General features: G+C 53.4%; 4 protein-coding genes across 9 annotated transcripts in view; 1 reads left to right on the top strand and 3 right to left on the bottom strand.

Annotated features, from left to right (window-relative positions):
* Positions 1-12,139, bottom strand: part of C23H16orf89 (chromosome 23 C16orf89 homolog) — a 14,947-nt gene extending 2,808 nt beyond the window's left edge. The window contains exons 1-7 of one of the 3 annotated variants that reach the window (XM_004478369.5): positions 11,843-12,139; positions 7,837-7,986; positions 6,554-6,704; positions 5,446-5,563; positions 2,760-2,895; positions 2,026-2,130; positions 580-666 (exon numbers count right to left, since the gene is read on the bottom strand). In XM_004478369.5, coding sequence (XP_004478426.1) covers positions 580-666; positions 2,026-2,130; positions 2,760-2,895; positions 5,446-5,563; positions 6,554-6,704; positions 7,837-7,986; positions 11,843-12,047 — 952 coding nt within the window. In that variant the 5' untranslated portion in view covers positions 12,048-12,139. Of the gene's footprint in view, positions 1-579; positions 667-2,025; positions 2,131-2,356; positions 2,554-2,759; positions 2,896-5,445; positions 5,564-6,553; positions 6,705-7,836; positions 7,987-11,842 lie in introns of those variants that run through there. The other 2 variants (XM_004478370.5, XM_071211407.1) reach the window with 2 other exon arrangements.
* A 15,064-nt stretch (positions 12,140-27,203) lies between these two features.
* Positions 27,204-36,963, top strand: ALG1 (ALG1 chitobiosyldiphosphodolichol beta-mannosyltransferase). Of its 2 annotated transcripts, XM_071211406.1 has the most exons (14): positions 27,204-27,464; positions 28,389-28,466; positions 28,578-28,684; positions 29,763-29,911; positions 31,117-31,206; positions 31,519-31,629; positions 32,180-32,295; positions 32,414-32,452; positions 32,706-32,765; positions 32,897-32,947; positions 33,504-33,614; positions 34,338-34,452; positions 35,256-35,331; positions 36,261-36,963. In XM_071211406.1, the coding sequence occupies exons 1-14, from the start codon at positions 27,248-27,250 to the stop codon at positions 36,390-36,392; spliced, it is 1,452 nt and encodes a 483-aa protein (XP_071067507.1). In that variant the 5' UTR covers positions 27,204-27,247; the 3' UTR covers positions 36,393-36,963. The 2 variants fall into 2 exon arrangements, with proteins under 2 accessions (XP_071067507.1, XP_004478419.1); XM_004478362.5 differs by lacking the exon at positions 32,897-32,947.
* Positions 33,994-49,960, bottom strand: EEF2KMT (eukaryotic elongation factor 2 lysine methyltransferase). Of its 3 annotated transcripts, none has more exons than XM_004478364.5 (9): positions 49,788-49,960; positions 47,081-47,143; positions 45,328-45,408; positions 44,261-44,362; positions 39,482-39,615; positions 39,119-39,399; positions 37,959-38,108; positions 37,127-37,288; positions 33,994-35,855 (listed from the first exon to the last, which is right to left on the bottom strand). In XM_004478364.5, the coding sequence occupies exons 1-8, from the start codon at positions 49,881-49,883 to the stop codon at positions 37,161-37,163; spliced, it is 1,035 nt and encodes a 344-aa protein (XP_004478421.1). In that variant the 5' UTR covers positions 49,884-49,960; the 3' UTR covers positions 33,994-35,855; positions 37,127-37,160. The 3 variants fall into 3 exon arrangements, with proteins under 3 accessions (XP_004478421.1, XP_004478422.1, XP_004478420.1); XM_004478365.4 differs by having other exon boundaries at positions 33,994-34,387; XM_004478363.5 differs by lacking the exon at positions 33,994-35,855 and having other exon boundaries at positions 36,912-37,288.
* Positions 49,961-49,964: 4 nt separating this feature from the next.
* Positions 49,965-90,662, bottom strand: LOC101416573 (ectonucleotide pyrophosphatase/phosphodiesterase family member 7-like). Its single transcript, XM_023584611.2, has 5 exons — positions 90,422-90,662; positions 68,621-68,766; positions 58,261-58,887; positions 54,660-54,894; positions 49,965-50,260 (listed from the first exon to the last, which is right to left on the bottom strand). Exons 1-5 carry the CDS (start codon positions 90,660-90,662, stop codon positions 49,965-49,967), a joined length of 1,545 nt encoding a protein of 514 aa, XP_023440379.2.
* Positions 90,663-139,367: the final 48,705 nt, after the last annotated feature.

Genomic DNA, 139,367 nt, shown 5'->3' with positions numbered 1-139,367 from the left:
CCGCCAGCTTCTGATTACACTTGACCAAGAGGAGGCAGACAAAGGGCAGAGGCGAGACTATTTCTCGCCCTCTCTCTCTGGCAGGATCCGTGTCTCCTCCGTGTCCAGCCCCTGCAGGGTGGCTCCAGCCCCCGGTCTCTGCTGACGCCACTTCCTCCTGCTGTGCCTCCATCTCTAAGGAGGGAAGTGGCTTCCCACAGGGTTAATCTCTGCGTTTTCTCGCTTTTCCTCTTTTCACCTCTTCCAGCGCCTCTGCAACGAGTTCCCTGTATTAAATTCCCTCTCTTGAACTTCCTGATGTGAGTTCTGTTTTCCTGATGGGACCCTGACTGATCCGGTGATAGCGATTTTCATTAATATGCTGACACTTCTTTATGTTTCTGTCACTAGGGACATTACCTCTGGACCCCTCACTTTCTAGGAGGTGGGTCTGAGAGACCCCTACCCTTCCCTCCACCTCTTCTGCAATGCCAGGGGCCTTTTCGTCCTCGAGAGAAACCTGGGCATAGAGCATGGGCCTCAGGCCCGCTAGGGAGTCCCCATTTCATGTCAAGGAAGTCCCCTGGGTATTCTCATTACCTGTAAATATTTTTTCTCGTCTCTTCACTCTTCTTAAAAAATGCCCTTGGTGCTGAGCAGCTTGAGGGCCTTCATTTTCAGCAGCTGCTGACGGGGAGCAGGGAAGGAGAGGGCGGTGAGCTTCTCAAGGGGGTCTTTTAGCTTCACTCACTCAGCTCCCAGCCCCCGACCACACCTCAAGCAAGTCAGGCCTTCTGGGGCACCAGGGGCCCCTCCTGCAGTTTCCTCCACACTTATCTGCAGACCTTTTCCTCTGCCCGAGCGTGTCACCCACAGCTACCCCCTGAGAAGAACGGGAGGCGCTGGCTGAAAAAGGAGATTCCACAGCCAAGTGCCGCCCTCCTGTGGGTACAGGTTGGGGGACCTGAGAATCTGCATTTTTGTGACTCTTTGCTTTTAAACAGATCCTCCTGTTTCAAAAGCTGCTCCTCTGAGCATCCCGAGCTTCTCATTTAGGACACTGGTGTTTCCGGGATGCTTGCCCCGTGCCTGGCTCTGAGCCATGTGGAGCCACTCAAATTATATCTATTCCTACAGGGTGGCGGATATTATTAGATTCATTTATTTACAGATGGGAAAATGGAGGCTGAGAGAGGCGAAGTGACTTCCCCCAAAGAAACCCACCTGCCACGTGCCCATCCAGAATGGTACCCTTCCCTCAGCCTCTCCAGCCCCCTGCCTACCCCACACCCCTCCCTGTGGGGCTCCCCTGACCACCCCACCTAAGAAGCTTCCCTTGGGAAGCGGATTTGGCTCAACGGACAGAGCATCCGCCTACCACATGGGAGGTCCAGGGTTCAAACCCTGGGCCTCCTTGACCCGTGTGGAGCTGGCCCACGCGCAGTGCTGATGTGTGCAAGGAGTGTCCTGCCACGCAGGGGTGTCCCCCATGTAGGGGAGCCCCACGAGCAAGGAGTGTGCCCCATAAGGAGAGCCACCCGGGGGGAAAAAAGTGCAGCCTGCCCAGGAATGGCGCTGCACACACGGAGAGCTGACACAGCAAGATGACGCAACAAAATGAGACACAGATTCCGGGTGCTGCTGACAAGAGTACAAGCGGACACAGAAGAACACAGAGAGCAGACAGCTGGTGGGGGGCGTAGGGAAGGGGAGAGAAATAAATTAAAAAAAAAAATCTAAAAAAAAAAAGCTTCCCTGACCTCCTCCTCTTTCCCCAGAGCCTAGAACAGTCTCTGGCGCCTAGTAGGTGCTCAATAAATACCGAATGAAGGGATTTGCCTAGACAGCCTCCCATCCTGAATTACTGTGGCCCCCAAACCCGAAGCCCGTTCTGCCTGTGCGTGCATGTGCGTGAGAGTGTGGGTGCCCGTACGTGTGTTACAAAGCGCCCCCAGCGCCGCCGCATCCCTTCCTGACCTGGCCTGGGACGCACGGCCCGGCCCCTCCGCCCCCCTCCGCGCCCGGTGGCGGGGGAGCACAGCTCACCAGGCTTTCCGAAGCAGCCCTTCCGAGGCACCTGCCAGCTGAGGATGGCCTGCAGCCACCGGAGCTTGTAGAAGTCGGAGAACCCGCTGAGTCCGCAGAACATGACTAGAAGGAGCACGGTGCACCCGCTGCAGGCTGCGCCCCAGGACGCGGTGCCGCCCGCCTCCTCCCCCAGCATGTGGGCCCTCAGCACGGGCGGCTGGGAGGAGCAGCCTGAGGCTCCGCCGCGGAGACCAGGGGCCCCCACGTCTGTGCCCTGCCCCCCACTTAGGGGCTGATCATGAGTCAGGGCTGGGCGGGGGCTTCGGCTACCCAAGAGGAGCCGCCCCCAGGGGTTCCCATTCTGCCTCAGCTGCAAGGCTTTGGGGAACAGTTTGCCTGTCCTGGGGTCCTTCAGTCCATCAGCCTTTTGGGATCAGCCTCTTGGGAGCAGGAAGGAATGATGGAGAAGGCAGCCCCTGCCGGAAGCTTGCCAGCTAAAGCACAGGCTGCCCAGTTCAATCGGAGCTGCAGAGGAAGAATGAATCACTATTTAGTGTAAGTGGGTCCTGTGCAACCTCTAATTGAAGTTATTCATTGTTTACCTGCAATTCGATTTTAACTGGGAATCCAGGATTTTTATTTGCCACATCTGGCTACCCTCCCCTCCTGCGTGTGTGTGTGTGTTTTCATGCACGCGTGCCCCGAACCAGGGAGACCCTGCCGCTGTGCCCAGAGAGGGCGTGCTGACGCACTGTTCTCCATGAAGATGTCCCGGGTGGGGTAGGCGTATCCGATGGCCTCGGCGCGCAGGTTCAGGTCCATCATGTTGGCGCAGTAGAGGTCCATGTAGTGCTGGCTGTGCCGGAAGAGCCCGCTCGTGCACCCCTTCTGGGGGACAGACGCCAGGGACAAGGAGTCAGGATGGAGCACAGGCGCGCCGTCACCGTTCCCGGGAAAGACTGCACTTCCGGGGTGGTCGTGCAGGGGGCTGCACTGAGGAAGGCCTTTTCCCTTCGCCCGGGGTTTCCTCCCACCCCCTCCCAGCTGGCTTGGGCCGCGTCACTGGGGAACTGCGCTGGTTTTTGGCTGACCCGAATCCTGGCCCCCGGACTGCTCTAAAACTGTGAGCCCCCACATTGCACTCGGGTTCGGGGCGAAGCCCTCGCTAGAGCGCTCCCAGGCCCTGCCCCCCAGGCGCGCAGGTGCTGGCTGCGGTGCCACCCAGAGCGGGCTCCGCGGACCGGCGCTGGCCCCTGCCCACGAGCCGCGAAGGACAAGCTTTAGAAGCTTCTGTGGCAATGAGGCGGTCAGGTTCTATCCATGAAATCCAATCGCAATGATTTTCCTCATGATCCAGAGTTATTGTATTTTATGAAAAATGGGTCCATGACAGCTTTCAAATAAATAATCAAAAATAAAAACTGTCAAACAGAAATGGGCTCTCCAGTTACTCAGAAAGTTAAAGAGAATTACCATCAGACCCGGCAATCCCACTCTTAGGTATAGCTCCAAAAGCACTGAAAACTCAAACAGGTATTTGCACACCAGTGTGTATCCCAGCATTATTCGCAATGGCCAAAAGGTGGAAGCCACCCAATTGCCCGTCAACAGATAAAGGGACAAATAAAATGTGGTCTCTTCATAGTATGGAAGAGTAGTTAGCTGGAGAAAAGAAATGAAGTGCTGGTACATGCCACAACACGGATGATCCTGGAATAATACATCAAATCAGCCAAAGGACAGATATTGTGTGATTCCAGTGCCACGAGTACTGAGAAGAGGCAGGTGCATAGACAGAGAAAGTGAGTGCAGGTGGATTACCAGGGGCTGGGATGTGGTGGTGTCTGGGAATGGGGTACAGAGTTCCTGCGTAGGGTGAAGAAACAGTGTTGGTAATGGATGGTGGTGACAGTAGCACAACACTGTAAATGCAGTGAATACACATTAAAGGGTTTAAAATGGAACCTTCTGTGTTGTATATCTGTTACCACAATAAGATTTTAAAACAAAACACCCCAGTGAGTCTCTGTTCTAAGAATTCTCTGAGGACTTCTGGACACAGAATAACATTTTTGAATAGGGATAATGAGCCCTATCTCCTTATATAATGAAATAAATGGGGAAGCGGATTTGGCTCAACTGGTAGAGGATCCGTCTACCACATGGGACGTCCAGGGTTCAAACCCAGGGCCTCCCGGCCCATGTGGTGAGCTGGCCCATGCGCAGTGCTGATGCACACAAGGAGGTGCCACACAGATGTGTCCCCCACGTAGGGGAGCTCCACGAGCAAGGAGTGCGCCCCATAAGGAGAGCCGCCCGCGTGAAAAAAGTGCAGCCTGCTCAGGAGTGGTGCCGCCCACACGCAGAGCTGACGCAGCAAGATGATGCAACAAAAAGAGACACAGATTCCTGGTGCCGCTGACAAGAATGCAGGTGGACACAGAAGAACACACAGTGAATGGACACAGAGAGCAGACAACTGGGTGGCGGGGGAAGGGGAGAAAAATAAATAAAAAATAAATCTTAAAAAAAAAAGAGAAAGAAATGATCTGTATGTGAATATTATTATTTCGCTAGTCTTGAACTCTTGGGCTTAGCAGGTTGAGGCCTGGAGAGGTGAGGCTGGGTGGCACCCTCGTGCTTTCGTTCCCAGGACCCAGGGACAGGCCCACCTACCGCAGGGGGGTCCGGAACGGGCCCAGGTCTCCCCAGGGTCCCGCGGACCACGGGGTGCTGTGCACCCCAACCACTTGAGACCCCTGGGGAGCCAGGTGTGGGACTGCCCAACCCCCTACTTGAAGCCTATGATTTCACACCATTAACCTCTCCCACATTTTCCCCCAAGTTTAGTCCTATTTTAAAATGAAGCTAAAGGGAACACAGAGACATAAAGCTTAGTCTTCTCTTTGATATTTCAACCCAGTTACCTTCTGCCATTTCATCACAGAAATTGTCCATAAATTCAAAGGAGGAAATAGCAACCAAAAAGCAAGGGTGCGTTTTGCATCTGACCCTCTCTTCTACCCTTCCTCTCCCGAATCACACTCTTCCCCCTGGCTGCCGCAAAGGACAACAGCTGCCCCTCGAGCTGGAATGGCTCTCAGGCAGCCCTGCTCCAAGTCCCCGACGATTTGGTTTTGCTAACTCAGTTCTTTCTGTGGCTTCTCTTTTACCCTCTCTTTGTCTTTCTGATGCTCTGCAGCTCAGCACACCTGCTTGGCCAATCCCTCAGGATCACAGATCTCTCCCGCCAGTGGTTTCTTTCGATTGTCCAGCACCCAGAGGACAGGGCGCTCTCCCTTCTCCCTCCGGGCGGTCGAAGCACAAATCCAAAAGGGCGCGTATTTTCTCTGCAGTGCCACCTACAAAACTGCACCGCCACTGGCCCCTTCTGATCTCCCCTCTTCCTTCCCGGCGCCCCCTGCCCTGGACACTCACCATGCGGGCAGAGAGGAAGAAGAGCAGCTGGTGGGACAGGCAGTAGCCGGAGCAGCCGTCCGTGGCCATGAGGGTCCTGCAGGAGTCGGACAGCCTGCAGGGCTGGCTGCCCTCAGCCCTGCGGGGAGGCGGTTCCAGGCGGTCAAGGGGGCGTCCCTGTGCCTCCTCTGGTCTGACTCCCTCCCTAGATTATCAGAACCCCAGGAGATTCCAGGCAGAGAACGGGGCACAGGTGCAGTTGCTGGATAAAATACGGGCATCCTGTGTGATTTTATTTGCTGAATTGTGTCCCCCAGGCCCGTGGATGGAGATGTCGCTGGCGCTTTCCTGGGTTGGGGGAATACTGGGACTGCCCTTCCTGGGGTCTCTAAGTCAAATTTCTCCCAGCATGCTCTAAGCAGCCAGGTCCCAAAGGCCCCTGACATGGAAGGGGCCCTCGGTGGAGCACAGCTCCCCGCTAAGCCCAGCTGTACCCCAGCCCTCTGCAGCAAGCCGAGGGGCTGGGGTCCGTGGGCACCCGCTGCCCTTCTGCCTGTGGGTTCCTGCCGCCGTGGGAGGGCAGGAGGCCGTGGGCAGCGAACATGGGCTGGGGGGCAGAACAGAGGAGCAAAGGGCATCTGCGGCTGGGGGCGGGAGAGCCACGTGGGGCCATGCACACCATCCTGGGGGGTTGTCCTGAGACCAGGTCCAGGCAGGGTCCCGGGGGAAGGATGCTGGAGCTGCCCGGGGCGGGGTGGAGCTACTGGGGGGGCGGGGCGGTGAGCTGAGGCTCATGAGGACCTGAAAGGAGACCCTGGGGGGCTGGATGGGAGAGTGTGGGGGGAGGAGGTGAGGGTGGCTTGGAGCAGTGGGAAGCTGCTGGGGTGTCGCGCTTGGAGGCGGTTTTGGAAAGCCTGCTGGGGCCAGAGGGCGGGGAGGTGGCTGGAGGCAGCACGGGGAGAGGTGGGGGCCTGTGGGGTGCGGTGGCCCCTTGGAGAAGGGCTGGAGGGGCTCCTGGGTGGAGCTGGGCTTTGCCCAAACGCGGGGATTCGGCCTCAGGGATTCAGAGAAGGCCTGGGTCAAGGGCACTGCCGTGATTTCAGAAAGGGGGAAAGTTAGCAAAACCCACCCTGTCCCCAGCAGCTGCACCAAGCACAAATCGCTGCGTTCCTCGGAGAAAGAGTCCTCGGGCTCGAACTTGGGGTAGACCAGGGAGGCGTTGGTGTGGGCCCAGGCACGAGGGGGCTTCCAAAACCCGGGCTGGACGATGAGCTGGAACTCTGCGGAGAGGAGGCTCAGTGGGCAGCCCCCTGGGAGCAGCAGCCGCCCGTGTCCCCGTCCCAGCCCACCTCAGGCCCTGGGGCAGAGCCAGGCACAGGCCGCCGGCCCCAGCTTCTCCTGGCAGCCCCAGCTGCTCCTGCCTGCCCCAGCTTCTCCTGGCAGCCCCAGCTGCTCCTGCCTGCCCCAGCTGCTCCTGGCAGCCTCAGCTACTCTTGGCAGCCCCAGCTGCTCCTGGCAACTCCAGCCCCCACCCGCGACTGAGCTTTGAGTTTGAATCACTCAGGGAGCTCCTTTAAAAAAAGGAAAAAGTATATAGATAGTTGGATATTTTTAAATCAACAGGAGCGGCATAGAGCCAGGAGTTGACTAAATTCACCACGGACGCCTGGTTTGGCTGGAAGATGGAGGCTCTTATGAAATATACCCCAGTCAAGGGGCTTCTTGGGGATCAGGTAGGCTGGGATGGTATTGGGGGGGGGCCAGGCCCTCCAGGGGGGTGCAGAGAGGCCCGCCTGCAGGAAGGGCTGGGGGTGGGCTGGGGCAACTTCCCTGGCTGTGGTTTGAAGACGGGAGGGTGGGCTGGCGCGTTATCCCCCTGCTCACCCCCACATCTGGGGAGAGCCGCAAGCCTGGGGGCCTGGGCTGGGCCCGAGGGTGGCTTTCCGGCCCGCACCTGCCCTCTGCAGCTGGGAAGAGCTGGGGCCAGGGTAACGCCAGGCCCTCCGGCTGGCAAGAGACGGGCTCAGCACTGGAAGGCGCGCGGGACACGCTGGCGGCCGCTACTCTTTGCAGTGCCAGGGTCCAGATACCCTCTAGGTATTTCCCCCAGGGTCAGACCCCCACCAGGGCCTTTTCCCGTCCCCTCTGGCCCTGAATGAAGGTCCCGGGGGTGGAGTGAGCTGGACCGATGAGGGGAGCCCTGCTCCCCACGCCTGCGTGTAGGTGCAGACGGGCCGGGCCGCTGGAGTCAAGGGGGATCGCGCACCTCCGGGCGCCTGCGGCTGTCGGGGGGCCCTGGCGACACACATCGTGCCACCTGCCCCTGCTCCTCGAGGCACCTGCCCTGGGCCGCTTGGGTCAACGTCCCCAGAAGCCGCGTTCCTGAAGAGGCGGGACTCCGCCTGAGCTTACCTCTTAGGTACTTGGGGTCACTCTGGCCCAGGTAGAGAAGGGATCTCTGGAGGAGCGCCGCCAACTTCTCGGCCAGCTTGCTGGCGCGCAGGCGCAGCGGCTGCAGCCGGGGGTCATGCGCCCACGCCTCCTGCACGCCCTGGAGCTGTGCTGGGAGCCGACACGGATCGATCACTCCACGGGAAGACGAGATCACGGTCTGCTACTCCTAAGGGCCTCCCTGCCCCTCCCAGCCTCGGAGGCAGGACTTTCTGAGCTGATGGTCAGCGGGATGGAAGGCCGTGGCTGAGACCTTGACTTCCAGAGGAGGCCCTGGCCTCGGAGCCTGCCTCTACTACTTTCGTGTTGGGGAACCAGAGAAAGTCGCTCCGTCTCTCCCCACCTCACTTTCCCCATCTTTAAAATGGGAGTAAGGCAAGCCCTTAGGTCTTGGGGATGACTGTAAGGATTAGATGAGCCAATGCATAGAGAGGACTTGATAATAGCAAACGATACCAATAGCAAAACCTTTAGTATCAATAAGACAGACCGGGGTTTGCTGAGCATTGGCAGAAATAAGAGAGAGAGCTCCAGATGGCAGGGGTAGAGAGCCCACCTGTGCAGGCGGGCAGGCTGCACGCTGTGCAAGGGCAGTGCTGCATCTTGAGTCTGTGTGTTTGTCAAGATGATTTTGCAGCAGGTGGCATTAAAGTGACTGGAGGAAGGGGCACCCTATTTCTATTTCCCGCAGAGGCGCTGCATGGGCTAGCTGTGGCCCCGGGGGAGTGGGAGAGAATGGTGGGGGGCGGGAGAAGGGGCCCAGAGGTGAACAGAAAGAGGGAGAGAGGAGGGAGAGCATCAGCGCAGGCTGAGTGGGTCAGAGCTGGGGACAGTGGCCACTGAAAGACGGAGAAATTCATGCGAGAAGGTGGACGAGGCTAAGGAGGCCGAGAGGACCTCCCGGGGCACACCTGCAGAGAAGGGCAGACTCTTGGAGGCTGGGGAGTGCTGACAGGGCCAGGCTCTGTCCTGTGCCAGGGGCTGGGACCGCAAAGTCCAAGGCAGCATAGACCCTGCCCGCAAGCTCCTTTTTTTTTTTTTCAGGAGGTGCCAGGGATTGAACCCTAGACCTTGTGTGTGGGAAGCAGGAGCTCAACCGTTGATCGACATCTGCTCCCAATGAGAGTTGGTTTTTTCATTTGTTTGTTTTTTTAGGAGGTACCAAGGATTGAACCCTGGACCTTGTATGTGGGAAGCAGGTGCTCAACCACTTGAGCTACACCTGCTCCCCTGCAAGCTGCTTTTTGTTCGGGCAGGGAGACAGGAGAACAGGTCCCTGCTTTTCACAGAGGATGCTCAGGGCTTTGATCGCTAGAGCACGTGTGGAGCTCTCTAGGTAGCAGGATGTACCCACGTGAGCTCATTGCATTCTCCCACCAACCTGTGGGGTGCCATAGATGAGGAAACTGAGGCTCAGCAAGATCAGGAAGCTGACTCAGAGTGACCCGGCTGGTGGGGGGCAGGTCTGGGGCTTGAGCCCGGGCAGTCTGGCTCGGAAGCCCTGTTCTAGACCGCTTGGCTCGACCAGGAGACAGAGGCGCCGGGGTGGCACCTGGCAGTGATGTTCAAGCTGAGAGCGAGACCAGGAGACCCCATGCCAGTCCCCGTGGTGGTCCTGGGTCCTGAACCCCATTCCCACATCTCCCTGCCTGGGTGGAAGCTGCTGCCACATTTGGGGAACCTCGTCATGGCCAACGCTGGGTCAGTGTCTACTGCCTCTGACCCAGGCTGAAAGGACCCAGAAGATCCACGGGTGTGGACCCAGCTTCCCCAGAAGCCGAGCCCTCTCTGTCTCTCCCAGGGATGCTGAGAAGGAGGACGGGGCGCCCGCAAGGAGCGCTGGGGGTGCCAGAGGGTCTTTATGCCCTTTCTGTCCTCTCCCACGTTGGATCTGCTGTCCTGAAAGACCAGCACAAAACGGCGGAAGTGATGGCACGTGGCTTCCAAGACATGGTCACAAAGACATCGTGGCTCCCTCCTCTCCCGGCTCACTCGCTCCGGCGAGGCCCACGGGGGGACGGGCCAGGTCCTCCTGCCGACAACCAGTCCCCCCCCTCGCCATGCACATGCGTGAGGCACCTTGGAGTCGGAGCCCCTGGCCCCAGCCGAGCCTCGGGACGCCGGCGGCCTGGGGGGCAGCTCCACGGCCACCTCCAGAGGCCCTGAGCAGACCCCGGCTGAGCTGCTCCAGGGCCCTCACGCCCAGAAACGGTGAGGTGATAAATATCTGTGGGTGCTTTCGGCAGGTGGGTGTTCCAGTAATCAGCAATGGATTATTGCAAGAGTTGGGGGAGTGGGTCACGGAGAGGGGAGCAGGCAAGCAGTGGGAGAAGCCCCGTGCGCGGAGGCTGCCGGGAGGCGGAGCCGGGTGTGGGCTGGGAGGTAAAGGTACGAAGTGTGTGAGGTGTGCCCTTCCCCTCTCTCCCAGCCAGCTACCCCGTAATGATGTAAAAACTGGGTGCTGGAGCCAGAGCAGAGCTCCACCTCCTCCACTTACGCCCCCCGTGACCTTGGCCTGGCTCTAAGCCCCATTGCCACACTGGCTAAAGGGGATGATAATAATAATAATAATAATAATAATAATAATAGGATTTACCTCCTGGGTTACTGGGAAAGTCAGAATTCGCTTTAGATGCACCCTAGAAAACACAGCCCCTCGCCCCCAGGGCCCTCCCATCTCTGTGTCAAAGGAGTGGGGGCTGCTGACCGTAAGTTTCTGTCCGTTGGGTACGTGGATGTTTATTGAACGTCTGATGCCGAGCTCTGGGCTAGGCACCGAGAGTGGGCAGAAAAGTCCACAAGACGCCCGTGCTGCCCCAGGGGCTGGCAGAGCAGGGTGGGTATGAATCCCGGATCTACCACTGATCAGCTGTGTGGCACTGGGGGGCTACATAACCTCTCTGTGCCTCAGTTTCTGCAGTCGCGGAATGAGAAGAGATGGCCTCCCTCCCTGGGCTGCGTGGCAGGTTGCGTGATGCAGGAACATGGGGGGAGCGGGGTCCGGATGCGTGTTTGCAGGGCGGCAGCATGTCTCTCCTGGGCCCTTTTGTCTCTGTGGACCCCTTCCCCCATTAAAAAATATTAAGAAGTCTATTTTATGATAGCATTAGTGGAAGGATGAATATGTCTGTATTATATATGAAAACCTTTTCCTCCACCTAAAAGTTCGTTTTTTTCTCTGCAGGTTTTAAAATAAATTAAAACATGTTTGTGGGTCCCCGAAAGTGTGGTGGGCTGCTGGTTGGCCAGGGGGCCCGGGATCCGGGGCCTCTCCAGGTGCGGCCGGGCAGATCGGGGGGTGTGGAGAGGACCGTGGGAGGCCCCGCGGGTGTGCAGCTGCCCCCAGCCCCCTGCCTGGCTCCCGAGCGCCCGGGTGGGCGGAGAGCTGTGCGGGGCCCCCCGGCCAGGCCCACGCTGACAATGAGCTTGGGGCTCAAAGCAACTCACAGCGGGGGGGCTGGGGAGGGCTGGATATCCTGTTTGCCTTGGACCATCTCCAGCCCACTTTTCAAGGATCTCAAATCTCCCAAAGCTGAACAAACACTGGCCTGTTTTCTCAGAACCTGCAGGTGGCTTTGGCTGAAGCTGGAGGAGCCTGGGGTGGGAACCCAGTTTTGGGCGGAGGCCACCCCCACGCAAGGGAGCGGCCCTGCCATCAGTGCCCGCTAAAAGGGCGCACTCCCGTCGCCCACCTCGTTAGTGGCCTGGCCTGAAGGGGCTGCAAAACGGTTCGCTGCCCCCTGCCCCCCGCCACCCAGGAGAAAATAGCCATGTCCAAATCAGGTCTCCTGTTGCCTTTACATCCTTCCTACTCCTCAAAGGTGACAGCGGCCAGGCCCCAGGCACCCAGGAGGAGGAGCCAGCCCGGCCCCCTCTCTCTGTATTCGGAGGTCAGGAGGTGGCCGAGCCCCAGGGGTGCGCAGCGGGCAGGCGACAGGGCCGGCCTTGGGGCCGAGAGCGCACCCACCTTCCAGCACCCGGAACCCCACCGCGGCGTCCAGGTTGAGCTCCGGCAGCCTCTCCTCCAGGAAGGCCGCGGCTCTCTCCCCTGCGGACAGGATCAGGCGGGCGACGGTGGCCTTGCCTTCCAGAGCGTCCGGCGGCGGCAGCGAGGACGCCTGCAGCGGGGGCACCGCCAGCAGGAGCAGGAGCGGCAGCCCCGGGCGCGCCATCCTCCCCTTCTGCCTGCGCTGGGCCCGCTTTGGCGCCGGCTCCCCGCCTCGGCCCGCCCTCCACCGCCGCCTCCGCCCCTCCGCCTGCAGGAGGCAGGGGGCCGGGGCCTGGGGTGGAGGGCGGGCTGGGCCCTGAGCAGGGGTGCTGGGAAGGACTGCAGTGGCCGGCGCCCGCGCTCGCACCCCTGACCCTCCCTGCCCGCAGCTGTTGTCTTTGGGTTTCCTACCCAGTTTCACAACCCCTTGGTTACACTCAGGAAGCCCTGAAGGGCAAGAAGCTCTTGGTTTGTTTGTGTGTGTTTTTTTTTTTTAATTAAAGAAAATTTGGAGTAAACTCGTCTGATGGCAACATGTGCCCTGAGCTGATCTGAGGCTCCTCCGGGCTCCCATCCGATAGAAACCGTGTGAGCCGCACAGCCGAGTCACAGGTGCAATGGAAAATTTTTGGGTGGCCACATTCAAAAAGCAGAGGTTTATATCCCAAAGAATTGAAAGCAGGGACTCAAGCAGATACTTGTACACCCGTGTCTGTAGCAGCATTGTTTACAATGGCCAAAAGGTAGACACAACCCAAGTGGTCACTGGCAGATGAATGGATAAACAAAACGTGTGTGTCCAGGGAAGTGGATGTGGCTCAACCGATAGAGCGTCCACCTACCATATAGGAGGTCCAGGGTTCAAACCCAGGGCCTCCTGGCCCATGTGGTGAGCTGGCCCACGTGCAGTGCTGATGTGCGCAGGGAGTGCTATGCCACGCAGGGGTGTCCCCCGCGTAGGGGAGCCCCACACACAAGGAGTGCGCCCCGCAAGGAGAGCCGCCCTGCATGATAAAAATGCAGCCTGCCCAGGAATGGCGCCACACACACGGGGAGCTGACACAGCAAGATGACACAACCTAAAGAGACACAGATTGCCAGTGCCGCCAAGAATGCAAGCGGATAGAGAAGAACGCACGGCAAATGGAAACTGAGCAGACAATGGGGGGGGGGGGGGGTGGCAAGGAGAGAGAGAAATAAAAATAAATCTTAAAAAAATATATAAGGTTGGGAAAGTGAGAGTTTAGCTTTAAAAAAATGTGTATGTCTAGACAATGAATATTCCATTGTAAAACAGAAATGATGTTTTTTTTTAAAAATATTTATTTATTATTATTATTTTTAATTACATTAAAAAAAATATATGAGGTCCCATTCAACCCCACCGCCCCCGCCCCCCACTCCCCCCACAGCAACACTCTCTCCCATCATCGTGATACATCCATTGCACCTGGTAAGTTCATCTCTGAGCATCACTGCACCCCATAGTCAATGGTCCACATCATAGCCCAGACTCTCTCACGTTCCATCCAGTGGGCCCTGGGGGGATCTACAGTGTCCCGTAATTGTCCGTGAAGCACTATCCAGGACAACTCCACGTCCCGAAAACGCCTCCACATCTCATCTCTTCCTCCCGTTCCCCACACCCAGCAGCCCCCATGGCTACCGTTCCCACACCCATTCCACATTTTCTCTGTGGACATTGGATTGGTTGTGTCCATTGCACACCTATGTCAAGTGAGGGCTTAGATTCCACATGGGTACTGGATGCACTCTTCCCGCTTCTAGTTGTAGACACTCTAGGCTCCATGTTGTGGTGGTCGACCTTCTTCAACTCCATGTTAGCTGAGTGGAGTAAGTCCAATAAGTCAAAGTGTAGGAGCTGAAGTCTGTTGAGGCTCTGGGCCTGGGTGTCATATTATCAGTCCAGAGATTCAAATCCCCTACATATATCTTAAACCCAGCACCAACTACAATTCCAATAAAGTAGCATGCAAGTCTTGTGAAAAGAGATCCCCTCTGAGTCCATTTCCATCACGCAGAAACACCAGCTCCAAAGAAGGGCCATCTGTCATGGCAGTGAACCCCTTCTGCCATGACCATAGAACCCGTGGGTCTCTTTATCCCTCAAAAGAACCAATACCTGGGGTTGTATCTACCTTATCTGTCTCTTAGACTCTGTTCAGTTGTTCATAGGGGTATTCCTTCTGACAACCTCCAGACTCTTTTTTAGAGACTCACAGCCTTATAATCTCATTTCTCCTTTCCATTTCCCCCTTACATTAGGTCAAACCGCTTCCCGAAGTCATGTTATTATATGTAGACAGGTATATTCTGCTGTTCCGCATTGAATCTTTGATTCAAGGTCATTTTCTAGTTGCTTCTTCAGCTGGTATGTGGTAGTGATCCCTCGGTGCCAGGGAGGCTCATCCCCGGATGTCGTGTCCCATGCTGGGGGGAATGCATCACATCTACATGCTGAGTTTGGCTGTGAGAGTGGCCACATTTGAGTAACATGAAGGCTGTCAGGAGGAAACCCCCAGGCACAATGCTACTCTAGGCCTTGTTCTTATTGCAGGTGCATAGGCTCAAAAGTGTAGCCATTAGTATCAAGAGCCCACTGTTGGGCCCTCCTTCCTTCCTGGTTCTTGCCGTTGCACCTGGAGGATTGCCGCTGCTCTCCCAGGGCCCACAACAGTGACCCCCCGGCCAGGAGCCCAGTACCCCCCCAGCTGTTGTTTTTAATTGTTTCCACTATGAGTATATATAGACATTACCATATACCCTGGGCATATGCCCTGTATAACTCCCTGTCAACCATATATATCCTGTCAATAACATCCCATATCAGTATTCCTCCGCTGCCATTGTTGAACCACTCTGTGATCCAAAACTTCCCGTAAAGTGAATCCCAACATAATGCCAGCTTCAGAAGAGTCTTAGATCACCAAAATTCATATATACAATATACAGTATTTCCCCAGATCCACCATAAAACCTTTTCCCTTCCACAGCAATAATCTTTTAACTTATTCATATCATATTTCCTGAAACTGATGTACAGAAATGATGTTCTGATGCATGCTACAACTACAACATGAATGAGCCTTTTTTTTTTTTTAAGATTTATTTTATTTATTTCTCCCCCCATTTCCTCCATTGTCTGCTCTCTGTGTCCATTTGCTGTGTGTTCTTCTGGGTCTGCTTGTATTCTCATTAGGTGGCTCCAGGAACCGATCCTGGGACCTTCCAGAGTGGGAGAGAGGTAATTATTCTCTTACACCACCTCAGCTCTCTGTTCTGCCACATCTTATTTTCTCTCCTCTGTGTCTCTTGTGTCATCTTGCTGAGTCGGCTGGCACTCCGGCATGGGGCGGCTTTTGCCTGCTTGGCATTCCCATGCAGGCGGCACTCTTGCACAGGGCCACATTCCCACATGGGCTGGCACTCTGTGTGGGCCAGCTCACCTCTTGGGTCAGTTTGCCCTCACCAGGAGGCCCTGGGCATTGAACCCTGGACCTCCTATATGGTAGACGGGAGCCCAATTGGTTGAGCCACATCCGCTTCCCATGAATGAGCCTTTGAAGATACCGTCTGGAAGGAAATAAGGCAGACATCCAAGGACAGGTATTGTATGATGTCACTTAGAGTGTATATGAAATACGCAGGAGAAGCTGATTCATAGGGATTGAAAATAGATCGTAGGTTATCGGGGGACATGGGGAGGGACTGGGAACTTGTCCTAAGGGAGCCCGAGGTTCTGTTTGGGGTGACGAAAAAGTTTTGGTAATAGATCATGGTGAAAGTAGCACAATAATGCGAATGTTAATTATTATCACTTTATTGTTCACATGAAAGAGGCTAAGATGGGAAATTTTGTGCTGTATCTATGTTATAACAGTAAAAATTAAGAAAGGAAAAAAGCAGAGAGAACCAGGTGAAATTAATCTTACTGATCTATTTTCTTTAACCCAATATATCCAAAATATTATCATTTCCACATGTAAGCATGAAACAAAGTACACGCTGTCTTGTTCCACTACACATGTTGTAGTACCATTTTGTATGTTGTGCAAAACAAAAAGCATTGAACAAAGCAAAAGGTGATGTATGTATATGAGAAAATTAATTGGATGATAGCCTTCCAGTACATTTTGTTGTACACGTTAGCCTCGTTTAGTTTCTCTTCATTGTTAAGAGGATGCAAACTGTACAGGTTCCAGCTAGTTACCCATATTAGAGAAGAAATAAAAAGCGGGTATTAGAAAACAAGAGAGAGAATATTTGTGAATTGTAGTTGTTTTAAAAAAAAGCCTAGCTACCCTTATTTGTGAAGCATACTTGCTTTTAGCATTTAGAAGTATTTTTCTTCATTTTCTTTATATTCAATTTGTATTAAACTTAATTTTTTATTAAATTTTAAAATAACTTTATAGTCTGTTTTACATCTTTTCTCATGTGATGTCTTGAGATCCAGTGTGCATTTTACTTCTAGCATGTCCCAACTTGCCCCTGCCATACGAGGCTATCACCTGGGGAGTGTGGATTTAGAGTTCTTCTCTAGCTTACTTGCCGTGTGTGGACACATTCTGTTTCCTTGAGGAAATTTAAGTGTCTGTTTACGGGGCGTAGCTGCGCCATATTACCTTTATAAAGTCCAAAAAATTGTTCTGAATCAGAAACACACCTGGCCTCACGGATTTCAGGTAAGAGATTACAGATTTGTAATGACAATACAAATAATACCACCAAATTGTGTCCTTGATAATCCTTGTGGACAGGATTTCTCAATCTTTTCACTTTATTACAGCCCTTTGACAAAAATTTTTCCTAATTGCCCCCTCCCCACGACTTTTTAAAAATTACAGCTTCTTCCTTTTAAAGTGTACAGTTTGGTGGTTTTCGGAATAATCGGAGTTGTGCAACCATCACTCTAATTCCAGAACATTTTTATCAGCCCCAGAAGGAACCCCTTCCCCATGAGCAGTCAGTCCCTGTTGCCCCCCCAGCCCCTGACAACCACCGACCCACCTTCTGTCTGTGTGGATTTGCCTCTTCTGGAAATTTTTTGTGAACAGAACCATTCGCTGTGTGGCCCTTCGTGCCAGATGTCCTGCCTGCAGCACCCTGCTTTCCAGGGTCATCCCCGTCAGAGTGTGGGTCAGAACCCGGGTCCTCTTTACAGGTGAGCACCAGCCCACTGCATGGCTACACCACATTTGCTCATCCATTTCTCAGGTGGTGGGTGCACGGGCTGTTTCCACCTTTAGGCTAACTGAGTAATGCTGCTACGAGCGTTAGTGTAGGAGTTTTTACGTGGAGCCTCCCATGGGATTTTTTTTTTGCCAATTGATTAAAAAAATTTTTTTTAAGTTTTAAAGAAATTTAGAGTACATAAATGTTACATAAAAAAATATAGGGGGAAGCAGATGTGGCTCAACTGATTGAGCATCCACCTACCATATGGGAGGTCCGGGGTTCAAACCAGGGCCTCCTGGCCTGTGTGGTGAGCTAGTCCACATGCAGTGCTGCCGTGCGCAGTGAGTGCGTGCCATGGAGGGGTGTCCCCTGCATAGGGGAGCCCTATGCACAAGGAGTGCGCCCCACTAGGAGAGCTGCCTCACACACAAAAAAGTGCAGCCTGCCCAGGAGTGGTGCTGCACACACAGAGAGCTGACACAGCAGGATAATGCAACAAAAAGAGACACAGTTTCCGGTGTCACCGAGAATGCAAGCAGACACGAAAGAACACACAGTGAATGGACACAAGAGAGCAGACAACTGGGGAGAAGGGGGAAGGGGAGAGAAATAAATAAAATAAATCTTAAAAAATATATATATATATATATATATATATATATATATATATATATAGGGGATTTTCAAATGCCTCATCCCTCCCCCTCCCCCACTTTCCCTGTTAACAACATCTTTTATTAGTGTGGTAATTTGTTAGAATTGATGAACACATATTGGAGCACTGCTACTAACCATGGGCTATAGTTTATATTTTGGCCTGCATAATTTTGGAGATTTTGACAAAACGTATAATGGCCTGTATCTGTCATTGCAATGTCATGCAGGACAATCCCAATATCCCCAAAATGCCCTCATTTTACCTCTTCTTCCCTCTCCTTCCCCTCAGAACTTCTGCTGACCACTGCCTCTATATTAATGACGCACGTTCTTCCATTGCTAGAATCATAAGCCTACGTTAGTCCACTGTTCATTCCCCATCTTGAGGATTTTGGGGTGGTGATGCCCGCCCTGTTTCTGATTGAGAGGGGGCTTAGATCCCACGGGGCACATGGATGGAACTGTAGTTGCAGATACTGTGTTTTGGAACCGGCGTTGTCCATCATCACCCTTTTGTTGGTGGTCCTGGATGTGTCCGATGAACTGGACAGTAGGTGTTGGCTGCAAATCTGCTGAGATTCAGGGCTCAAGCGCCATATGAACAGACGGCAGATTTAAGTCTCTGGGACAGGTATTTAATAAGTATAGTGTTAGTTATAGGTTCAAATAAAAGGGCAGAAGAGCCCTGGGTTGGGAAATTACTGATGAGTCTAACTCTGTTACATTCCAAAGGAAGGCCCACTGATGGGGTGCTGGATAGAGATTGTCCTGCTTGTAGTGTCTAGATGTCTCTAGAGTTCCATGAGATTTTAATACCTGTGTATTTGCTTGTGTACTGTATCTACATGTGTATTGTGCTTTACATACAAAAGAATGATTCCTTTTTTTTGCACCCCAAGACCGACTTTTTGCCCCTGTCGAGAACGCACGCTCCAGATAAAGCCTGTCACTACCCTCAGTTCTGTCAGTCCTCATAATGTTACGAAATAAAAAGCAGAACCTTGCAAAAACATCTAACGAGTCACTCCTGCTCCCGCTTCTGTGGATCGGCCTTTTAGGGCATGGCCTTGCAGGAGAATATCAAATAAGTAACTCCTGTCCCCTGTTTCTGTAAATCAGCCTGTGAAATCTTGGCCTAGTAGGAAGATAACAAACGAGTGACCCCCCTCCACTGCTGTAAATCAGCCCGCAACCTTGCAGCTGCATTCTGCCTCTGTAACCCCCCTGCTTGCAAAATTTCGCCTAGCAACACGTTAGCCCATGAGCAAAAGTTACGGTGATCCCACCTGAATCCTATATAAACCTATGAAAACTGAAAAACGGGGCTCAGAGTTTGGAGACTGACTCTCCTCTGGGCCCGCGCGTAGTAAATCTGCTCCTCCGTCTCTCTGGGGTGCTGGTTTTGGGTCTTCCTGCGGTTCAGAACTCCTGGCTTTGAGGCAACACTTGGTTCCCTGGCCTGGAAACCCAACCGCACTGGGCCTTTGAGCCTCCGGTTTGGGCCTGGCGGGCGCGGCTGGCAGAGATCTCCACAGGAACAAGCAGCTCCACCTGTCCCCTGGACGGGGCCTTCTTCGGGGAAAGGACCCCTGTGGGCCGCGTCCTCCCCGGCCTGACTCGGTGGAGACGTGGATTGAACAACATCAGGAGACGTGAGAAAGGTAAAGCCCCGGGGCTCTGAGCCCCAGTCAGGCCTGACTCCGTATGGAAGGGGAGACTGATCACCTCCCAAAATCTCGAGATTCCAGATTCCAGGACAGGACAGTCCCTTGGGTGGGACCGTGGAACCTCTGAGTGATTGAGGGCATGACTGGGGATGGCAGAGGCCTCTGCTGATCCAGTCTGTGGCCCCACGGCCTGCGCCACGGAGTCCGAGTGGGCCCCAACCTGCACCCCGCGGCTACGACATACGGCCTAACGGCTAATCTGGATTCTACATGGACGCCTCAGCTAAGACGAGCCCAAGTTCTCGCGGGAGACGTGGACAGGCAGGCATCTAAGTGGCCTTGTGTGGACCCACCCTCCTTTGTCCTGTGACACCGTTCAGGGACGGGCTTATCACAGTCCAAACTCACAGCCTTAGAGCGAATGTTAAAAAACCTCAAGAAAGGCTTTTCCAGGGATTAGCGTGTCCATATGTCCCCTGGAACCCTCTGGACTCTGTGCCAAGCACAGTGGCCTAAATGTGGTGCTAATTAGCCCTCAGGAAGAACTTAGAGGTGGCCAAGGTTCACGCAGCTGGGCAGGCAGTCCCTGGAGCTCCGGCCATCCTGATCAGTTTCCCTACAATTCCTGGTTAAAAATCGCCCAAACCCTACCCCCTTGGGTTCACTTCTGTGTTGTAAGGGTCAGAGCAGGGCCCTCATAGCTCAGACACCCAGACCTTGAAAGCCTATTGTTCTACAAGGACCTCTGGAGGAAGACACTTCACCCGCCGCCATGTGTTCCAGCCGTTCCAGGGGGTCTCCCTGCCCTGGAGCCTCCGCAGGCAGATCTCCCAGAGGGGCCTCCACCTTCAGGCTTCCCGGGCCCGTAGGGATCCTGAGACCCCTTTGGGAGGAAAACTTCGGTCCATGCAGCTTGCACTTCAGATGCCCCTCCGTGAAACACAGGCCCAGTCCAGATCGGTGCAGACGGGACTGTCCACCCGGGAGGCCAAGCCTGCTTCATCAGCCCTTCACACCTGCAGGTCTCTAAACTGCAAGCCCCACAGCCCTTCACGTTCGGAGAAGCCTCAGGCGCTTAGCGACCTCCGGGAGCCCATTTCCAAGCCCCCCGCCCCACCTGGGCTGATGCCGCCAACTCCTCCTGACCCTGGTCAATGCGGAGGAGACGCGGCATCCACAGAGGCCAGAAAGGGGGTGCAAGGAAGGCCCCGCAGGTGTCTTGGAGCCAGAGGAAGGGGCCCAAGAGGCAGCCCCAGAAGCCCAGTGGGCCTGGGACTGCCACGCAGAGCAGGGGCGGCGGCCCCTCAGCGGGTGGAGAAGCCCTCCTGGGGGGTACGGGGAGGGGCGAGGCCACAAACACGTCCGAATGGTCTCCATCACTCAAAAGCCTGAAGAACCTCTGGAGATTTCTACGAGCGACTCTGCAAGGCCTGCAGGAGCTACACCCTCTTTGACCCAGACACCCCGGAGAGCCAGGGGAGGGTCAACGCAGCTTTCACCGCCCAGGCAGCACCGGACATCAGACGGAAACTCCAAAAGCTAGATGACCACACAGAGATAAACATCTCCCAGCTCCTCAGTCACTAACAAAGTATTCGTCAATGGGAACAAAACTGCTGAGGGGGAAGCAAAAAGCAAATAAAACAGCAGGTCTCCCTACTAGCAGCAGCCTTCAAAATCCAGACCCAACCAATTGAGAAAGGCCACTCCGAAAAGGGGGGAACACTTCACCCTGAAACTCCCCGCTGCTGCCCGTACTGCCTGGGGTCGCCTGGTTTACCTGTCTGGATTTAAAGGATGCTTTTTCCTGCCTCGGGTAGTGCCCTAGAGTCAGTCACTATTTGCTTTTAAATGGGAGAATCCCAAGACTCAGGAAAAAAAAAACTCAATTAACTTGGACTCAGCTCCCACAGACCGTCAAAAAAACTCCCCCACCTCTTTTCCTAAATCCTGCCACTTTCTTGCTGACCGAAAGAGGAACTCCTGAACACAACTGCACAGAAATGACAAAAAGGTGTGTACCAGCTGCCCCAGACTCCAGGATGAGCCACTTCCTTGCCCAGATCAGACTCTATTCACAAACGGCAGCAGTTTCATCAGAAATGAAAAGAGGCTGACTAAATACGCAGTCACTGCAGCTAAATAAGTAATAAAAGCAGCTCCCTACCTAAAAGGTAGTCTGCACAGCAAGCAAAACTCTGGGCACTAATCCAAACCCTGCAACTAGCCACTGGGCAAACCGTAAACATTTACACTGACTCTACGTATGCCTTTGCTACTGTACACCACGGGGCAATTTATAAGGAGAGGGGATGCCTCACTGCAAGGGGAAAGGAAATCAAAAATAAGGAAGAAATCCTTCACCTATTGGAGGCAGCCTGGAAGCCAAGCCGGGTTGTCGCCATCCATTGTCAAGGGCGTCAGAAGAAAACAAATATTACATCCACCATCCAAGTGGAATCTAAGCCCCCTCTCGATATAGAGGTGGGGTGGACATCACCATCCCAGGGTTCACAGGATGGAGGAATAGAGTATGAATTAGAGAGGACTTACGGATACTCTATTCATGAACTATTGTGATTAGTAATGGAAGTAAATGTAGCATTGGTGTGGAGAAAGTGGCCATGGTGGCTGCTGGGGGTAGGGAATGGGAAGAAGAGATGTGATGTGGGGGCATTTTCAGGACTTGGAGTTGTCCTGGGTGGTACTGCGGGGACAGTGACTGGACATTGTATGTCCTCCCATGGCCCACTGGTGGACTGGGGGAGAGTGTAAACTACAACGTGGACCATTGACCATGTGGTGCAGCAGTGCTCAGAGATGTGTTCACCAAGTGCAATGACTGTCCCATGATGATGGAGGAGGTTGTTGTTATGGGAGGAATGGGGTGAGGGGGTGGGGGGTATATGGGGACCTCACATTTTTTGAATGTAACATTAAAAAAAAAAGACAAAAAAAAAGAAAAGAGGGAAACGGACTTTGGCCCAGTGGTTAGGGTGTCCGTCTACCATATGGGAGGTCCGCGGTTCAAACCCCGGGCTTCCTTGACCCATGTGGAGCTGGCCATGCGCAGTGCTGATGCGCGCAAGGAGTGCCGTGCCACGCAAGGGTGTCCCCCGCGTAGGGGAGCCCCACGCGCAAGGAGTGCGCCCGTGAGGAAAGCCGCCCAGCGTGAAAAGAAAGAGCAGCCTGCCCAGGAATGGCGCCGCCCACACTTCCCGTGCCGCTGACGACAACAGAAGCGGACAAAGAAACAAGACGCAGCAAATAGACACCAAGAACAGACAACCAGGGGAGGGGGGAAATTAAATAAATAAATGAATCTTTAAAAAAAAAAAAAAAAAAAAAGAAAAGAAAACAAATGCAGTTACTAAAAAATGCACCAGCTAATAAAACGGCTTGACAGGCAGCCAAAAAAAAAAAGCCCTCAGACTGCAAGCTCTGCTGCCAGTGCCTCACCTGTCCCTTTTAAAATGACACATTGAAAAACTAAACTATACCCAGGAGGAACAGGAGTGGGCAAAGAGAAAAGGAGGGCACCAGACCCCAGAGGGAAACTGGCTACTCTCGGATGGCTGAGTCGTCTTCCCAAAGGGGGCAGCCTACGCCTGGTTCAACGATACCACCAGCTCCCCCACCTGGGAAAGACTGCTTTAGGAGCCCTGCTCGGAAAATATTACTGCATTGCCCGGATGGCCTCGCTCTGCACCACCTTGCCAAAATCAACCCCTCCCAAGGCCCCCAGGCCCTGGTCAGCATCCAATACATAGGAACTACCCCTTTTAAAAATTAACAACGGACCCTACAGAAATAAAACCAAGTCAGAAGTATAGGTGTCCCAGCAAAGCCAGGAGTACTGAACTGCAGAAGAAACTCACAACCAGCACTCTACAGAGATGGAGGAACAGATTTATGATGCGTGGGCCCAGAGGAGAGTCAATCTCCAAATTCTGAGCCCCATTTTTCAGTTTTCAGAGGTTTATATAGGATTTCAGGTGGGATTGGCATAACTTTTGCTCATTGGTTAACGCGTTGCTAGGCGAAATTTTGCAAGCGGGGTTACAGAGGCAGAATGCAGCTGCAAGGCTGTGCTTTTGCAGGCTAATTTACAGATGTGGGGGCAGGACATACTTGTTAGATGTCTTCCTGCTCAGCCATGTTTTCACAGGCTGATTTACAGAAGCAGGGGCAGGAGTGTCTTGTTAGGCATTTTTGTAAGGTTATGCTTTTTATTTCTCAGCATAGGTACTTCATAGTAAAAATGTGTACCTCCTTGGGCTGGGTCAAGGCCTTGCTGAAAAACAAGAAAAACAAGAAAGGAACTAAAGCTTTGCTCTGAGAAATAGTTCCCCAGCATGGGATACCTTTATCCATAAGCAGCAACAATGACCCAGGTTTCATGTCAGCCATTGTCCAAGATTTAGCAAAATGTTAGGGATTAAGTAAAAACTCCACACAGCATATAGGCCCCAAAGCTCAGGGAAAGTAAAATGCATAAATCAAACCCCAAAACCACCCTAGCCAAGGTCGGTAAAAAAATAAAAAACTGGCCTCTAGTGAGTAAATCTACTTCCATTAGCCCCCTTAAAGTCAGACTGCCCACCCCCCCAACCCGTTTAAACAGCCACCCCCAATTATGCAAACCTTCAAGGGAAATCTCAGGTTCCTAGGAAAAACTGGCCAGGATTCTATCTTCTAGCATTTAAAAATCCCCAGTCCAAATACACAAAACTGTCCTGTCTCAGGATCCCATCCCACTAAACCACCACTTACCTGGAGACCTAGTTTGGGTAAAAGACTGGAAAAAGAGCCCCGTCAACCTACCTGGCTGGGCCCACATACTGTTATCCTTGTAACCCCCTCTGCTCTCAAAATTTCAGGTATTTCCCCTTGGATTCATCATACTAGAATTAAAAAGGCACACTCCAATGAGAAACAAGACAACTGAACAACTCACCCTGTACCTGACTGCCCCTTGAAAATCTGAATTGCCTGGAGCCACCGAGTCGCCATCATCTGAGTAGATGAACTCCTGTTCCTTTTGGTTCCTGCTCCTCTTCAAACTGCTCGGCTTGCAGTTGGTACTGGACTGGCAGCTACAGCTTCCAGAGACTGGAGTGTAGCTGAAAGAACACTAATCTTAACAGTGTACTTGTGTCTCGTTGGATGCTTTATTACCTTAAGTTGTTTTTCCACGTAGCTCGAGTAACGCCCTATAAAAATTATAAGGGCGTTAAAGGGGGGAATTTTTTTTTTTAAAGATTTACTTACTTATTTATTTCTCTCCCCTTCCCCCCGCCAGCCCCTGTTGTCTGTTCTCTGTGTCTATTTGCTGCATCTTCTTTGTCTGCTTCTGTTGTTGTCAGCGGCACGGGAATCTGTGTTTCTTTTTGTTGTGTCATCTTGCTGTGTCAGCTCTCCGTGTGTGCGGCGCCATTCCTGGGCAGGCTGCACTTTCTTTTGCGCTGGGTGGCTCTCCTTACGGGGCCCACTCCTTGTGCATGGGGCTCCCCTACGCGGGGGACACCCCTGCGTAGCAGGGCACTCCTTGCGCGCACAAGCACTGCGCATGGGCCAGTTGCACACGGGTCAAAGAGGCCCGGGGTTTGAACCGCGGACCTCCCATGTGGTAGACGGATGCCCTAACCACTGGGCCAAGTCTGCTTCCCTAAAGGGGGGAATTGTTAAGAAATAAAAAGCATAACCTTTCCGAAATATCTAACAAGTCACTCCTTCCCCCGCTTCTGTGGATCAGCCTTTGAGGGCATGGCCTTGAGGGAGAATATGAAATAATAACTCCTGCCCCATTTCTGTAAATCAGCCTGTGAAAACATGGCCTAGTGGGAAGATATCAAATGAGTGACCCCCCTCCACTTTCGTAAATCAGCCTGTAAGCCTGCTTCCAAAATTTCATCTAGCAACGTGTTAGCCAACGAGCAAAAGTTATGCTGATCCCACCTGAAATCCTATATAAACCTATGAAAACTGAAAAACGGGGCTCAGAATTTGGAGATTGACTCTCCTCTGGGCCCGCGCGTAATAAATCTGTTCCTCTGTCTCTCTGGAGTGCCAGTTTTGGGTCTTTCTGTGGTTCAGAACGCCTGGCTTTGCTGCAACAATAACAACCCCTGGAGTGGGTGTGATTAGGATCCCTTTTACTCCTCAAACAACAACAGGCTCTGTTTAGGGGCCTCACCTCGGTGGCTCCCACACTGTTGCACAACTAGTAGGCAGTGAGCTGGGATTCCAGTGCTCGAGCTCAGAGCCTAATGGGCAGGCAATCCTGCCCGGGGCAGCCCCACTCCCCTCCCTGTCTGCGTCATCACCTGGAGGGGACAGCAATACCCTCTTGGTGAATCTCATGAGTGATGCACGCCGAGTGCCCTGGTCATGGGCAAGCAAGTCAAGCCAGGTTGGCGAGGCTCTGCAGTGCCCCTGGCTGGCTGGCAACTCCTCTGCAGGGAACCGAGGCCCTCCTTCTCCAATTTCAGTTTCACCTTCCAAAAGGTGAGGCATTTGCTCTTGATTTGTCACGACATGGGTCCCTGTCCCTTTGCTCTTAGACAGTCAAACTCCATGAAGTTCCCCTTCCTTAATTAGCAGGTGAGGAGTCAGGAGATCAGCGGTGACTTGCCCAAGGTCAAGCGGGGGAGCCAGGACCCCTGGAGTCCAGGTGTCCAGATCAAGCCCCTGCCCCATCTCAGAGGGTGGAGCGAGTGCGCTGGGACGCAGGCTGGCTGCTCCCCCGCCCCCTCCCCAGCACACGCTGCCTACAGTCGGGGCCTCTCTGGGAAGTGGAGGATTAACAAGGTCGCCCAAAGTGTCTGTCTGTCCATCCTTCCCACCTGCACATATTTACTCATCCTTCTGCGCAGTCCTCAGCTCGAGGTTCAAGCTCTGGCTCTGCCAAACCCTTTCTAATGGTATGACCCTCAGTCTGCTGACCACTGTGCTGCTGTGGACTCAACGAGGGTATGCCAGGCCCGAGCCGGGCTCTGAGGACCAACGAGCCCAGCAGCACAGTGCTGACCAGTCCTGGCTCTGAGTGGGAGGGTGCCGGCCCGCTCACAGGTGGGTGGCGGCTTTGGGGGTGTATGTGCAACCTGCAGGTTCTGGGGTAGGAAGGGGATCCCTTTCAAAGTCACAAGGACGCTGAACTCTTTGCTATGGTTACTTTGGGGGTGAACTCGGAGAGTATACACTCCTACTGGGAATACTTTAAAAAATCATTTAAGGATTTCACTCTTTTTTGTTCTTCCTCTTCTATTTTAAGCATGTTATTCAAGTACAACAGACACCCCGAAAAGTGAACAGAGCAGGTTATGCCTCAATTTCTCGCAAACGCTTGCCAGGTAAGCAGCACCCAGATCAAGAAGTGGGACATGAGCGGGCCTGGAGCCCCCAGAAGCTCCCTGCCGGCCACCACTCTCCCCCGACTCTCCAGGACGCGGTCAGCAGAAGGTAGCTTTGGATTTATATAAATGGAATCATACAGTACACAGTCCATGCCGTCTGGCCTCTTTTCTCAACATTATGCTTATGAGAGTCATCCAAATTGTCGCACTGTATTTTTAAATTATTTTAGGATTTTGGAAAGGATGTCTTTACACCCCCACATGATAACAGCTCTACTTTAATACAGAGGAAATACGCAGGAATTTGAGGAACGCTGTGCGCGCGTTTGTGCGTCGCTCACGACTTGCGGGCTCCTCAACGGTTCGACGGGACCCCACTCTGGGAAGGCGCATGCCCACCTCCTTTCTTCCGGCTCACGGAGCGCCTCCGAGGCTCGGTCTGCGGCTGCGCACAGCGCGCCCGGCCAGCAGGGGCGCGGTCACGTGACTCCCGACGGCACGCCAAGATGGCGCCGTCCATGGCGGCTGTGTCTGCACTGGCGCTGCCCGCGCTGCTGCTGCTGCTGCTGCTGCTGGGCAGGTGGAAGCGCTGGCGGCGGAGGCACGCGGCTCGGCACGTGGCCGTCGTGGTGCTGGGCGACGTGGGTCGCAGCCCTCGCATGCAGTACCACGCTCTGTCCCTGGCTAAGCACGGCTTCTTGGTGACGCTCCTGGGGTTCTACGGTGAGTCCCTCCGGGGCGCGGCTCTCGGAGGGAGGCTGCTTCCCCTGCCTTTGATCTCTAGCTTTGACTGCTCCAGGGAGACCGAGGCCTGGTTGCCCTTTTTCTCTCAGCTTCGTCGGGCAGCTCTCCGAGATTGATCGAGCCCGCTTCTTGCCTAGGCGGCTGTTTCCAGATTCCTTTACAGCCTCTGCTGGGTGGATCTCCTGGAACAGCCAGCGCAGTTGAACACCGAGTTGGGTGCATTTATATTGTATGATCTCATTGAGTTCTTCTTGTAGATGGAGAGATTGGGCCTGGAACCCCGGTGTGTATGACTCCAGGGCCAGTGACTACCCACATGTCCATATGGTTACTTTTGTTAGGCTGAGCCTCAGTGGGCAAGCACCGTGTTTCTTCTGCACAGAGCTCTACAGGCAGGAAACGTTTCATTGGTGCCCCATGTCCAGCTTTTTATCCCTGTTTGCAAGGGCAGGGGTGTCTGCCCTTCCCCTTTTATTCATGCTGACATCTTTGGAGGGTAGCTCAACGCAGTCTTGAAAAAGCAGGAACAGCGCTGGTTGTATTTGTCCCTGTTTAGCTGGCTGTCCCAGAGCGAGGAGGCCGAGTTGGACTTTCTAGAAGGCCCTTGATGGTGGGATAATGCCACCATATAGGGGCTCCTGTGTGCCAGGCATTGTCTTAAGTAAAGGTGGGTAAGATTTGGCTCCTTCCCTGTGGGCATTCTGGTGGGACCTGGATATTATTATCTGTTTCCGCTACTGAAGAACAGAGAAGGGTTTTGAAAAGTCTTATTTTTCCAAAGCATTCCTCGCCACCATTCAGCCTGAGCTGGGGAGAGTATCTGACTTTAAATTTGATTACTCTGTCCCAGGACTGATACACACATTCTGGTGGGACTTTAAAGGGGACATTTTCCTTTTTCAGATTCCAAACCTTATGATGAGATCTTACAGAGCAACAGAATTCAGATTGAGGGGTTGAGAGAACTTCCAAGACTTGCAGGTAGGATGTATGTCATCTCTAGATCCCTCCTCTGAATGTTTCAGGGTGGAGGGGAGCCTGCAGATTGCTGGAGGGCTTACTCAGTAGTGACTGCCGATTTCTGACTTGCAGTTGGGCCCCGCGTTCTCCAGTATGGAGTCAAAGTTGTCTTTCAGGCAGTGCAGTTGCTGTATGCTTTGATGGTGAAGGTGGCACCATCAGCCTACATCTTTCTCCAGGTATGTGTCAGCCTCCACCTCCCTCTGTGAGAACCAGAGTTAACAGTTTTCTTTGCAGCCTTTTAGGAATGCCCGAATGGATAGATAAATTGCTTACCTATGGATAAATAAACTTTAAAAAATGTGTTGTGGGACCGCATGGTATGTGTCTGTTCTATTCCTGGTACCCGTCCATAGTGTTTTTCCATGCCATTGCAGATGTAGTTGACACTTACTCTGTGCTTATCACATACTACTCAGGGTTATAAAAGCTTTACAGTATTAACTCATTTAATCCTCCCAACAACCCTAAAAAGTAGGTTCTTGTATTATCTACATTTTAGAGATGCAGTACCCTAGACCCAGAGCGGTTCTGTAAGTCGCCCTCCATCACACAGCTAGGAGGGGATGGAGCCAGGATTTGAACCTAGGTTGGCAATCTGGTTCTAGAGTTCTGCTCTTAACCTCTTCCCTTCACCAATATTGAACATATCGCTGCACCTTGTTCTTTTATTAATAGTTGGCTGCAGTGTGTTCCATTATGTAATATATCCTAATGTATTTATTCAGCCCTGTCTTAATAGACACTCAGGTCCTTCCTGACTTTTTCAAATAGTGATGCCAAGTGCATCATGAGCATACATCTTTTGCATGGGTCCCGCCTCTTCCCTGGGATAAATTCATGGCACTGGAATTGCCTGGTCAAAATGTATATGTTTAAAAATGTAGTAGAATGCTATCAATGGCCCCGGAATAAGGTTGGGCCAAGTTATTCTCCTACTGCATGGGGGCTCCTTGTCCCCCAACCTGTCACCCTCACCCTTACTAGATGTTAGACTTTGCATTCCAATAGGTAAAAAGTGGCATTTTAAAATCTTTTTGAATATCAGTGATCTTGGACTTCTCAGGTTGGTCAAATCTGTTTAAGACTTTTTATACCTGTTTGGGGGCAAGGGGTGGGGTCTTTTTTCTGCTTATTTATTATCAAGATTTCTGTAAAGATCCTCCACTCCTCCCCGAGTATGCTGCAGTTATTTTCACCCTATTTGTTGTCCACGTGATCTGGGTTTCCTCCTCTTATTAAGTCTGCCTTGTCCAGAACCCCCCAGGCCTGCCTGCCATCGCTGTCTGCTGGCTCGCGGGCTGCCTCTCTGGGAGCAAGCTTGTCATCGACTGGCACAACTATGGCTACTCCATCATGGGCCTGGAGCACGGGCCCAGCCACCCGCTCGTTTGGCTGGCCAAGTGGTGAGTGCCTGGGAGGAGGGTGCAGCATCTGCCCCCGAGCCAGTGTCAGGGTGAGCAGGAGGGACGGAGCAGAGACCCGGCGGTGCTGGTTCCTGTGTTTGTGGCAGGGGAAGGGCAAAGCTGGTGGACTGGGCCGGATGCAGGTTACAAGCGAGAGGACAGGCCTAAGCAGAGGAAGGCATTTTGGCTCAAGAGACGGTGAAGTCCAGAGCAACTGCTGGCTTCTGCGCTCCATGTGGCCTCCTCGGGCCCCTGCTCTTCCCTGCATGCTCTCAGGTTCTGCGAGCTCCCTTTCCACTGAGGCTGGAGAAACCGGCTGTAGTCTGCTCCAGCTGGTGAGACTGGACCTGGAGGGGGAGGAAGCCTCTGTGTCTTGAGCCTGAATGGAACGTGCCGGGGCCTGGGCTCCCAGCCTCCACCCTGACGGGCTCCTTCGTTAGTGATGCTCCCAGCGGCGGTGGCAGATAACCTCTGGGCACTTGCTGCCTGCCAGGCCTCAGGCCACACCCTTGACCGAGTGCTCGTTGAGGGGTGACAGCCTCAGGAAGGGTGCACTGTGATCACTCTCCTTTTACAACGAGGACACCGAGGCTGAGGGTGATTACGTCGCTTGCCACATGGCCAGGAAGAGTGAGAATCAAAATCCAGTCCCAGGCAGTCTGACTCCAACGCTTTTACTGTTTCCTGAGTGAGGAACGGGACACGGTGGTCCAACAGGGCGTCAGATAACTTCAAACTGCGACATCCCCTTCCCGGTTCTCCTTCAGGTCCCCCGCGCTCAGGGCTGTCTGGAGCTAGGGGTCTTAAGCGCCCCTCTTACATTTGCTCGGCTCCCACTGTAACAGGTTGAGCCCAGCCTCAGGGCTGCTTTGCAGACAAGTGCACGGCACGCCTAAGCCTGAAGAATGGGCCTTATGCTGCCTTTCTTTTCCTTTTTCCTTTTTGTGGCAGGAGAAACTGGAGATTCACTTAGGTAGGGATATACAGTTTCTGTTAAAGTGGTTGTATTTAAGCTAAAAAGTGACCTGATTTAAAGAAAGGTGTGAAGGAGACGACAGTACAGGTGGAAATCAGTGCAGGCACTGGGAAGAGGCCCAGGTGTGGGAGACCCCAGCTCTGCACCTCCTCAGTAGGGAGGGACGGGGAGTCCTGGGGGGGTGGGAGGCAGGGCGCAGCCCGGGCTGACCAGCAACCTGCCTCTCCAGGTACGAGAAGCTCTGTGGGCGCCTGTCACACCTGAACCTGTGTGTGACCAACGCCATGAGGGAGGACTTGGCCGTGAACTGGAGCATCAAGTATGGAAGGGCCAGGCCTGGGTGAGGGGTGGGGCTCCAGTCCGCGGGCGTGGAGAACTGCGTGCTGTGCGGTGGCACAGGCCGGGGGCCTGGAAGGTGGCGTCCGCCTCGGAGGGCAAGGGGGAGGCAGGAGTTCTTTCGCGGGCGGCCCCACGGTCCAGGCAGCTGTGGCCTTAGAACCTGTCTCTGCTCCCCCACGTGGTTCTGAAGCTTCCTGTTGTCTGAGACTCCACTCCCCACCCCCTTTTCCTGGGTCCTCCTTCCTTCGGCCTCTCTCTGCCCGTCTCAAGCCCCTCTGTGATCTCACTGCAGGGCTGTGACTGTCCACGACAAGCCAGCGTCTTTCTTCAAGGAGACGCCGCTGGACGTGCAGCACCAGCTCTTTGTGAAGCTGGCGCACACCCACCCCGCTTTCAGGGACGGGTAGGTCTCGGCCTTCGGCACCCGCAGCGCTGGCTGCCCTCCTGGCTGCCCCATCTTCTAGCTGCTAACCTGGGGGATCCGCCTGGCCCAGGGTGGGCCCGCTATGGCTCTGGGCCAGCGCCTGTTTTATAAATAGGGCTTTATTGAAACTTGGCCCTGCCCGTTGGCCGGTGCTGCAAATGGCAGAGCTGGGCAGGTGCGACAAGGAATGAGTGGCCCGCGGAGTCTAAAGTTTAAGAAAATGCCTGCCGGCCCCTGTGCTGGGCTGTGGGCATCTTTCCATCCCTGGCAGGGGAGAGGACCTCTTTGTGGCTCGCTGGCTCCTCTTGGTTCCCTGGAGTGGCTGTGGGTGGGTCTCGTGTCACCCTTGCTGCTGAGGGGACGGTACGCCTGTAGCCCAGTGCAGGCCGGCACCGAGTTGGTCTCGTTGGCTCTTGTGGCCTCAACACCCAGCCACCAGTCCCCGTCGGTGGAGACGGCGAGCAGGCCCCCGGTGGGCCGCGTGGGGCCGCTGGCTCTTCCCTCACAGGCGGCGGCTCTGCCCCTTCAGCTCAGAGCCCTCGGGCGTGGAGAGGTCGGTCTTCACCGAGCAGGATCCTTGGAGCAGGACAGTAGTGCCTCGGCCGGGGCGGCCAGCCCTGCTGGTCAGCAGCACGAGCTGGACAGGTCTCCAGGGCCCCTCGCCCCCTGGCAGGCTCACCCTGGGGTAGGGGATCCCTGAGGAGGGAGGGGAGGGCTGGCTGAGCGGGGGTGGGCCTGTGACACCCGCTTCTCCCCCTCGCAGAGGATGAAGACTTTTCCATCTTGCTGGCTGCGCTAGAAAGTAGGTGTGTGGCCGCGGGGGCTGGTGGGCGGAGGGGCACTCGCCAGCCTTGCCTGGCGTCCCCTGCAGCCTGTTCTGCCCTCGGGGTGTGGCGGGTGGGGTGGGCACCTGGGGGACTGGTGGCCGAGGCCTGGGTCCGAGATGCTGTCTCGGGAGTCGTGCCCCTCGCCCCTCACCTCCCCCTGGCCCTCTGATTCGCCTTCTGCTGTGGTCCCAGGGGGCCTTTATTACTGTTACTGTAATTTTTAAACAGAGTTTGAACAGCTGGCTCTGGACGGAGAACCCCTTCCTCCCCTCGTCTGTGTGATCACAGGTACTCCCAGGCCCCAGGGCTCCCCAGTGGACAGTAGCCCGGAGGAGGCTCAGCCTTTGTTCTGTCTCATCCACGTGCCAGGCACGTGGCATTCACTGCCTCCTTAGTTCTCACTGCACCTTCTTTGGTAGGGTCATCTACACCCCTGCACCCCTTTACAGAGGGGAAACTGAGGCTCAGAGGTGAGTCTCACCCAAGTTCTCACAGTAGGGCATGGAGTCCAGGTTTGAATGTCCAACTTTTTCCCCTGGGTTTTCAAGCCCTTTTTTAAACAAAAGAGCCCACTGTCCACCCTACGCTTACTTTGAAAGTTAACAGTGAAGAGAGAAGAGCAGAAGGGCTGTGGGTGAGGCAGGTGGGTTTGGGAACGGCTTCCTGCCCACTTGCACCCCTCCTGGTCCCCGGGTGCCTGGGTGGCCTGGGCGGAGCTCAGCGTGTCCCCTCAGCACTGCCTGCTGGAGGCGCTGGGCCCGCTGGGTGCTCGGGGGTGCACAGGCCAGGTTGGGGCTCCTCCTGGCCACACCCCCAGCCCAGGACTCGCTGGCTTCCTGCCGCTCGCGGGGGGCTGTGGTCTGAATGCTCAGGGAGCGATTCTGGGTGATGTATCTACAGGGGCCCCATGGAGCCTGCCTGGGGCCTCTGGGACTGCGGGTGCTCGTGCCCCACGGGCTCCTCAGGCCTACGGCTGGCGGCCCGGGCTGGGGGCCGTGCCCTGACGCTGCTTTTCCCCCCATGAAGGCCGAGGGCCCCTGAAGGAGCACTACGGCCGCCTCATCAGCCAGCAGCGATTCCAGCACGTCCGGGTGTGCACACCGTGGCTGGAGGCCGAGGACTACCCACTGCTGCTCGGTGAGCTCCCGCAGGCCTCCGGGCGAGGCCCAGGGCTGAACGGACCCACTTCCTCCGTCGAGGGCCAGATAGTGAATATTTTACTAGCCTCAGTCACGTACTCTGTTTTCATACCTCTTTAAAAATGTGATAATACCTCAGCTCAAGGGCCATGTACACCCCCCCCACACCCCCCCCCCCCCGCAGGGGCCCCTGGGAGGGAGGCGCGGCCTGTCGGGAACCCGTGGGTGAACGCGGCTGACCGCCAGGGGACCAGGTACTTCCCGGTGTGCGGCTTCCCAGTGCAGATGCGCGGGCGCACGAGGCCCCTCGCCCTTCTGGCTCTCCAGGAGGGGAGTCTCGTCCCCCTGCCCTTGGAGGCAGCAGCTTCCAGCCAGTGTGTATTGCTGTCGTTTGGCTTTATTTTCCCAGGAACAGCTGGTTTTCTGTGGGGGCGGCTTATGGGTTCTTTTAAAAGTAAAATGGGCTTAAGTGGAAAAACGGAGTCACTTGAAACCAAAACGGTCCGCGCGCCCCAGGCGGGCGGTTTTCACGTGGGCCGGGGGGCAGGAGCGGCCGGTGGTCCCGCTGCTTCTCCAGGCTGCAAGCTGCCCTCTGGGGCCCTCCAGACGGCTGGCGCTGGCCTGGGGGCTCGTGTGCTCTGCTTCCACTCCCCGGGGGGGTGCACCAGTTTGCGGCCCTCGTGGACTCGTGTCCCACGGAGCCGCTCGCCCTCACCTCCAGGGTCGGCGGACCTGGGCGTCTGTCTGCACAAGTCCTCCAGCGGCCTGGACCTGCCCATGAAGGTGGTGGACATGTTTGGGTGCTGCCTGCCCGTGTGCGCTGTCAGCTTTAAGTGGTAGGAGTGGGTCCCGAGCCCCCCAGCCTAGGTTCTCAGGCCAGCAGCGAGGGGAGGCCAGGGGCCGCCAGAGCCCTCGAGCCCACCCCAGGAGGCGCCTTGTCGCTTTCCGTGGACGGGCTGTGCCCGCCTTCCACCTAGAGCTGGTGTCATGAGAAAGACACGCGTCCTCTGTGCGGGGATTCCAGGCCCAAGCACACGTGCCCGCGGGCTCCACCTGTGGCGTGCACTGCCCTCCCCTCTGGCTGAGCCCACGTTGCTGAGTTTGAGCCAGTCGCCGGGGTGTGCCCGTGGCTCCAGGGCCCGGCAGACACGGTGTTTGGGCCGAGCCCTGTCGGGAGCTGCTCTTGAACAGCTGCCCTGGCGCAGGCTGAGGGCGGGCTTGGGGCTGCAGCACCAGCCTCCGAGGGGGAAGTGTGGGCGCTCAGGGCCTGCGGGGGCCACGCTCTGGGCCCACTGGGACCACCCCCTGCTTATCCTGAAGGTGCTCTGGGCTGCCTGGACTTTGCTTCTCTGATGCAGAGTTAAGAGAAAAATACAGCCGTGATCCTCGAGCCTAAGCTGTCCCTGAGGAGGAGCCGGGCACGACAGCCCCGAGTCCTCATCTCTGCCCCCCCCCCCACCGGCTGGAGGTTTTAGATGTTGGTCCTTCCAGATGTTTCTTCTTTTCCAACACCAAGTCTAGGAAAACGTCCTGAAACAAACTGACACAGCTGACTCCCAGCTTCGCCCGAGGCCGCGGGGGCGGGGGGGCCTGGGTTGGGTGGGCGCTGCCCTCAGGCCGCCCGTGGCTCTCTCGGCAGTTTACATGAGCTGGTGAAGCACGAGGAGAACGGCTTGGTCTTCCGGGACGGGGAGGAACTCGCGGCTCAGCTGCAGGTAGTGCCCGCCCCGGCCGCACGGCTCTTTGGAGACTGGCTCTTCCGGAATCCTTGCTCCTGCAGCCCTGGCAGGCCTGGGGGGTCTGGACGGGAGCAGGGGCAGGGCACAGAGGTCCGGGAGGCTGGGCCTCCTTCCCTGCTGGCCTTTCATGGGGTGGGGGGGCTGACCGGGCCCAGGCCCAGCGCCGGGGCAATCAGGACCTGCTCCTGGGTCTTTGGAGCTGCCCCCATGCAAGTGATGACAGAGCAAGGCCGGCGGAGGGCCATTTAGAGGTGCCCCTGGTGATGACCGGGCAGCATGAGGGTGGGGGAAGCTTCCTGGCCGAGCTGTGGAAGACGGGGTAGCATTCCTAAAAGGATGCTACTACTTCTCTATTATGGAAAGCAGCATATTGCCATTCTTGATGATTTAGACGAGGGGTCGGCAAACTGTTGACTCAGGAAGAAAATTTTTTAGGCTTTGGCAGACTGTTTCTTTCATGATTCAGTCTCTGTTGTAAGGTGAAAGCTGTCACCAGCAACCTGTAAACAGAGGGGCGTGGCTGGGCCAGGACAGCGGGACTTTCAGAGGGGTGGTGCGCTGACCCGATTTAGACAACACAGTGAAGCCTGAGGTGCCCGGCAGCGTGGCCCGTGGGTGGGGAGCGCTGTGCTGGGAGGGGCTGAGGGGCGGCCCCTCTGGAGGAAGGAACCGTCTGGATGGGGCCGCGTGTTTGGGAGGGGGCAGCCTCGCCCGCCCCCGGGGGCATGGGGGGAGGAGTGGAGTGTCCAGGAGAAGCACCGAAGAGGCTGAGGCGGGACAGGGGAGGGAGTGGGGATGGGAGGTGGCTTTGCTAGGTGGGGACATGGGCCTGAGCTTTTGTAGGTGTCTCAGCACGGGGAGGGGCACGGTGACGAGGTCACCTCAGGTCGTTACTTTTCCTGCAGATGCTTTTCTCAAAGTTTCCTGATCCTGCTGGCAAACTACACCAGCTCCGGAAGAATCTGCGGGAGTCCACGCAGCTTCGCTGGGACAAGAGCTGGGAGCAGATTGTGCTCCCCCTGATCGTGGACAGATGACCACCAGGCCAGACAACCTCCCCCCGGGGTGGGGCGTTGTGCTGGGCGCCGGAGATGCGCCTCACCCACCCTGACGACGAGGGACCCCCACGCTGATGCCCGCTCCCTCCACCTGAGCTCCCCCCACGTGCAGCCTCTCCCAGGCCTGCGTCCCTGGGCAAACGCTTCAGAGGGGCAGCGCCACCCAGTGGTGGGAGGCTGAAGGCGCCGGTGGTGGCTCCCACAGGCTAAACCAAGTTGTTCTTTTCAGAACCAGCAGTTGAAGGGCCCTGGAGCTGTGGTTCATCCAAATTTCTTTACAGGCTATGAAACATGTCTGTCTTCTACTGTTCTGTGAGCCTTGTCTCCCCCTCACCCCCGCCCACGGTTTCTTCCTTTTCAGTTACTTGCTTCGTCCCCTAGGACGTCAGCCACCTGGCACCACGGCCAGAATTGTGATTCCTGCCTTGGAGGCAGGCGCTTGGGTGCCTGCACTGTGGGAGCAGCAGGAGGGGCAAACAGGCTCGGCGGGAAGAGCCCTGGGATACACGTGTTTTTATTTGCACAAGTGAAATAAATGCTCCTCTCTGAACTGGAACTTCCATACCTAGCTTACGGGGGTTGCTGGGAGTCAGAACTACCGGTGGGAAGGGCCCTGCACACTTAAACCCGCCACTCTCTAGGACACAGCTGGTGGCTCCTGACGAAGATCTGAACACTCTTGAAGAATTCGAGTCCAGTGAAGGTTTTCTTACCAGCTTTCCCACATAAAACTTTCTTCCACGATGCTCAGGTTTCCATGTGGGTCTGTGGAGCCGGCAGCGTGAGCTTGAGAATTGCCATCTCCGCGTGCTCGTCGTAGGGAAACAGCTTCTGGCCGTGACGAGGCACTGCCTCCCATCGGATCCCGGCCTGGGCTGGGAGAGCGCGGGCATCAGGGTGGCGGGGCCTGGGGACGGGGTGGGACGGTGCCCCCCGCACAGGGTCCACACTCGCCTGCTCCACCTCAGGCACCTGGGGTCCACCTCCAGGGCTGGGCCCACGAAGCCCTGGTTCTGAGGTGGTGGCTCTGCCTCCCGGGCCCAGGCCCCTCCTGGGTGACGGGCTCCGCAGGAGCAGGCGGGCCTCTGCAGTGACCCCTGGCTCCACTGAGGGCCGAGGCTGGTGAAGGCTGCCGGGGCTGCTGTGTGCTGCTGGGCCTGCCCTTCCACTCCCTCCTTCCCCTCTGAGTGGGGGTCTCCCCTTTACAGAGGACAGAGACCCCAGAGGGGTGGGTGGTGGGACCTGCCCTGTGGGGTCAAACTTGACCCCAACTGACAGACGTGCCACCACTTCCCACACAGACAAGGAAACAGGCTGGAAGGCTGCAGAAGCCCCCTCTGAAGCCCCCAGGAGGGGTGCTCCAGCCCTGTGCCTCACTACCCGGGGCCCTAGTCGCTTGGGGTCCTTAAGGGTGGGGTGGAGGTGGGGTGGCTTGTGGCCCAGCCCGTGGCGGGTCGGGGGCTCTTCTCCAGTCTAAGCCCTGCCCGCTGGATCCTCTGCGCAGCGGCCCCGTCCCTGCAGCCGGCCGCCCGGCCCGGGGCTTACCCAGCTCGGCCGTGAACTGCCTGCTCGTCTCCGGGTTGCGGACGGTGAAGGCCACGAAGGCGTCTGGGGCCCGCCGGCCCTCGGGGCCCGCAGAGAGCGCCCGCAGGACCCTGACCAGGGCGCGGATGGTTTCTGGGCAATAGAGCACGTCTGCGAGGGAAAAACTGCAGTTACTGAGGGGCCGCCCAGCAGGGTCAGGACCTCAAAAGGGGACTCTGGGTGCGGCTGACCTTGGAGCGAGGGGAGGGCTGGGAAAGTGACAGTTACTTTAGATTCATGTTATGAGGCTCACAGAAATTTACCAGGTAGGAGAAAAAAAAGGCTGTGGAAAGATGTTGCAACAAATGAAAAAAATCTAGAACTTATTGGTGTTTCTTAAAGAAAAAAATCAATCCTTTGCCGATTAGCCTATTTAGAAGGTGCTTAATGAAGCAAAACCTCACTAGCCTTAGACTTTCTTTCCAGGGAGCTGCTGATTTGCTGACGGGGGGTGGGGTGGGGTGCGCTGGGCAGGGACACAGGGCTTGAAGGGAGTCTGGGCGAATGCCGCCATATCCCATGGGCCCTTGTGCCAGAGCTGGGTGCTCCCCCTTGGGGGGCATCTGGTAACAAGGGTGCACAGACCTGGAGGAAGACTTGCAGGTGGAGACAGGCACGGCCACGGGGCTACGCAAATGACGGGAGCGGAAGCCCCAAGGAGACATGCTGGCGCAGCGGGAAGCCAGAGCCGCGCCCAGTGCCTGGCCTGGGGCTGGGTGCTGGGTGCCCGCAGAGGGGTCAGCCAGATCCTGGGAGCACTGGGCAGTTTGGTGGCCCCGGAAACATGTAGAGCTGCTATGGCCCTTTCCACCCCCCACGTGAAAACTGGGTGTGTGCGTAGGTGCACCCTGTTCCACACCCCCCTCAAAGGGGCAGTGCGTGGGGGGCCCCCTTTTCCTTTAGGTTCTGGATGGCAACTGAGGGGTCCCCCTACTGGAGCAGGACATGAGGCCAGTCTGGCTAGGGAAAAGCAGGGTTCACTGCTCTGCTGTCACCCGTGGGCACTGACGAAACGAGGCACCATCCCGAGAGGCACAGGCCTGCGCATCAGCTTCAGCCACAGGGACCCTTCCAAGGCCCCTCTCCCCAGCCCCGGCAGCATCCCCGGGGCTGGGCAGTACCTGCTGCGATGACAGTGTCTGGCTGGAAGGCCGAGAGCTGAGGGCCTGTCACGAGATCCCAGTCCAGCTGGGCCACCGTCACGGTGGGCTTCTCCGAGCCTGGCGGGCTGTGTCCCGGGGGCGGCGGTGGCTCCGGGGAGAGCCCGTTTAGAAGAATGTTCCCTTGGAGCTGCTCGAGGACACGGCTGTGACAGTCGCTGAAGATGTAGGCTCTGGGGCGGCACTCCTTGCAGATGGCCAGGCCTGTGAAGCCGGCTCCACTACCCAGCTCCAGGACGGTCCTGGTGGGGGAAGGGGACTGGATGACCACGACGGTGCCGGACTGTCCTGCCCTGGCGCCCTGCCCCGTGCACCCCCCGGCACCTGCTGGCGAAGGCCGCCGGGTTCTCTATGGCCCACTCTGCGAGGTAGAGCGCGGCATCCCACGTGACCAGGCCCGTGGTTCCGTGGGAGACGATGGCGGAGCTCTCGCGGAGAGTAAGTGCATCTCCAGAAGGCTGGGCGAGACGGGGGGGGACTCAGCCAGCTACGAAGGAGAAGTAGCTGTTCCACCAGGGGCTGAAGGAACGACTGACGCAGTCAAGAACCTGGATGGATCTCAAAGGCACTGTGCTGAGTGAAGAAAAGCCAAGCTCCAAAGCTCATGTTCTCTGGGATTCCAAGGATAGAATGTTCTTGAGATGGCGGTGATCTACTGATGGAGGTCAGCCTGATGGGTGCCTGGGCTTAGGGGCGCAGGGGAGGGGGTGGGTGTGACTAAAGGGACAACATGAAGGCGATCTTTGTGGTTGTGGAATAGTTTTGCGTCTTGACTGGTTACATGTAGTACAATGGCATAACTGCATACGCGTGCACACACATGCCACGCCAATGGCCATTTCCTGGTGGTGACACTGTTCTATGTGGCCACTTGGGACCTTGCTGTGCTATTTTTACATTTCTTGAGAATCTGTGATTATTCACAACAATAACAAAAACAACTCTCTGGATCAGGAGCTGTCATGCGAAACTGCACCTTCGGCTCGGCCTTTTTGAGTTTAACCTGATGCTTGGGGCCTCTGTAGGGTTCCTGTACCCCCAAAGCAGGTGGAGGACCCCTCCCTTGGTCTCCTGGCGTGTTTGGAGGAGGCTGTCGCCCTGAAAGGCATTCTCCCCCGCTGGGGCCTCTGGAACCGGCCCCCGGCCAGGAGGGGCCCAGGGTGGCCTCTGGCTGGCTCTGGGGCTTTGCAGCCTGAGCTGACCGGGCTCGCTGTGGGGGGGGCTCAGCTCTAGGAGCGTGTGAACGCCCACCCTTTGTTCATCAGCCAGCACGTTCTCCCGAGCATCTTCTCTGGGTGCCTGGGAAATGCCTGGGAACAAGAGGACCCCAGACGCTGTGCTCCTGGAGCTTCCGTTCCAGCAGAGGACACAAACCGTGAAGGAACAGGGTAGTTTTGAAGAAAATCAAAAGGGTTAGTCTATTTCAGATAGATCCGTCAGGGACATCCTCTCTGAGGAGGTGACCTGTGACCTGCCATCTGGATATAGAGGAGAAATGAGGCACAGAAGGTTCTGGGGGAGATGGCATTCCAGGCAGAGCAAGTGCCAAGGCCCCGGGGCAGCACTGAGGTTGGTAGGTTAAAGGAAGAGAAAAGGCAGACAAGGGGGCTGGAGCCAAGATGGGTGAGGCGGAGTGTGCGGGACCCTGTGGGTCATGATAAGGAATTAGGGTTTTAGACTTAAGTGCGGGGGTCACCACTGGCAGGTCCTGAGTAGGGGAGTGGTGTGACCGGCTTCACCTCTTTAAAAAGATCACTCGGGGGCATTCTGGGACAACGGCAGCAGTGAGTGCAGCATAGCTTTAGATTTTCCCAAATCCTCACAAGGTCAGAGCAGCCAGACCTGAGCTACACTGACACAGAGCTAGGTGACAGGTTACCCCTGTGAGCCCCAGAATACAAACAGGTGGGGGTACAGAGGGCCAAACTGAGGACAGCAGTTACAAGTGGGGCGGCCCTCGTCTTTTCCAGCAGCAGGAGTGGCCACAGCACCAGTGGCAAGGCCTGAGTCACAAGTGGAAATGCTCAGAAGCATGAGGCTACATTCTGAAAGACTGAGCGATAACAGAAAGCATCGCTGTGGAAACGAAGACCAGGCTGGAAGGAACGCAAGAGGGACAAAAACACATGCAGAGGCCCTTCCGAGAAATACAGGGAGAAAAGGAACAGAATTTTAAAACTGGAACAAGTGATTTAAGAAAAAATGACAGAGTAAAGACAGGTAAAGACGATTCAACACACGGAAGAAAATGATAGCAAAGACCAAATACTGAACATTATAATTCAAGAAAGCGTTTCAGGAAAAACACAAAGATTTGAAGTAAAGACTGAAAGAGCACACACTGCACTGAGAATCGGGACCCAGGATGACCAACCTCAAGACGTAGTCTAGGAAAATTAGTGGATTCTAAGAAAATAAAAGTCCTGTAGCCACCTAAGAGAAAAGAGCACATCTTAGAAGAAAAAGAAAATTAGATTGTTATCAGCCTCTTCTACAGCAATGCTTTATGCCAAAGAAAACAAAATAATATTATTTCAGAGATGCAAGGAAAGAAAATGCGAGTCAGGATTCTACATCCAGCAAAGCTGACTCCAGGTTTAAATGGCTTGAACTGCTGTCAGCATTCAGGAACTCAAAGATGCTCAATCCCAGGAGTCCTTTCTAAAGAATCTACTAGAAAGTGAAATTTGGACAACAGAGAGAGACACTAGCACACGGCTGGATGGTGAGCTCTAAACACAGTACCCGTGATACTAACATTAAGTGAGGCTTAAGAGAAAGAGATGAGTGTCGGGGGTAGGTCAAAAAATGGCCCCCAAAAATGGCTATGCCCTAATTCCCAGAACCTTTGAACATGTTATGTCATGTGGCAAGAGAGACTCTGAAGATGTGCTGAAGCTTACGGGTCTTGGTGGGGGAATTAGCCTTCATTAGCTGGGTGGGCCCAATCTAATCCCATGGGCCTTAAAAGTGAACCTTTCCTGGCTGAAGTCGGAGAGATGTGGAGGGAGTCGAAGGGGAGAGGAACTCGACTCATTGCTGCTGGCGCTGAAGATGAACGGGGCATGGGATGGGGAGTGTGGGAAGCTTCTGGAATCGAGAACAACCCTCAGCCAGGAGCTAGCAGTTAATGGGGATGGTGGTCCTCCAGCTGCAGGGAGCCCGCTTCTGCCAGCCACCTGCACGAGCTCGGAGGCAGGCTCTCCCCAGAGCCCAGCCCTGCTGGCACCTTGATTTTGGCCTTTTGAGACCAGAAGAGAAACCAGCGAGCCCGCCAGACTTCTGACCTATAGAACTGGAGGATAATAAGTTAATGTTGTTTTAAGCTGCTCAGTTTGGGATAATTTGTTCTGGCAGCAGTAGAAAACTAACCCAGTATGTAATGGCTATATGACCTGACTGTAGTTACGGTACAACTGTAAGAAAACAAGGCGGAACGGGGAGAGCAATGTACTGCTTTTGTAAACTGTTTTCAGGAGCCCTAAGTGGGCAGCGGCAGCGCTGTTATTATGAGGTGGCTGCACGAGAAACACGGGGTAAAGCAGTGGTTTGTTATGGAACATCCTCCCTTGACCATCCTCTGTGGCCTTGACAACCAGGATTTTCAGCATAGAAGGAAGCAGATGCGGATGGAATACAGCAGAGGCTGAGTGCAAACCCTGTAGTTCTAGTTCTGATTTTGAACTCATGAGCTACTTTATCTTAAAAGCCATGACTCTCTCTCCCACATCCAGTCTCTGTCCCCTGGAAAAGCCTACACCGTGGCTACGAGAGCCCCAGGGTCCAGGGGTGGCCCCGCAGTGTCATTTCCCAAGAAAGAAGCCAGGGCTTCTTGAAGAAATGCTCAGGATGAGTCTGGAGAGGTGGGAAGTAAAATAAAGCAAGAAAACTGTTAGGGTGATGTGTAAGGATGTGGGAGCCGATGCGAGCAGCCCAGAGGAGAACATTTGGAGCTTCGGGAGGGGTAAGGTTTGCAATGGCTGGAATTCATTCAGGAGATGATAAGCAATCAATTCACTGGTAAACCGGGGAGAGACAAGGAACAGAGCTTCCTTTATCCTGCTTTTCCCAGAAGGTCTGTACCACTGGGTGACGAGGTGGTGGAGGGCAGAAGCATCTTCTTATAAAACTACCCCAGCTAATAAGTGAAAAACAAACACACGAAATCCCCGAGAGAACCTGAGTATCACCCTTGTGTGCCTCCCGGTGACTTGCTGGATCCAGGCAGTGGCTGCAGACGTCTAAAAAGTCAAAAGCAGACAAGGGGCGCCCCCAGACTCCCACGCTGTGCTCTGGCCGAAGCCTCTGGGTTCAGCCGCCAGTGGGCGGGAGGTGGCGGAGGGAGGCTGGGCTGACGGGGACGGCGCGTGAGCGGCCACCGAGCAGACGGCGGGAGAAGGGCAGCTGCCCCGCCAGGGCATTCAAGACACACTTAGGGCAAGAAAAACTGCCGATGGGGGACCCACAGGCGGAGAGAGACTGAGTCACACCTCGTTAATGGGCAAGCTCAACTCCACTGTCCAGAGGTGCACATGTGCGCTAAGCCACAGGGAGGCTCGAGGAAGTGGCTACTATAGAGGGTGGGAGGTCGTGACTTTGGGGCAGGGGCTGGGGGCCTTGTGGCCTGGCCGAGGTTGACCTGGTGGCTGTGCCCATGGTGGCCACCACCCAGTGATTTCATAAGCTGACTGCTTCTGTGTGGCCTTCTGTGTCCATATTTTACTATAAGAGGTTAAAAAAAAAGACCTGAGATTCCTCTGGCTGCTGAATGGATTTTTGTGGGGACAAGAAACAGGGTGCCCAGTCAGGAGGCTGTGGCACGGTCCAGCAAGCAATGAGGGCAGGGCAGGGGAGCGGGAGGAGGCTGCAGCCCAGGATATCCAGGTACGTGCACCAGCTAATCTAACCACTGCCCAACAAGCCCCTCAGGCGGGTGCTTCCCTTGGGGCGCTTTGTTTCCGGAGGACCAAAGAGGCTAAGGGAGGCCGGCTGGCCTCGCCTAGGATCCCGGGATGCGCACCCACGAGAGGCGGGCAGGGCCTGAGCTGCCACCTCTGGACGGGCATCTGTCCTGTGAGGGGCACAAGGGTGCATGTCTCGTACCAGCAAATAGCTCCGGTGGCCCTGGGAGGACTCCTCGGTGGTCAGAACCTCCGCCAGTGCCTCGTACAGCTCGTCCAAAGGCTCGGCGTGGACGGCCTCGTGCTGGGGACAGAGCAAGGGGACTGAGGTGACCTTCCGGAATAAAGCAGAGGCTCTGCCCGTTCGCCTTTACTCTTACTAAAAGGGCTGGACGATTCGCACCAAGTTGCCTCCACCTGGGGGGATTTAGGGTGAATGCAGTTAATGTAGGCCCCGTGGCGTGGAAACCTTCACGGGAGGGGGAACCTCAGAGAGGCGGAGCCACCCTCGAGGGCAGCAGAACTGGGCTCTCTGAGAGCCCCGTGCGGGTTAGAGAAGGAAACGAGAGGCTGTTACGTGAGCGGCAGGCGGCAGGGGGGGCCTCCCCGCGTGGGTGCGGCTTTCACCAGCAGCGTGTCCCGGGAGCAGCAGCGGCCGTCGGAGGCCAGCTCCCGCTTCTCCGTGGTGACGGGGAGACCTGCTGACTGTGGCCAGGGGAGGAAGCGGGCATTCGCCCTTCTGCTGAGCCTGGGCCACCGCCACCAGACCTGCTGCTGACCCCCCGGAGGCGCCGCTCTGAGGTCCGCTCTGATGGAAGACCCAGCCGGTTTAGGCCCATCCTTGATACCCATCCCGGACCAGTCCCGGCGCAGCCAGGAGTGGAGCCACACCGGGCAGTTCAACGGGGAGAACCCCATAAGGGGAACTGCTCACATTGCACCTGGGAGAGCTAAAGTCCAAAGGGGGGCGGTGAAGGCAACCCTGGGACTAGCAACAGCAGGAGACTGTTCAGACCCCCGGGCTGGTGGGACCTGGGAGGAGGCGGGGCTCCCAGGCTCAGGGCAGGAAGCATGCTTGCGGGTGAGAGCTGGGAACCCCGAGGCTTGGGGCGGCCCCTCGCAGGAGAGGAAGAAACACCCCAGCTGGAAGCCAGGTGCTGAGGGGGCCCCTGACCAGGCTGCCCAGCAGGCCGAGGGTACGGTGGCCAGAGAGCCGCCAGGCAAAGGACCGGCAGGTGGCCCATCCCCAGAGAGCTGCTCGGGACTGACCTTCCTGATGAGCTCCGAGAGAAAGCCCCGCACGTACTTCCCCGAGGGCGGATGCTTCACGCACAGGGGGTGCCTCACAGTCTGTGAAGAGGACAAAACACGGGCTGTTGGAGAGACCCCCTCGTGTCTACAGTCCTCAAACTCCCAGGGACACGGGGATGGCGTGTGTGGAGTGGTGTCCCCCAAGGCGAGTCCCCCCAGAACCTCACCCTTGCGCCCTCTAAGGGGGTCTCTGCGGATGTAATGAAGTTATGGACCCTGATCCTGGATTTGAGGTGGCCCTAAATGCGCTGACTGGCCCCTGTGAGAGAAAGGAGGGGAGATGACACACAGAGAGGCGCAGGGGCCACGGGAAGACGAAGGCAGCGCCTGGAGGATGCTTTCCCAGCTGGGAGCGCGGGGAGCCCCGGCAAGTGCCTCTGGAGGGGCCGGCCCTGCCTCCCCAGGGTGCACGTCCCGATGCTCTTGTGCCTCAAGAGCATCGAGAGGGTGGGTTCCGTTGTTTTAGCCCCCCCCCCCCGCTGTGCCCGCCCCAGGAAGCTACTACAAGGGTAAACCCCCAAGGCACCTGACCCCTTCCTTAGGTGTCCCTAATGCATCTGGAAGATTTAGTCTCAAGAGGCACTTTCCTAAAACATGTTTCTTTTCCATTACAGCTGCAGAGACTGCTGCAGGGGCTTCTAGTGCCCAATTTGGGCTGGAACCCGGGGCCTGTGTCAGGTGTGGAAGCAGCACTCCCACATTTCACCTTCGCGCACCCACCAGTGTGGTGCTTGAGGAAGACAGCGCCCCCGACACGGCTCAGCCCCTGGGCTGCCCCGGCAGCCTTCCCGTGGTTTCCTGGGGTCGCCGGAACAAGGACCATAACCCAGGGGGCTGGAGCCACAGAAACCCATGCTCGCACAGTTCTGGGGCCAGGGTCTGAAATCACGGGGTGCCCGGGCACCCCCTGAGGGAGCCAGGGGAGGCTCCTTCCCAGCCCCTCCCGGCTGCTGGTGGCTGCCGGCAGCCCTGGCTTGACGCTGCATCACTCCAACCTCTGCCTCTGTCTTTACGCGTCAGTCTTCTTTCTCGTGTCTGTCTGGGTCCAGATTTCTCTTATAAGGATATGGGTCATACTGGATCAGGGCCCACCCTAGCCCGCTCTGGCCGTAGCTTAACAAATCCCATCTTTAAAGACCCCATTTCCAAATAAGGTTGCATTCTTGGGACGGGGGGAGGTCAGGACGTGAGCCTGTCTTTCTGGGGGACACCACTGAGCCATGACCCCTTCCTACAGGTGGGCCTTTTCTACATGGTCCCGCAGCTCATCGCCATTCACCCGCCAGCTCGGCGGTTCCTAACGTGGGCTCCTCACATGAGGTGTTTGGAGGGGGGTGTCTGTGACTCCCCTGAATTTATGTGCATCTTGCTCTGGGGAGAGGGTCCATGGCTTTTGGACCCAGAAGGGTTCATGACCCGGAGAAGGTGAAGTCCCGGGAGGCAGTGTGACCTGCCCTTGGGCCACATGGCCAGGGTCCAGTGGGGGGGGGGGGAGCAGGCAGAGGGGTGGTTCTGCCTCTGGGTTGCTCAGACTCCAAAGTCACCCCACCAAGGGCCCGGGGAGGGCAAGACCGGCTTCTTTGTCTGAAATGTAAAGGAGAAAGCCTCTGTCTGAGCAGCTACCAAACACCAGAGGCCGTTCCTGTACCTGCAATCTCTAGTTTCACCATGGAGGGCTGAAAAGACATTCCTCAGAGCCCAGGATTCTTACCTTCTGCAAAATATCCAGCAGCAGCTCTGCATCCGACGAGTCCCTCAATTTCTCTTCTAGGCTCTATTTGGAGGAGAGTTTAAAGAGAGAGAGAGGAGGACGGGGAAATGTCAAGGGCATTTTCACAGGAACATTACACATGCAAAGACCGTGTTAGCAAAGTGCTAAGAGAGCTCTCCCCAGGGACCTGGAGCGATGGGAAGTGGAAGCCACAGGCGGCCGAGAGCCTGCCCTTGAGCTGTCAGGGGTTACGAGTCGAAGGATGGAAGTCAGAAGTCTCGGGCTCCCAGCAGCCCTTGCTGCTGTGAGGCCACCTGGGTGATAGACCAGCTCTGCGGCTGAACTGGCCAGCCAGGACTTGTGTGGGGAGGGCACATGGAGGCTTGATGGGCTTGCCTCAAGCTTGCCATTAGTTAAGATGGAAATCAGCATGTACTCGCCTGCCGGGTTGAGCTGCCTCCTGACAGGGGACTCGAGCCCAGCTGCGCTCTCAGGCTCCAGCACCAGGCATCTTTCCAGGGCTCCTGACCAGGCCCCAGAAGGGCCCTTCTCTTTGACCTCATCTCCCCACAGCCCCGCCCCACCCCTCACTCCACACTGGCCTCCTTGCTCTTCCTCAGATGCAGCAGGACCCTGCGCGTACAGCTCCACTGAGACCCCCAGGCCGGCGGTATCTCCATTCCAGTCCAAGCTCAGATGCCGCCTCTTTGGTGGGGCCCTCCCTGACACCATCTCTCTGAGGAACCTTCCCCCAGTGGCTCCGTTCCCATTTCCCTGTTTCCCTGACTTTATTATAGCCACTCTCACCACCTGGGGTTTTCCCTTCACTCTCTGGCACTCCCATCTGGGCAGGGCCTCTTCTGTGATGGGTACAGCTGATCCCCGGTGCCTGGCTCGTGGAAGGCATTCCACGAACATTTGCTGACAGGAAAAAAGAGCTCGCTAACACTATGTGGCATTTACCAGGGTTTAGGCACTGCTCTAGGTGCTTTTGTATGTCCTACAACAGCCCGGTGAAATGTCATTATATTCCCATTTTACCTATTAGAAAACTAAGGCACAGAGAGACTGAGTTACTTGCTAAGGTCACACTAAGTATTGGAGTCAGGATTCAAATGCTGACCGGCTTTCTCCCAGGTCCCAGCCTGCAGTGACTGTACTCTACTTCCTTCCTAGGCAAATGTGGATGGTAACAATCATACCCACCTTCTGGGTATGGACGACAAGACTAAGCCTTTAGCCTGGCACAGAGTAAGCACTCATTTCACGTGGATGATGCCATTATGAAGGTTGAAATTTTGGGTGAAAGGATGCACATGTTCCTTCTTGGCAGGAAATAATCTCTCAGAATGCTACATGTTTTATGTTGATGAAACAACACAAATGACTAGTCACTACCCCAAGGTTGGCACCTGGGCCAGGAATGGCGGGTGCCCAGGACAGGGGAGGGTCCCCCCTTGGTCTCTTCTTCCAGGCCAGGTTTGTACCTCCCTCATCTCTCTTCCATCAGAGGCAACGTTTAGGAGCCTTGTGCTGCTTCAGATTTCATCCAATGCCGGACTACACAGATGAGAAAACTGAGGTGTGGGTGACCTAGCTAAGGTCACAGTGCTCCTTAGAAGCAGTCTCCCGCTGCTCTGGGGGCACTGACTTCTTAGAATGGGCAGCATGGTATGCTTAAAAAAAAAAAAACCCAAACAAATAAAATATATACTACAGTTAAAGCCAGCTAGTAACATAGGCAATCAATAGATGGATCTGGAATCTGGCAAGAACTCCACGTGGGCATCAGTAACCCCAAGATGGCTGTTGGAAGACCCTCCCCCCAAGATCCTGCCACTCAGTACAAGATGTCCTCTGACAGCCAGGAAAAGCCACAGATAGTCCCCAAAGACGTTATCATTGGTCCCTCATGGGGGATTGATGGGGGAGGTTAATCAATCAAAACAGTAAACAGCTGGAACTCCTCCCCCACCATTAGCAAAGAATAATTAATGGTTCAGAAGGCAGACAGAAGGCTCGATTGCGTGCTCTCTCCCCCCTGCCCCCCTGGCTTGGACCCCTGTTCCTACCTTCTGTGCCCTGCCCTCACTGATTTTCCTCTGCCATGTGGCCACGCAAGTAAAACTTGGGCAGTCTGTAAATCAGCCTGCTCAAATCACTTTTCAGCCCCTTCCTCTCTACCTGGGACCCATGATCTATTATTTTCTCCCATTTCTCGTCCCTCCCTACCTGAATAAATTACTGGCCTAACTCACCCGACATGCTCTTGAAATTCATTTATGCAGCACAGTCATAAACCTAGTTAAAACCCAGTAACACAACTATCAATATTAAAAACAAACCATGAGACGATCATGAAATGTACGTGACTCCTGAAAACCAAACAAGAGCCAGGGAGCTGACTGAAAAAGGGAGTTGGGAGAAAACCCCGCGGTCCTTAGACTCTCGGGACTCAGCAAGCAAAGCCACAGGGGGAGCTCGGGAGGGGACCCACGCCAGGCCGGGAGGGGCCCGGGAGCGAGGGCGCGGGCGGCCGGCGCAAGGCCTTCCCTTCCGAGGACGTGCACGGCGCCTCGGCCTCCCGCCGCAAGCCCACGCGGTTTCGCCCAGGACCACGCGCCGGGTCCTGCGCGCCAGCTCGGAAAGGCGGAGGGGCACCTGGACCTGGGCCGGACGCCGAACCCCGCCGCGCGCCGCCGCCCACCTGCCACGGGAAGGAGCGTAGCGCGCGCGCCGCCAGGAAGCGGCGCTCGAACGTTCGCAGGAGACCCACGGCCTCGGCGCTCTTCTCGGGAGCCATGGTGTGGACGGGGCCCGCGGGGCGTTGCCCTGGAGACAAGGCGGAAGCCGGGCCGGGCCCACGGGGCGGGGCCGAGGCGGCTCACGTGCCATTGGGCGGGGCCGAGGAGGTGCGTTTGGCCAATGGGCGGGCCCGACGTGGCTTAGCCGGGCCAGCGGGCGGGGTCGAGGCGCCGGGCCGGCTGAGTGGGCGGGGCCGGAAGGGGCGCGAGGGCAAGAAGGCGGGGCGCGAGAGGTTGCCTGAGGCCCTGGAGGAGGAGCTGGGGGCGGGGCTCAGCTGGGGTGCGAGCCCCAGGAGGCGGGGCTTGGAGAAGGGTCGAGGCGGAATGCGGGGCCAGAAAAGGGGGATTAGGACGTAGCTGAGGCGATGCTCCGGCTCTGGGAGGCGATGCTTGGGGCGGAGCCCAGCAGGTCAAGGAACTGGGAAGCGAGGCCCAGGCCGGGCGGGGGCTGTGGAGGCGGGGCTCTGGGGACGGGGGCGGGGCTCGGGGCGGGGCTACGGGCAACAGGGGCGGGGCGGCCAGGCTCCTGGAGTGTCAGATCAGGCCACCGTCCAGCGTGATCATTCCCGAGTCTCCCGAGCCTCTAGGAGGGTCCCTACGGGGCCTGAGCCCGGCGGGAGGGAGCCTGCGCGCCGACACTGCCCAGAGCGGGTCGGTGTGTGCAAAGCGGGCCCATCAGGCCCAGGTCCGCGGGCTGAGGCCACTGCCCCCCCCCACTTCTGTCCCTGGAAATGGGGCATCAGGTCAAGGCAGGGCCGCGCCCTCCTCTGCCCCCCACACCCAGCCTTTGGGTCTGTCCCTAACCCATCAAGTCTTTCCTTCACCAAATACTTAAGCACCTGCTTTGCTCCAGGCACTGCCCGGTGCTGGGGATGTAATAGTGAGAAAACCCAGGCCTGGTCCGTGGCTTCCAGGGGTCCAGAAACAGACACTGGGCTAATTATCAGACGAATAAATATGAGTACAGTGGCAGTGAAGGCTAGCGCAGGGGACCACAAGGGCTTACAGTTGGAGGGTGTGTTTTTTTGTTTTTTAGTAGGTAGGGGGATTGAACCCAGGGTCTCGTACACGGGAAACAGGTGCTCAACCACTGAGCTACATTCGCTCCCTACAGTAGTTGTTTTGATGTTCTAGGGAAAGGGATGTGAAGGAGGAGTAGGGGTTAGCCCGTGTGTGTGTTTGTGTGTGTGTGTGAGTGTGTGTGTGTGTAGAGGTGGGGATGGGGAGGGAGGAATGGAAAAAATATTATTTTGAGGTCAATGTTATTTTTGTATCTTGAGTTCAAAGATAGTGTAGTTAGCAACCCTTGGGTACTGTTCAAAATCTAAAGTGTTTACCTTAGCACATTTTTCATAAAACTCCATTTGGAAGAGTCCCCAGAGTTAATTTGTTAAATAAACTTGCAGACGGTAGATGAAGGGGACAGATTCAGTTTTATCACCCCTTTCAGATGGGAAACGCACTCAGCTGTGAGAAGAGGACGGGGGAATTAATTCTGATGGAATGCAATTTTTCTCTCCTTTCTGTGGTTTCTCCATCAGAAACAAGTGAGCATAGGATCCGACCAAAACTTGTCTTTTATTTCCTGTACAGTGTTGATTTAAATAAAGAGGGCAAACTGTGGTTATTGTCGTGTTTTTTTTGTTTTTTGTTTTTTTTTAACAGGGAATCGTGGTTTCTGGACTCATGCTGTCTTAAAAATGCTCTTCCTCGTCGTATCCTGAGATGCTGTCACCCGAAGTGTGACAGGGAGTCGTCCCCCAGGCTGGATGAGAACTTCAGAACTGGGCCGCACACTCGGGTTTGGGGGTGCTGTTTTCCTCCGCTCTGTGCCTGCTGTGGACAGCACAAAGCAAGGGGAGCCAGTTAGCTCAGCTCGTGCCTCCCGGGCTTATTCCATTAACACACATAATGCCTATTAATTTATTAGCATGCATTACCTTTCCTCTGAGGAGCAAAAGTGCATATGTGGCCAGTGCCTTAGTGAGAATGAGAGTGTGATGTCATGCTACGGTATTAATAAGTCTAGGCTGGTCCAGACACGGGAACCGCATTGAGGAAGGCTCCTGTGTGGCCCCAAGTGACCGGCACACAGCGAAAAAAACCCTTATCCGGATGTGTGGGTTCTCAGGAGGAACCAAGTGGCACACACCTCAGATTTGATTCTGGGAAGGATCAAGGCCCTGGGGGTGGGGGCAGGGTGGGCAGAGGGGCACTTGGACTCACGGGTGTCATGTATTCAGGCATAAGTGATGATTACACCTGCTGCTTAAAACAAAAAGTAGAGGGAAGCGGTCGAGTGCTGTGTCACGCAGGGGTGTCCCCCGCGTAGGGGAGCCCCACGGGCAAGGAGTGCGCCCCGTAAAGAGAGCCGCCCAGCGCGAAAGAACGTGCAGCCTGCCCAGGAATGGCGCCACCCACACGGAGAGCTGACACAACAAGATGACGCAACAAAGAGAGACACAGATTCCCAGTGCCGCTGATAAGGATAGAAGCGGTCACAAAAGAACACACAGTGAACCGACACAGAGAGCAGACAACTGGGGCGGGGTGGGGTGGGGAGAGAAATAAATAAAAATCTTAAAGAAAACAAAAAGTAGAAAGTCCAGGAGGTGTTGATATAGAGAGAAACATTAGGGTATTCTGAGAGGTTCTGGTGGCAAGAGGGCGCGTGTATGTATGTGCGTGTGCTGTATTAAAGATTGAACTTCTGGATTTGAAGTTTTCTATAATAATGATGATAATAATAAACGAGTGCATTTTAACTGTATGGAATGACTGCCTTTTAGAAATTGTGCTGCAGGCATGGTAGTTGAATCAGTAAATGGAGACATTTCCTTTTCTCTTTCCTGTGGCTAATGGTTTCTGTGGAAAAGGACCAATTGATTTCTTTCTAAAATGTTGCTTCAGGGTATGGAGACCTATGTAAGTCATGTTTCAAATCATAGAGAAGTTTAATAGTTCAAATATAAATTACATTAAATTTTGGATTTTGTAATGGAGTTTGAGGTTAAGTAAAGTTCCAGCTTTCTTTAGGCCATTTATCACACTCAGGCGCAATCCCCCACACCCACGAGAGCACGCTGGGGGCTTCGCTGTGGCTGCGCTTGTACTCAGGATTAGGCGTAAGAAGGAAGACAAGGCTCAGTCTAATAACTATTGAGATGCGGAAAGAGATGCATCAGTGCCAAATGGTGCTTTGGTTGATCTCAGGACCCGCTACATACAATTTGAGGGCCCAGGGCTAAGTGAAACTGTGGCATCTCTCTGGTAAAACTTGTTAAGAATTTCAAGATGGCCAGAGCAGATTTTAAAACCAAGCTCGGGGGCCTTCTGAGCGGGGGGGGTCCTGTGTGACTGCACAGGTCACCGCCATGAAGCTGGCCCGGATCGGTGGGTTCTCAATATGCTGGACCGGAACCAGCAGGCACGAAGCGGCTGAAACGGACCATTACAGTGTGTGCCGGGCCAACCCCAGGCAGCCCGAGGACCACTCACTTCTTCCGGCGAACGGCTGTGTATGCGACGCTGGAGATGAACAGAACCACAACAAGTCCTGTGACAATACCGAGACCCAGCGCTGTGTTTCGGAGAACAGATGCCCTCCTTCTCTCCTCTCCTGTTAAAAAAAAAACCAAGGGGGTTTTCATGACCCGGTTATTAAGAGGCTGATGTGGCCGCTCAGGGGTCCCTGGGAAGTGCCCCATGCGGGCACTGGGGTGTATTAATTATGGGAATGTGCCCGCTGTAGGGGAGTCTTGTAGGACAAGGGCTTGAAAGTCGATTTACTAAATGACCTATTCACTGAACGACCTGCTAATGACCAACTGCTAAAAGCCAGTTTGTTCAAAGTCAGTTCCTGGAACTTCCAATTTATGAGGAACTGACTGTCAAATCCCTACCCCAGCCTGATGGGCAATGGGGCAGGGGCAAGAGTTGTCGCAAGACTCTGGAACCTAAACCAAACCAAACCAAACCTCAGCAACTTGGCAAATCTGCCATGCAATTAATTAGTTCTCTGCAAAATGGCCAGCTTCCTGTAGATTCACAAGAAGATCCTGGGCAAGGGCTTCGAAGAAGGGAAAAGGGTGCAGGAAACGGTGCTTTGCACTCCTTTTTGGGTGTGACTTTTAAGCGCTCCGTCAGTCACTGGGCGCTGTCTTTATACCATCTCTCCTGGCAGGAGAGAGGTCAGCCGGTGTTTGTTAAAATCTGAATTCCTAGAGATCATTCCATCTTCCTGCACGTTGTTCATAGAAACCTGCACAGACTTAGGGCTTTGAAATCTACAAATGACCGACCTCGTCTACAGACATGCCCTGCCTCCCTCCCTCCCTTTTTCAGCAAGGAGTGGAACTGTGAGCCCTTGCCCCCTACCCCACCCCTCTTCTGCAAGGCCCCAGCGAGCTCCCTGTTGCTGAAGGAAGGCCGCCACTCTGTATCTAGAAGGGGCGCCTTGGGAGCTGACTCTGTACAAGATTTCCGTCCCTGAGGATGGGAAGGATTTTCGCCTGCCTTGCTCTACGGAGCAGCTTCCTTTTGCCCACAAGGCCCTGTGCAAAACAGCAGCGAGGCGAGGGCGCCCCCGCTTCCTCTGCTGTCTGTGCAGTGCTGCGGTTATCTTGCTCTGGGGGCTCCAAAGCTGGGAAACAGGATTGTTCTGCTTCAGTTTTTTTTTTTTTCCTTTCCCCCACCGGGACCCCCCTTGTGGAATCTTTTCTCAGGGCAGAACAGATGAGGCTGACAATTTTCTGGCAGTTGCTTTCGTATCTCACCCGACTGGTCAGAAGGGTCCAGGAGCATTCCCTGGGTGACTGCCAGCGAGCCGTTGTGGGGCTCGGGGGTCACTCCCAGGAGCTTGCACATCAGTGGGTAGATATGGATGCTGTCGAAAGGCTCGGCCAGGTGATTCTTCTTGAAATCTGGCCCAAAAGCTCTGAAAATGGTCTTCATATCCATAAGGGCATTATCAAAGCCATGATCCCCTTTGTTGACATATATTATAAATCGCTGAAAAATAATAAATGACAAAGAAGCCATTTAAGATTCCAGTCTCCTGAAAGAAAAGTATTGCTTAGTTAATGTCATGCTTGTCAGATCCATGAAATCTCTGACAATTTAAACGACAGGGACACTGCTCTTTGCAGTGGCAGGTAGGATAGCAAGGAATTAAAGATCTTTAAGGAGAGGAAAGCACGCCCCATTAGACACAGCCAGAAAACAATATATTAAACGAAAACATATCGGACCTACTGTGCACCCAGCAATTGTTCTGAGTGCTTTATAAATACATATTAGCTCTCTGATCTTCACAGCAATCCTGCAAGGGCCCTGGTATAATCCCCATTTTACACGTGAGTAAACTGAGGCACAGAGATGAAGGAGCCAGGCTCGAATCACGAACTCAAGCAGTCTGGTTTTAGACCCAAGTATATATTTTTTTAGGTACTGGGGGGGGGGCGTGGCTAGGGATTGAACCTGGGACCTTGTATGTGGGAAGCCAGCACTCAATCACTGACCCACATCAGTTTCCCTGAGTTGGTTTTTTTTTTTAAAAGAGGCACGGGGAGCTGAACTTGGGCCGTCCCTTGTGGGAAGCAGGTGCTCAACCGCTTGAGCCACATCTGCTCTCCCAAGTACCATTCTGATGGCTCAAAACTATATACATATATTTGGGGGGGGCGGGAGGAGGGAAGTAATTGTTTAATGAATGCCAGGTAACTTTTTTCTGTCCCCTTTTCAAATGACTAAGTATGGTAGGTTGAATTATAGACAAGAAATGGAGGTTCTTGATCTTAATGGGGTCCCTGTGAGTGTGAACGCATTGTCAGTGAGATCTCCTGAAGACGTTACTTTTAGTTACGGTGTGGACCAACACTACGATTTCTGGGGGCCTTGTAAAGAGAAAGAACCCTGAAGCCAGAGGCTGAGAAAGCCTCAGGGAGGAGCCAGAAGCCCGAGGTCACTGAACCCTGGAAGAAAAAGGAGGGGACTTGGTCATGTGACAGGAGAGCCAAGGAACCCCAAGATCTGCCAAATTGTCAGAACGCTACCGGCCCTGGGAGAAAGCAGGCCACCCAGCCTCTGAAAGCATGGCACAAGGTATTCCTGTTACTAAATCAGCCAGTCCCTTGTGTGGCAGTTCTAGCAGCCAGGAAGTGAGGACACTGAGCACCGCCAGTCACAGCACTGCTTGTGCCTTCTTAGAATCAATAGACATCCCAGCGCGTAGGAAATGGGGTGCGCGGTACTTTGCAGGTTTAGTCTCGTGTTTGCTCTGGTGAACGTGGAAGGTGCCTGTGTGCTCAGCTCAGCTCCCTCGCCCGGCTAAACAAGCCAATCGAATGACCTCTCGGGCCACCGGGCAGCCCTGACCTATGACCGTTGTGTGCTTTGCAGAGCCCTGTAGTTACCGAAGGGAGATGAGTAATGTCCATTTCCCCTGTGCGTGAAGCAGGAAGGCGGCTGGGACTCAGAAGTGTCCTCGGAGAGACACACTGGCACCCAGAGGCTTTTCTGCCTAACAGACAATCAGTTAAGCACAAGATTCAACTGGTCATAGCATCCTATTCCCTCAAACCATCTGTGGGTCACTGTACGGGGTTGAATAAGTGTCCTTCCCAAGCTCATGTCCTTCCTGGAACCTGTTACCGGGCCCTTATTTGAAAATTGGGATTGCAGATGCAATCAGTTAAATTAAGATGAGGTCAACTGGATTAGGGTGGGCCCCGAATCCTATGATTCGGGTCCATATAAGAAGGCACAGAGGGAAGAAGGCCATGGGATGACCGAGGAAGACACTGGAGTGATGCAGCTACAGGCTGAGGAACGCCAGAGATTGCCACCGGAACCTGGAAGAGGCAAGGAAAGCGTTTTCCCTAGAGCCTCCAGGAGGACAGCAGCCCTTCCAGCACCAGGCCTTCAGACTTCTGCCTCCAGCACTGTGAGACGATACATTTCTTGGTTTTAATCGTCAACCCTTGGAAAGGAATGCAGTCAGGTTGGGAATGTGCTTGTCCCATAAATACTTCTTTCCCAATCGAACCCCACTTTCAACCTGTTCAGTTAGAAACATCATGAATCAGCTTTGCAAAAAAAATACAGGTGGCTGTGGAATATCTCCTTGGTAAGACTTTAGCTACAGCCATGTGGTCTGGACCCCCTGGAAGGATTAAAACATATTTTAGGTGATAAAGTGTTACATTTTAAGGTGGGTGTTTCCACCAACTATAAACAATAACCCCATTAGTTTTCTCATATTTGCTATGCTCCGGAATTGTAACATGCTAAGAGTATACAAGTTGCAAACGTGATTACAGTATTTGTCTCCTGTCTATGCCTTAGGCAAGGGTTTTTCAAGCTCTACCTGGGACTGCCTTTTGTAACTGATGGTCATTTGTAATATATTTACAACTTTGTTTCTGTGGGGAGATAGTCAACAAAAACCAGCCCATCTCATTTATGGTTCACAATTAGCATGGATTTTAGCATTTTCAGCTTCATTGAGAAATAATTCATGTATCATACAATTCATCCACTTAAAGTGTATAAGTCAATGTGCAACTTTTGCCACTATTTCCAGAGCATTTTTATCAGCCCAGAAAGAAACCCTGTACCCTGTATCTCACCCCACCACACCCCATAATCTACTTTCTGTCTCTACGAATTTGCCTATTCTGGATATTTCATAAAAATGGAATCACACAATGTGTGGTCTTTTGTGCCTGGCTTCTTCTGCTTAGCGTGTTTTCCAGATTTGTCCAGAACTTCATTCCTTTTGATGGCTGAATAGTAGTCCTTTGTGCTGCTATCCCATAGCTTATCTATTCATCAATTGAAGGACATTTTGGTTGTTTCTACTTTTTGACTATTATGAATAATACTTTTGTGAACATTCATGTACAAGTGTTTGAGTGGACAGCCTTGCTGATTTTTTGATATGGGAAAAGTGGGAATCAGTGGGGTGGTTGGTTTTGGTGAATCTATCGGTAATTTGTGCGTAATAATTGAGCATGCAGGTTGGGTCCAAACCTCAGCTTTCCCCTTCCGATCCCAAGACCCTTCTCCTCTCTCGAGACCTTGGTTTCTCCATCCTTAAAATGAGGGAAATAAGTGCATCTGTGATAAAATGTCGTTGGGGAGAAAAAAATGAACTATGCAAATTTTTTTAGCCTAGTGCTGGGCACCTAGCAATGTCAGAGATGTGGTCATCATCACTGAGTTACGGTAGCACAGGCAGGGGTGGCTGGGAGGGGTGGGGACCTGGAAAACAGCAGGTGGTCAGTGTGCCCTCATGTTTAATTTTTTTCAGAACTGCTCTCCCTCGCGGCCGTCTCCCCAAATCCAAGATGACAGTTCATTTCAGAGTCAACTTACCCCGTTGAGGTTGTATCCAGAGTCGGCGTATATCAGGATGGGCAGGACCCGCTCGTGTTTCGCAAAATGGAAGCGTTCGGGAAATTCCTCCTTCCTGTAGACGTGGAGATGAGGGTGGGCGTTCTTCAGGGCTTGGTAAAGGGCCTCCTCTTGCCCCGGCTTGGGGAGGAGCATCCCGAAGCCGCCGTAGTCCACGATGTCGAACTTGACCAGGTCCCTGAACTTGATGTAGTTGGCCAGGAGGATCTCGGTGACGTTGGGCTGCTTCTTGACCGTGGTCATGCCGTGGTCCGAGGTGATGATGACGTTGAGGCGGTGGGTCAGGCCGTGCCTCTCGATGGCGTCCACCAGGTACCCCAGGGTTCTGTCGATCTGCCGGATCATCGCCCGCCGGTCCTCCGTCTCGGGCCCCACGCGGTGGCCCACGTTGTCCGGCTCTCCGTAGTACAGGGTCACGAAGTCGAAGTCCTCCTGGGCGAACCAGCCCAGGACGATGTCGATGTTCTCCCTCCACTCCGTCTCGTTGCTGTCGGGGTGCGTGTAGGCCTCCACCAGCGTGCGCTGCACTGCCTCGCCCGCGTACTTGGCGCCGCCCCCGGGGTAGTGGAAGGACGCCACTTTCTTCCCCTGCAAGGGCAAGCAGCGCCGTCAGCGTCATCGCGAGCGTCTTTCTCGCCATCGGCAAAATCCAACTAGTTGATTTCCTTGCCCCGGGTTGGGGGACTAGAAAACACACGGGCTTTGGGGTCAGACAGAAGAAAAATGCTGCCAATTAAACTCGGACATGCCAGGGATTTAAGACCCGCTTTCAGAGAGGGTCAAAGGAAAAAAACAATAAAACTAGTGCCTTAGACTGGAGGAAAAATGGTACTTACAAGTTGGAGATGGTGAGTTCCTTAATCTTTTGCTATTTTTTTTTTTTTTAGGAGGTACTGGGGATCGAACTCGGGGCCGCCTACATGGGAAGCAGGCGCTCAACAAAGAAACCGAGCTACACCCGCTCCCCAAGGAGAGTTGGTTTATTCCATTTGAGCTACATCTGCTCCTTAGTTCTTTAACCTTTAACCTGTTAGTGCCTCAGTTTTTTAACCCTCAAAATGCCAAAAAAGTTGATAGGATTTTTGCGATAATTAAGCAAGATAAAAAAAGCGCTGGATGTTGTGTTTCGGCACCGAGTGGGCATTCTTTGGCCTGCCTCCAGGTAGGACAGGTGCCAGCTGCCTTCCCAGCTGCGCTGTTACTGGGTTTGGCTGCCCAGCGCCTTGCCCTCTGTCCCGTTCACGGCACCCTGACTTTGCCCTGAAGACTCTCCTCCCTGCCTCTGGTCCTCGTGGCTCAGGATGGGGTGGCTCTGGTTCCAGAGGTGGGACGTGATCAGGCCTGACGGACAGAGGACGCCGCCTGCCCTGGCCACGGCAGCTGGTTCAGCCTTGGGCATGAGCCTCGCTCAGAGCCAGTCAATTCCTTCTTGGGACACCTGCTGGGGCTGTGTGTGGGGGGAGAGGCTGCTCGGCTGGTTCCCATCTCTGCTGCTGAGGGGCCCAAGAACATTGCTTGTAAAGTTTTGGGGTGTTTGCAAGAAGGGGGCATCCTTGTACAGACACCCGCTCAGCCACGGGGCTTGATGACCTACCAGAGGCAGAATAAGATGGTACTTAAAGGCACGCTCGGATGCCCGGGTGCCTGGGTGCCCCCTCCCCCCGACTTAGATGCTGGGTGGCCTTGGCTCCTCATTTGCACCAGTCTCCCCGTCTGTACCATGGGCAAGAAAATACCTACCTGAAGGTGTGGAGGTGAGGACCCAATGCACGTGGCACAAGTTAGCGCGTGTTCCGGAGAAGGAGCCCGGGCGAGGTGGCATGGTCAAGAGGAGGGGGACCCCAGGGCTGGGGACTGCACAGCGAAGATGAGATTGGGGGCTCCAGCCCTGGCAGAAGTAGCCACATTATGGGGCATTGGGCCCCTCTCGTCAGAGGAAGGGGGTGGGTCAGCCTCGAAATGGGGCCGAATCTCAGAAGGGACTCGCAGGGCCTGCGGTTGCAGTCTGAGGCCCTGTCATCAGGGCCATGCCAGATCAGGGACAAGAAGCTAGGGTGGCAGGTGCAGCCTCCCTGCTCCGGCGCTCCCCTGGGAGGAGCTGAGGTCTCTCCCCTCTCCATCTGCCCCAGGGGGTAACCGCAGGAAAGAGGCGGGGGTGTGTGCATGAGAGAGCCGCCCACAGGCTGCTGGGGTCCCCAGTAGGTCCGGATCCAGGGATGGGGAGGTGGGGTAGGGGCAGGGCCAGAGCTCTGAATTGGGATGTGAGATTAAGGTTATACCATGAGCAGGACTGAGGCTGTTTTAGCAACAAAAGTGTTTGCAAAGTCACAACATATTCTTAGGTGACTTCCCTGCGGAAAGGAGGGGGTGGATGGTGGGTGATGTTTAACAAGCTTGCCACAAATTATTAGTGTTACGGCTCAACAATAAAAAGACACATGGCCCAATTTAAAAATGGGCAAAAGACTTGAATAGACGTTTGTCCAAAGAAGAAATACAAATGGCCAAAAAAACACATGAAAAAATGTTCAACATCACTAATGATTAGGGGAATGCAAATCAAAACTACAATGAGATATCATGTCACACCTATCAGAATGACCACTATTAAAGGGACAGAACTACAAGTGTTGGAGAGGATGTGGAGAGACAGGAACACTTACTCACTGTTGGTGGGAATGCAGGGCGGTACAGCCACTGCGGAGGACTGTTTGGCTGTTCCTAAGGAAGTTGAATATAGATTTTCCATATGACCCTGCAATACCACTACTGGGTATACAGAGGAACTGAGAGCAGTGACATGAACAGACATCTGCACACCCAGGTTTGTAGTGGGGTTATCCATGGTTCCCAAAAGATGGAAACAACCCAGGTGTCCATCAACTGATGATTGGGTAAACAAACTGTGGGTAGTCACACTATGGAATATTGTGCATCTGTAAGAAGAAATGAAGTCGTAAAGCATATGACAACATGGATGAGCCTGCAGGACATAATGTTGAGTGACGCAAGCCAGACACAAAGGACAAATACAGTATGATTGCATTGCTATGAACTAAATATAATGTGTAACAGATTGTATGATTCCATTCATATAAAACGTAAATATAAATCAATTTATAAAGAGAAAAAAAAAGTAATTGTGCAAGAATTGCAGAAACGGGAGCTGTGGACAGCAGAGGAAGCACAGAGAGATCGAGAGGTGATGGATTTTCTTGTTTGCATGTTTGCTTTTTGTTTATTATTATTACTGAAATAATGAAAATGACCTAATGATGACTGAGGTGATGAATGCACGACTATGTGATTATGCCGAATACCATTGATTGTGCCCTTTGGATGAACTGTATGCTTTGTTGATTTCCATCAATAAAATTGATTTGTTTAAAAAATATTAGAACAATAAAATAATTACATGCATGTGTGCCTTGGGGTAAGTGAGGTAACACCTCTTCCTAAGTAGGCTACATGGTTGTAAAGCAGTTCATCAGCCAGGACTTGGCATGTGATAGGCACACAATAGATATTGACTCAAGAATGAATGATCTGCCTAATTGGGGAGCAAACATTTTCCGTTGTCTCAGCTAAGATCTTACCTTCAGGACTGTTCTGTAACACTTTCTGTGTCACCCAGGATTTAGCTGTTCTGAACAACATTAGAGTTCCTTGGCTTTTAGTAGACCAAGTCGTGTGTGATGGTTAGGCTACTGTGTCAACTCGGCCAGGTAACTGTGCCCTGTCGTCAAGCAAGCGCTGGGCTAACTGTAATACAAGGGCATTTATGGACTTTAGTCACCATTGACTTTACTGCAGGGTAAATTATAGATAGCTGGTTACAATTACATCAGTCAGGGAGATTGCCATGAGCAATGAGTGATGCTTAGCCCAATCAGTTCAATCCTTTGAAAGGGGAAGTGATTCCAACACTGACAGAGAATTTCCCAGCTCGTCTTTGGACAGCCAGTGTCTCCCAGAACTCGTCAAGAACCTTCATTGGACTTTCATCGGAGCCCCTGGTAGCAGCCTGCCTACGGAACCTGGACTTGTGCATCCCCGTGGCTGCATGAGAGACTCTTATAGAATCACATCCTACTGACAGATATCTCTTGTTGATTCTGTTTCTCTGGAGAATCCTGACTAATTCAGTGCGTTAGTTGGGTGGGAGGATAGGTAGCTGGGAAGAACCATGGAACGCCAGCACATTGTGCTGTTTTGGTTAATGAATGGGCAGGAAAGGGTGGCCCAGAGGAAGAGGGAAGCAGTTTGGATGGAGGTGCCCCACCTGGGTCCCTTCCCTGGGCCGGCGCACCCCACCCCACTCCTGCGAGGGTGGCTGCGGACGACTCACAGCTGCCCCGTGCCCTGGCCCAACCCTGCTCTGCCACCCCAGAGCCCGGGCCAGTGACTGCCCAGGAGGACAACAGACCAGCTCCTGTGCTTCTGGGGGGACAAGTGGGGGTGCAGAGCCCGCTCCGGAGCCCCCCATGGGATCAGGCTGACTTTCCTTTGCTTGCCCCATCCTCACTCCCATCTCCCAAGAGCCCCCTCTCGGTGAATGACAGGCTCGGAATCCCTGCCCCAGGCTCTGCATTTAGGGAAGTTGGTCTAAGGGCAGAACCTTTTTTTAAATTTATTTTATTTACTTGTTTCTCCCCCTTCTGGATGTTTTGTGCTTGCTGTCTGTTCTCTGTGTCTGTTGTGCTCTCGTTTTCTTTTTAGGAAGCACTAGGAACTGAACCTGGGACCTCTCATATGGGAGGGAGGTGCCCAATGACTTGAGCCCCTACTGCTCCTGCTTGTTGTGTCTCCCATTGTGTTTCCTTATAGTTATTCTTTGTTGTGTCTTCTTGTTGCGTCAGCTCACCACATCAGCCCATCGCGCCAGCTAGCTGTCTTGCTCATCTTCTTTAGGAGGCACTGGGAACTGAACCTGGGACCTCCCATGTGGTAGGTTGGTGCCCAACTGCTTGAGTCACATCTGCTTCCCATATGACAGAATCTTAATGCTAAGTACTTTGCAAGGCCTATGGTGCTATGCTGTCCCCAGAGAGGGGAGCTCTTGTCCCTTAAAAGAGCACTTTCCCCAATCTGAACTGATCTTAATTTTCTTGCTGCCTACTGTCTATTCCCTTCTTCTAGAACATGAATCCTAGAAGACAGGGGCATGTCTGTCTTGTGGGTCACTCTTTACCCAGGTCCCAGAATGGGCTGGGCCCTGAGTGGTGCTTACTGTTTGTCAAATACATGTTGATTGAATGCCCGATTCTCATCTCCTCATGGGGGGGAAAAGCTTACTTTCTTCTCACTTCTGATTAACTTATGAAAATTGTCACAGAAATTCTTTCTCCTCTGGGTTCCAGCATCTACTTGTAGCCTCTCCAGGTAGCACATTTTCCTTTATGATAAGAGAATTTCTGAGGTCCTTTTGGCTTGCAAATTATCTAATATTTATTTAATGCATTTCTGATTGGCATGAAACGTAATTTTCAGATTTTAGTGATGGCACTTTGTTTAACTTGCATATAAATTGGCTTTGGCCTGAGGTATAGAATTGACTGGAAGGATGAGACTGCTAATGTGCTGTAGAGCATGGCTTGACTGGCTCTTTTATTATTGAGAATAAGCAGACACCAGTGTTGTGAGGGACTGAGGCAGCCCTGAAGAGCCATTCGAGTGCCTCGTGCCTGCATGTTAAATGTCAGATGCTCCCAGCTTGAAACTGCTGCGACACATGGCCTTCCTTAAAGATACCTCAATCTGTAGTCTTAGGAAGCTGTGATCTTTCTCACTTGGTCTAATAGGAGTTTTAAGAGTTATGCTGCTTTGTGAAATGGTCTCCAGAGAGAGATGTGCATGTACACACACACACTCTACTTGACTCTGTTTATTTGGGACCTGTGATAATCGAAAGTGCTATTTTCAACAAATACTTCTGAGAAATAATCTAAGCGCTTAATTGGATGCTTAAGAGTGGGTATTTACTATCTACCCTTTAATTAGCATAATCAGTGTTTCCAGCAGCAATAGCAATGGGAAAATTGCTAGTTTTATTAGGTTCATTTTTCTCCCTTAGTGTAGTGTTGCATCACTGTGGCCGTTTCTCTGAAGCTGCTTCTTTGAAACAAGGGTTGGCCCTTCAGGCAAATCCGATGCTTGGGCTTCGAGCCTGCCAGACTCATCAGAACCAATCATTAGAGGGAAAATTCCCCTTTGGCTGGGCATTTTCGTCCTGTCTCTTCCTTTAGGTGACAGAGTTGCTGTCGCCAGGCCATGTTTTAGGGAGGCCCGTGAACAGCCCGCCACTGCTGTGCTCTGGTCGGCGGGAGGACGGGCGGTTCAGGGAAAGAGTTAGCTGCTCATTGCAGGGAAGACTTAGGTATTTGAGATTCAGGAGTCAAGGTTGGAGCTGACTGTTTTCACTGCCGTTTTTTGCACTCCCAAGGAGCCACTGGACTGAAGGAAGACAGCTGGCCAAGGTGCCGTCAGGTCAGCTTGTTATTCTTAGATTTCTAGGGGCGTGCGTTTAAAATCCGAGCCTGCCCCAGACGGACCCTCTTCCTTTCCATCCTGACCACTGGCCGCGTCCTGCTGGCGCGTGGGCGCCCTCGTGGGCACCGAAGACGGCCGGCAGCCCGTCTTTTCAGCTTCATCCACCTCGGCGCGCCCGTTACCACGTGTCTCGAGGGACGCTGGCAGCACTGGTGCCACCGCAGGGAAGCGTTTTAGCCACATTCAAGGCAAATGCGTCCATCTCCACAAGCTCGCCTGGAAGGAGCTCTGGGCAAGGACGGAGTGTTCCCAATGAGGGACCCGAGGCCGGCTGCCCTCCTGCAGCCGTGCCCGGCGACGCAGACGTGCCCCTGAAGGTCAGCGGGGCCACGGGGCCACAGGTTTGCTTCGATGGCGGCGGCTACTCTGCCCGCTCCTCGGGGAGCTGGCTGACGGCCCCCAGGCAGGCTTTTCTTTTTTTTAAAGATTTATTTTTATTTATTTCTCTCCCCTTCCCCGCCCCCCCCCCCCACTTGTCTGTTCTCTGTGTTCATTTGCTGTGTGCTCTTTTGTCCGCTTCTGTAGTTGTCAGCGGCACGGGAATCTGTGTTTCTTTTTGTTGTGTCATCTTGCTGTGTCAGCTCTCCGTGTGGGCGGCGCCATTCCTGGGCAGGCTGCACTTTCTTTGGCGCTGGGCGGCTCTCCTTACGGGGTGCACTCCTTGCTCGTGGGGCTCCCCTACGCGGGGGACACCCCTGCATGGCAGGGCACTCCTTGCGCGCATCAGCACTGCGCATGGGCCAGCTCCACACGGGTCAAGGAGGCCCGGGGTTTGAACCGTGGACCTCCCATGTGGTAGACGGACGCCCTAACCACTGGGCCAAGTCCGCTTCCCTGCCGGCAGACTTTGACAGTCACCTGCCAAACGAGTGGCATGTCGTCCATCGCCTGATCCCTGTGCCAGATCCTTAAAAAAAATTTTTTTTTTGTACAACCACTTATGAAGTCAGCAGAGGGATTATGAATTGGGCCGAAGGAAATAAAGTCCCGTGAGCACCGAGAATAAGAAAAACGATAGGAAAGGACGATGCCACCAGAAGCCTTGCGCCAGTGAGCAAAACTCAGGGGCAGACGCTGCAGCGGCCGCGGCGCCTCCGTCACTGCTCGGCAGATGCACGACTCCCCCGTGAAGCCCAGGACGGAGTGTTCTGGCCTCAGAAGGACGATTCTGCCTTGATTAAGAATACAGTCGCCGGAACCCGAGCGAGTTCAAATGCCGGTGCAGCCGCCAGCTAGCTCGTGAGTTTGAGAAGCCATGACAGCACTCCGTGCCTCAGTTTACCCATCTGAGAAATGGGCATAACCGTAGCACCTGCCTCAGAGTCGGTATGAATGCATACACTTAAAGCATTTAAATCCGTGCCTGGCACATAGTTTGTGCTATGATGGAGGGCCAAGTTTATTTGCATGGCGTATGCCGGAAGGTTTAACAATGTGACAATAGAAAAAAAAAAATGAACTTGAGGTAGGCTAGGGTAATGGACAACCTCTGCTCTGTTCTGATATGGTAGCCACTAACCACAGGTGGTATTTACATTTAAGTTTTAATTAATTAAAATGAAATAAAATAAAAAATTCAGTTCCTTGGTCACAGGAACCACGTGGCAAGTGCTCATTGCCAGGTGTGGCCAGTGGCCCCCAGACTGTTGGTGAAGGATAGACTGTGTCCCTCGTCACAGAGTGTCCTCCTGGATTCCTCTGGCTTAGGCGGAGGTGTGCCACGGTCACCGGGCCTTCGTCAGTAGAATGGCTTCCGTTTTTTTGAGCACTTGGCTCTAAGCACCTAACATGTATTTTCTTGGTTAATCCTCCCAGGTGACCCCACAAAGCAGGGACTTGGATAATCTTCAGTTCCTGATGGGAAAAGCCAGGCCCGGGGAGTAAGTCACTGCTTAAGTCCCCCCAGCTGGGGATGGGTGGCACTGGCTGGAGCTCTGTCCCAGGAGTCCACTCTGTCACCTGCATCCTGGCCGCTGCAGCCTGCTGCCCCACGGCCTGAGTGCCTGCCCGGGTACAGAGGGTCACTTTGAGGCCAAGGCGTTTCCTTGGCAGGTGTCTCGGGGAAGCAGAAGGAGGTCATATTTAAAAATGGTGGCTTTGGACGCTCATTGAGAAAACTCAAAGCTGGCCCCGGATCTTGGGGTGGGAGCTCAGCCCTTGGATGATGACGCAACACAAGTTCTGATTTCTGTTTTTTCACAGCCGTCACGAATGGCCGGCAGAGTCCCCTTGTGCTAATGTCTTGTTAGAGCCCCTCATGGGCGCAAGCTGCATGAAATGGTCAATTTCATTCAGTCCAAGGGCGTTCATGCCGTCCACTCTGCGGCAAGCGCGTAAGCCAATAGTTACGTAACACCTGGTAGGTCCTGGAACTGCAGGACGGAGAAGCCCGGCTCTGCCCTCATGGGGACTGGCCCGTCGTAAGGAACGGCTAAGCTTCCCTGAGCATTTGCTCCGTGCCAGCTGCTTTTCCTGCCTAGCACACTGGATCCCCAGGTCGGATCTGTGAATTAAGCACGCTATCCCTCTCCCTGCTGTGTATGGAATTTGGCCTCCCAAAAGGGGTCCGGCTCTTGTCCTGAGGCCGGGGGTGGGGTGGGTGGAACCTCAAAAGACGTGGCCTTTCCCCACGTGACACGAGTATCTTTCTCCCTGTGCACTACCCCCACCCCTCATAGTTTACGCCTTGTCAGGGTGGCACCAGCCACAGCGGGTGGTCTCAGGGCGGGGACTGGCCACACCAACCCTGCCGAGAGGGAGCTGGGGAGGGGGCTGGAGATTGAGTTGAGTCTCGTGGGCATCGATTCCAGGCCCGTGTTGTGAGAGCATGTCCAGTAAATACTCTGGACACTGTGGCTCGAGGGGGCTCTGGTGACGGATACCGAAGTGCCAGGCAGGTTCTGACTCCACGGGGAGACGACACAGAGGTTAGTGTCTGAGACCCTCCCCGGCCTCGCCCCCTGTGGCTCTTCTTTTGGCTCCTCTGGGCATCACTTTTGCCATGGGACAACTCTACTCCTAAGGAGAGTGCTTCCCTGAGTTCTGGAGGCGGTGTAGTGAATTGTCAAGCCTGACGGGGTAGCGGGAAACCCTGCGACTTGTAGCCTGTTGGTCAGAAGGGGGGGGGGTGTTCCTTGGCGCACCCTACACCTGTGGGTGGTGTCTGCAGTCTTGTGGGGACTGCGTCATTCACCTGTGGCTCTGACCTAACTCTGAGTCAGAAGGCATTTCGAAGGCATTGGAGTGGGAAAAGTGGACATGGTGGCTGATGGGTATGGGGAATGGCAGGAAGAGACGAGATGTGGAGGCGTCTTTGGGACTTGGAGCTGCCCTGGATGGTGCTTCAGGGGCAATCACCGGACATTGTAAATCCTCACAGGGCCCACTGGATGGAATGGAGGAGAGTATGGGCCATGATGTGGACCATTGACCAGGAGGTGCAGAGGAGCCCAGAGATGTACTTACCAAATGCAATGGATGTGTCATGATGATGGGAATGAGTGTTACTGGGGGTGGGGGTGGTGGGGTGGGGGTGGTGGGGTTGAATGGGTTCTCATATATATATTTTTTAATGTAATATTTTTACAGAATAAATAAAAAAAAAAAAAAAAAAAAAAAGAAGGCATTTCAAAACTTATTTCCCATTTGGGGTGGGAGAGGTTAAGTAAGTTGCCCAAGGTCGCACAGCTGCTAAGAGGCAGAGCCCTCATGCCGCATGCCTAGCACTGAGAGGTGACGTCCTTGGACACCAACCCCGGGTCCCCGACAGTACCTGCCTCTGGGCGGTGATCCAGAGGGGGAGGACCCCGTTGTCCCACCACTCCGTCTTGTTCTGGGTGGCCTTGAAGGAGTACTTCCAGAGCGTCTCTGTGTTAAACATCATGTTGTGAATGACTCCGTGATCTTCAATCCAGCGACCTTGGGGACAAAGGAGGAAAGGGATTGAAAAATTCGAGGAAGGAATACCGCCGAGGTGCTCGGAGGGTGCAGGCTGCGTGGCCCCAAGGAGCGCAGTGTCTTTTCTTATTGCAGGTGAGGCTGAAAGAGTTGGAAGAAACGATGTCAGATTAGAAACTTTTTGTAGTCTTTGCACCACTGGAGCTACATTGCATTATGTGTCAGTTTGCAGCTTCTGTGGCCCCCAGAAAATCCTGTTCTTAAAGCGAATCCATTCCTGTTCCTGTCACCCTGTTATAGATGGGACCTTTTGATTGGATTCAGTTAAGGGCCCTTCCTCTTGATTAGGTCACTTCAGTAGGGCAGGGCCGGGGGGGGTGGTCTTAATCCTCTCCTGGAGTCCTGTATAAATGGAGGAGTAAAAAGCCGCAGACACAGAGAAGAGCTCCTAGAAGCTGAGAAAGGAAGCCAGAAGCTGAAAGGAATGAGCCGGAGGAGAAGGCAGAGACCGGCAGGCACCGGATTGTGCCCTGCCATTGCCCGCGCGCCCACAGCGGCGGCCCAGGGAGAAAGCATCTCTGATGGTGCCGTGGTTTGGACACTTTCACGGCCTCCGACCTGCAAGCTTTTACCCTAAGAAATCCCGCTGCAAACACCAACTCGTTTCTGCTATATTGCTTGGGCAGCATTTAGCAAATTAAACACATTGTAAGGAGGACAGCGCTTTGGTGCGGAAACCAGGCAATTAGAGACCGTACTTAGGTCATACAGTTTTATTATAGCAGAAAGCGCTGAGGCAGAATTGGGTTGGCTGGGTAATTATTTGAATTGCTTCCAATTGTATTTTTCCGTTAGATTCTGCTTTTCTTGGAATTCACTTCTGTACAAAGGTGGGGGCAGGTGGGACCCCAGGTTTATTTGGTACTAGAGGAAATAGATGATCCTAGAGGCAGTCACCTCAGAACGTGCTTTCCCAGACTTTACCGGCTCTGGGAAAGGGAACGTTTACTGAGAAGGAAGCGTGGATGTCCTGGGAAGAGAGGATTCACCGGGCCGAGTCACCAGGGGGCTCCTAATGCAAGGACAGAACGCAGGGGCACCGCTAAGCACTGCTTCAAAGGCTTTTAATCCACTCATTCCCTTGCTTGCTTGAGTTTTTTCTCTCGTCCCTCTCACTCCTAATCCTTTCTTTACCATCTTTTAATCAGCCCTTGAAATCCCATCTCCTCCATGAATTACTGATTATATTTTCTACTTCATGCTACTGTTAGAAAAAAATCACCAGAATTGAAACGCAGAAAACCTGAATCTGGGAGTCAGACCTGCCTTTACTAGAGAAGTCTGGCTTTTCTAGAGAAGTCACTTCATTTCCGCCTCTTAATGCAAACTAGAAAACAGATATTCTTAGAGGTCTGCATTACCCATCTCAAGGAATTGTGAAGAGCAAATGAAATAATATGTGACAGAAGTTTGAAAGATGCTCCAAAGCACTGCACAATTGAAATGTATTTTTAAATTCTACATGGTATGCTTACTATTAGGGTTTTTTTTGAACCAGTCTACCAAAGGTCTCTTTTCAACCCCCAGCTAACCCAGCCCTCTGATATTTTCCATAATTACGTATCTATCTTTGTCCTCCCTGCTGCAAAAAATGTATTTGCTTTGGCCCTTACTGATAACACTTTCTATCCATTCATGAAAATGCCAGACATTCCAGCAGGCCTTAAATAAAATATTTTCAATGACTGCAGTCAAGATGGTCCTTATTGATAAAATATTTTCAAGGACCACACTCCAGATGATGCTTATGAATACCTGAGACTCGTCCAGCCACACACTCAGCTGACCCTGACAGTTCTCTGGAGAGAGAGAAATGATGAGAAGAGTTGAGAATCCTGAACCATTCATTTGTCCACTCAGCAAATCCAGTGGAGTGGTTTCTTCCCACGGGCAAGGCTCCAAAGTTAACATATCAAGTGAAAACCACGGATTGTCAAAATTACCCTCGAAAGGCCCCCTGGAGGACGCCACACTGGAGATCAACCTCGGTGAGTCGACGAGCCAGGATTTCTTCCCGTGCTGGACCTGGCTTGGCTTCCTCAGTGGGGCCTGGGTAAAGTTGTTTGCGTGCATTTAGGGGCCACGCTGGGAGACAAACAAAAGCTACGAAATCATGCTCAGTGGCAGGGGAAGCGCTCATTCTGGGGGCAGTACTGCGGGAACCCTCCCATCCTTGAGTCTTGAGTAGGGTGCCAGGGGCTTTGTTAGCGTCATGTGTGTTTTCAGTTAAAGGTAAATGAATTGTTAACGCATAGGGAGATTGCCTGGGGATGTGGCTTCAGGCAGATCTCGCAGTCCTTCTCTTGTCCTGAAAAAGCCCCTTTACGCATCTGGCATTGAGGGGTACCACAGAGGGCTTTAGGTTTGAGGTCAAGCACCAGCAAGGCTGAGTTAGCTCTTGGGGTCCCCGTCACGGCCAAGGATGGCCTGGGAGGGGCACGGAAGTGTCTTGGGCAGAGGGACAAGGCGAGGGGAAGATGAGAAATAAATCAGAGGAGGAGCAAGGAGAATGAGCTGTCGAAGGAGAAAACAGTAGGGAGGGAGGGACAGAGGATTCTTTCATTCTTTCTTTTCCCCATTTACTGAGCATCTCTTACGTGCCTGGCTGCGCCGGGTACTGGGGATAGAGCCAGAGCAGCTTTCTGTCCTCACTGAACTCATGGTAGAGGGCTGTTAATCAAACAGTCACACAAATAAAAATAGAACCGCATCTTTGATCAGTGGTACAGGAGAAAAGCACAGGGGGGACTTGATGTAATCTGGCAGATCATGGAAAGCGTAGATAAAGGGAGTGAGTAGGAGGCAACTGCTTGAAAGAGGAAAGCGGTGGTGAAGATTCTGGCAAAGGCACGGGCACGGGCGTGGGAAGGCCCGTAGAATGTGGGCGCGGGGTCTGGCAGCCCTGGGAGGAGGCCGGCGTGAGCGCTGAAGGGGCAGCAGAGTGGACCCTGGGGCAAGACGCAAGGGCAAGTAGGTCATGTGGACATATCACTGGGGAGAGGGGAAGTGAGCGGCCTACAACGGTGTGTCCCCGAGACGTGGGTCCTGGCCCGGGACCGCTGAGCGTGACCATGCTCGGAAGTAGCTTCTGTGCAGCGCGTCAAGGTCAGGTGAGGTCATCAGGCTGGGCCCCATCCCACAGGTGGTGTCCTTGGAAGGAGAGGAGAGGACAGAGCTCAGATTCACAGGGAAGGAGGCCATGTGATGGCAGAGGCAGAGCCTGGAGTGCGGCGGCCACAAGCAGGGCACGCCAGGGGTGGCCAGGACCCCTGGGGGTGGAAGAGGCAAGGAAGGACCCCTGGAAGGCCAGTGGCCCTCCCCCCCAGCCGCAGCCATCGCCAGGAGTCCAGAGCTCAGGTTTCTCGGTATCCTTCGCTTCCCTCCCTCCAGACTCTCGAGCCCATCATGAGAGCTTGTCACTCCTCTGCTCAAAAATCCCGTGGTGGGGAATGGATCTAGCTCAGGGGTTGAGCACCTGCTTCTGGGTTCGATTCCCAGTACCTCCTAAAAGCAAACAAACAAAACAAAATGAAACAAAAAACCAACTCATTGGGGAGTGGATGTAGCTCAGTGGTTGAGCACCTGCCTCCCATGTACGGGGTCCTGGGTTCAAACCCTGGTACCTCCTAAAAAAAACTCCTGTGGCATCTTCCCTCTGTCTGAATGAACTCCAGATCCTCAACCGGACAGCTCTGCCACGGCTGGACTTCCTCTCCTTAGGGAGCTCCTCCCAGGTCTCACCACCGGATGAAGAGGGTGGGCTCTGGAGTCAGAGGAGCACGAGAGAAATCAAGGGGCTGCCATAAGACCTTGGGCCTCGGTTTCTCTATTGTGCAGTGGAGGCGATGGTGGTTCTGAAGCCTGGGTTTCTTGGGGAGACGCGATGAGACAGGGCACGTTAGGAAGGGCCTGGCACGGCGTCTGGCACACCAGCAACCCCCCGAGCTCCCTGTCGTCGTTAGGGGGGCTGGTCATCTCCAGGCCCCTCATGTGCCCGCTGCACCACGTCCTGTGCCACGAGGCTTGACCTCGCATGTGGTAGACCGATGCCCTAACCACTGCGCCAAGTCCACCCCCCACCCCCGGGGTTTTATGCAGAGGGAAATGCTGCTCAGGGATTTCTGCTCGCTGCTGTCTTTCCAGCGGGGCCCCAGGTCGGGGCAGGGGCTGCTTCGGCCCCTCTCTGCTTCACTTTAGGAAGAAAACGCCTGTAGGGTTTGGCTGCTTCTCCATCCGATCAGCAGTGAGTGGCGCCCTCACCTGAGAAGCACCACCTGCCTTTGTGCCGGTGGGACAGCCCCACTCCCCTCCTCCAGGAAGGAGGAGAGGGGGAGGAGGGAGAGGGAGGAGGAAGGAGGAGGAGGGGGAGGAGGGAGAGGAGTAAGGGGGAGAAGGAGGGGTGGGGGAGGGGGAAGGGAGCATTTAAGGGATGAGAGAGGGAGAAGGGAGTGTGGAGAGAGGGAGGGAGGGAGAAGGAGGGGAAAGGGGCGGGGGAGGGGAAGAGGGGGCGAGCGAGCCTCCTGCAGCAGGAGTCATCCTCACAGCCCACCCAGCGGCACCCTAAGGGCTGCAGACAGCTGGCCTCTTCTCAGACGTGGGCAAGTTTAAGGGGGGGGGGCGGGGCCTTCCTAAATGTGCTTTTTTCCTTTTTTTTTTACACTTTTAAAAATGAAAGTTAATAGATCACAAAGAATGTTACATTAAAAACATAAAAAATATAAGAGGTTCCCATAAAACCCACTCCCCACCCCCCTACCCCATCATTTTTGTAAATTGTATTTTTTTGAAGATATATACATCACAAAAAAATGTTACATTAAAAACATAAGAGGTTCTCGTAGACCCTCCCACCCCCCACCCCCGCAACCTGCCCCATCATTGCGGCACACTCATGGCACTCGGTGAACACATTTTGGGGCGCTGCTGCACCACGTGGATAATAGTTTACCCTGCAGTTCACACTCTCCCCCAGTACACAGTGGGTTATGGCAGGATATATAAAGTCCAGCATGTGTCTCTGCAACATCACTCAGGACAACCCAAAGTCCCCAAAATGCCCCCAGAATGGATTTGGCTTTTCCTCCCCGCGGTAAATGGGCACAGGATTGTGATATCCAGCTTAGGTCTCGGCTGGAATCTGCGAAGTCCGGCAGGCACGACCGGGCGAGGTGGGGAGAGACGGTCAGAAGGACAGGAGGACACGCGGGAGCAAGGAACGGGGGCTGGGAGGAGCCAGGGAGTGGGGCGCCCCTAACTGGCCTCCCCACAGCCCGGCCCCGAGAGCCCCTGGCCCCGTTGGACCGGAGATTTAATTTTTCGCTCAATGCATTTCATCTGTTAAATTTTCTAGTCTGGAAAAATTCCTCTTCCTTCTGCTCGTGTGTCTGTGATAACGCACCGCATGTGGCCATCGCCGGGTCAGCAACTATCAGCTCGTTACCAAATGGGTTATTCTGAAACAATATCCTTTCATGCACAGACTATCTTAATATAGACGACTAGCTAAGCACACTGAAACATAACGGCCAAGCCTGAGGCAGTGACTACACCTTAAACCCTAACAGCGATGTCTCACCTTCTTCTAGGCGGTCCGTGTGCAAAATTCCCCCATGTCTGTTGTGGATTGAATTGTGTCCCCCACAAAAGATAACCTCAAGCCCTAAACCCCCGTCTGCGAATGTGGTCCCGTTTGGAAACAGGCTCTCGGACGTCGTGATTAGTTAGGGTGGGCCCTCCTTACACCCCCCGTGCCCCCCACCTTCTGCCCTCACCGGGATGATTGCCCTGGTGCCTAGGGAAGCTTGGCGGGGTGGGCAGAGCGACTGCAGCCTCGGGGAGAGGGACTGGAGGACGGAAGGACGCCACAGGCAAAGTAATGGAAACATTTCGCCTGGTCCACGTCCACACGGCCTGCAGCGCTAGCTCTGTCCCGGGGGCTCAGAGGTCAGCTACAGTGTCGGCTCGTGGGCCGCCTGGAGACGCCGATCGCAGGGCCCACATCCCCCCCGAAGCAACCCTACCCAAGTTTCCAACAGCTGGCGTCGACCTGCCCGTCCTTTCCGTGGCCTCCGAGAGCCACGGTCATTGCCCCAGGGGAGCTCCCTCCACGGTGCTTTTTGGCTCTTTCCACCCTGACACGTAAAGGAATGTTCTAGATCCATCCAGTGCCGGGGCCCCATTAATGACCCGGCGGGGTCTCTACCGCCCCTTCTGTTCCCCATTCCTGGTTTCAACGCCCCCCACTCCCAATGCTGCTCAACATACTTTATAATGGATCAAGGGAAGTGTGGGGAGAAAAGGATAGAGAAGAGGAAAAGCTAAGAAGTGACCAGCTGCAGGGAGCAGCCATCACATTTTCACTGAAATCGCCCAAGAGCGATCCAAATCTTCTACGCTGGGGCTGATCAGGGACTTGATGGGTGACGTGAGGGCGACAGGGTCGGCCCCCTGGGGTTCCAGGGCTGCAAGGAGCTGTTTCACCTGCGCCCCACGAGGCTTCCCTCACTGCAGTGCCGTGCTGCCAGAAGGAGGCGCCTGGGCTGGCTCTCGGTGCCCGTAAGCCCGTGCTCTCTCTTGACCTCAGTTTCCCCTTACTCTATCCTTCTGTCTCCCAGGTCTTTCTTATCTGGCCACTGGGTGCATATGCAAGTTAAACAGGAAGTCGGGTGAGCGTGAATGCAATTCCTTCTGCTTGCTGATTATGCTTTAACCGGGGTGCAATGGTCCACCGTATCAGTCTTGGCAAGAGCAGGTAAATTCATCCAGCGAGCGTTTGAGGTCTGAGAGCAAACCCAGCTGGATCAAACTCCTTTCTCTCGACCCTCAGGGACCAACATGGGATTATTCCTCAAATACTTGCCGAGTGAGTTTAGGAAATTGTAGAATCCGGTGTTTGATCCAAGCCATGCTCTGCTCCCTCCCTGTCTCACACATTAGGAGCTAGGGGCTATTCTAGATTGCCCCATAGCAGTTATACACTAGGGGGCAGGCGAGAGAATTAAAAATAGAGAGCATCCTCTGGGATGCCTGCAATGCTCACAGGTACCTTATCTTGGGATTTCCCAGCTCAAAGGCCCTGCTGGAGGGGCGGCTCTAGGTGCTATATCTGTCTAGCCATACAATCCATCGATTGCCTGAAACAAAATGCGCTGCTCTCTCAAGACCTGAACCAAGGGAGGGTGGGGGGGATATGGGAACCTCTTATATTTTTTGAATGTGACACTTAAATAATAAATAAATAAATAAAAAGAACAAACAGTAACACTCAGGGGGAAAAAAGAGACTTGAACCAAGAGATAGAGTGACAGAGCAGCCGGTGGTGGATTCTGGGCGGCTGCTGTGATGAACATGAACGAAAGGAGAAAGCTGGTTGCCAGTGAAGGAAGCAGAGAGGAGAGATTCCACAGGGCTTCTGAGAGCCAGAAAGAGGGTGCTGGGTCTCTCCAGCTCCAGTTCCCGTCCTCTAATTGTTTCTAATCCTGTTCCCATGCCCACGAGTCTGCCCCTTAGAGCCTTCCTGTGCGACCCTCCTCCTGGAGCTGGCGGGAATGGATTTCTGTTTCTTGCAACCACTGTTCCCTGGCACAGATGGTGAGCTGTGCTTTCGTAGAGGCTGAACAAACCACAGAGGGAGCATGGAAAGGAGGTTATCACCAAAAACTTCACGAAAGAGGTGGCGGTTGAACCTGAATGAATGTTTAAAAAAAGTATTAAAACCCACCAGCTCATTGCTTGGGCATAAGCAGGTAGAGGTGACTTTATAACGTCCTGCCCTGTGCCCACCGTCAGTTACAACACTGGCAAGGGCTGTGTGGTCCTGAGTTGGCTTATTCATTTTAGCTCGTTGGTTTTCCAGATCTCTCAAATGCTGTGCATTTGGAAACTGAGCAGTACGTTCAGTTACATGGTTGTAGGCAAACCACTGTTGTCACTCACTGTGAACTGGCTTGAGATTTGGCTCTAAATTTTGAACTAAGCTAAGAGTCAGGCATCTACGCATCGAGGCTGCTGAAGTCCTTTCCTTTCCTTTTTTTTTTCTTGAGCAGATGTCTGAGTTGGCTCCTGACCGGCTTGTTCTCAGCATCTTAGTCACAGCTAAAAGCCCAGCTTTCAAAGCTGCCCTTTCTTTCTTTCTTTCTTTCAATTTTTATCAACGTTCTGGGCTATTTCTTGGCTGGTGATAGATAAAAACTGCTTCTTTTAACCTTGAGGTTAGGGCCAGACCTGCCTCCAGACTCAAGTCTTCGCGGGGCTGCAGGTCACGCAGAAACGGGCTGGATGGTGGGGCTGTCGCAAGTGTCACCAGAGCTGGGCAGACGTGGCGCTCTCCTGCCCTTCCATCTCGTTTCCTCTCGTATTACAGACAACCACCTAAAATCCGCTTTTTCCATTAGTTTGCCAGCTTCTTGAGCGCAGGCTGTGCCTTATTTATTTTGGTATTTCCCTGGCACGAAGCACAAGGTTTTACCCCTGGTAGGCACTTAACAGACGTGTGTTGAGTTGAGGTTAACACTCTCCCTACCCCATCTGCAGATGGCTAAGTGTGGCCTGAACCAGTAGGGAGCAGAACTTGATTTAGGTTTGAGACACAGTAAAGTCAATTCGGGAAAAAATATTTTAGTGGGACTAAAATGGACCATGCACTTAACTCAATAAGAATGCCATTGGAGAGCGGCCCCCTCCCCTCTGGATTTGCTGACTTCGTATCTGCAAATTTTCAGCTGGAACAGGATATGTTTTCAGATATTACCTTCATACATAGATCCACTTCCCTGTGTTCATTTATGTAACAATAGTTTGAGGACTTACTACGTGCCGTTCACCAATTTCTTTGAACAAACCTACCATTTAAGTTATAAACATATCTTCATTTTCCTTGCTCTTTGTGAGGTCCGGTGCTTCATTAAGCTCACATGTCCAAGATAAAGAAAAAAATGCCTTTTTAACCAGCGAGTATGACAGTGAGGAAGGACAGCTGCCAAATCAAGTCCATCACCCACCTTAAGTCAACCCAGGACTCCGTCTTCAAGTTCACTCAGGACCCAGCCAAGGCCCCGATGGAAAATCAGCCCCCGCTGGGGTCGCAACCCGCCTCGCCCCAAATCTGCACCCCCAGGGTCCCCACCCGCTGAGGACCCAGAGCGAAACCCACGGGCTTGAAAACTTCCGTTAGAGAAACGAGGCTTGCCCCAAGCACAAACATCCGAACGCAAGCAACGCCTTCCTGAAGGAGAAAACGAACCCCGAAAGCTCCCACTTTACCTTGCTCACGTGTAAGTGCAAGTGAAAAAGGCTGATGTCTCCTCCTCCGTTTTTTGGGTTTATAAACTGGACAAAGTCACATGTGTACAAAAGCAAGCTCACGCGACCCCAAAGCAGAGTAGGGGTGCAGGGCTGGGAAGCCACTCCTGGCTTCTGGGGGGCCTCTGAGGAGGGGGGCAGCAGAGCCTTCCACTCCATAGAGGTGTGGCTGCAGGGGAGGGGATCGGGGGCCCACCTGCCTTTGGCCCTAGAACTCAGAACCTGGTCCTGGGCCAGGACAGACAGACGGAGAAGCAGAAGCCCCGCCCAGGGGCCTGCACCCCCAGCCTGCTAGCGACGGGGTTGTCGCAGACCTAGGTGCAAAGGGAAGGAGCAAAGCTGACACGGGGGCTGGGCACTGATGTGCGGTGCTGCCAGGGGCACCCGCCTGTGGAAAAGGAGGCGGGGAGGCGGGCTAACCGCCACTAGGCGGCCAGCAGGGAGCACGAAAAGCCCGCCGCACCGGCGTAGCGCACCCATTTGGTGACGTCGTGGTCGCTGGAGCCCAGCTGCGGTTCAAACGCCTCCAGGGAGCGCGGGGGGCACCTCACGAGCGCAAAAGCTCCATGGGGGCGGGGGGGGGCGGTGAAGCGATGCCACGTCCCGAGTGGCACTGGCGGAGTGCACGCGCTGGTGGAAGGGGCGGGCGTCAGCAGTGCCCTTGCCCTGCTTCTCAATGACCGTCTTGCCATTCATCCCACCTCTGCCCTCGGGCACGCCACTCGGGAGGCTCCTCATCACCACCCGCTCGGCCCCTGCCCCTGAGGGGTCGTGCGCCGGCTCACCCGCTCCAGCACGTCGAGGAGGAGCTCGGTGCAGCGGGGCTCCATGCCCTCCCGTCGCCGGCCGACCTGCCCTGCCCCCTGGCCGGCGATCCGGGGCTGCTCTCCCTGTCTGAGGCTGGCTCTTGATGCCCTCGGCGTTCTGCGGACAGCCAAGGTCCAGCATCTCGTCCAGCAGCTCCTCTACAAGCACAGGGCTGTCCTCGAGGTTCTCCTCCCGGAGCCTGCCCGGGGCGGCCGCCGTTGCGTCACACACCCCGTAGAGGAACTCCGAGACCACAGCAGCGCTGGCGCTCTGCTTGGTGACAGCTGCCTGCCAGGTGCTGGGCTGCCGGGCGTGGAAGAAGCTGGTACGAGCGATGCTGGCCACGGCGCCGTGCACCTGCTGCCGGGCCGGCTAACGTTGACCCGAAAGGCATCCGCTGCGTCCCTCCCACTATCATTTCGGTAGACCCGGGAGATAAGCACCAACCCCTTGTGTTAGAGACGAATAGCCCTCCATTCACGGTGGCAGCGCAGGCTCCACTGCCATCGCTCTGACAAGAGACCGGCTGTCCACAGGCCCCGGGGCCACTCTTCCAATCCTGAGATGTCCTCTTGTGTCCCTGTTTGCCTGCCCGCTGTCTTTCCTGCCACTTCTTTTTGACATTGCTTTTTTAAAAAAGTATTTTATTAATCTATGAAATATGGGCCTATTTTAAATTTTTATTAACATTTTTTTTTCATTTTGATGCTATCTATTCCTCCCCCATGGCTCCCTTGTCTGTCTGCTCATTGCGTCTGCTCGTCGTGTCCGCTTGTCTTCTTTTTTTTTTTAGGAGGCACAGGAAACTGAACCCAGGACCTCCCATGTGGGAGGCAGGTGCCCAACCACTTGAGCCACATCCCCTCCCTGCTCATTGTGTCTGCTTGTTGTGTCTGCTTATTGTATCAGTTTGTTGCATCTGCTTCTCTTCTTTAGGAGGCACCGGGAACTGAGCCTGGAACCTCCCAAGTGGGAGGTGGGTGCCCAACTGCTTGAGCCACATCCACTCCCTTTGACATTGCTTTTTAATGACAGCCATTCCCAAATAAGACTTGCGAATGGCCCTTGGGTAGAAATGCGATTCAATAGGAACGAGGGTGACAGAGAACGGCCTTGCCCCCGCCTGTCTCCTCCCCCTGCTGTAAACAGCAGTGTTCTTTCTTCCAGCAGGTGGCCCCCTTGACATCCCCCTGGGAGCTCTTGGCCACCGCCACAGAACCCAGATTTCTCTTCTCTCTGCATCTTTCCTCCCCTCACTTAGTTCTTTTTCCCCGCTGTAGCAGGCTGAATAGTGCATAGCTGAATATGCACACCCTCTTATCTCCAGGTCCTGTGGCTTATTTGGAAAAAGGGCCTTTGCTGATGTAATCAAGTTACCGATCTTGAGATGTGGCGCTTGTCCTGGACTAGCCGCGGGGCCCTAAATCCAGTGACAAGTGTCCTTAGAAGAGCCAGGAGATAAGGCACCTGCAGAGGAGGGGGCCACGTGCAGACAGAAGCAGAGGTGGGAGGGTGTGGCCCCGAGGCAAGGACCCCTGGGGCCCCAGGAGCTGGAGCAGACCTGGGGGGCATCTCCCCTAGAGCCCCCAGAGGGAGTGTGGCCCCGACACCTTGACCTTCTGGCCTGAGGCCCGCGAGGGCAGCATTTCTACATGCCCGGCCCGCGGACACTGACAACCTTGAGGCCACCATTCCCTGGCAGCTCTACCAGGCCGGGGGCCGCTCTGAGAAGCACCCCTCCTGTCTCCAGGGGCCCCCCGCTTCTCTCTTCTCCCAAAGCCTGGGAAGCAGGAGCAGCCATGCATTTTTTTTTAAGATCTATTATTTACTTTTTATCCCTCCCCCTTGACGCTCGCTTGCTGTCTGCTCTGTGTCCATTCGCTGCGCGCTCCTCTGTGTCTGCTTGTCTCCCTCTGTCGCGTCATCTGGCTGCGCCAGCTCTCCACGGGCGCGGGCCAGCTTTGCCTTCACTGGGAGGCCCGGGATGCGAACCACGGGCCTCCCATATGGTAGGCGGGAGCCCAATCCATCGAGCCACAGCCGCTTCCTGCGGCCATGCGTTTTTGCTGGTGGCACGGATTTAATCCATTCATTCCCCGCCGGCGCCGCCTCCTGTGGCACCAGGGGTGCTGTCACCTGCCAAGCGACTCCTTCTCCCGTGAGCCGTGGACCAGCAGCTGCGGCACGGCCTGGAGGCCTGCGGGAAGCCCGGGGTCCCAGCCTCGCCCCAGATGTGGGGAAGCAGGGTCTGCGCTCTGAAATGACCGCAGCTGTTGGTTGGAGAAGCACCAGCGGGGGACGTCTGAGGTGGGAATGACTTCTTCTCTCTGCCTGTAGGAACCCCAGTTTCTTTACGTTAAATTTGTTACATGTGGCAAAGGCGCGGAGGTTACCCAACAACAAAACAAGTCGAAAGCCTTGGGTCAGGGACACATACTGACGTATTACGTTTGCAACGACAAGGTGCCTGGAATTTGCTTTGAAAGACGGCAGAAAGAGTGAAAGAGGAGGGAGAGCACTGGGTGGGAGTCGATGGAACAAAAGTGGCAAACTGTTGACAATTCTTGCAGCTGGGTGATGGGGGCTCGCGATGCAATTCTCTCTCCTTTTGTGATTTTGGAAATTTTCATAATCAAAAGTTAAGAAAAATCGTGGTTTCCCAGCTTTCTTTATTTTCAAGAATCCATTTTTTTTCTCCCTCATTGGAAATGACTGGTAGTTGAAGGCTTTTTTTTTTGGTCCCAAACTGTGGTTTTTATTACTCGGTTTGCCTATGTTTGGGGCTTTGTTGACCTCTAGGGCTTTTTCAGCAGAGCTGTTGCTGGGGAAGCAGGATGGGAGCTGATTAAATTTTCCAGCATCTTCTATCTAGGTTTCCAACCGCATCTGCTGGGCTTGGATTCTTACCAGCAACAGGACTTGGATTTCCTTTTTCTTTCCTTTTTCTTGTGTCTCTTTCAGACTCTGTCTCTGTCGCTGGATGAGTGTCTTGTGTATGATCTTTAGGCCATCTGATTTACTTGAGATGTGCTTGGTATACATCTAGCCCAGTGGTTCTCAAGTGATGGGCAGTTTTGCCCCTTAGGAATGTTTGGCAATGCCTGGAGGTATTTTTGGTTGTCGTGACGGGGATGGTGGGTGTGCTACTGGCGTCTAGTAGGGAGAGGGCAGGGTTGCTGCTAAGCACCCCAACATGCCCAAGACAGATCTGGCCCCAAACATCATGTGCTGCCGTTGGGAAACCCCCATTCATTCTTTTTTTTTTTTTTTAAAGATTTATTAATTTTTCTCCCCTCCCCCACCCCCCACCCTAGTTGTCTGTTCGCTGTGTCTATTCGCTGCGTGTTCTTCTTTGTCCGCTTCTGTTGTTGTCAGCAGCACAGGAATCTGTGTCTCTCTTTGTTGCGTCATCTTGCTGCATCAGCTCTCCGTGTGTGCGGCGCCTTTCCTGGGCAGGCTGCACTTTCTTTCACGCTGGGTAGGTCTCCTTACGGGGCGCACTCCTTGTGCGTGGGGCTCCCCTACGCGGGGGACACCCCTGTGTGGCACAGCACTCCTTGTGCGCATCAGCACTGCACATGGGCCAGCTCCACATGGGTCAAGGAGGCCCGGGGTTTGAACCGCGGACCTCCCATGTGGTAGACGGACGCCCTAACCACTGGGCCAAGTCCGCTTCCCGCGATTCATTCTTAAATGCCCTCCAAGTGCGCTTGGCCACACTTCTTTGCTCCTGTCTCGTAGAACGGAGGGGCAGCCTTGTGACTGATTACATCTACAGGAAGTTTTTACCTCTTCTGGGTTGATGTTGGAATAGAATCTAAGAGCCTGAAGATTTGTGCAAGCTGTGGACCACACACCTCCGGGGGCACCGTCCACATGGTATTTACAAAAACAACGTCCCCAGTGTGCAGTGCAGGGCTCCAGGTCCTGGCTCTGGTTTGGAGAGAGACTTCATTTCTGGCCGCCAGGGAGCCTGAGCTTGCCACTGTTGTGTCCTTCCAAGAAAGGAGAAAATGCCGGGCAGAGAGGGCGGCGCTTTTATCACTCTGGACCGTCGCTGAGTCTGGAGCCTCCGTTTGCACTCCTGGGCCATCTCCATTCGACTGGATCTAAAAGTGTCCACTTAGAACGTCCCAGCTTACTCTTTGGATAGCGTTTGTCTGAAACCAGTTGATAAGAATCAACTTAGAGGGAAGCGGCCGTGGCTCAATCGACTGGGCTCCTGTCTACCACACGGGAGGCCCTGGGTTCGCGTCCCAGGGCCTCCTCGTGAAGGCAAAGCTGCTCCATGTGCCGTGGAGAGCTGGCGCAGCAAGATGACGCAACAAAGGGAGACGAGCAGACCCAGCAGAATGTGCAGCTAACGGACACAGAGAGCAGACAGCAAAAAAAAACAAGCCACAAGGGAGGGGGGAGAAGTAAATTAGAAAAAAAAGAATTGACTTATTTTCAGTTGGTTTATTGGGGGAGAAAATTTACGCCGCCACTATAACACTTTTCATCCACACCCCATTCGCTTGTTGGGATTTCCTTGGTTTCCGTAGCATAATTAATTCTGACTGATCCTCAATCCCGTTGCAGTCAGAGAGGGCAAAAGTGTTCATTGTCGTCACCTGCAGGGGAGCAGAAGTACAGGCTTCTGGAGTGAGTGGCGATCAGGTGGTTTAGACTCGGGAAAGGAGCTTCCGATCCTCGGGGAACGGCTTTTCATGCCAGCAGTTCAAGGAGGCTGGAGGGACGGCCCTGCAGGGTTCCCAGGCAGCCTGGGGGATTGAGTTTTTGTTTTTAATATTTATTTATTTTATTTGTCTGCCCCGTCCCAGGATGGCTTTCTCATCTGTCTGCTCATTATTTGCTCACCTTCTCCCAGAGGCACTAGAAACCGAACCTGGGACCTCCCACATGGGAGGCGGGTGCTCAGTGGCCTGAGCCACATCCGCTCCCCATGGCTCCATGGCTCCCCATGGGCTGCGGCGTCTGCTGGCTTGTGGCATCTGCTTATTTAGGCGTCTCTCTGTGCGGAGAGTGCAGGCATCAGCTCATCTTTTTTAGGAGGAACCGGGACCCGAACCTGGGATCTCCGGTGTGGTAGGCGGGTGCCCAACTGGTTGAGCCCTGGATTGAGTTTGATTTCTTGGGACTGGTTCCAAGCCATTGCCTCTCTCTGGGTGTGGGTGCTCCTGAGAGATCTTCCATGCACAGGGCAGGTAAACCCCAGGGCGGGCAGGTAAGCCCCAGGGCGGGCAGGTAAGCCCCAGGGTGGGCAGGTAAGTTCCAGGGTGGGCCCCCAGCCAATGGAGGGCCCAGGGAGAATGCACCCCGGGATCCCTGCTTCCTGGGAACCTCACGCCTTGAGTGTGGCCTGGGGTGATGAGAAATCCCTCCCCAGGTTAGGTCATAAGAAGGCTGTCGCTTCCATTGCGGGTGCCCCGGGGAAGCCCCTGCAGTGTCCAGGGGCAGCCCTGGACAGAGGCCTGTGTGGCAAGGCCACCTCACGTGTGAGCTTGGAGGTGGCTTCCTCCCACCCTCAGCCCCTGCTCGAGCCTTCAGGGACACAGCCCGGCTGGCAGCTCGATGGCAACGTCGTGAAAGACCTTGGGCCAGAGGCACGCGGCTCGGCTGCACCTGGCTTCTTACACACAGAGAGGGTGAGAGGAGAATAGCTGTTGTTTAAGCGGCTGAGATGTGGGGCAAGTCGTTACGCAGCACTAGGCGGTGACTACACTCACCAGGCTCTTTCCTGCCGCAGGACCTTCGTGCATGCTGCTCCCCTCGGCCTGGCCTGCTGTTTCTCCCACTCTATGTCTAGCTAAGTCTACCTCATCTTCCAGGTTCCAGCTTCTGTTATACTTTATGAAGGAAAACACAAACCAGAGACTGTGTCCTCTAAAAACTTGCAACCTAGTGAAGGAGGCAGACATTAAGCCAAAGAGACACTCACTGCTGATGTGGAGTCGCAAAGCAAAACACAGCATGGAATAGGAGAGAAAATAATGAGAGGGGACTCATACCCTGGAGGGGGCTCTTTGCATTTTGCCAGTGGAACACATTGTCAGGGCAGAAAATACCCACAAGGTTGAAGCTGAGGCATGCGTGGAGTGGGTGTTTCTGGAACCTGGAGAAGGTGCCGGAGCACCTCTTGGTTATGCAGCCTCTTGGACTGACCCCTGAGCTCAGGGACTGGACCGTAATCCTAGGGGCTTTCTAGCGCTCCAGGCTGGGGAGCCGTTCCTTCTTGCCTGCTGCCTTTAAAAAGCTGGACGCTCACGCCCCGGCTCGGGGCCGCCCTGGAGGAGTCTGTGGGGTACACGGAATTCCAGGATGGCTGGGAGCCGGGTCCTGGAGCACACGCCTCGGAGAATCCCTTCCCCGTGCTTGTGAGCACAACCTGTGGCTTGCTGCTGCTGTTTTTTCCCCCAAAGCAGTTTTATTGAGATATATTCACACCCCATATGATCTATCCAAAGAGTATGATCAAAGGCTTTTACTAGAATCACAGTGTTGTGCATTCACCACTGCAAAAAATTTTAGAAAAATTTCATTACCCCAAAAAGAAAAACTCCACACCCCTTAGCCGTTACTTCCCAAGGCCTCTACCCTTCCCCGTGTGACTTGCTTCTAACCCATAGAACACGGCAAAGGTAAAGGGTTTTTGCACTATGTGATTATACCAAATACCGTTTTTGATTGTACATTTTGGATGAATCCTGTGCTTTATTAATATGTATCAATGAAATTGATTTGTTAAAAAAGAAGAGGGATTTTGCACATGTAATGAAGATCCCTAATCAGTTTACTTTGAGTTATTCGAAAGGGACATTTTTCTGGGTGGGCCTGACCTAATCAGGTGAGCCCTTAAAATTGGTTCTAGAGGCGAGAGACCCTCTTTTGTTGCCTTGAAAGAGCAAGCTGCCTTCTGCAAGGAAATGGATTTTGTGAACAACCACACGAGCCTGGGAGAGGACCCCGAGCCTCCGATAGACCACGGCCCTGGCTGACACTTTATGTGCAGCTTGGTGAGACCCTGAGCAGGGAGCCTGGCTAAGCCATGCCAGGCCTCTCGCCACTGTCCTGTCCCCACTTCCCCACACAATGGAGGTGTTCAAATAATATTTACTGAAAGAAACAATGAATCCAACATAAGCTCTTCAAAAACTTATCTGGGGAAGCTGATGTGGCTCAAGCAGTTGGGCACCCGCCTACCACATGGGAGGTCATGGGTTCGGTTCCTAGTGCCTCCTAAAGAAGTCAAGCCAGACAGCGAGTTGATGCCACAGGCTGGTGCAGAGAGCCAATGCAACAAGATGATGCAATGAAAAGACACAAGGAGGAAACACAATGAGAGACACAACAAGCCAGGAGTGGAGGTGGCTCAAGCCAATGGGCACCTCTCTCCCACAAGGAAGGTCCCGGGTTCGGTTTCCGGTGCCTCCTAAAAAAGATGATGAATGGACACAGAGAGCAGACAACGAGTGCAAACAACGGGGTGGGGGGACACAAAAAAAACCCAAAAAACTTATCTGGAGAGACTTTTCCCATCCTCAGCAGCAGGGAGGGCCAACGAGGGGCTCAGGCCCCGTCTCCTGGGGTGAGCCCAAGACGCCCCCCAGCCCCGGCAGCCTCTGCAGGCACATGGCGGCTCCCTGCTCTGCTTTCCAGAGGTGCGCGTGCCCCAGGCAGGCCCGGGGCTCGGGCCCCGGGGGTGGGTCAGCTCTCTGGGGTGGGCGGCTCTCCGTGTGCCTGGGGTGACAATTCCCCCCGCACCCTCACCGGGACCACCTGACTCCCCGGAAGCTTGGTCTCTCACCTGAGCCCTCATTCCAGCGGTTTGTCGTGCTTCTGCTGTGGGATGCGGAACGAGCGCTGCCCCAACCCCTCTCCCCTGCTTTAAATTGCCGAGGGGTATCATGGGAAGATCAGTTCATCAGCTGAGCCCAAGGAGTCTTTCTACCATGGTTCGTGTCGAGCCAACCCTCTGGCATCTGATGAGGTCTTTTTTTCTTTTTAAAGATTTCTTTTTTTAAAATTTATTTCTCTCCCCTTCCCTCTCCACTCCATCCCTCCGCCCAGATTGTCTGCTCTCTGTGTCCATTCGCTGTGTGTTCTTTTGTGACCGCTTCTATCCTTATCAAGGGCACGGGAATCTGTGTTTCTTTTTGTTGGTCATCTTGCTGTGTCAGCTCTCCGTGTGTGCAGCACCATTCCTGGGCAGGCTACACTTTCTTTCGCGCTGGGCGGCTCTCCTTCGGGGCGCACTCTTTACGCGTGGGGCTCCCCTACGCGGGGGACACCCCTGCGTGGCAGGGCACTCCTTGCGCGCATCAGCACTGCGCATAGGCCAGCTCCACACGGGTCAAGGAGGCCCGGGGTTTGAACCTTGGACCTCCCATGTGGTAGACAGACGCCCTAACCACTGGGCCAAGTCCGCTTCCCTGATGAGGTCTTTGGGTGCTGGCAGAACCAATTTTTCTCCATTCCTTTTTCCAACTGTGGATGATTCTTGTCCGCAGGGGAGTTGGACAGAGGTCGGCTTGAGTCCCGCTTGTGAAGACAGAGGCCAGGGAGCTAGCTGCCCAGTCTGGGCCGGCCCCTGCTTCCCTGACGGAATAGGTTCAGGATATCCACCGGTTGCTCGGAAGCCCCGGAGATGGGACGTGCACAGGGGTTGGGAAGGATCACTTAACTAGAATCCAAGACAGCCGAGGGCTCGAGCATGCCAGAGGGCAGGGACTAAGAACCCAGCTTCTAGAATCATCCAGAGCTGAGCTGGGCTCCTCTCCTGCATCTCAGCCACTGGGGGACCCCAGGAAAGCTTTGTCCTCTCGCCGAGCCTTGGATTTCTCATCTGTAAAGGAGGAGAGTTGTTTTGACTTCCTATCACCTTTGAGAGAATTGAAGGCTCTGGCTGAGCATTTTCTTAAGCCCGGCATCTCCAGGAGACGTCAGGCAATATCTGGAAACGTGTGGCTGTCACGGGGGCTACTAACATCTGCCAGGTGGGGCCCAGGGGTGCTGTGGAACATCCTGCAGCGCAGGGGCCACCCCCCGCCCCAACAACCAAGAATGATCCGGCCCCAAATAGTCCAGGTTGCCCATCACGAGAAAGGCCGTTTTAAGGTCAAAACAGACTGAATGTTCATTGGCTCAATAAATGACAGGACTGGTTATAAGTAAGAGGCACAAAGGGACAGATTTTTGCCAAGTGCTGAGTTAAAAAAATTGGTTTGTGTTATGATGTTTTGTTATTTATAGGTAACACATTTCTGAGATTCAAGATTAATGTTCCTCCCACCCTCTCCTTCAGCCACCCAAGCCCCCTCCCTGGAGAAACCAGTTGCTGCCATTTTCTTGTTTATTTATCCTGAGGTCCTATAAACAATTATATACACATATATATACATACACCCCCCCTTAAAGTGTGTAGGTGCTCCACACTTGCTTTGCATTTTGCTCTTGCTGCTTGATCCATTTTGCAGATAGTTCATTTCCTATCGGTACACAAAGAGGTGCCCCATTTTTTTTCTTTTTAAGGTACAGCTTGTTTTATTCAACCACTCCCCTCTCCATGGATATTTAGGTTAGTTCCATTTCCTTTGGCTGTTGTAAACACCGATGCAACGGGTAATTTTGTTCGCCCGTCATCTTCCCCTGAGCAAACATAGCTGTAGGATAAAATCCTCTTCCTGCAATTGCCCAGTAAAAAAGTCTGTGCGTTTGTAATTTTAGCAGATGTTGCCAAATGACCTCCCACTGAAGCTGTACCTGTCTCTGTCCCCACTGGCGATGAATGTATGGGAGGAGTTGGGGTGATTTTGTGATTTTTAACACATGTTTGCGCTGCTCATATCTTATCCGAAAGGGATAAATAAAAGGTGGGTGCACCATAAGCTATTTTGGGCCCATCCTGTCCCCAGCGCTCAGGGAGCCAGAATCTGCCCCTGGAGATCTTTTAAGCATCCTGAAGTTAATGCTGCTGGGAAGTGGGATCTGCTTTCTTCAGAAAAGGGTTGTTTAGTTCCTGCTTCCCAGAGCTAATGGTTCCCAATCGACTTGCCTCTCGGAGAGTTGACGCGCAGGAAACTCTTCCTTAGCAAGTCTCTCTCCGAGTGGTTCTTCAGCTTTCTGTTTTAAGGTTTTGATTCGAGGACGCCTTTGAGGGATGGATGGGAGTGATAAACTCTGGAAAGAGGCTCCTACAATTCGCTAATTTCAGCGGGGCTGCAGGCCCCGGCAGGTGTCCTAGGGCCCCCAGAAGTGGGTGGTGCAGGGCCAGGCTCACCCCGCAGCCCTCCCAGCACCACCTTCCCGTGTTGGAGGAGCCAGGGGTGTCTGGGGATGGCAGGCTGGGGACCTCCGCGGGCTGGGGACCTCCGCAGGCTGGGGACCTCCGCAGGCTCTGGACCTGGGTAGGATGGCCTCCGCAGGGCTGGGACACCCCAATTCCTGGCCAATGGCTGGTCAGTCCTTCCGGCGCCCTGAGCCTTATTTCTCACCCCCGGGATGGGAACAACACCTGCTCGCGGTATTGCCGGAGCTGCCACGCGCAGCCGACAGGGGCAGGAGCTGACGCTTGGGAACCAGATGCCGTGGCCCTTGGCGCTCGTCTCCTCCCTTCTCCGCCCCCACTCCCCCCTTTAGGCTGGAATCCCTGTTGAGTGGCAGCTGGGACTCTGGAATGCCCCTTCCTGTCCCAGGCGCCCGGCCCAGGCTGGTCCCTCTAGCTGGCGCACTTGCCCTTCCTCTCATCCCCTGAGCTCCCTTTCAGCTCTCAGCTCAGTTGCCCCATCCTCAGGGAGCCCCTCCGGGTCTCTAATCCACGGTAGATTTGCCCCTGAGGTCTTCCCAGCCCCCTCCTTCTCCTCCCTCGTGCCCCTCTGAGTTGTAATGACATTTGTTTGCTTGTCCAACATCTGTCTCCCCTGCTGGACTGCAGATTCCAGGGGAGGGGGCCACCAGAAGGTGCAAAGGCCCTGGGGCAGGGGGGAGCTGGGCAGGAGGTTTTCATGATCTGGAAAGAAGCGAGTGAGGGGAAGAGAGGAGAGAGAGGCAGGCAGGGACCTCAGGGGCCAGGACATGGCATGGGACCTTCTGGGCTCTTCGAGGAGCCTCGGGCCACTGCTGAGGGATTTAAGCAGCGGAGTGACCTGATTAAATTGAGGTCTTCAGGCTTTGATGTTTTACTGTTTCTATCACATGGATTTTTAAATTCTTTGAATCATTTCCCTTTTTAAAAAAGACCACCGGGCACCGCACGAATGGACGGTCCGCAGGTTGCAAGGTGGGCAGTGGAGCGGGGGTGATCCCGACGGGGCTCAGCCGAGGGTCCTGGGAACCCCCCACGCGGCCCACGACACCCTGCGCTAAGGCTTCCCCCCGCCCTGCGCCCAGTTTCGGGCGCCGCCTCGGTCTCCCCAGTGGTCCAGCCGCGGGAGAACCAGCTCCGGCCTTGGGACAGGACGGCGCGGGGGGCGCCGTGGGCACCGGCCCCCCGCGCGGGGGCCGCGCTTACCCGAGATGGTGGTGAAGTGGGAGGGCGAGGTCATGGTGACGAAGGGCGGCGTCAGGTACTTGGCCTTCACGCCCTCCCTGGCCAGGCGGTCCAGGTGGGGGGTGTCCACGTCCTGGTCGTAGTCCCAGCGGAAGCCGTCGAAGGAGATGAGCAGCAGCGGGCGGGCGCCCGCGCCGCGGGGCAGCGGGTGGCAGGCGGCGCAGCCCAGCAGGACGGGCAGCAGCGCGCTGCCCAGCCTCATGCTGCAGGGACGCGGGGCGCCGGCCCGCGCGCCCCTTATACCTGCCCGCGGGCGAAGTCCAGCCTGATAAGCCGCCCGCGCCCCGGCCGGAGCCAGCACGCGGGCTCCCGCGAGCCGCCCTGGCTTTCAAAACCCACCGCGGGGCGTGCTGGGGGCCAGTGCGATTGCAAGTGGGGTGGGACGGGGCCCTGCGACGTCCCAGGGTATACTTTGGCTTTTGGGGTTTGGTCTTGCAGTATTTCAGATTCTATGAAAAAGTTGAGAAGAGTGCTTGTGGCGTATGTACTGCTCAATAATTCCAGTTATTTGGTATGATTTCTTTAATTGTTCATTTTCCTGCCCTTTGAAAATTCTCGTTGTGATAGGGCCTTTTGGACTATGTAATGATTTGTCCTAACACCAGTCCTACCAATCGCTGTGAGTTTATGATCTACCAAATATTCTTTCTCTTTCCGTTTTTTGGTTCCTGCTGATTTAAAAGTTGGTCATGTTTTTGTCTGTACTTTAGAAAATGTGCATAGGTCTGTATTAAATATGTGCATATATACTTTGTTAAACATTTTCCTTTATTACTTATTTACTAATGTAATTTTATTATTATTTTTCCTAAAACTTACTCCCCAATAATCTCATTCTTAAAACACCATTTTACTTCTCTTTAGGTTTTCTCCTCTCTTTAATTTTCTCTTCACTTTACTTTTACCTCCTCATAATATTTCCTAAACTTGTTTTTATATTTATCTGCTTCTGTGTTCCTCTATCTTCTCTTTACTTGACTCTGTTCATTCTCAAAAGCTTAACCAGCAGAACAGATACTGTATCTTGCTCTCCATATCAGCTGTTTATGATGAAGACGTTTTGGAGTAGTAAATGGGAGTTGTTAGTGTGGCAAAGAGATGAGGGATGATAAACCAAACAACAAAGCCTGTGGAATTTTTCTCTGCCTTGTATTTGCATATATGGAATCTAATCTCCGCAACTGTTAAAACAAAACAATTAGGGAAGCAGATTTGGCTCAACTGATAGAGCATCCGCCTACCATATGGGAAGTCCAAGGTTCAAACCCAGGGCCTCCCTGACCCGTGTGGAGCTGGCCCATGCGCAGTGCTGATGCATGCAAGGAGTGCCGTGCCATGCAGGGTGTCCCCTGTGTGGGGGAGCCCATGTGCAAGGAGTGCGCCCCGTAAGGAGAGCTGCCCAGCGTGAAAAAAGCACAGCCTGCCCAGGAGTGGCGCCGCCCACGTGAAGAGCTGACACGGCAAGATGACACAACAAAAAGAGACACAGATTCCCGGTGCCACTGACAAGAATACAAGCGGACACAGAAGAACACACAGCGAATGGACACAGAGAGCAGACAATGAGGGGGGAGGGGAGATAAATAAATAATTAAAAAAAAAAAACGAAACAAAACCATCAGACAGGAAAAAACAAAAGCAAATTAAAATGGGGTGAGCAATTGTGGGATACAAGCTAGATGAGTGCTTTCCTCTGTTCAGTCTGTTGTCTTTTCACTAAGAGAGCAAATTATTGTTCATTGTGATGATTAAAATAGCCGCCATGGATCGGATGCCCTGAGGGCTGGGCTCAATATGTACATTATTCACGTCACCTTCTATTAGAGAAGTTGTGGGTCTACAGAACAATCATACAGAAAAGACAGGGCACCCATATAAGCCCTCCCTTCCCCCACCAAGTTTTCCCTGTTACCAGCACTTTGCATTAGTCTGGTACTTATGTTACAATGGGTGAAGCACTATTATAATTATAGTATTAACAGTAGTCCTTAGTTTACACGAGGGTTGGCCGTTGTAAGTTCTGTGTTTGTTTTTGTAACACATGTGCAACCTAACACTTCCCATTTTAACCATTTTCAAACATACAGTTCAGTGGTGCTAATTACATTTGCCATGTGCTGCCATCACCACGAGCCCTGGCCATCCGTCACCTCGGATAGGAACGCGGCACCCCCTGAGCACTAACTCCCCTTTCCTCACCCCCGCTCTGGCTCCTGGTGAGCTGCCTTCTACTTTCTGACTCTGAATTTGCTTATTCTAATTATTTCATATAAGTGACATACAATATTTGTCCTCTTACCTCTAGCTTATTTCACTCAACATGATATCCTCAGGGTTCATCCACGTTGTCGCACACGTCAGAACTCCTTCCTTTTTACAGCTGAATAATATTCCACTGTGTGTCTGCACCGCTCGTTGTCTATCCGTTCATCTGTTGATGGACGCCTGACTTGCTTCTCCCTTTTGGCAACTGTGAATGATGCTGCTGTGACATGGGTGTGTGGTAGTCTGTTTGAGTCCCTGCTTTCAATGCTTCGGGATCTATACCTAGAACTGGGATTGCTCGGTCGAATAGTAATTCTTTACTTAATTTTCTGAGGAACCAGCAAACCGTCTTTCACACAGACCGTGTTACCTTCTCACCAATAGTGAACAAACGAGCGTTCCCATTTCTCCACATCCTCTCCAACATTTGCGACGTTCCATTGTTTAAATGGCGGCCATTCTAGTGGGTGTGAAGTGGCGCCTTGGGTTTTGCTTTGCATTTCTTGATGGGCCAATGACCCTGAGCATCTTTTCGTGTGCTTATTGGCCATTTGTATATCTTCTTTGGAGAGATTGAATTCAAACCTTTTATCCAATTTTTAAAAAAAGATTTACGTATCTAATTTCCCCCTTCCCCTCCTCCTGTCCTGCTGTTTTTGCTGTCTGTGTTGTCTTCTCTCCTCATTTTCTCTCCTGTAGGATTCACCAGGATTCGGTCCTGGAGACCTCTGATGTGGAGAGGTTCCCTGTCAGCTGCACCACCTCAGTGCCTGGTTTCTGCTGCGCTTCACCTTGACTCTCCCCTTGTCTCTCTTTTTGCTGCATCATCCTCTTGCTGCGTGACGCACTCGTGTGGGCACTGGCGCACCACACAGGCACTCGCATGGGCATTGGCTTGCCATGCGGGCACGCTTTCTCTCCTTCTTTTTCACCAGGAGGCCCCAGGGATCAAACCTGGGTCCTTCTAAATGGTAGGCGGAAGCTCTATCACTTGAGCCACATCTGCTTCCCTCTTTTGTCCATTTTTTAATGTGTTGTTTGTCTTTTTGTTTGTTGAATTGTAGGATTTCTTTACATATTATGATATTAAACGCTTATCAGATACGTGGTTTCCAAATATTTTCTCCCATTTTGTAGGTTGTCTTTTTACTTGCATGATAAAGTCCTCTGATGCAAAAAAGTTTATAAGTTTGATGAAGTCCCATTTATCTATTTTCCCTTCTTTGCTCATACTTTTGGTGTGAAGTTTAAGAAATTCCTGTCTTGTCAAACATCAATTGGCCATAGATGTGAGAGTTATCCTTTTGATTTTTAAAAAGGATTTATTTTATTTTCCCCCCTCATTGTTTGTGCTTTCTGTCTGCTCTGTGTGTCTGTTCGTTGCGTGCTCATCTTCTTTTTAGGCGGCACTGGGAACTGGACCCGGGACCTCCCACACGGTAGGGCAGCACCCAATCGCTTGAGCAACCTCTGCTTCCCGCTTGTTCTCTCATTGTGTTTCCTTGTTGTGTTTCTTCATTGTGTCATCTTGTTGCGTCAGCTTGCCATGCCAGCCCATTGCATCAGCTCGCTGTCTCACTTGTCTTCTTTAGAAGCACAGGGAACCGAACCCAGGACCTCCCATATGGTAGACAGGCACCCAACTACTCGAGTCACATCCGTTTCCCCCATTTGATTTTTACCACACACCTGGGAGGTGATTTTTACGTTGCAGCTGAGTAAACAGAGGATCAGAGAAGCTATGTGACTGCCTCAGCATCACACAGCACATGTGAAGCTGGGAGTGCAGTTTTCATATTTGGCTCTACATTTGCTGGGTTCAGGGGTGAGGAGAGGCATTACATTCCCCAAGGGGGAAAATTGCTTTGAACATGCCTAAGCCTCTGCCCATCCACCCCACGCTTTCTGAGTACTTGCTCTGTGCTAGCTGCGGAGACACAGAAGCACATTCTGCAGTGGTTGCTTGTGAGCGGCTCAGAGTCCAGGAGAGAGGCAGATGGAAGGGCCCTGCCAGGGTGTCCATGGGAAATGACTTGGGGGCACGGGGCAGGGTCCTAGCCCGGAGAAGCCAGGCAGGGAGGACTTCCTGGAGGAGGCTGCGCTCCACTCGGCACCTTCGCTCAGCCCTGCGGTGGATGCCACAGCAGCCTGACCCACCTCCCTGCTCCGGCCCTTCCTGCTCCTCCCTCCCCAGCGGCCCGTGGGACCTTCCCAGACTCTCGCCTCTCCCAGCGCCTCCGACGGCTCCTACGCTCAAGAACGACGTCGCACAGCCGGGCAGGTGAGGCCGTTGGGTCTCATCAGGCACTGCCTGCCTCACTGATCCCTGCTCTGCAGAAACGATGTGCATTTTCACTTCCAAAAAAACTGTAATAAAATAGGCAACATGAAGATGCTCACTGCCACCACCTGAGAGGGTACAACTTGGTGGCGTTAGGTACATTCGCCAGGTGGTGCAAAGCTCAAGGCGATCCATTTCCAGAGCATTTTCATCACCCCAGACAGAAACCTTGTACCCATCAGCGGCCGCCCCAGCAGCCACTAGTCTGCCTTCTGTCTCTACGGATTTGTCTGCTTGGACATTTCATATAATTGGAATCCTACCACATTTGGCTTCTTTCACAGAGCACGGGGTTTTCCAGGGGCTTGCATGTCGTAGCACCTGCCTTTCCTTTTCACGGCCGAATGACACTGCCTTGCGTGGACGGACTGCATGCACTGCGTGGCTCCCTCCACCTGCAGGTCTGCCTGCAGGCCTTTGCACATGCTGTTCCCCCACCTGGGATGCTGTTCCTTGTCCCCCCTTGGTGGCGTTAGCCTTCACAAGTTACCTGGCCTGTAGGTCACCTCTTAAATTCCCAGGGACTCTGGATTGAAGTGTGTGTGTCCCCTGCAAAAGTGACCCTCAAGTCCTAATTCTCCCTCCATGAATGTGAGCCTACGAGGAAAGAGGGTCTCTGAAGAGGTGATCAGTCAAGATGGGACTAGATTGGGAGGGCCCTGACCCAACCTGACCGGTGTCCTACCAGAAGAGAAAGTGTGGAGGGAGAGGGCGTGAGCGGGAGAAGGAGGCGATGCACGGAGGCCGAGCTTGAGCGTGCCACAAGCCTGAGCGTGCTGTGGAGTTCCACCAGTCCACCCAGACCCTTCGGAACTGTGAGACGATAACTTCTTGTTGTCTTAAGCCACCCGGCCTGGAGCCAGCCTGTGTCCTGCATGATGCCGGCTCCCGGGTCCCAAGGCGCTAGCCCCTCCCTTGCCGCAGGCCTGCAGCACCCATTGGCATCACCTGGGAGCTTGTTAGAGACACAGGATTTGAGGTCTTGCCCCCGAGAGAAGGAATCGAAACCTGCATTTCTCGCGCAGGTTGAGGTTTGAGAGGCCCTGGGCAGCCCTGCTTCGAAGGGATTTTTTTTTTTAGAAGGTACCGGGGGTTGAACCCAGGAACTCGCACACGGGAAGCAGGAGCTCAGCCGCTGAGCTAGACCCTCTCCCCTTCTAAGGAATGCTTGAAGTCTCTGTCTCCTCCACGGGAGCTTGGCTGGGCCAGGGTATCTGGGGGTGCGGAGAGGTGGGGAGAGTTTGGACTTCCTGGGGTGAGCCCCAGCTCTACCACTTATCAGCTGGTGTCCTTGGGCAAGTTACTTAGCCCTTCTGCCCCTCAGGCCCCCATAAGAAACCAGGGATTGAGGACAGTGCCCACTTCCTGGGGATGAATTGGGTTCATGACCACGTGTGGTGTTTCAGTCCTGTTTTCATTACTATTTTTTTAAAAATTATCACTATTGTCGTTGATCATCAGTTTCAGAATTTCCAGGGTCTGCAACATGTATCACATGTACTAAAGCTCAATAAATGTTTGTAATATGAACATATGATGTAAAAGAGAGCATGTTTTTGAACGCAATTAATAGGAACTCAATTCAAACTTGGTTAAAGAAAACATGGACTTATTTATTCATATAATAGGAAGTCTGAAGGGAGGGGGCTCTGATGATGTCTCAACTGTCCCTGTTCTAAGTTCTGCGTGGCCTTTGTCCTCTCGTGTGGTGACCATCTGCCTTCTGACAGTTCCAGCCCACGAGAAAGAGTGTGTTTCTGAGGGCGTGAGCAAAATCTCAGGGAAGACCCTGATTGGCTCAGCTGGGTCACATGTCCTTCCCTGACTCCGTCACTGTGGCTGGGAGATTGGAGCACCCCATTTGGTCACATCCTCACTCTGGCATAGACGGAGTCAGCCCCCCCTACCCCCGAATTGTTTTATACTCGAGTGAGGTGGTACTAAGAGATGTCAGGCAGGTAAAGCTCACCTGCACGTGGGCCAGAAGGGTTACCTGGCGTCCGGCCTGGCGATGAACACCTGTGGCCAAGGGCATAGGCTGGGTGACACGTAATGAGTCTAGGGCTAGATCCCTGTCGTGTTTGTAGGAATGTGGCGTTCCCTAACAGTTTCTTCTGGTTATAAAGCGAATACATGCGATCTTAGGAACATTATTTTGGAAACTACAGAAAACTAGGAAGGAAAAAAATCCCCCGTGACACTACTAGTCGTATAAAGCTTTGCTAATGTTTTGAGGGTAAACCCTGCCGGACTTTATTTCCATGCCTATGGAATGAGGATGATATGAAACTGAGTTTGTATCTGATTTCCTCTGAACATTGGTAATGTGATATTTCCCCCATTCCAGTAGTATTCAGAGCCACGGATTTTAATGTCTTCACACTGGCATTAATTTTTGCACTTTCAAGCATTCAGACGTTTCATCACTGCCGACCAGCCCCGTGCCTGCGGCACTGGGAATTTTGATGAAGTGAGAGAGAATGCACGCAGAGACCAAGCCGCGACTCCGCCACTTTTGGGCTGCGGGACCCTGGACGAATCGCTCCAGCTCTTCCAGTCTCAGCCTCCTCACCCTTAAAATGGGAACGATAATCTTGGCCTGTCTGAAAGGTTGCTGCAGAGACCAAAGAAATTCCTGGAGGTAAAAATGCTGTGCAGCTTGCCGAATGTGGCGCAGAAATTTAGCAGCCGTTCAGGGGTCAGTGAAGTATGAGCTGTGAGCCAAGTTCACATTTTGTGTTTTGTATGACCCTGGAGTTCAGAATGGTTTTTACATCTTTAAAGCGTTGGGAGGAAAAAAAGAATGAAAGAAAGAAAAAGAGAAAACTGTATGTTGTTTGCAGAAAAAGTTTGCCGGCTCTTGACCCAAAATGGCAGGTAGATGGATGACATTTACCTTGGCCCAATTGTGGAGAGATGTCACAATTCACCAGTGGGCCTTCCAGGGGCAGGAGGAGACATTCTGCCGGGATTTTCAGCTGATGTTCCTGGAAGGCTTTTGTCTTGGTGTGGGTGGACTGAAGGCTGCGTATCAGGCCCAGGGGAGACGGCCTCCCCTCCTCCTTGTTGAATTGTCTGAGAATTCTGTTCCAGGTATTTGCTTAGGTGGAATCTTTGGGGTGACGCAGTGGCGTGCCAGGGGAGCTCTGTTTTCTCTTTGCATACCTGGGCTTGTCCTCTTAATTAGCCTGGCGTTTTGCTATGTGAGGGAATTTCATCAGATTTTGTGATGAGCCTGCAGCACGGGGGTTGAGAGTGTGTTTTGAAGCCCGCCAGCCCCGGGTTCGTGTTTCGGCTCTGCCACTCGCTATCTGTGACACCTCGGAGCAAGTCCCAAAGCCTCCCCAAGCCCCCGTTTCCTTCTGTGTAAAATGGAGATAGCACCATATTTTATGGGGCTGTGAGGCTCAGATGAGATGACGCATGCTGGCAGGGGCACTTGCGCTCACGAGATATCTATATGCCCCTGACATTTCCCAGCAACATGTGACACGTGTGCCCCACGCCCTGCATGGAAGCCACACACATCACTTCCAGCTGAAGCGTTCAAGGACCCATGCCTAACCCCCCCATTCTCTCGCCTCTGCTGACGTAACTCCGGAGACCACGCGTTGGTGGAATTTCCATCGTTCGGGGTCTTGGAGTGACACCGGGAGCATAATCCCCAGCATGCAACGTGAGAAGTCAACCTGTCTTGCTAAATCTCTGCGATGTTGGGTTAATTTGCTACCTCAGCATAACCTAGACTAAACTAACACAGCATGCAAAGACACTTAAATGGGTCTTTAGGAATGGTGAGTACGTAACAGATGTGAGCTACTAATAAGGAATTAGCACTGATAATTTTGTTATCTGATCTCAGGATGCTAGCACTGCCATTTTGTCATGGGACAAGTTGGACTTGGCACTCTTTTCCCACACGTGGGAGGGAAAGATAACTGAGAGATGATAAAGCATCGTTGCCTTGAGTTGGTGTCCCTGACTCTCCTTGGAGGCACGTGCAGCTCTAGAGGAACTTAGGTGCAAAGGGGAACGGCTGTTGACACCAGGATTGGGCTGTCCCTGTCTGGCACTTCTTGGTCCAAAGAGAACCTTGCGTCCCCAGTGGGTGGATTCTCTGAGGGGCTGTGCACGCTTGGACTGAGTGGCTTGGCCCTTTGAGACCAGAATACTCATCCGGTGGCTCCTTCTTAGGGACCACCCACATACATGTTGGTATTTTGGAAACGCAGAAGACACAGTGAGCCACCATGCACCAATCTTCCATGTTCACTAAAACTTCCCCCAAGGCGGATACTTGGTGTAATTGTGGGGTTCAGGGGGTGACCTGCTGAGAGAACTCTCGTTATGGTCACTGTGATGCTTACCGTTACAGCACTGGGATGCTGTGTCGTGGACTCTTTTGGAAAGCTGTGGTGTGGAAGGAATAAATACATCACTCATTTAACACATATGTCTTGAGCACTTTGGATGAGTAAAATGAAATCTATTTTATTTACTCAAAAATACCTCTATTTTTTCCCCAAGCTATCCTACTGCTCACATGCCAGCGTGAGGGTCCCAAAGTTCTAGAAGCATCTCCTAACCATGCCATGCTGAACGAGATTCTCTACCTTGCAAGCCCGGGGAAGTCATCTCTGACCCTGACCTTCTTTTGCGTGGCTGACACATCAGTAATGGGAACTCATGGAGGTGCTGTGGGATTTGTGAAACCTATGGTTGGTCAAAGAGGACCACTAGACTTTGTGAAGAAATCTACATATTTATGACACAGTTGCTAGAGTTTGGGATGGGGACGTTCCAAACATGTTTTAGGAATCATCCCAGAACTGGGTCATGGTCAAGACTCTTGGATGCAAGTGACAGAAATGTGATTCTTACTCGTGTAGATAAGAAAAGGTGCCCTGCTTTAGTTCGGTTTCCCAGAAGCAGGCCCCTGAAACAAGGGCGAGAGTGTGGGTTATTTGAAGATCGGTCCCGGGAACACTAACAGGGGAGTGGGGAGGTGATGGGGGAGGGAAGGAGGCCAGTGCCGAGTTCCTCGATGGACAGGCCACTGCTCCGGGGAGCGGGGCTCAGTCCCACCGGCCCAAGGGGTAAGGGGCTGGAGGTGTCCGTAGCCTACCTCCCACTCACCGCTGAAATCTCCCAGGTGCTGGCTGTCTGACTTTTCAGGCCTTCCCTGTGGCAAACTTTGAGAAAGTCCACAGAGGGACAGTCTTGGGATGTGCCGCGGGAAGCACGTGCTGGAACGATGAGACCCCAGGGGCTCCGGGCAGGGCAGGCCCGCAGGTCTCTGATGGTATGGTTTTCCACGTCACTGAAGGAAGGCTGGAGCGGCCACTCTGCAGAAGGGCAGGGGTGCAGGTGGGTGCCAGGATCCAGGGATTTGCATACCACCAGGTCTCTCTCCGTCTCTGTGTTGGCCTTTGTCTGCGTGTTGGCTTAATTTTCTCTCACTCAGGACTGGTTTTCGCATAGGGTGAGGAAGGAGGCTACAAAAGCCCCCTCTATCTGTCACCCTATGTCTCCTGCCAGCAGAGAGAAGGAAGGTCTCCTTCCAGTTCCAATTTGGAAAAAAAATCCAAGGGAAGAATTCTGATTGGCCTGCTTGGGTCAGGTGCCCATCCCCGACCAACCAACCATGGCTCAGGGGGCGGGGTCATGTGAGAACATGGCAGCCCCCACTGGAGCCCCATGAGTGGAGTGGGAAGAGGGCCACATCTCAAGGGAAAGGAGGGCTCTTGTCTGTGAAGAAAGGGAAGGTGGCAGAGACGCAGCCTCTCAAACCTGTTAGTTGTTGGAGTTTTGTTTTTTCCTCTGGAATATAACCTTCACTGTGGTTCTCGCAGCATAATTTAGCAGAAAGGAACAGATCGACTGTGAGCTGAATAGTTCCTAGGCTGCTGCTGTGGATCCAAATACATATAAACTTGTAGTTTGAAACCCCAATTCAGTTATGTTTCTTCTCAAGAGATGTGAACTCTGCTAGGATCCAATTTATGATGAGGCTGAAGTTAAGCACGAAGAGATCTTGGAGGGAGGACCCTCTACGTACTTTCTCCCATGGAGTACTGTCAAGTTTTGGTTTTGGATCAAAGTCACACCTTGAGGGAAGGTGTGCATATAAGGGTGTGAACGTGTGTGTGTGAGAGGGGGTAGTTGCCTAAGATGAGAGCAGCCTCCCGCACAGGCCCTTTTGCAAGGTGCTGTGCAATCCTTTCATTCAGAGGTGGAGTTTATTTCCTTCCCCTCAAATCTGGACCAGCCTTGTGCCTTGCTCTGTCCAGCAGAATGTGACTGAGTGTTGGTGTGGACCTTTGGCCTTAAGAGGCCTTACAGCTTCCGCTTTGGCCCTCTTGGAAGCCAGCCCCATGGCCGGCTGGGCTATGATGCTCAGGGGCGTGGGGAGAGGTCCAGGAGGAAACCAGGGTTCCCCGGGCGGCAGCCGGCACCAACTGCCAGGCGAGAGCACGAGGGGTCGTGGGCCTCCCAGCCCAGCCGGGCCGTTGCCCGCGTGGTGGGCACGAGGGGCCAGGGTGAACCCAGCAGAGGAGTGCCCAGGTCACTTGCAGAATCACAAGAGAGAAGACGTCGTTGTGGTTTGAAGTCTCTAAGTTTTGAGATGCAGTAGATGACAATGGAAACGGCCCCTGAGGGCGTGAGCCTGGGAGGGTGGTGGGGTGTGCAATTCCCATCTGCTGGCTCCGGCTTCCTGGAATCCACCACCGGGCCAGCCCCTGCCCGCAGTGTCCTTGTTGGAAACCTCTGTGAGATCCTTCACAGCATCGGGCTGTGGCAGGGAACTCCCGAACTCAGGCATTGTTTTCCCTCCTGAGTCTTCCACACGGGCTTGAGCCTCAGGAATTCCTAAGGAGTCCAAAAAGAGATGTGATGTGGGGACATTCTCAGGACTTGGCGTTGTGCTGGGTGGTACTGCAGGGACAGATGCTGGACATTGCATGCCCTGCCGTGGCCCATTGGGTGCACTGGGGGAGAGTGTAATCCACGATGTAAACTATAATCCATGCGGTGCAACAGTGCTCCAAAATGTATTCACCAAATGCGATGAATGTCCCACGATGATGAAAGAGGTTGTTGATGTGGGAGGAGTGGGGTGAGGGCGGTGGGGGGGTGTATGGGGACCTCATATTTTTGGAATGTAACATTTAAATAAAAATAAAGAGGGAAAAAAAATTCAATTGGTTAGAAAAATGAAAAAAAAAAAAAAGGAGCCAAAAAGAAAGAAAAGTTCTGAAAAATGTCCTGCCTTGCTTCCCTTCCTCCAGGTTCAGCGACAGCCTTAGACCGTGTGCCGGTGTTAAGCCCAATCGTGCTTTCAAAGATTCAGGTGGCCGCAGGGCCAGCAGGGTGGAAACGGTCCCCAGCACCTGGGATGTTGCGGCAAGGGCTGGTCCCCCCGGATGCGCCCAGGGCTTTTCGGGCTAGGCTGCTATTTCCTTGAGCCACCGCTCGCCATGTCACTTACTGTCCCCTAAAAGCCCCATCGCCCCCACCCCAGGCGCCTCAGCGATTTCTGGCTTCCGTTCCCGCGGTCAGGAGGATGTGGAAGTGGTCCTGTGGCTTCCCACCCAGCAAAACTTTCCTCTTTGCTAGAGTTCCTTGCCCTCGAGCCGCATCCCCCTGTCCCCCGCCATGCCAATGGGTTTTCTCTTCTCAGCGCTCTAGCCACACCCTCTCTCCAGCCTTACCCTGCCTCTCGGTCGTGTCAGCTTGCATGCGTCCTGTAGCAGAATCGCTAGCTAAACGTGCCCTGCGTGGCTCCTTCCACCGACCCCATCCATCCTACCCCAAGGTGGCCATCCTGGAGGCAGCGCCCCCAAGGGGCTCATCCTCATGTGCAGCTGACCCCTTGTCCTGGGACCGCAGTCCCTTACGCCTCGTTCCCTCTCCCAGGCCACGGGGGGCAAGTCTAGTCCCTCTTTCTTACCGTGGAGGTTTAAATGGCCCATTGACCATGAGGTGCAGCGCTGCTCAGAGATGTATTCACCAAGTGCAATGAATGTCTCATGATGATGGAGGAAGTTGTTGTTATGGGGGGAGGAGTCGGGTGAGGGGGGTGGGGGGTATATGGGGACCTCAGATTTTTTTAATCTAACATTAAAAAAAATAAAGACAAAAAAATTAAAAACAATGCAAGTTATTGGTGGTAGGGTGAGATGTTATATATGTTTGATGTTATATATGTTTGTTTTATAAGTTCTCAACTATTATACACTCATTGTTTATGTATGTTTATGCATGGTGATATATTTCAATAAACTGAAAAAAAAACACAGCCATGTTCCGCCTCCCTCCCTTCCTCTCTCTCCTCTTCTTTTTCCCTCTCCTTCCCACTGCAGAGGTTGGCAATCTTTTCCTGTAAATAGCCAGATAATAACTATTTTAGATCTGTTGCAACTACTCACCTCTGCTGTTGTCACGTGACAGCAGGCACAGACAAAGCAAAAACAAATGGGCGTGGCTGTGTTCCAACAAAACTTCATAGACAAAAGCACGGGGAGGGTTGGCGTTGGCCCTTGGGCAGTAGTTTTTGGCTCCTTGCTCCAGAGTGAAGCCTAATCATCTCTCAGCCTTTTTTTTAACATTTGTTTTTTATTTATTTCTCTTCCCTTCCCCCCCACCCAAGTTGTCTGCTCTCTGTGTCCATTCACTGTGTGTTCTTCTGTGACTGCTTCTATCCTTATCAGCAGCACCTGGAATCCGTGTTTCTTTTTGTTGCGTTATCTGGCTGCATCAGCTCTCCCTTTGTGTGGCGCCACTCCTGGGTAGGCTGCGCTTTTCTCAGGTGGGGTGGCTCTCCTTATGGGGCGCACTCCTTGTGCATGGGGCTCCCCTACCCGGGGGACGCTCCTGCGTGGCAGGGCACTTCTTGAGCGCATCAGCACTGTGCATGGGCCAGCTCCACACGGGTCAGGGAGGCCCTGGATTTGAACCCTGGACCTCCCGTGTGGTAGGCAGACGCTTTATCAGTTGTGCCAAATCTGCTTCCCTCTCCTGGCCTTTTGGCTGTTGATCATTTGGGGTGGCTTTGGCCTTCCCCGTGGAGGTAACCGTTTTCTGAGTGCCCATGGGTTTGTGCGCCTCTCTCAAGACATGATGCCTGGACCCAGGTGCGCTGCTCTGCAAACGCAACCAAGTAACCCTCTAATTCTGAGCCAGGGTGACTGAGGCCCTTGGAAACTCTGGTCTTGTGAGATTTAGGTGAGTCTTCTTTGCGAAGTGTTAACCTGTTAATCCACAGGCCAGAGGCGAAGAAGTGAGAAGCACGATCTGTTAAGCCGGGGTTTAATATCTGATGCCCAGAGAGCCCTGATGCCGCTGGGGGCTGGGGGGGAGACTGTCTACAGAAAACCACTCTCTCCACGTGAGACCCCGGCAGCTAATTCTGTGAACAGAACTCCCCGAGAACTGGGATAGGAGGTGGTGCTAGGAGGGCGCAAAGGTCAGTGATGAAGGGAGGCGAATGAAGATTAAACCGCCATCCACGAATAATGGGGAGTCTTTGATGGAATTAGGAGGCAGAGCAGGTACAGGCATACCTTAGGGATGTTGGGGTTCCGTTCAGACCACGGCAAAAATGGGTCTCAGACATTTTTTGGTTTTTCCGGTCCATAAACAAGTTATGTTTACACTCGACTGTAGTCTAGTCTGTGTTGCGTAGCATTATGTCTTTAAAAAACAATGTACAGGGAAGCGGATGTGGCTCAAGGAATAGGGCCTCCACCTACCATATGGGAGGACCTGGGCTCAATCCCTGGAGCCTCCTGGTGAAAAAGAAGAGAAAGCAGGCTTGCACAGCGAGGCAGTGCCTGCATGGCGAGCCAAATGCCCGTGTGGTAAGGCCCATGCGGTGAGCCGAGCACCCATAGGAGTGCCCATTTGGCGAGCCAGTGCCCGTGCAGTGAGCCAAGTGCCTGCGTGGTGAGCTGAGTGGCCTCGTGGCTAGCTGAGTGCCCACGTAGCAAGCCAAGTGCCCGCATGGTGAGCCAGTGCCCGCGCAAGTGAGTCATGCAGCAAGACGATGATGCAACAAAAGAGAGATGAAGGGGAGAAACAAGGTGAAGCACAGCAGAGACCAGGAACTGAGGTGGCACAGATGACAGGGAACCTCTGTCCACATCAGAGGTCCCCAGGATCAAATCCCAGTGACGCCTAGAGAAGAAAGACGAGAAGAGAAGACAAAAAGAGAAATAGAGACAGAAGATCACACAGCAAATGGACACGGACAGCAAAAACAGTGGAGGGAAGAAAAAAATTAAAAAAAAATGTGCACACCTTAATTAAAATGTGACACAGAGACACGAAGCGAGCACGTGCTGTTGGAAAACTGGCACGGATAGACTTCCTCATCCTGGGGTTGCCACAAACCTTCAATTCGTAAAAGACACAGTACCCATGAAGCTCGATAAAGCAAAGCGCAATAAAACGGGGTGTGTCTGTACGGAAGTCCTCTTTATTCCCCTTGGAGTCGAAAGCTTTTGCTTTAACTGTGTGGGGGGACAAAGGCAAGCACGACGAGAGCCTATTTCACTAAGCCTGGGAGGGGAGTTTACAGGAGGTCTCAGAAGAAAAAGAGATGTGGGCTGCACTGGAGGTCGCTGGAAGCCGGCCCCTCCCAGCACACCTGTCCTGCACAACCACCGTTTAAGTGTCGACTCTTCTCTCCGTCTCGTTCCAGCCGTTCTTTTCTGATCTCTCTAGAATTGTTTGCTAGGTGATCCCATCCTAGCAAGCGTCAGATGCCACTTCCCATTCAAATGTCGGACTTACACATCCAACTTTCTTGGAACACGGGACTTACACATCCAACTTTCTTCTTGGCTTTTCCACTGGTCATTGCACGGGCATCTCAAACCTAAAGACATCCGAAGCCAAACTCTCTTCTTGGCCCCATCCTTAATCTGCCCTATCCCTGTCTTCCCCAGTCCTTAAGTGCAGCACCGTCGGCCCACTTCTCCCCCCTCGTGATTCTTTTTTTTTTTTAAGATTTATTTATTTATTTATTTCTCTCCCCTCCCCCCCACCCCGGTTGTCTGCTCTCTGTGTCTATTTGCTGCGTCTTCTTTGTCTGCTTCTGTTGTTGTCAGCGGCATGGGAATCTGTGTTTCTTTTTGTTGCGTCATCTTGTTGTGTCAGCGCTCCATGTGGGCGGCGCCATTCCTGGGCAGGCTGCGCTTTCTTTTGTGCTGGGCAGTTCTCCTTACGGGGCGCACTCCTTGTGCATGGGGCTCCCCTATGTGGGGGACACCCCTGCATGGCAGGGCATTCCTTGCATGTATCAGCACTGCACATGGGCCAGCTCCACACGGGTCAAGGAGGCCCGGGGTTTGAACCATGGACCTCCCATGTGGTAGGCGGGTGCCCTAACCACTGGGCAAAGTCCGTTGCCCCCATTGTGATTCTGAACCTCATCTCAAGCCGCCCTTCTCTCCGTCTTGCATCCTTATCTTTGTCCAGGAGGCCACCAAATCTCAGCAGCCTCCAGCTGGTCTCCCCACTTCTGCTCTTGACCCCCAGGGATCCGCTGGCCGCTGAAGGGCTCTTAAGGTGTAAATCAGTTCCCTTCTCCGCATTGGCTTCCATTCCCAAGTAGAGTAAAATGGAGACCCCAAGCCCCCCGCCAGCTCCTGCCCTCCTCCCGCTCCTCCTCCCCTCTCCCCCTCACTTTGGTCTACCCTGCTCCAGTCACCTTGGCCTTCTTTCACTTCCTTGAACCCACCAAGCCTTTTTCTACCTTGGTACTTGCTGACCCCCTAGCCTGGAACGACTTCCCTCGATCCCTCCGCAAACCAGCCTCTTGTCATCTTCAGAGCCCAGCTTAACTGTCACCGCCACAGAGAGGTCTGTCCTGACCCCTTCCTAAAGTGGGCTCTTCCTGCCTCTGTCCATCCCAGGCTCTCCTGGCAGCCCAGAAGCTCCTTGAGGGTGGGAGACTGCCTGCCTTGCTTGTCGGTGTATCGCCAGCACCCAGCACAGTGCCTGGCCCACAGCAGCGGCTCCAAACGTAAATCTAGAACGGATGGATAAATAAATGGCGAACTGCGCCTCGGAATTACAATAAGCTTCAACATTTTGTGTTTTTCTCAGGCAGACATTATGCACAATTAGGCATACAATAAATGATGATGACAACATCTGTCTTGCCTGGTGTTCACCAATCGCTGGATGCGTCAGTTGTGCCTGTGTTGACAGTTCTGTTTTCAGCCTAATGATTTGTATCTTTAACTTATGGCTGTTGGCGGTGTCAGCCTGACAGAGTGGCAGATTACATTTTGATTTTGCTCTTTTATTTACAATGTCATCAACTTTAAAAGTGCTTTTGCCGTTGGAAAGAAGACCTAATTAGGCTGGATTAGTCAGGGAAGTCTGGGTTATGCTGTGGTAACGACAAGCCCCAAATCTCGATGGTTTAGCACGAGATTTGTCCTTAGTCCCGGCACACGTCCAGCGCGGGCCGGGGGCTCTGTTCATGGCAGGCACTGAGGGAACCGGGGCGACGAAAGCTCCACGGGCACATGCTTCCTTGGTCTCCGCTGCAGGGGAGAGCGAATGTGGCGAGTCTCGTGGGGTCTCTCAAGGCTTCCACCAGGCAGGGACACACGCCAGTTCTGCTCGTGCTTCACTGGACAAACGGACCACACGGCCGCGCGGAGCGTCCACGTGCCTGGAAGGAGAGCCCGAGAATTTGCCAACGGCCTCGCTCGCTACCCCCGGCAGGTAAGCAAAGGACCCAGTTAGTTTACTGATCCCAGGCTTTGAAGCAAATTGTAATCCAGGGGCCCTCATGGAGGAGATGTGCATTTCCAAGCTATTACTGGGCACCGTTTCGCTTCAGAATGCCAGACCCCTGGCTGTTGTGTGCTGGTTAGAGACGTCGGTGCCGGGTCTAGCTGGGCCCTGGGAAGTGGGTGGGCTTTGCTGGGTTCTGGCGCTTTCCTCAGTGGGGTTAGGAGCCTCCAACCTTCAGGGTGGAGGCAAAGACTAAGTGAGAGGGAGGAGAAGTAACTTCCACCGACGGCCAAAAGTGTTGGTTTACTTCCATGTTACTTTCGATTGCTCATAACAAATTACCACCGACGTGGCCCATTTATTTTCTCACAGTCTCTGGGTCAGGAGTCTGGGCACAGCTCAGCCAGGGTCTTCCCCTGCTCGGGTCTCACAAGGCTTCAGGCAGGGGGCCTGGGGTCTCGTCTGAGGCTCAGGTTTCTCGTCCGAGCTCTTTTGGGTTGTTATCAGTTCCTTGCAGCTGTGGGCCCTCGGCACCTGGAGGCTGGCCCTCTCCATGTGTAGGCCACAGCATGGCCCTTGGCTTTCTCAGGTGAAGCTTTCTGTAGCATCACCTAAAGGGCTCACCTGATTAAGTCAGGCCCACCCAGGGCCCTCTCCCTTTGGATGAACTCAAAGTGCACTGACTTGGGGCCTCAGTTACCCCTGCAAAATCTCTTCACCTTTTCCTGCCCACACTCAAGGGGAGGGGCTGCCAGCGCAAAAATACCAGGAATGGGTCGGCTTTTATTAGTGTAAAAATCTTACAGTGCTGAGGCTGTGAAAATGTCCAGGTTGGAGACGCCATTCACCAAAGCTCGGCTGCTCGGCTGCGCCTGTGCCTTCTTCTCCAGGCTCACGTCCTCCGGGAGCTCTGCTGAGGGCAATCAGGCATGCAGCTGGTCTCTCCTTCTCTCTTCAGGGCCTCGTTGCTTCACCTGCGATGGCTCTGCTGATTCCAGCCCCTGGCCTCTCTCAGCCTCCAGGGGTTTCTCTGTCTTTCTGTGGTGGTTGGTGGTCCTGGAGTCCTCCCCCAGCCGGCAGGGTGGAGAGCGGCTGCTCTCTTTCTCTCTGTGTCTCTGCTCTCTGACCTCGGTTTATAAAGGAGAGAGAGAGAGAGAGAGAGAGAGAGAGAGAGAATATAAAGATTAGAGTAAAAGGATTAGGACCCACCCTGGGTCCTGCAATCTGATCAAAGGCCCTTTACCAAAGCGATCTAATCCAAAGGGTCCCACCAAAGCGATCTAATCCAAAGGGTCCCACCAAAGCGATCTAATCCAAAGGGTCCCACCAAAGCGATCTAATCCAAAGGGTCCCACCAAAGGAGTGGGTGAGCTGAAGAACATGATTTTCTGTGGTCTGCAAACTCAAACCAGGACACGGCCAGTCTTGGAATTCTACCTTCCGTAACGCCCTTCCTCGAGGGACAGCAGGCCTGGGGGGACTGTCACGGAGGAGGGCCACGCAGAGGTTCTGGGCCTGGCAGGGGCCAGGAGGGAGGTGGCTGACGGGGAGTGTGAGGACTTGGCCCATTTTGTGCCTCTGCTGGGGCTTTGCCTTCCCCACCAGCCACGGGCCAGGCAGTTTAGCTTCTTGTTTCTCTTCCCCCGGGGACAACTCTGCAGTCCCCCGTCTCCTCCTCCCAAGCTGAGACCCACCAGCTACGGGTTGGAATCACCAGCTGTTACCGCCCAAGACAGAGGTGAGCAAGAGGTGGAGAGGATCATGGGAAGACGCTTCTTTCCAACAGCCCTACAAGCTGAAGGCAAGTGCAAACGAACCTCCAATAAAACAAAACCCACCGAGAAAACAAGATTTAAATGGTGGTGTTTATTCAGAACCTGCCAGATGTCAGAGGCTCGTTGAAACAAAACGAGTTCCATCTTGGCTCTGCAGAAGGGGGGCTGGAGACGCGGCAGTGTGAGCTGGGAGCAAGATTACCGAGAACCTATGCGGGCAAACAGTCTCCTCTTGCTTTTGGGGGCATGGGGTACACGTGATAACAAGCGAGGTGAAAGTCAAGGTCAGCTGGCATAAAAAAGCCTCTAACCCTGGGATCTCTGAGTCTGCAAAGCCTCGAGCGTGACAAGGTCACTCTGAACCCACTCGTAGGGCCTGTGGCAGATGCCCACAGCTCCCCGTAGGGCCTGCCATGGAGGAGGTCCCCCAGGGGGGTCCTGGGCTCCCCTGGGCCCCCTCCTGTCCTCTGCAAGCGCGCTCGTCGGCTGGCAGCATCCGCCCTTCGGAATAGTCAAAAACCACGTGTTCGTACCTCACTGTCAGGAAGGATGGAGAAGGCTCTCAACGTGGCACAGTTGGAAAGACGTGGGCTTGATTAGGAAGGATCCGTAGAGCTCGCAGAGTTGCAGAAGGCGAGGGGCTGCTCCAGCTGGCTGGGTCTGGAAGGAGATTGAGAGCCCGCGCTGCTCGCCGGGGACAGAGGGACAGGCAAGAAGGAGCCCTTTGTCTTCCCCAGGATGCTAAATGGCCTGGAATCCAGAGTCGGTGAACAATGGGGAGTGGCTGCGCGGTACCTGGCGCTCTCGATCCATGTTGATGAGCTGGGAGCTGGCGCCGAGTGGGCAGGGAGGGTAAGAGGAAATAAGCCTCACCCGGCTCGGGCAGTCTCTTACCACGGCACACATCCCTGTAAATCCAGGGCGTGATAGATGCTGTTTCCTCCTTTCCTCCCCTTCTATTCATTCTTCTGCTCATTCATTCGTTCAACAAATATTCGAGGGCCTATAATGGGTCCTAGAAGGTGCAGGTGCTAGGAGGACAAAGGGACATGGTCCCTTCCCCCTTGGAGTTTACACACAGTGACAGCAGAGATTGTTAAAAGGAACAGGGGGGAAGCAGATGTAGTTCAATTGATAGAGCATCTGCCTACCACATGGGAGGTCCAGGGTTCAAACCCAGGGCCTCCTGGCCCATGTGGAGCTGGCCCATGTGCAGAGCTGCTGCACACAAGGAGAGCCGTGCCACGCAGGGGTGTCCCCTGCATAGGGAAGCCCCACGCACAAGGAATGCTCCCCATAAGGAGAGCCGCCTGGTGTCATTAAAAGTGCAGCCTGCCAGGGAGGGGCTCTGTATGCACGGAGAGCTGATGCAGCAAGATGATGCAACAAAAAAGAGATGCAGTTTCCCAGTGCCACCTGATAATGCAAGTGGACGCAGAAGAACATACAGCGAGTGGACACAGAGAGCAGACAACAGGGGGGCAGGGAAGAAGGGGAGGGAAATAAATAAAAATAAATCTTAAAAAAAAAAAAAGAAATGGGGGATGGCTTAGGAAAAGATATGGGCCCCCTAATGGAAACAACCAGCAGTGGCAGGAAGCTTCCAGGGGAAGTGGCCTGGGAGGGGGGGCTGGTACAGGGCAGGGCAGGACAAGTGTCTCCAGAAGAGCCCAAACCTCCTGGGGACAGCCTGGAGGGGCCAAGGCTGGGGCCTGTGGGGGAGCAGGGTGGAGTCCCCGAGGGCTGTGGGGTGGAGAGAGTGGAGGTGTGTGGGGAGAGAGGAGCAAAGGGGGTGGAAGAGAGCAGAGTTGGAGTGTGTCCCCCGAAAGGCATGTTCAAGGCCAAAACCTGGTGTCCGTGGCCGTCTATGGAAATAGTCTGGTCGATGGGATCCAGTTAAGAGATCACACGGGATTAGGGCGTGCCCTAAACCTAAGCACTGGTGTCCTTCCGAGATTGGTGTGTGTGGCCATGAGCCAAAGAAGGCCTGGGGCCCCCAGGAGCTGGACACGCTGGGAGGGCCGCCTTAGGGGCCCCAGGGGCCGGACACGCTGGGAGGGCCGCCCGTGGGGCCCCAGGAGCTGGATACGCTGGGAGAGCTTCCTGTGGGGCCCCAGGGGCTGGACATGCTGGGAGGGCCGCCTGCGGGGCCCCAGGAGCTGGACACGCTGGGAGGGCCGCCTTAGGGGCCCCAGGGGCCGGACACGCTGGGAGGGCCGCCCGTGGGGCCCCAGGGGCTGGACACGCTGGGAGGGCCGCCTGCAGGGCCCCAGGGGCTGGACACGCTGGGAGGGCCGCCCGCGGGGCCCTTGCGGGGAGCCCTGCTGACAGCTTGAATTCCGACTTCTGGTCTCCAGACCACGAGAGAGCAAATCTGTGTTCTGCTCAGCCCCCAGCTTGCGGCACTGGGCTGTGGCGCCCTGGGACGCTAAAGGGGTGGGAGGGTAGGAGTGCGAGGGCGGTACCTGCTCCTCCTTTTCCCAGAGAGGAAAGGCTGTGGAGGCCAGGCACATGCTGGAAAGCCAGGCTGCCCCGGGGGGCCGGTGGGGGACGGGGGCGGCCACAGAGGCGCCCACCTGGAGGGACTTCAGCCCACTCTGCTGTGTTTTCAGAGTTTTTGGTACAATTTGCAAGTCAGACTTTTTATTTTAAGGCGACTCTCCTCATTGAAAAATATCGGCGGCTAATCACAAAAAACGTAAAACCACCGTGTGGACAAAGCCTGCAGCCCTGATTGGGACTGTGACTGATGGTCGTGAGCCCACGAGACGAGTTTAACAGTGTGTGACATCTAGAGACAGAAAGGAGATGAGCGGTCACTGGGGGCCGGGGGCGAGCCCGGGGGATGGCTGCTGCACGGGCACGGGCTTTCTGCGCGGGTGGATGGAACAGTTTGGGTGGTGGCGGGTGCGCGCATGACGTGGTGCAGGTGAGGAACACGCTGACTCGAGCACTTAAAAGGGCAAGTTGTCCATTCAGTGTGCGCTACCACAATTAACGTTCTAAAACCTGCGCGTGAAATCATCTACGTAAATTGCCAGACACGGTTGTGGGTGTTTCGAGACAGTATGAAAACGGCCAATTTTCTATCAAAAATTAGTAAAGTTAAGCTCTGAGCGCCGTGTCCTGGCGAGACCCAGGAGGACGGTTGGGGAGACGCCAGTGGTCTGTAGGCCCCTGCACCCCAAGCTCTGGGAGGCAGGTGCCTCTGCACGAGGACAGTGGACCTCAGCAGTTCATTTGTGCAGAGTCACTCGGGGATATCGGGTCTGCTTCAGAGGGCCCAGGCTGGGGCCTGGGATTCTGCATTTCTGACAAGTCCCCAAGGGGTGCTCTGCAGGCCCCGGGACCGCACTTGGGGCAGCAAGGACTTAAAGGACCTGTGATGACCGTGTGCTCCTCAGAAGAGAAATCCCCCAGCTCCGCCGTTCATGGACCCTAACCTGTCTGCCCACTACTTGGGGATGGACGGGGGAAGTAAGCAGGAGCGCCATGACCTTCAGAATTGGGGAGCAGGGGCATCCCTCAGGGTGGCAGAGGCTTTGGGAGAGGCTCCTCTCGCTGCCCTTGGCTCCAGGGATGGGGTGGGAAAGGGGCGAGGCAGTGGAGAGGAAACCAGAGCATCTGAGGAGCCGGCTGCTCTCCCCCCACCACACCCCAAGTGCGGCCTGGTAGAACCCTGCTGCCCCCTCCTCGCCCAGACCTGCGGCCCCTGGCCTCTCTGCTTGTGCAAACATTTTTCTTTGCATCCCGGAAGAACTGGACCCATAAATCGAATCCTCGTCCAGGCAGTTTAAGTGGCATGGAGGGCACTTCAGCAGGTGCCACCTGCCTCGTTGACCTTGGCTCCTTCTCGAGGGTTTTCTGTTTTTCCCTTTGGGTGGTGGGATGGGGAGGGGTGGTGGGGGTATTTGGGGTGGTGATAGAGCTTATGAGTTATTCTTTGATAACTTCTTGAGTCTGTTTGGAGCAGACTCGCTCATTTTGTTGACGAAACACGTTGGCTTTCCAAGCCCCACCTTCTGGGGTTGTTGATGTGTGTGTGTGTATCACAGGTATCCTCACACACGTCCAGGTTTTAAACACTGCACAGTTCCACGACCCCCTGAGGGTGTTTTCTTACACACCTGGTGTTACCAGGAGAGCTGCATAACCAATGTCTTTGGCATTATTTAGCATTTCATTCCCCCGACTCCCTGAGATGCTCCCTCGTCTGTTTGCTGTCTGCTCGCTGTGTCTGCTCGTCTTCTCTAGGAGGCACTGGGAACTGAACCCAGGACCTCCCACGTGGGAGGTGAGCACCCAACTGCCTGAGCCACATCCGCTCCCTGCTGGTTGCATCATCTGCTGGTTGTGGCATCTGCTCATTGTAGTGGTTGCAGCGTCTGCTGGTTGCAGCGTCTTTAGTTGCGGCTTCTGCTGGTTGTGGCATCTGCTCTTCTTCTTTAGGAGGCACCAGAAACTGAACCCAGGACCTCCCAAGTGGGAGGCTGTTGCCCTCCTGCTTAAGCCACATCCGCTCCCCTTTGGCTTTATTTAAAGTTGTTTCTCAAAATGTGGTCCTTGGCCTACCTGCATCAAATCACTTGGAGAGCTGGTTAAAATGCAGGTCCCTGCACTCCACTGGAGACCTGTTGTATTAGATTCTCCAGTGCTGGAGCCCAGGAGTCGGCTTTTTTTTTTAATAAAGATTTATTTTATTTTATTTTCCCTCTCCCCTGCCCTGCTGTTTTTGCTGTCTGTGTCCATTTGCTGTGTGATCTTCTGTATCTATTTCTCTTTTTTGTCTGCTCTTCTCGTCTTTCTCCTCTAGGATTCAGAGGGATTCCATCCTGGGGACCTCTGATGTGGAGAGAGGTTCCCTGTCAATTGTGCCACCTCAGTTCCTGGTCTCTGCTGAGCTTCACCTTGACTGTCCCCTTTGTTTCTCTTTTGTTGCATCATCATCTTGCTGCGTGGCTTACTTGCAGGGCACTGGCTCACCACGTGGGCATTTGCGTGGGCACTGGCTTGCTGCGCAGGCATGATTTCTTGTCTTCTTTTTCACTAGGAGGTCCCAGGGAGCGAACCTGGGTCTTCCCATATGATAGGCGGAGGCCTCATCACTTGAGCCACATCCATTTCCCTTCTCTGCCTTTTTAACAGTTTTCCCTGATGACCTTGATGCACAGGATTTGGGGGAATCTCTGCTTTAGATGAGGCCTGAGGTTCTATCTGCAGGCCAGCGGGTCATGCCACATTTGCTTGCTTATAAAATATATTTGTTTTTGTGTGATCTATTAACTTTCAAAAAAGATAATTAAAAAATAAAATAAAATAAAAAGACTGTAAAGAAAAACAAACATATTTGTATTTTCTATCACAAAGTGATTATATTTCACAGGGAACCCTGTGTTGACTTTTTTTTTTTAACAAATCAATTTTATTGATACATATTAGCAAAGCATCCATTCAAAGTGTACAGTCAATGGTATTTGGTATAATCACATAATTGTGCATTCATCACTTCAATCATTATTAGAGCACTTTCATTATTTCAATAATAATAATAATAATAATACAGACAAGCAAACAGGAAAATTCTTCACCTCTCAATCTCTCTCTGTTTCTTTCCCCTGCTGTACATAGTTGCTATTTCTGGTTATCCTTGCACAATTATTTATTTATTAAGCAGTTTTGTTGAGAAATATTCACATACCATATGATCTATCCTAAGTGCATAATTAATGACTTTTTTGTGTATTCACAATGTTGTGCATTTATCACCACAAAAAATTTTAGAAAAGGTGAAAGTTCACCCTAGTGTTTGTAACTAGCAGACCTATCATGTGAGTATAAAAGGGGTTTAAAGAGAAAGTCTAAGGTAATGCATATTACTAAAAGGAAAGCTAAATAATATAACATGCAACTGCACAGCATAGTAAAACCACATACGAAATATGAATACGGGTAAAAAAGACTTTTTCTCTGAAAGTGAACAAACATATGTTAACACCACAAGATGTTAATATCAGACCAGAAAACCACATTATGCCAAGTGAAAGAAACCAGACACAAAGTACTACATATTGTATGATTCCATTTATGTAAAACGTAAATATAAATCAATTTATAAAGATGAAGTTAGAATAGTGGTTATATAGGGCTGGGAAAGGACTGCTAAGGGTGTGGAGTTTTTCTTTTTGGAGTAATGAAATTGTTCTAAAAACTTTTTATTGAAGTATATCCTTCATATATGAACATACATAAACAATAGGTGTATAACAAAAGTTGTGAACTCACAAAACAAAAATGCATATGATCACACAGGGCTGCCATACATCGCCCCATCACCACCAGCTTGCATCGTTGTGACACATTTATTACAAACTATGAAAGAGCATCATCAAAATATTACTACTAGCTCTAGTCCTCAACCCTCCTGATTATCAACACCCTGTATTAGTAGTACACGTCTGTTTTCCTTCATGAGAACGTTCTCATATTTGTCCTGCTGGCCACAGTCCACCATGCACCACTGGATTCCCGGTGTTATACAGCCCTGTGCTTTGTACAGTCCACTCAAGTGTACACCCAATGGCTCTCATTTTTATCACAGAGTTGTGCTGCCATCACCCCAGTCAATTTTAGAATGTTTTCATTACTCCAAAAGGAAAACTCCTGTACCCCCTCGTCTCTTAGAATCGATACACTATCTTCTTTGCCGTTGCTGCAAAAACCTTACAGTATTACTGGTAACTATCACCCATAAGCTACATTCGTTGTAATTTTCCTGGGTACCACCATATTAACACGTGGTAAAGGAAGAGCGTGCTTATACTTATGCTTTTAACCACAGTCTTCATCCAACCGAAACCACTGTCACACATTCCCTAGATTATTCTGCAGTTCCTCTCCACTGGTGTGTACGCCGACCCGCCGCCCCTTCGGCCACAGTCCCCCCTGTAAATCAGCCGTGTCCCCTCCGCTCCCCATGCTGTGTTACCACGACGCCCTTCAGCTCCACACTCTTCCAACACAGCTTAGTACCCCTTCCAGGGCCTCTCGACCACTGGCGAGCCCCGGGCCCCTGTCCTGCAGGCTGACCCTGGGCTCGCGTCCGCGGCGGCCTGGCGCAGGGACTTTTATTCTTCGCGCTCTTCCTTTCCTCACTCTCGGTCAACAGCCCATGGACTCGGCCGCGGGCTCCTTCGCTCTGCGCCTCCTCCCAGGTCCCACAGCCGGGGTGGTGGTGGTGGGGGTGGAGACTGGGTGCCCCCCAGGCCGCTGGACTCCACGTGGCGGCAGCTGCAGCGGACCCCGTGGGCGCCGGGCCCGGCCCTCGGCACCCAGCTGCCCTTGTCCACGGAGGCGCGTCCTGCTCCCGCACCGTGGGCGCGGGCCAGGGGCCGGCGGGCCGGGGAGGTAGCGCCCTCGGGAGCGGCCCTCTGCCGAGGCCAGGCCGTGGCTGGAGGATGAGACCCGGTTCCCAGACCGGCTTGTCACCCGGAAGCTCCCCGCTGTGGCCGGCTCCCCGCGCCTCCTGGTTGCCTTCTTTCCACCTGGGTCTCATTTCCCTGTCCCCCCACTCCGCCCATGTTCCTGGGACCACCTCCCAGATAAAGTTCTTTATAGCAAAGCCTCACCGCAGGGGTCTGCAGCTTTCAGGACATCAGCTTGCTGATGTCACCTCCGCCCACTGGCTGCTGCTTTGCAGGTGGGGCGCCTGGGGCTTGGCACGGTGGCCTCAGCTGCTGGTTTGTCCCAAGGAGTCGCCGGGGAGGGGGCCGGCGCTGAGTGGTGGCGGCCGGGCGGGACACGCTTCCCATCTTCTCTCGTTCCCGCCGGTCCCAGCTGAGCGGCACCTCCCGGTGCAGCCTCTTTACCTCCACGCTACGGTGGGGAGGGCGAGGGCCCCGGGGCAAGCTGGCATGCCCACCCCCCGCCCCGGCTCACTCAAGCCTTTTGTTACCAACTGGCGCCGGCCCCGGCAAGAGGAGACCCCCAAGTCCCCGCTGGGGTTGGGGGGCTTCTGCCCCGTCCCCCATCTGGCACCCCCCAGGAGCCCGCCCGCCGGGTCCCTGCAAAACGCTCCTTTCCAAATGGGCTTTTCCTGGTGCCACGGTGGCCCTCGAGGCTTTTGTGGCGATGGATTACCCGTCTGTGCTCCCGTTCGCTGCTGCCCCCATTGTTTCCAGGGTCTGCCTTCCTGGTATAATTTCGCACGTGTGCCCACAGGCCATTCTGCCAAGAGTAGAATTTCTATTTTAAAGGAATAAGTGATAAACCACCCCGGAAGGGGCGCCGGCCCCCGAAGCCTCCTCGCCTCCGGTCTCCCCACCTGCGCTTGGTGAATCCGGAGAGGTCGCCGCCTCCCTGGCTGGAGGAAGTGAAGTCCGAGGCCCGCTGGGCAGATGTTTATTGAGTGATTAATACGCACAGGACTGTCGGGGAGGGATCCCAACGTGCCTGCGATGTCCCGGGAAAGAGACGCGGCTATGGAAGAGCAAAACAGCGGGCCAAATTTTATCACTGTTACTTGGTTTGTTGTTCAGCCTTCCTGATTATTCTCTGTACTTATATTCATACAAAACACAGCCACACACAAATAAATGGGATGGTGTTGTATAGATTATTGGACTTGCTGTTTCTTTTACTTTAGGACGTATCATGGGCTTCTTTCCAAGACTGTACGTAAGGCCTACCTCGTTTTCTTATTTATTTACTTATTAAAAAATTTTTTCCCTCTTTGTTTTTAAAAAATATCACATTAAAAAAAAATGAGGTCCCTATATACCCCCCACCCCCTCACCCCACTCCTCCCACATCAACAACCTCTTCCATCATCGTGGCACATTCACTGCATTTGGTGAATACATTTTGGAGCCTTGCTGCACTGCATGGATACTGGTTTACATTGTAGTTTACACTCTCCCCCAGTCCACACAGTGGGCCATGGCAGGACATACAATGTCCAGCATCTGCCCCTGCAGTACCTACCACCCAGGACAACTCCAAGTCCTGAAAATGCCCCCACATCGTATCTCTTCTTCCCTCTTCCTACCCTCAGCAGCTGCTGTGGCCACTTTCTCCACATCAGTGCTACAATTTCTTCCATTACTAACCACGATAGTTCCAAAGTCGAATATCAGTAAGTCCACTCTAATCCATACTCTATTCCTCCATCCTGTGGACCCTGGGATGGTGATGTCCACTTCCCCTCTATATCAAGAGGGGGCTTAGATTCCACATGGATGATGGATGCAATTCTCCTGCTTGCAGTTGTAGGTACTTTTGGCTCCCTGGTGTGGTAGTTGACCTTCTTCACCTCCCTGTTAGCTGGCCAATAAACCAGAGGGTAGGAGTTGCAAGTCTGCTGAGGCTCAGGGCCTGGTTGTCACATGGACAGTCCGGAGATTCAGGTCTCCTGCGTATATGCCAGCCCCAGCGCCAACCACAGGTCTAGTAAAAGTAACAGAAGAGGCATGTGTAGAAAGGGGTGTTATTGATGGGGGCACATGGTTGGGAGGGAGTTCTCCAGGGCATGTATACAGGGTACATAAAAATGTTTGGATATTTTCATAGTGGTTTCAGTTAAAAATGACAACTGAGGGAGTGCTGAGTTCTCACCCAGGGGAGCTCTATCACATTCCCCAATGGAACAGCAACAATCCCCCAAGTGCAATGGCAAAGACCAACAAAGACAGATGGTCCAACAATGAGCCCTTGATACCGATGGCTATGATTATGAGCCTCTGTGCCTGAAATATGAACTGGGCCTAGAGCTGCAGGGTGCCTAAGAGTTACCTCCTGAGAGCCTCCATGTTGCTCAAATGTGGCCACTCTCTAAGCCTACCTCTTTCTAAAAAACTCTTTGAGATCGAAAATCCCAAACATATGCAAAAGTAGAAATAAGAGGGAAGCGGATTTGGCTCAATGGATAGGGCATCTGTCTATCACATGGGAGGTCCAGGGTTCAAACCCAGACCCTCCTGACCCATGTCTGGCCCATGCGCAGTGCTGATGCGTGCAAGGAGTGCCGTGCCATACAGGGGTGTCCCCCACGTAGGGGAGCCCCACGCTCAAGGAGGGTGCCCCTCAAGGAGAGCTGCCCCATGCAAAAAAAGCACAGCCCGCCCAGGAGTGGCAGCATACATGGAGAGCTGACGTAGCAAGATAACACAACAAAAAGAAACCCAGGTTCCTGGTGCTGCTGACAAGAATGCACATGGACACAGGAGAACACACAGCGAATGGACACAGAGAGCAGACGGGGAGAGGGAAGGGAAGAGAAATTAAAAAAAAGAAAAATCTTAAAAAAAAAAAAAAAAGTAGAGAGAAGAATGTGATGAGTGCCCCTTCCCTTGACTTCAACAGTTGCCAGCTCCTGGCCAAACTTATTTCATCTATAGCTGCCCCCATCTACCTCTTCCCTTTCTCTTTAATTTGAAGAAAATCCTACACAGCACATCCCTGTGTTTATAAGTATCTCCGTAGACCTCGTTCTTTCTGATTACTGTATAATACGCTGCTGATGAATATACCATACTATGTTTATCCTGTCTTCTGTGATGGACATTTTGGCTGCATTTAATCTGGGTAAAGACACATCTTCTAGCTGTAATTGTGGCACTAAATCAAGGTGTTTCTTTCCTTCTCTGAGGGGGCCCCTTGCATAAAGTAAACTGTCTAGACCTTAGTAAGACAAGGGGTGCTCCCTGCAGCCTCCAGCCCCTTCCAGGCATGGTGTGTGGGGGGGTGGGGCGGGTCTCTAGCCCGGGGAGCAAGGGGTGAGGCTCACTGACCGCGGAGGTGGGGTGAGGTGTCATCTCCACCATTGTGGGTTGGGTTGTGTCCCCCCCAAAGACATGCTCGGATGCCGACCCCCAGTGCTGGGAATGGGACCTCGTTGGGAAGTGGGGTCTGTGCAGATGTGATTATCTAAAATGAGGACAGACTGGGGCTGGGTGGGCCCTGAGCAACGTGACCGGAGTCCCGGTGGGCAGAGGACTTGTGGGCCCGGACCCAGATGGGAGCAGGCCGCGTGGCGAGGGAGGAGGCCGCGTTGGGAGCGGCGTGTCCACACGCCGAGGAGGGCGGGCGGACCCCGGAAGGCAGGAGCCGCCGGGAAGGCGGGCCCCCAACCTGCCCGGGGAGCGGCCCCGCGGCTGCCTTGCTTTTGGACTCCTGCGTCCAGAACCGCGAGGCACAACCCCTTCCCGCCGGTGTCAGGCCCCGGTCGGTGGTGACGGCAGCCACGGGGGGCGAAGAAGCCCGAGAGGCTCCAAGAAGAAGCGTGAGTTGGCCCGAATGGTCAGGGAGGCACCGAGGTTTCACCAGGGGGTTCCAGCACGTGGAAGGGGCACAGAAAAGCCTGGAGGGGCTGTCCTGGTACTTCCGGTCATCCCAGGCCTGATGCCAGGGCTTCCCTCTTGGCTGAGGCGGGAGGGGTGTCACTGGGGCAGCCAGGCAGTCCCCGGCCAAGCTGTGGAGCCTGGGGTGCATCCAGCTGCAAGCAACTGAGAACTCCCCTCTGGGGTAGGGGGGGTGAGCTGGATGATCAACGAGAAGCCCGCAGGCTGGCTTCCGGGGCTGGGTCAGCACCCCTGTGGGACCAGGGCTCTGCGTTCGTGACTCTGCAAATCCCTTGCTTTGCCCTCATGGGGGCAAGATGGCGGCCAGGCCTGGAGCGTGAAATCATACGGCCGCTTCCACGGGCACAAGGTGTGAGGGAGGGAGTTTGGGAACAGCCAGGGTGGTGCGCATGTGTCTGTGAGAGAGAGAGAGGGAAAGAGAGAAGAAGACTGGTCTTCCTGGGAGGGAGGAAACATCTTTCCCAGGAGACCTCCCTTTGGGTCTCCTTGGCCACGCCTAGGTCACATGACTGCCCCAGCTGCAAGGTAGGCTGGGAAAGGAAACCTCTCTTTCATTCACACATGAACAAACAACCTTCCCGTTCTTTCAACTAAATCACCAAACATTCCATTATACTTTTGTGTTTCACCTTCGTTCAAATTCCTGCACTGCAACCAAGTCATATCACCTTGTTTATAACTCAAGGCCTCTGTGCTCCTGCTTATTACCAGGTAGATCTACTTGGAGGGCTCAGGGCCCAGAGGGGGATTTTCTGGAGAATCCCTATCAAAACGGTGGAGTTAGTTCCTGTCTCCCCTCGTTCAGACAAATGTGGTTTTTTTTTTTTGTTTCTTTTTAAATTTTTAAAAATTTTTATTTTTTAAAATTTATTTCTCTCCCCTTCCCATTCCCCTGTTGTCTGCTCTCTGTGTCCATTTGTTGTGTGTTCTTCTGCATCCACTTGCATTATCAGGCAGCACTGGGAAACTGCGTCTCTTCTTTGTTGCATCATCTTGCTGCGTCAGCGCTCCGTGTGTGCGGTGCCACTCCTGGGCGGGCAGCACTTTTTTCACGTGAGGCGCCTCTCCTTGCGGGGCGCACTCCCTGCGTGTGGGGCACCCCTGCATGGCAGGGCACTCCTTGCACCTGGCAGCACTGCGCGTGGGCCAGCTCACCACACGGGTCAGGAGGCCCTGGGGATCGAACCCTGGACCCTCCCTATGGTAGGTGGACGCTCTATCAGTTGAGCCACGTCCTCTTCCCCAGACAAATGTTGAAAGGAACATTCTTGTGCATAAATATTTGTACATCTGTGACCATATTTTGGTAGGCTGGGCTTTCGGACACAGGACTGCACCGGGAAATCTCCATTCCGGTTGGGAGCTTTCTCTAGGGCCATGTGAAGACTCTGCCTGTTCATCTTCTCACTCAACCACAGCCCACAGTTCTCAGGGAAAACCGAGCTGGAATATGCATTTCTCGGCTTCTCTCTCTAATCCATTATCTCCGCCCTCTGAGCCGTCCCTGCTTTGGCAGAGAGACTCTCTGGTGTCCCCAGGGCCTTGGAATACATTATTCATACATCTTTTTATATCACCTACTGTGGCACCAGCTGGGGACAACAAATACTACAGCATGGCACCAATAAAAAAGAATGTGTAATCAGTCTTGAAAAATTCCTTCTAGTCTGCCAAGTGCAGCACACAAGGGTGGAAAGTGAGCAGCTGGCTGGCCCTGCTAATTTAGAGGCTGCTGCGCTCCGGAAGTGACGGCTGCTTCCTCAGCAGCTTCTTCCCGACCTCTGCAAAGGGCCGAGCGCAGGACCCCTGGCAGATTTGGTGGGGAGGGAGGCAGTGTCTCATGCCATAAGGGAGGGAAAGGGTTAAAAAGTTTAAAAGAAATTTTTACCATTGTACCATCTCAATAAGTGCAGGCATTATTCCTGGCTCTCTCTGATGCTGAGGGGTGGGAGTGTTGGTTATTGCTGATTTGTATTCCCCCTTTTTAAAAAAAGATTGAGGTATATTTATGCAGTAAAGTACGCTCATCCTACATATACAATGTGATGATTTTTTTTTGCACATGTAACACCACTGAGATGTAGGTGGAGAACCCAGAAATTTCCTTTGCATTCCTTCCCCGGTGATTATCACCAGAGTTGACGGTCTATTCCGATTTCTGTCATCACTGATAAGTTTTGCCTATTCTTTTTTTTTAATTTAATCATTTTTTATTGTCTTTTCTTAAAAAAGATAAAGAGATCACACAAAATGTTACGTTAAAAAACATAAGAGGTTCCCGTATACCCCAATTCCCCTCCCCCCCAATCAACATCCCCTTTCATCAGTGAGGCACATTCATTGCATTTGGTGAATAAACCCTGGAGCACTGCCACACTGCATGGACCATAGTTTCCATTGTAGTTCACACTCTCCCCCAGTCCATCCAGTGGGTTATGGTGGGATAAACCATGTCCTGCTTCTGTCCCTGTAATATCGTTCAGGACAACTCCAAGTCCCGAAAATGCCCCCACATCACATCTCTTCCTCCCTCTCCCTGCCCTTAGCAAGTGCCATGGCCACTGTCTTCACATCAATGATACAATTTCTTCCATTGCTAAAGTCACAACGTTTCTATAGTAGAATACCAGCAAGTCTGCTCCAATCCATATTCTATTCCTCCATCCTGTGGACCCTGGGATGGCGATGTCCGCTCCACCTGTAAATCGAGTGGGGGCTTAGAACCCACATGGCTGATGGATGCGATTCTCCTGCTTGCAGTTGTAGACACTCTCGGTTCCCTGGTGTGGGGGTTGACCATTCTCACCTCCCCATTAGCTGACTTGGATATGTCTAATGAACCAGAGAGTAGGTGCTGTGATTCTGCTGAGGCTCAGGGCTCAGCTAGTTTCACCTATTCTTCAAGTCCTTATAACTGAAATCATTCAGTAGGAACTTCCTGGGTTTGTCAACGTCTTGTCTGTGAGAGTCAACTCATCGTGTTGAGGTGCCAGATTACTGCTCATCTGTTCCGTAAACCTGCGATGTGCTGTGCTAGGTATTGGGGCCTCATGGACTATAGGGGTTCACCGTAATTGTAAACCATGCCCCACAAGATTCTGTGAGCATTTGCTGATAGAAGGCAGGGCTTTGGAGGCACAGAGCATGGGAACTCGGGAGTCTTCCTAGAAGAGAAGGAGTTTCATGCCAGACATCCTGGGAGGATGGGCTAGCGTGAATGGACGCAAGAAGAGCAGGCGTGCAGAGCTGTGGGTGGAAAACCCTAGTTCTGCTGTGGCTCAGGCATAAGATGTGTATCAACTAGGGCAGGAGTTGGCCAACTATAGCCTGTGGGCCAAAGGTAGCCTGCTGCCTGTTTTTGTAAATAATGTTTTATTGAAATAAACATGGCTCCAATTGTCACCCCCACTCTACAGGTGAGGAGCTTCAGGCTCAGCGATGAGGTATGTGCCAAGCCACATGGCCAGGGAGAAGAGCAGCCTGGATGTGAACTTGGGTCTGAGTTCAACAGACCTTCTCCAGAGTAATTGGAATTGCTCCAACAACAGGCAGTTCATTGCTGAAGTGGATTGTGGAGAGTCGTGCCTGCATGTTCACCTGTGGGCGTGGAGGAGCCACCGAGGCTCTGAAGAAAGGGAGTGGTATGATCAGACCACTTTGGATTGGTCACATCCAAGTCTTCTGCTGGAAGTCGGGTCCAGGACTCATCAGAGAGGGTTTGCCCCCCTCATGAAATTCCTCTCAAGTGGGTCCTTCACTAGGGAAAGAAAAGGGCTGACCAATCTCCTGCATTTCCAAGTTATGCCGTGGAGCTGGGCATCACTCTTTTTTTAAAATATATTTTTTATTTATTTTAAAAAGATACATCAATTATATACAATGTTACATAAAAAATACAGGGGATTCCCATATGCCCCACTCCCCACCCCCCACCCTCCATCCCACATTAATGACTTCTTTCATTAGCATGAAACGTTCATTGCAATTGATGAATGCGTTTTGGAGCATTGCCACTCAGCGTGGATTATAGTCCACATTGTAGTTTACACTCTCTCCCACTCCATTCTGTAGGTTATGGCAGGACATGTAATGTCCTGTATCTGTCTTTGCAACGTCATTCAGGACAATTCCGAGTCCTGAAAATGGGCGTCACTCTTGACTGGCCATGTGGTGGGTTGGAGCTATGTGCCCCGGGAAAACCATGTCCTTGAACTTAATCCATCGCTGTGGGTGTGAGCCCATGGAAAGGGCCCTGGGATGAGCTGACGTCAGTCAAGGCGTGGCCCACCTCAACCGGGGTGGGTCCTAATCCCATCACTGGAGTCCTTTGTAAGCAGCACGAAACTCAGAGAGAGAAAAAGCCAAGGGAAGCCAGAAGCGGATGGTTAATGGGGCCCAGGAAGGAGAGCCCAGGAGTGGCCGCCATGTGCATTGCCGTGTGGCAAGCTCAGGACCAAGGAGCAACGGCAGCCAGCCCCAGCATGCTGCAGTGTTCGGAGAGAATGCCGACGCCTTGATTTGGACTTTTTCTTAGCTTCAAAACCTGAGCTAATAAACCCCCATTGTATAAGTCAACTCGTTGCAGGGTATTTGCTTGAGCTGCCAAGGAGCCTAAAACAGACGGGGAGTACAGTGGGGATTACGTCAGCCCAGCGCCTGGATCGAGAGCTGGGTCGTACGTTAGTGGGGCACGTGCTGTGTGCCAGCACTGCGCTACGTGCTCCTGTCTGCCACCCACCTCCTCCCCACTCCTGCCCGAGGAGCCAGGAGCTCTCTAGACCCCCTGGCAAGTTCCGCCAGCCCCACTGCCCAGAGGAGGAGGGAAGAGTCTTGTCCATTAGAAAGGAGATGATTATGTTAGGTTCCTAGGGCTGCTGCAATGGAACACCACAAACTGGGTGACTCACCAAGACAGAAATGTGTCCTCTCAGCGTTCTGGAGCACAGAAGTTGGAAAGTGAGGTGTTGGCAGCGTGGCTCCTTCTGGGGGCCGGAGACAGGGTCTGTTCCTTGCCTCTCTCCTGGCTTCTGGAGGCTGCTGGCAATCCTTGGCTTGTAGCCCCATCACTCCAGTTCCTGCTCCTGCTTCCCATGGCCTCTCCCCTCTGTGTCCAAATTTCCCTCTTTCGATAAGGATACCGCACAGTGGATTCAGGGCCCACCCTGGTCCACTGGGACCTCATTTTAACAACATGTATTTGCAAAGACTCTATTTCCAAATAAGGCCACATTCACAGGTTCTGGGTGGACATAGATTTTTGGGGGACACAATTCAACCCAGGGCACTGATGGGTGAGGGGGAGGAAGGAATACTTAAGGGGCATGGGATTTCTTTTTGGGATGAAGAAGTTTTCTGGAATTAGATAGTGGCGATGGCTGCACAACGCTGGGAATATACCATGGAATTGTACACTTCAAAGGGATGAACTTTGGGAAGCGGATGTGGCTTAAGCAGTTGGGTGGCTACATGGGGGCTCCTGGGTTTGGTTCCTGGTGCATCCTAAAGAAATCAAGCAAGACAGTCAGCCGACATGATGGGCTGGCACAGCAAGCTGATGCAATAAGATGACACTGAGATGATGCAACAAAGAGACACAGCAAGGGAAACACAAAGAGAGACACAACAGGCAGGGAGCGGAGGTGGCTTGATTCCTTGGGAGTTTTCCTTTCACATGGGAGGTCCTGGGTTCAATTGCCAGTGCCTCCTAAAAGAAGAAAAAGACAAGCACACAATGAGCAGACACAGAGAGCAGACAGTGAGTGGAAACAATGGGCGGGGGGAGGGGGAAGGGGAGTGAAATAAAAATAAAAAATAAAAAAAAAAATTCACATATTTTATGGTATGTGAATTATATATCAATTTAAAAAACCCACAATGAGATAACAGTTCACATCCCTGGGATGGCTGTAATAAAAAATATAGTACAAGTGTTGGTGAGGATGTGGAGAAATTGGAACTCTTGACCACTGCTGGTGGGGATGTGAGATGCAGCTCCTGTGGAAAGCATCCTGGCTGGTCCTCAAAGTGCAAGTGATGGGGTTACTCTGAGACCCAGCATTCCATTCCCAGGCATCTACCCCAGAGAAGTGAAAGCAACATACAAGCAAAAGCGTGCACGCTGATGTTCATAGCGGCACATTCATAACAGCCCAAAAGTTGAAACAGCCCGAATGCCCATCATGATGAACGCATAAACAAAGGGTGGGCTAGCCATACAATAGAATAAAAGGAATGAATTACTGATTCAGGCCACGACGTGGGTGAACCTTAAAAATGTGATGCTCAGTGAAAGAAGCCAGATGCAAAAGACCACATACTGCATGATTTTATTTATAAGAAATTGTTACTGAATGGCTCTGGGTTCTGGGCTACTAGGCTTTTGGCATTTTATGTTGCATAAAAGAATTTAAGGACATGCCATAGGGTAGGCAAGGGAGTAGAGAGTTTATTAGGAAATGAGAAAAGCACATGATCCGAGGCACGGACCGCAGGCATACAGCAGGGTAAGTTGTGTGTGTGAGGTCCCAGCTCAGGGCTTTTAAAAGTCTTTCCTCCAGGAAATGGATGTGGCTCAACCAATTGGGCTCCTGTCTACCATATAGGAGGTCCAGGGTTCGATGCCCAGGGCCTCCTGGTGATGGCAAGCTGGCCCACACGGAGTGCTGGCCCACACAGGAATGTGGCCCGCGCAGGAGTGCCAGCCGACGTGGAGAAATGGCACAGCAAGATGATGCAACAAGAGACACAGAAGAGAGAAAAAAATTAGAAGACGTAGCAGAACAGGGAGATAAGGTGGTGCAAGAGAGTAATTGCCTCTCTCCCACTCCAGAAGTGTTAGAAAGAAAGCTGCACCTGTAAGAGAACAAAAGCTCACCTGATTCAAGAGGAGAAAAGAACTTTATTAACGATCTTGCAAGAATGAGTGCACAACTTGGATAAAATGGCCGGCACACCAAACAGCAAGAAACACTGACATTTATACCCTAAATCTTACATGCAGGTCCCTCCCCTGTTCTTCACTGTTTGGGTACTTCAGGGGTTACAGCCTATCCAAATCATCTAAGTAAGCTCCTCGGTTCTGCTCTCAGTCGCTGCTCCCCCGTCCCAACACTCGGGTGGGCTGGGCGGGCTCGGTGCCACTTTCATTCCTGGCGCGCTTTTCAAATTTGGCCCCGCCCCCACTTTTCACCATTGGCCCCTCTCGCTTTGACCCGACCCCAGCACTCACTGTTGCCCCCCCCCGCCGCGTTTTGGCGCCACTTTTCAAATTCCTGGTGCACCAAAGCCACTAGAACCCCTTTCCCTCCCTCCTGGAATGGCAGAGCCGGCTCTGTCTTCCCCTTTGTGAAAACTAAACTTAACCCTTCCCCACAGAAGGTCCCAGGATCGCTTCCCGGAGCTGCCTAATGAGAACACAAGCAGACACAGAAGAACACACAGCGAATGGACACAGAGAGCAGACAAAAGGGAGAAGGGTGGGAGTGTGGGGAAGAAAGAAATAAAAACAAATCTTTAAAAGTCTTTCCTCCTCACCTCTTCATAATGTTGGGGCGGGGCCCTGGCCTTTTGCTGTTCTGATTGGTTGCCCCACCTGTCATTTCTCAGGGGGGCAATGGTGAGGCCTTTTGAGGCTATCTGAGGCTTTCCCTGGACCCTGAACGGGATTCTCATTTCAAATGAGATTCTCCTTGTTGCTGCCTCCCTTCACCCCTCCTCCTAGCCTTTGTTATCTCCCTTTTCCAGCCGTTGCTATCCTTCCCGCCAGTCCCGTCCACTTAGCCAACTCATAATCTGCCCCCTTTCTTAATCACCGCCTACTTCATAGCTGCCTGCACAGTTCCGCCTATCCACTACCGCCCCGTAGTTTACCCGCCCCAATTCCTACCCCTCCCTTGACCCGACCTTATATAATCAAGTGTGTTTCCGCAATAAAGTAGACTAGCTCATTCTCACAGGCTGTCTCCATGGTTTTTACCGCGCGTCCCCCACGCCTGGAGAACCTAGGCCTACGCGCTGGCCTAGGGGCTCACCGCCGAGCCGTGGAAGCCCGCCGGGTCCTCGTGGGTTGCTAACTTAGAATAGCAGCCCACAGCAGGGGTTGCTAACTTAGAATAGCAGCCCACAGCAGGGGTTGCTAACTTGGAATAGCAGCTCACAGCTCGGGGCCCGTCCGGGATCCTTTCCTTCCACCGCCCTCCGGCCCCTCTCTGCTGCTGCTGCTGCTGTCTACTGGCGACCATTTCAGCTCTCCAGGTAGGGACCCCATCACCGTCTTTTCTTCTCCCACTATGGGCACCTCTCTCTCCTCACACCATACCCCTCAGGTTCGGCTTTTAGCCGCCCTGCTTGATACCAATGGAGTTCGCGTTTCCCTGAAACAGCTCCAAAAATACTGGGACCTGCTACTCCCTTTTAATCCGTGGCTTGCCACCTGCCAGCTCTGGAGCCCAGACACATACTCTCGACTCATAGATCGAGTCACCTCCGCCATAGAGCATGAAAAGCGGTCTTTTCTGCACGGCCTGCTGCCTGCTCTAGTAGCCATACGCACCTGTCTCCTTGGTGCACTGTCAGAAGCTATCCGAGACAAATCGGTTAAGCAACCCAATGACTATGAGCCCGATGATCCTGGCGACACAAATTCTCTGTCTGACCAGCTCGCCGGCGCTCTCGAGCGCGAACCTCCCCGCCCGCGCTCCCCACGGCCCGCAGAAGCCGCTTCAGTAGCTCCTCAAAATAGTGGACTTTCTCCTTCTTCTTCCACCTCTGCCCAAAATGGCGCACTTCCGGCTTCTTCTTCACCTATGTCCGAGCCCGCCGGCGAGAACAAAGGCGCTTCCTCTCACCTTTACCCGCCCCTCCCTGTCTCGTCATCTTCCGGCCCTGCCCCGGAAATAATGCAGTCGCCATCTTGGCAGGCTCCCGGAAATGACGTGACTTCGCTGCCATCTTGGCCGGCGCCCAACAATGACGTAACTACACCGCCATCTTGGCAGGCGCCTAAAAGTGACGTCGCCGCTCCGCCATCTTGTCCAGCGCCCAAAAATATCCCGCCGCCAGTTTGTTGCCGCCTTGACGCTGCTAAGCCATCATTCTCTCATCTGTTTCCCGCTACCGTTCATCCCTCGCCACCACCGTATGGCAGCAGCTCCCCACCTGCTTCTAGCGAAGCACATTCTCCCGCCCCCCAGCTATACCCACTCAACCCGCTGCCCACGCAGCAACGCCCTCAAACTTGGCTTCCCTTCACAGTAGAAGAAGTTAAAACTCTTCGTAAAGCCGTTAAAGAAGACGGCATTGATAGCCCATATGTTCGACAACTAATAGAAGAGTTGGGGGTTCAGCTTGTTCTTCCTTATGATTGGATTTCTCTAGCCCGTTCCATCCTTCAGCCAGGCCAGTTCCTTGAATGGCGCGCTCACTATCAAGTAGCTGTTGATCAACAAGTAGTGGAAAATGTTCGAGCGGGTGTCCAAGATCCAGCTGATGCCTACACAGGAGTTAACAACTATGCTGACCCTCGTTCCTATGTAAACATGGACCCAGGGTTTTGGCACTGAGTGAAAGTTCTCGTTCAGCGGTCATTCTCTTTAATTTCCACCAAACAATCCACCAAGTTCGCGCAAATGCTTCAAGACTCGCAAGAAACCTTTCCGGCATTTGTCGCCCGCGTTATCGAAGCATGCCAACGTAAAATTACTAACGAAGATGCTCAGTTTGCGTTAGCAAAAGAACTCATTCTCGATGGGTGCCTCGCGCCCTTCCGAGCTGTCATCCTTCCTATCCGCGACAAGCCAATGCACGAATGGGTCCTAGCTTGTCGAGACATTGACCCACAGACTAAAGCACTTACTGCTGCCTTCGCTTCCGCCATGGCTGTCTCATCTGCCTCCACTTCTGCCTGCTTCCGATGCGGTCAGCCCGGTCATTTTGTTCGCGAGTGCCCTCAACCGGCAGCTTGCCGCCCTGCCGTAGCACTGCACAGACCAAGAGGCCCCCCCACACCATGCCCGCGCTGTGGCAAGGGGTATCACTGGGCCCGCGATTGCCGCTCATCGCAACGTATCTCCCAGCCTTTAAACTTCCAGCGGGCCAGGCCTCAGCCCCTCCCCCAAGAGGCCCTCCAGAGAGCTCCAAAACCTTAATGTGGACAATGCCTATCAAACGTCACCAAAAACCTTCCTTAGAGCTTAAAATAGACGGACAATGGCTTAAAGGGCTCTTAGACTCTGGTGCTGAAATCTCTTGTATTCCCTTTGAAAACGCCGCCTTCAATCATTGGCCCCTCGAAACTGGCCCTCAAGTCATCGGCGCCACAGGAGCTGCAACTTCTTGGAAAACATCTCAGCCTCTGCATTGGAGCGACCGAGAGGGTAACGAAGGTCAAATTCGTCCACTCGTCCTCTCTTCAGTCCAAACCATCCTGTGGGGAAGAAATGTACTCAGCCAGCTAAAAGCTCGAATCACCACAGAAGCCTTCTTAGCTGCGCCGCCCCCCCCTTTATAGAGGCCACTGCTCCTGTTTCAAGACCTGACCCTATCCCTCTGGAATGGGACACAGAGGAGCCCATCTGGGTCGAGCAGTGGCCCTTGCCAACTCATAAACTGCAAGCTCTCTCTGCCCTCGTCGAAGAACAGCTACAAGCAGGGCATATTGAGCCGTCTACCAGTCCCTACAATTCGCCAGTCTTCGTCATCAATAAAAAGAACACAAGCAAGTTCCGCCTCCTTCATGACCTTCGAGAAATTAACAAACATATTAAGCCAATGGGATCACCTCAGCCTGGCTGCCCGCATCCCACTGCAGTCCCTCAGCATTTTTATGCAGCCACCATTGACATCAAAGATTGCTTTTTCTCCATTCCTCTTCACCCGCGAGACTGTCCACGGTTTGCGTTTACAGTCCCGCGTACCAACAATCAAGGAGCAGCACTCCGATTCCAATGGCGAGTACTACCACAAGGCATGCGGAACAGTCCAACTATATGTCAGCTCTATGTCAATCATGCCATTGAGCCGCTACGCTCTAAGTTCCATCCAGAGCACACATACATCATCCACTATATGGATGACCTCCTTTTAGCAGCAAGTTCTAACACACTTCTCAATGATTTACTCTCTGCAGTTACGACGAACCTTTCAAGTCTTGGATTAATAGTGCAACCTGACAAAGTCAACCCCCAGCCACCTTTCCAGTTCTTAGGCTTTCATTTTCATCAATATATTCGGCCCACCAGCCCGCAAATCCATGTTTCTGATCACATGACGCTGACTGAGCTCCAACGGCTTTGCAGACAAATCAATTGGCTTCGATCAGCACTCCCCATCACAACGGCGCAAATGCAACCCCTTTTCGAGCTCCTGCAGACTAAGTGCAGTCCATCCGCTGCAGTCGTTCGCCCCATCACCATCACCCCAGCTGCCAAAGAAGCCATCCAACAAGTAAATGCTGCACTCCAGCAATGCCGCCTAGAGCGATTCTCTCCCGATCTCCCAATCCTTGCCTTAGTTTTGCCAACACCAGTCACTCCAACGGGTCTCCTATGGCAAGACGGCCCTCTTCTTTTTCTGCACACGTCAAAAAGTAAACTCCCAAAAATCTGCCCTTTCACAAGGGCTTGGATCACATTAGCCACGGACTTAGTACTTCTCTCCATACAGACGTACGGCGTCCCGCCACACACCATTGTTTGGCCCTTTGATGCAAAAGAAGTTACTTCCCTTATCATGAATAATGCTCAAATGCAGAGCCTAATAGAGTTCTTTCGTGGCTCCTTTGACAACCACTATCCTCATCATCCACTGCTGCAAGGTGTATCTCAATTAGCATTTTTCAACCCGTTCCGTCCGCTGCCCGCAAGAAAGCCAATCCCCTTTGCCATCACTGCTTTCACTGATGCCTCAAAAAGGGGCTTCGCTGCTGTCATATATGTGCCAGGAAAGCTTGAGCCACGACAGTTGATGTTTGCCAATCACCTTTCTGTTCAAGTGGGTGAACTCTTAGCTGTCGCTGCAGTCCTCAATCTTTACCCAGACCAGCCTCTCAACATCTTTACAGACAGCTTGTACACCTTACAGGTATGTCGCAGCCTCCCACTTGCTACCTTTCTACCCAGCGACTCATCTATAGACCAAGCACTCGCCTTTGTACAGCGACTGCTTGAAGAAAGGCAACAACCCTGGTTCATCGCTCATATCAGAAGTCACTCTGGCCTGCCAGGACCACTGACTCAAGGAAATGCCCTTGCTGACGCCTTAGCGTCCGGCCGCCATGTATACCCAGCTGCCATTCGAGAAGATTCCATTGACAAAACAAGACTAGGAGACTTCGTCAACCAAGCCAAACTTTTACACTCTCAATTCCACTTCTCTGTGCGATCTATCCAGAGGCTCTTTCCAGACCTCCCCATCGAAACATGCAAACATCTTGTGCGTTCCTGCCGAACATGCGCACCTCTGCTACCCCTTGGACCCTTGCAGCCCCGCGGAGCTAATCCCCGCGGCCTGCGGCCTAACTCCCGCTGGCAGCTAGACGTCACCCATGTTAGTGCTTTTGGGCGCCTTAAATATCTTCATGTTGCAGTTGATACCTTTTCGCACCTATGCTACGCCGTGCCCCTCACAGGAGAGAGTGCCAAACATTGCATCAAAGCGCTTCGGCAAGCCATTCTATTCATGGGAATTCCCTGGGATCTCAAAACCGACAATGGACCAGCCTATCGCAGTGCCACCTTTGCCAGCTTTGTGCAGATGTACCACATCACACACCATTTCGGCATCCCCTACAACCCGCAAGGGCAAGGAATTATTGAGCGTACTCACCAGCAGCTCAAGCTACTCATTCAAAAAGAAAAAGCTTCCTCTCCCCACAAGGCCCCTGCCGACGTCATTACTGCCTGCCTTATCCATCACAATCTCCTGACCTTCGATGACAAAGGACTCTCCCCAACCCATAAACATTGGGGACCCATGTGGCAACCTTCGCAAGTTCCCCTTGTTCATTGGAAAGACCCTGCCACAAACCTTTGGCAAGATCCAGCTCCCTTGCTAGCACAGGGGAGAGGTTTTGCTTGTGTCTTCCCAGACTCCGAGCCACAACCGCTCTGGGTTCCTGGGCGCTACATCCGGCCTGCCACCGACCCCAAAGTTCCACCGAATGATGAACACACTATGCCCTCCGTAAGAGACAACATCGACTGCGGAGGCCCAGATGTCGCCCCATTCGCTCAAATCCAGCACCAAGCAGCCCCTCCCTGAAATGTTTATATTAGATAAGTGCTCTCTCCGAGTTTCTTTCTGCTGATTATCCCTCCCCTATGAGGGCTCTCTTCTCCTTTCTTTGTCTTTACAGATTCCCCAAAAGGACTCACCTCTGCACAGTCTACAAGAAGAGCCTTATTGCCGCCTCTACAACCTGCTGCTGACAAGTGCCTAACCTCCACCGAAACGTGCCTTACAATTTATCAGAGAAAAACTCTCAGTGCAGATGCTCTTCCCACTCCCCTCGCACCCTCACCCACTTTTATACTTCTTTTTTATAGTCTTCATTTTTTTAACAATCTTTTCAGCTGTCTGTCTCGCAGCCACAGCCCCGACAGATTGGAACCTTCGTCAACGCCTTCTCCTCGCTGTCGCCTGGCTGCTTCTGATTGGCATCTTCACCTCCCTTGTTGTCGTCCTCCCATGACTACTATGCGCCCCCAAGTACATTCATCTGAGCCTGCTACTCCAACACCGTCGCCCATGGGGACCACACCAGCTCTCTCTCGCCGCGAACGACGTCGACAACGCTTCTTTGCCCGCCGCCTAAGCCGTCTTTCTCTTGAAGATGATGACCCCATCGAGCGCCAAGTTCTCCAGCTCCTCCGACAGGCCCGCTCTGTTCACACCCCCGCCTCCTGTTCCCCTACCCTTCCCTACCTCATCCATCTCCTCATTCTCATGTTGTCTCTAGCCTCCTCTGCCCAAAGCTCCTCATCCCATCAGCCATTCAACTGGACCTTGCAGACATTCCCGGAAAAACGCATTCTCGCTTATAATGTTACTAGTGTCACTCCCTCCTTTCTCACACACGTCTGCCCTCTTGCTGGAATTTCCTTCCGTCCCGAATGCCAAGTAAGCAACATCAGAAAAGCGAAGGTAGGCCACCACTCCTCCTCATTCTGTCGAGGCGGGAATACAGCATGCCTGCTTTCTCGAAACAACCGTCTCCTTGGCCCTCAATTCAACCCTGTGTCTGGTTTTTACATCTGTCCTGCTAGTGCTCGAGGTTGTCATGACCCATCACACTTCTACTGCCCCTCTTGGGGATGTGTGACCATGGCCCATGGATGGTCCGGCGCCCCCAACAGAGACCCGTATCTCTCTCTCCAAGTAGCCAACAATTCCCGTTGGGACTTCATTTGGCTGACAGTAAAAAACCCAAACGACGATACATGGCTGGCCGCTCGCCCCTATGGACTCCGGTTGTATATGAGCAACTACGATTGTGGCACTTTGTTTGAAATCCAAAAGCGTGTTGTCTCCGCCCCACCCTCTGCTATTGGTCCCAACCACATCCTTAACCCTCCTCCCTCACCCACTGTTCACCTTCTTCCGTCCTCATCTACTCCCCTCAAAATCTCTTCCACCTCGGCCGCCGTCGTCCCTTCTACAAGCCCCACTTCAGGTATACAACCACATCCTCTCATCCCCTCTAGTCCCTACTTCAAACTCCTAAACGCCTCCTATTCCTCTCTCAACGCCTCCCACCCCAACCTCACTCGCTCTTGCTGGTTGTGTCTTTCCCCCAGCCTCCCCCTCTATGATCCACTTGCTATCCCTTCACCACTCTTTACTTCCTCCACCGACGATTCCCCCTCTTCCTGCAATTGGAATCAATCTACTCATGTCCCACTCACTTTTATGCACATCTCTTCCAAAGGTTTATGCATTCACCCCCGTTCTTCCCACACTCCTAGCCTTACTGCCTGTACCAACTATACCTCCCCAAACATCTCTGCCAAATACTTAGTTCCCCTAAACACCACCCAATGGCTCTGCTCTTCCACCGGACTTACCCCATGCTTATCTGTTGCCACACTTAACAAGACCAAAGAAACGTGTGCTCTCATCCTCCTCACGCCTCGAGTCATCTATCACACTCCTCTACATTTCTTTGAAGCCTTTGACCACACTCAAGAAGCTATTTACCTCCACAAACGCGAACCTATTACTGCTGTACTCACTGTCACTTCCCTCCTAGCTACAGCTGGAGCTGCCACTGGTGTTGCAGCCCTAGCCACACAAGCCTCCGCCCTCCAAAACCTCAGACAAGCAGTAGACTCTGATATCATCTACCTCCGAGATGCAGTCAAATATCTTAAAGACTCCCTCAATTCCCTTTCAGAAGTTGTCCTGCAAAACCGCCGAGGCCTTGACCTCCTCCTCCTCAAAGAAGGTGGCCTATGTGCAGCTCTGGGAGAAGAATGCTGCGTCTATGCCAACTATACCGGTTTAGTAGACTCCAGCTTAAAAGAACTTGAAAAAGGTCTCAACCAACGCCGACTTGAACGAGCCCAAACTGCTGGTTCCTGGGGCTTCCTGCAGCCCCTCCTCCCCTATCTCCTCCCGCTAATAACCCCAGTTCTGCTCATCATCCTAGGTCTCACCGTTGGTCCTTGGGCCATTCGACGAATCATCCGCCTTGCCAAAGATCATGCTGACAGTGTATTTTCCTCGTTTGTTCAAATCCATTACCACCGTCTTGCTACCTCTGATCTCGCTCCTCAATCTCGCCCTTGTCCTCGCCCCCCTTCCCACCGTACTTCCCGCCTGTGAAGCTGCTTGCTGTGAAACTCCCTGACCTTAGCCGCCGGCACGGGTTTGTTTCCCTCGGCGTAAAGGGCTTGGGTGCACCCTCCGCCCCCCTTTATTGCTATACGTCTGAGAGTCCTTCGCGGTTAAGCCAGCCACAGTGCTATCCACCCCAAAAAAGCGTGCGCAACATCATGTTAGATATTTCGTCTAGCACCGGCACGCACCGACCCTAAGGGCTATGCATACATTCTGGCCAAATGATATGTCATTTGCCCATCGCCAGTCGATCCTACCCCCTTTTTTCTCTCACCCTCCACAGCCCATCCCTCTACTCTCTCACACCCTTTTTTTTATAAAACAAAAGGAGCAATTGTTGCTGCCTCCCTTCACCCCTCCTCCTAGCCTTTGTTATCTCCCTTTTCCAGCCGTTGCTATCCTTCCCGCCAGTCCCGTCCACTTAGCCAACTCATAATCTGCCCCCTTTCTTAATCACCGCCTACTTCATAGCTGCCTGCACAGTTCCGCCTATCCACTACCGCCCCGTAGTTTACCCGCCCCAATTCCTACCCCTCCCTTGACCCGACCTTATATAATCAAGTGTGTTTCCGCAATAAAGTAGACTAGCTCATTCTCACAGGCTGTCTCCGTGGTTTTTACCGCGCGTCCCCCACACCTGGAGAACCTAGGCCTACGCGCTGGCCTAGGGGCTCACCGCCGAGCCGTGGAAGCCCGCCCGGTCCTCGTGGGTTGCTAACTTAGAATAGCAGCCCACAGCAGGGGTTGCTAACTTAGAATAGCAGCCCACAGCAGGGGTTGCTAACTTGGAATAGCAGCTCACACTCCTGATTGGAAACTTGCAGGGTTTTTCCAGCAGACTTCTTCTCAGGAGGTTTCCAGGCAGCGTCTCACGGCTATTTGGTCTATTGGCCATCTTGCCTGTCGGCCATCTTGCCTGTCGGCCATCTTGCCTGTCGGTCCTGCTGTCTGTGGGGTCAGCCGCCTTCCCCCTTCTTCCTTCCCCCTTTCGCTACATTAACCTGCCTCAAAATGTCCAGAATAGGCAAATCCAGAGACAGAAAGTAGGTTAGTGGTCGCCAGGGTTCAAGGCAAATGGCAAGTGCCTGCTAAGGGGCCTGGGGTTTATTTTGGGGTGAAGAAAATCTTCTGGAATTAGATAATGGTGATGGTTGCACAACTTTGTGAATATTCTGAAAACCAGCAAACTGTACGCTTTGAAAGCATGACTATTATGGTGTGGGGATAATAAAAATATGTGTGAATAAAAAGAAACAATAACAAATTTCAATCATGGAAAAAGAGTTGCTCATGATTATGTGAGGAGCATAGTCAGGATCAAGGCTCAAAGCCAGGCCCTCTGCTTCCAGGCTCACATTCTGGATCACCTCCTAGAGATCTCCTGTCGAGCCCTTGTCCATCCAGGTAGGGTATGCCTAAGGAATCTGAAGTTACGGTTTTACATGCTTTCTAGGGGAAACACACCTTGATGTGGGAGGTGACATGGCAGAGTGGTTGAGTCACTGCACTGTATCCCTGATCTACCAGGCGTTGGCTCTGCCTCAGTTTCCCCATTTGGCAGATGTGGTTGATAATAATAGTACCAATTTTGTAGGGTTGCTGTGAGGATTGAATGAGTCAATACGTATATTTTATTTTGAAGCGTGTGTGGCTGACAGCAAATGCTCAGTAAATTTTAATCTGTCTCTCTCTGTATAATCACAGATCTCGGTCTGGACCCTGGCTCAGCATCTTTGCGCTTGGGTGGGTCTACAGCCAGCTGGCTCATCTCTGCTGTGCAGGAGATAAAGGATAAGATCAGGCTGACCTGTGGTCCAGGTACAAAGGTGAGAGGAGGAAAAAAAAGATTGATGGCACCGGGACCAACCTTTGTTCCTGCCTTATCACTATTTTGATTTCTTCACAGGCCTGATTTTGAAACTGATGTTAATACATAAAGCTAACGAAGTCTGTTGGTATGGGGACCACCGAGCCATCACAGGGCGTTTTAATATTCAAATAAAATTTGGGTGAACTTGGATAGTCAGAAAGTTTTGAATTCCACTTCTGTTTGTCTGCTAGGTCTGCTCAAGGCTGAATAGCTTTGAAATGGCCACACATTTGCATAACGGCTTCCATAAAGCTAATCCCTTTAGGTCTGCAGGCAGTTTTGCTTGGGGCTGTTGCAGCCTGCCTTCGCTCTCCTAGCTGATGTATACCCTCGGGGTAATTTTCTTACCGAGAGCCAGCGGTGTTGGGGAGTCTAGCTGTGGCCTCCCGGGGGCACAGAAAGCCAGGCCACGCTCCAGGACGCGAATGTTGGAACTTGTTCCTCTTGCAACTTTGGGTTGTGTGGGGGGAGGAGTGGAATCCAGAGGCCACTGGAGAAGGTATGTCACATGGGGCGGACCTGGACACATCCCTGGGTCAGCCTGGAATGGGTTGGAGGGGGCCACACAGCCTGTGAAATCCCGTAAGATTTTGCTGCCACTTCCTTGTCAGGTACCCTGGGACCCACACAGGGTGGCCTTGATAGTGTTAACCTCAGTTTACCTGCTTCTTGGTGGTATGCCTTTAAAATCACCTGCACCTTGCAAATCTGCTTG

Source organism: Dasypus novemcinctus, chromosome 23, assembly GCF_030445035.2.
Source record: "Dasypus novemcinctus isolate mDasNov1 chromosome 23, mDasNov1.1.hap2, whole genome shotgun sequence".
Taxonomy (NCBI): Eukaryota; Metazoa; Chordata; class Mammalia; order Cingulata; family Dasypodidae; genus Dasypus; species Dasypus novemcinctus.
The sequence above is the reverse complement of the archived record's forward strand: the minus strand, read 5'-3'. Positions and strand labels throughout refer to the sequence as shown.

Bases quoted from the DNA above. Each gene is read 5' to 3' on its own strand.
- ALG1 (XM_071211406.1), top strand. From the start codon at position 27,248: ATGGCGCCGTCCATGGCGGCTGTGTCTGCACTGGCGCTGCCCGCGCTG. The intron at 28,685-29,762 runs GTATGTGTCAGC...TGCCTTGTCCAG, and splicing joins CAGCCTACATCTTTCTCCAG to AACCCCCCAGGCCTGCCTGC. The intron at 35,332-36,260 runs GTAGTGCCCGCC...CTTTTCCTGCAG, and splicing joins AACTCGCGGCTCAGCTGCAG to ATGCTTTTCTCAAAGTTTCC.
- EEF2KMT (XM_004478364.5), bottom strand. From the start codon at position 49,883: ATGGCTCCCGAGAAGAGCGCCGAGGCCGTGGGTCTCCTGCGAACGTTC. The intron at 47,144-49,787 runs GTGGGCGGCGGC...TCCTCCAAATAG, and splicing joins TACGCTCCTTCCCGTGGCAG to AGCCTAGAAGAGAAATTGAG. The intron at 38,109-39,118 runs GTACTGCCCAGC...TTTCCCTCGCAG, and splicing joins AGACACTGTCATCGCAGCAG to ACGTGCTCTATTGCCCAGAA.
- LOC101416573 (XM_023584611.2), bottom strand. From the start codon at position 90,662: ATGAGGCTGGGCAGCGCGCTGCTGCCCGTCCTGCTGGGCTGCGCCGCC. The intron at 68,767-90,421 runs GTAAGCGCGGCC...TTTGTCCCCAAG, and splicing joins CCACTTCACCACCATCTCGG to GTCGCTGGATTGAAGATCAC. The intron at 58,888-68,620 runs GTACTGTCGGGG...TTGCCCTTGCAG, and splicing joins GGATCACCGCCCAGAGGCAG to GGGAAGAAAGTGGCGTCCTT.